Source organism: Mustela erminea, chromosome 2 (genome assembly GCF_009829155.1).
Source record: "Mustela erminea isolate mMusErm1 chromosome 2, mMusErm1.Pri, whole genome shotgun sequence".
Classification (NCBI taxonomy): domain Eukaryota; kingdom Metazoa; phylum Chordata; class Mammalia; order Carnivora; family Mustelidae; genus Mustela; species Mustela erminea.
Window position 1 is genome coordinate 153,525,103 of NC_045615.1, and position 139,746 is coordinate 153,664,848.

At 34.9% G+C, this 139,746-nt stretch overlaps 1 protein-coding gene across 5 annotated transcripts; it reads right to left on the minus strand.

Annotated features, from left to right (window-relative positions):
* Positions 1 to 26,751: 26,751 nt before the first annotated feature.
* On the minus strand, positions 26,752 to 90,846 carry UGT2A2 (UDP glucuronosyltransferase family 2 member A2). 5 transcript variants are annotated; one of them, XM_032334475.1, is made up of 6 exons: positions 90,131 to 90,846; positions 80,431 to 81,062; positions 40,843 to 40,991; positions 35,115 to 35,202; positions 33,598 to 33,817; positions 26,752 to 28,354 (listed from the first exon to the last, which is right to left on the minus strand). In XM_032334475.1, the coding sequence occupies exons 1-6, from the start codon at positions 90,844 to 90,846 to the stop codon at positions 28,075 to 28,077; spliced, it is 2,085 nt and encodes a 694-aa protein (XP_032190366.1). In that variant the 3' UTR covers positions 26,752 to 28,074. The 5 variants fall into 5 exon arrangements, with proteins under 5 accessions (XP_032190366.1, XP_032190369.1, XP_032190368.1 ...); XM_032334478.1 differs by lacking the exon at positions 80,431 to 81,062 and adding an exon at positions 37,904 to 38,035 and having other exon boundaries at positions 90,129 to 90,846; XM_032334477.1 differs by lacking the exon at positions 90,131 to 90,846 and adding an exon at positions 37,904 to 38,035 and having other exon boundaries at positions 80,431 to 81,184.
* Between the last annotated feature and the right edge of the window lie 48,900 nt (positions 90,847 to 139,746).

The following is a 139,746-nucleotide window of genomic DNA, read 5'->3' on the forward strand; positions in this document are numbered from 1 at the left end:
ACATTTGGAGACTTTTCTGGCTCCACAAAAATTTTAGCATTATTTGTGCCAGTTCTTTGGGAAAAAATGATGGTATTTTGATAGGGATTGCATTAAGTGTGAAGATTGCTTTAGGAAGCATTGACATTTTCACAATATTTGTTCTTACAATCCATGAGCATGGAAAGTTTTTCCACTTCTCTGTGTCTTCCTCAATTTCTTTCATGAGTTCTTAATAATTTTCTGAGGACAGATGCTTTGACTGTTTGGTTAGGTTTATTCCTAGGTATCTTATGGTTTTGGGTGCAATTATAAATGGGATTGACTCCTTAATTTCTCTTTCTTTTGTCTTGTTGTTGTATAATAATGCAACTGATTTTTGTGCATTGATTTGATATCCTGACACTCGACTGAATTCCTGTATGAGTTCTAGTAGTTCTGGAGTGGAGTCGTTTGGGTTTTCTACATAAAGTTCCACATATCATCAAAGGGGGAGAGTTTGACTTCTTTGCTGATTCAGCTGTCTTTAATTTCTTTTTGTTGTCTGATTTCTGAGGCTAGGACTTCTAGTACTGTGTTGAATAGCAGTGGTGATACTCGTCTTCCTGTCATGTTCCTTAGGAGAAAGTTCTCCATTTTCCCTACTGAGAATGATATTCACTGTGGGTTTTTCATAGATGGCTTTGATGATATGGAGTTATGTACCTTGTAGCCCTACACTTTGAAGAGTTTTGATCATGAAAGGATGCCCCACTTTGTCAAATATTTTTCCAGCATCTATTAGAGGATCATATGGTTCTTGTTCTTTCTTTATTAATATATTATATCATATTGATTGACTTGCATATGTCGAACCAAGCTTCCAGCCCAGGAATAAATCCCACTTGTCAAGGAATGTACTGTTGGATCTTATTGGCTAGTATTTTGGTGAGAATTTACACATCTGTGTTCCTCAAGGATATTGGTCTATATTTCTCCTTTTTGATGGAGTCTTTGTTGGGTTTTGGGATCAAGATAATGCTTGCCAAATAGAATGAGTTTTCAAGTTTTCTTTCCATTTCTATTTTTTGGGAGAGTTTTGGGAGAATAGGTATTGATTCTTCTTTAAATGTTTAGTAGAACTCCCCTGGGAAGCCATCTGGCCCTGGGCTCTTGTTTGCTGGGAGATTTTTGATGACTGCTTCAATCTCCTTACAGGATATGGGTATGTTCAGGTTTTTTATTTCTACCTCGTTCAGTATTGGTAGTTTATATGTCTCTAGGAATGCATCCATTTCTTCCAGATTGTCAAATTTCCTGGAATATATTTAGTTGCTCATAATATGGTATTATAATTGGTTCTATTTCTTTGGTGTTGGTTGTGATCTCTCTTCTTTCAGTCATGATTTTATTTAGGTTTTTTCCCTTTTCTTTTGGATAAGTCTGGCCAGGGGGTTATCAATCTTAGTAGTTCTTTCAAAGAACCAGCTCCTAGTTTCATTGATCTGTTCTATTGTTCTTTTTGTTTCTATTTCACTGATTTCTTCACAGATCTTTACTATGTTTTTTCTCTAGCTGAGTTTAGGCTTTCTTTGCTGTACTTTCTCCAGCTCATTTAGGTGTAGTGTTAAGAGACCTTCCTTGTTTCTTGAGAAAAGCTTGTATCACTATATATTTTCCTCTAAGAGATGCCTTTGCTGTGTCCCAATGATTTTGAAGAGTTTTGTTTTCATTTTTATTTGTTTCCATGAATTTTTTTCAATTCTTCTTTAATTTCCTGGTTGACCCATTTATTCTTTAGTAGAATGCTCCTTAGCCTCCATGCATTTGAGACTTTTCCAGCTTTTCCTTTGTTATTGAGTTCTAGTTTCTGAGCATTACGGTCTGAAAACATGCAGGGAATGATCCCAAACTTTTAGTACTGGTTGAGACCTGATTTGCGACCCAAGATGTAATCTGTTTTGGAGAGTGTTCCATGTGCACTAAGGAAGAATGTGTATTCTCTTGTTTTGGGATGGAATGTTCTGAATATATCTGTGATGTCCATCTAATCCAGTGTCTCATTTAAGGCCTTTATTTCCTTGTTGATCTTTTGCTTGGATGGTCTGTCCATTTCCCTTAGGAAGTGTTAAAGTCCCTTACTATTATTGTATTGTTGATGTGTTTCTTTGATTTTGTTATTAATTGGTTTATATAGTTGGCTGCTCCCATGTCAGGGGCATAGATATTTAAAATTATTAGATCAGGTTGGACAGACCCTTTGAGTATGATATAGTATCCTTCCTCTTCTCTTATTATAGTCTTTGGTTTAGAATCTAATTTATTTGATATAAGGATTGTTGCCCCAGCTTTCTTTTGATGTCCATTCCCATGGTAAATTGTTTTCCACCCCTCTCCTTAAATCTGGAGATGTCTTTGTATCTAAAATTAATTTCTTGTAGACAGGTTATCAACTGGTCTTGCTTTTTTATCCATTCTGATACCCTGTGTCTTTTGATTGGTACATGTAGCCCATTTACATTCAGGGTTACTATTGAAAGATATTAATTTAGTGCCATTGTACTGTCTGTAACATCACTGTTACTGTATATTGTCTCTGTTCTTTTCTGGTCTGTTGCTTTTAGGCTTTCTTTTTGCTTAAGAACTTCTTTCAATATGTCCTGTAGGTCTGGTTTGGTGTTTGCAAATTCTTTTAGTTTTTGTTTGTCTTGAAAGCTTTTTATCTCTCCTTCTATTTTCAATGACAGCCTAACTGGATATAATATTCTTGGCTGCATATTTTTCTCATTTAGTGCTCTGAATGTCTGATGCCAGTTTTTTCTGGCCTGCCAGGTATCTGTGGATAGGTCTGCTGCCAATCTAATATTTCTACCATTATATGTTATAAACCTCTTTTCCCAAGCTGTTTTCAGGATTTTTTTGTTTGTCACAGAGTCTTGTAAGTTTTACTATTAGATGATGAAGTGTTGATCTATTTTTATTGTTTTGGGGGGTTTCTCTGCACTACTGGATTTTGATTCTTCTTGCCTTCGCCAAATACAATCAATACCCCAGTGAGATATCACGTCACACCAGTCAGAATGGCTAAAATTAACAAGTGAGGAAATGACAGAAGTTGGTGAAGATGAGGAGAAAGAGGAGCCCTTCTACACTTTTGGTGGGAATGTAAGCTTGTGCATCTACTCTGAAAAACAGCATGGAGTTTTCTCAAAAATTTGAATTTAGAGCTACCCTATGATCTAGCAATCACACTACTGGGTATTCCCTCTAAGGATATAAATGTAGTGATTCAAAGGGGGCATGTGTACCTGAATGTTTATAGCAGCAATGTCCACTATAGCCAAACTATGGAAAGAACCTAGATGTCCATCAACAGTTGAATGGATAAAGAAGATGTGTTATACATATACAATGGAATACTATGTCATCATTAGAAGAAATGAAATCTTGCCATTTGCAATGATGTGGATGAAACTAGAGGGTATTAAGCTAAGCAAAATAAGCCAATCAGAGAAAGGTAATAATCATATGATCTCTCTGATATGAGGAATTTGAGAGGCAGGACTGTGGGTTGTGTGGTAGTGAGGGAAAAAATGAAACAAGATGAGACCGGGGAGGGAGAAAAAACATGAGACTCTTCATCTCAGGAAACAAATTGAGGGTTGTTGGGGGGTAAAGTGGAGGGATGAGGTTGCTGGATTATGGACATTGGGGAGGGTATATGCTATGGTGAATGTTGTGAATTGTGTAAGTCTGATGATTCACAGATCTGTATTCCTGAATCAAATGATACATTATATTTTAATAAAAAATAAAAATAAAATATTCCTAAATAACTCTCAGTCTTTACAGTGAGTATTCCAAATACTTTCTGGTCTTACCTGAAAATCTGGTTTTCCCTATAATCCTATAAGTATATTCTACTCATTCTACCATACCTATATTAATGAGGATCCGGGTATGGGCTTGATCTCTGTTTTCCTCTCTTTTGACCACATTTCCAAACATTTTATTTTGTATGCTTTAAAAAAGTATCCTCACATTATGTTTTTAATCTGTACTATCATTGACCCATGCTCCCTAATGCCAACTGTCAAGCTTTTGAGAACATCTCCCATTCACAGAAGCATCTGGCTACTAGTCATGTGCTCCACCTAAGTTCTGGTTTTACTCTGGGTAACTTAATTTTCATGATAAGGACCCCCCAAAAAAACCATGTTAATTTATTCAATGACATTCTTAATTTAAAACAACTGCTTATGGAAAAGATAGAACTATGGAAGCAAAAACAAAGTGAAACAAAACCAATCTCCAGAGATTTAGAGACAAGGAGGGATGAATAAGTGACACACAGGTAATTTTTAGGGCAGTGAAACTATTTTGTATGATACTATAAGAGTGGATACATGACATTATATATTTATCAAAATCTATAAAATGTATAACACAAAGAGTTAACTTTAAGCTAAGGAAAGGGGTTGATACTCATATGTAAATGTTGATTCATTGATTGTAACAAATATGCCATGCTGGTGTGGGATATTTATGTTGGGGAAGCTGGGTGTAGGAGAGGGGCAGGGGAATGGTGGGAACTCTGTACTTTCTTCCCAATTTTGCTGTGAATGTAATTTGGCTCTAAAAATAATCTATCAATTAAAAAAACACACAAACTGTGTAGGCTGATTCCCTGAGATTAAGACACTGATTTAATTGTTGCTTATTTACATTGCATTTGTACCTCAAATTCAGCATGCCAAAATATAAACACATTATTTTCCCTCACAACTGTTCCCCTTTAGTTCTTCACCTTAGCAAATACCAGTATTTACTTCTAAATGGCCAGTAAGAAACAAGGAAAGGCTTATAGAAATAAAAAGCTAAGGATTTAATCTTGAATTCTCTCCTTTAATCTCCACCTCCAGGAAACCACTCAATCTTATTTACTTTCTTTGTATGTACTTTTTAAATCTCTCTACTTCAAATAAAAAGTTACTGTCATATTGTAGTTTGTATCTCTATAATCTCTTGTAAGAGTTATTGCAACTGTATCTCAGCTCATTTCCCTGTGTTAAATTTTGCTCCATGCCAAACATTCAATAAACAATATTTATGAAAAGGTAAGCTGTATCATTTAAGTGTTTAAAAATTATAGTTATCCTTTATTGATCTTAAATTTGAAATGAAAAATACTTAATATTGCCCTTTTTTTAAATATAAATTATCTCCCAATTATCTTTTCAGCCTAATTTCTCTTCTTTGTTCAAAGCAAGCAGTTTATCATTGCTAAACTTCTGCTATGGTTTTTGAATGAGCCATCATATTTCTATCTGATATATTCTCAAAGTAATATAATTTCCCTTCTATTTTCCATTTCTATGACCAGGTTAGGCTAAATAACATACAACTCCAAAATCTCAGTGGCTTAAAACAGTTTATTTCTTTCTCATGCTGTATGTTCATCTATTGAGCTGCAGCTGGTATATATATTCTTTAATCTAGAACTCAGGTTGATATGTCAAATATCATGTGGAATAAAGACATTGACATGACAAAGGAAAGGAAAATTCTGGAATATCTGGATCTGGCAATTAAATGTTGGACCTGGAAGGGATACATTTTATCTTAGCTCAGACTCATTGTGCAGAGATACTCCATGGTTCCACTAAACTCAGGGTCTAGGAATCTCATTCCTATCATATGTGTGTCAATGTCAGTAATGGTTGCCATGATAATGTTTAAGATGTCTATGGTAATGTAATTAACAGTTTAAGAATATAATGTCCGTTAATTGCAGTGATGTGTTTTCACTTAAGGGATCAAATACTATAAATAAGAAGTTAGAAATAATTCCAGGAGATAAAAACATAAACAAGAAGAAATGAGCGTATTTTATTTCCTTAGGCAGGAGCTTTGCAGGTTTGCAGTACAGTCCCAGAAGAAATTCAAAATTAGGGATATAAGAGTAAGGAAATTCAAAATCCCAGTAAATTCAAATCAACCACATTTCAGCTTTCCCCATGACCTCACATAATGTGGTAGGTTTTCCTGAATAAAAATGAAGGATGATAGAGGGAAAATAAACTGATATGTTAAATGAGAAATATTTGACTATCTCATTTTTTAAGAAAACTCTTTAAGGAACAAATATTGGGCCTATGTAAATCATACAAAATTGATCCACCTTTCCCCAGCAAGAGTACATAGTAGTGAGATTATGAATAACCAATCAAACAAGGATTTAGGTCTACAACAAAGCCAAAAGCCTGCTGCTTTCCTCTTTGCCAAGAGAGTGATCTCCTTGAGAAAAGCCTGACTTCTACTTCATGCTCAGAATCACTAAATAATTCCCAGCAAAGAACAAGAAACCAGCTGTAACTCTTAGCTCATTGTGGGAGTGTCTCTTGCTTTTCTGGAATTAAAATTTATCTCATTCTTGTTGCTCCAAAAGACTTTTGATGACTATTAAAAAAATGACTTTTGTAATTATCCATCTTTTTCTAGTGTTTTTGAGTGTGCTGCCACAACAAATCACATCCAACCAGGAATGGAAATCTTTCAGTAAGTTTTTGAAAGTGATTACCTCCCTTGCTATACAAAATCAAAGTTCTTGTTCACAAGACTTTGTCCTCTTTGGCAGGAACATATTAGCTGTTCTGACATATTTAGTTAACACACAGTACAAAAAGTGTACCCTTCAACTGATGGGGTAATCCATTGAACATTAACAGAATAAAAACTCAGATTCGTGACTCTGAATCAAATAATTTAGAGATTTGTTTATGAATTCCAATTATTGTGCAACAAGAAAACTGAACTGGAGGTTTGGTACCCTTTTGAAATACATATTCAGTCTTGCTGGTATGAGGAAAGTGTAACTATACAGGTTCCCACCATCTGGCTTTTTGAATGTTCTTGATATTTTAAGCATGTTAAAGTTTTGATCAGAAAAAATGAGGGATTTTTAACTGACCAGGACAATCTCTCTGTATAAGAGATCACAAACAAATCTCAGTAATTTACGGGTTTTATTCTGAGAATGCTAATGGTGTTAAAGATCCAGTTTCAAATCAGTACACATACTATTTTAGTGCCTTATTTGTGTCAGCCATTGCTGTAATCTTATTCTCTTTGTGTGATGTTTCACTCCCCTATTTCTTAATATAGAGTTTTATTAAAATGTTTTAGGGGCACCTGGTGGCTCAGTGGGTTAAAGCCTCTGCTTTCAGCACAGGTCATGATCCCAAGGTCCTGGGATCAAGCCCCACATCGGGCTCTCTGCTCCGCAGGGAGCCTGGTTCCTCCTCTCTTGACTGCCTCTCTGCCTACTTGTAATCTCTGTCTGTCAAATAAACGAATAAAATCTTTTAAAAAATGTAATTTATATGTCATACAATCATTCCTTTTAAAGTATAAAATTCTGTTCTTTGTAGATCCATAAACTTTTGCAGCCACCACTACAATTTCATCTTAGGACATTTTCTTCTTTTTTTTCTTAAAGATTTTTATTTATTTATCTGACACAGAGAGAGAGAGAGAGAGAGAGAGAGAGAGAGAGAGAAAAATACAGAGAGAGAATGTAAAAGCACAAGCAGGGGGAACAGCAGGCAGAGGGAGAGGGTGAGGGAGACTCCCCAGTGAGCAGAGTGCCAGACATGGGGCTCAAACTCAGGACCCTGCGATTGTGACCTGAGCTGAAGCCAAATGCCTAACCAACTGAGTGACCCAGGTGCCCCAAATTTTATAAAATTTTCATTATTCTTTCTAAAAAATGCCATATCCTTTAGCAGTTATTCTTTATTTCCCTCTCTTCTCAGCACCTGACAACCATTAATCTACTTTCTGTCCCTATTTGCCTGTTTCCAGAATAATCTTACTCCATTTCATATAAATAAATCATAGACTCTCTGTCCTTCTCTGTGTGTATATGTGTGTGTGTGTATGTGTGTGTGTGTGTTCCCTTCTTTGGCTTAGCATAATGTTTTCAAGGTTCATCCATGTCGTGGTATATATCAGTTCTTCATCATCTTTTATTGCTAAATGAGATTTCTTTTTATGAATATACTTCATTTTCTTTACCCATTCATCAGTTGATGGTCATTTGGATTGTTTTCATTTTGGTTACTATGAATAATGTTGCTATGACCATTCATGTATAGGAAGGAGAAAATTAGAGTCCTCATGCTTCTAAATCAGCAGGCAAAAAGGAAAATAACTGTGCTGTCTGGATGATTGATCCTGACTACCAAAGGGAAATTGGATTACTACTTCACAGTGGAGGAATGGAAGAGTATGCCTGGAATACATAATTTGATATCTTTATGTAAGGATGGAAGTAAGTTGTGAAAAAGAATGGTATCCATAATTTGCTTTAGAATTTTTCATCATAGACAATGATGTATATGTTTGAATGTTCATTAGCTTTAATTCACATGCCTGAGGAAACTAACATTTGATCCAACTAAATTATGATTATATACCTCACAAGAGTTAATGAAGGCTCTTCAGACACACACACACACACACACACACACACTCACACACACACATTGTGAGGCTGGATTGGTGTGGGGGTGGTTTAGTTGGTTAAATGTCCAACTTCTGACTTTGGCTCAAATCATGATCTCAGGGTCCTGGGATTGAGCTCTGCACTCAGCAGGATGTCTGCTTGAGAGTCTCTTCCTCTGCTTCTATCCCTCTCCCAACTCACACTCACTCTCTTTCTCTAAAACAAATAAATCTTTAAAAAGAAAAGCTACCCTGGAGTTACTTTGCATAAGGAAGATTAGAATTATTTCCTTTGTTCAGATTAAGAGTGCTATTTGTGGGTAATGGAAAACATCATTCAGCATTTCTGCCCCTGCATATACAGATAAATAAATTGTGTCTAGGTAATCCAGAGACATAACAAACTTTGGGGTGGGACTCTCAGTCAGAGCTTTGATTCTGTTTTGTGTCTAAGGAGTTAACAGAAGAGTCTGGTGCCAAGGTTCCTGCTAGAAAGCTAGCTGAAGGCTGGCTTTAGCAGCATTTAGTGAACAGGTAAAGTGATAAAAGAATCCTTCTCAATATGCATTAGAGTGATTAGCTGGACAAAAAGATAAGATTTTATTGATTTTACTACTCACTTACTTGCTATCAACATGAAAATGTAGCAGAATTCTGTCTGTGATAATTTTGTTGTAACATATTAACTGATCATGAGATAATGGAGGAAAGAAACGATGGCCTTCATCTACCTCTATTCACTGGCAGAACAGATACTCAATCAAACATCACAGTTGTAAACCACAAAAGTGTTTAGGGTCAGTTTTTAACAGGTGGGAGAACATTTTTCCCACTGGCTCATCTATAGTTTCTTCAATTTTTTTGTTCTAGATATAAGATCAGGAAGTCTTGTTTGAATGTATGGTTACTTAATGTCCCAGACTGTGGCTATGGGAACAGGTATATGTATATTTATAAATACATGTATATATTTCTATTTGTGTATATATGTGTGAATATACATAAATACATGTAACATAAATGTATTTGCCTAAACAGATAAGCATATTCACATATGTGTGGGTATGTATGTATGAAGAAAGAGAGAAAGAAAGGAAATTTCCCTTAGATCATTATATTATTCATATTTATATGCCCAGTGACTGGGACACTGCTTAGAATATGGTAAAGGTTTATAAAATGTGTGTTTAAGGAAAGATTATTTAAGATATAGCTGATTTTATTCAAGTCATTACTTGAATTCAGTACTGTTTTTCTTCCTTAAAAATACACTTTAGCTTGATATGAGTTGAAAGACAGTTATTTTTACAGAAATGTAAATTTTTTTACATTTTTTACACTAAAAATGTAAATTTTTTTTCTCTGTTACCACATGGTATCATTTTAAGGAAACATTTATTTTTTATATTTACCAAGTAATTTTAACTTATAGATCAACAGTGGGAATTTCTCTTATTATTGAAAACCCATTTGTCCTGGTCAGTGAGACCTACAACTACCATCTACAAGCAAAGTGGAACTGTTTATGTATAATGTGAAAATATCTCTCCTCACAATAAAATGTAATTCAAGGGCAATACTGGGCCATTTTAAAATTTAAATGTAAGGTATTAATATTCTAAATCTTCAGGGTTATAAAAACAAAAACAAAAACAAACCCAACTTTATACAGAGGGTAGTGATTACTTTGTTGTTGTTAAGATGCCAATAGTAATGCCCAGGGACAAACTTTCTAAGAAGAGTGATTTTGGTTTTAAAATATACTTTAAAGAGAAAGGCAAGAATGTAAGAAATCCAAGACATGCAGACTTCTAAGTCAGCAGATGAGGCAAGCATAAAATAATAATGGGATATTTTCTATTTTTATAGCTTTGTGCAATGTAAAGCAAGACAAGCAATAACAATATAATTTCCCAAAATTTGGGAAGAAAAATTATAATTGAAATTCCCACTGAACTAATTTATAGTATGGGAATGTAGAGATAAGAAGGGTTAAAAGATGGGGCACCTGGTGGTTCAATGGAAAGCCTCTGATTTTGGCTCAAGTCATGGTCTCAGGGTCCTGGGATCAAGCCCCACATCAAGCCCCTCATTGAGCTCTCTGCTTGGCAAAGTGCCAGCTTCCCCCAACCACTCTTCCTGCCTCTCTGCCTACTTGTCATGTCTCTCTCTCTTTCAAATAAATAAATAAGTACTCTTTAAAAAAAAATAAAAAATAAGGGGTAAAAGAAATTGCAGAAATAAGAGAGAAACAGTGATCTCTAATGCAATTTTGAATACAACAACAAAAACAAAATAATGAGAAATATAAGTCTGGGAACCGGGTCCTTCAGAGAAAATCTTTCATATTTTACCATTTGGGAGAGAAGAGCAGATGAAACCAAGATATATTTATTTTCTAGGTTTGTGTTCATCACATGATAAGGCTTAGAACTAACAACACAACCTACACTGGATCCAAACAGAAAGCCTAAGAAAAAGCAAATTAGTCGGAAAGAAAACAGAGTATATGAAAGCAGGAGTAAACAAGAGAGAAATAGTCCCACATTATGGATATTAAGCACACTGCTCAGATTAAGCACTCATGGTTTTATAGATACTCCAAAAAAATTAGTACAGAAGTCAGGATTTATGTGTAAATATAGAGAAGATTTATTCTTTCCCAATCATTTGTAAGTACTCAATCATCAAAAACGACTATTTTTTTTTCACTTAAAACTGTTTAACTGCAGAAGCTTGGATCCTTACCTAATACCTTTATAAAGTTTTTATTCAGTCTGATAAATACTTACATTTTACATGTGATGTAAGAATCCTAATTACATGCAAATTTCTTTCAGCTAAAATTTTGTTCTAATATACATCCCATTCTAGAAATATAAAATATAAAAACATAATATCACTCATTATGTAGAAAAAAACAATTCTCCAGCCTCTGTACAAAAGTCCTGCTGTCTCTCAGTCCTGATGTGCTGCCAGGAAACATGAAGACGGGGTGGAAAGTTGAGCACACAGTCTCTCAATGACATTCCCATAAGAAAACCAAAAAGAACAGTTAAATGGAATATTGAGGAGCTCAGCCAACAGCTCCCCACAAAAGCTTAAGGAATCAGCAAAACGTATATCAACCTTAGCTGCCTGTAGTCTGCTGAGTAACTCTTTATTTGTGATCACACTGTCACATTCCTGAAAAATCTCTTGCTCATTTGTCTCAGTTTTGCTTCTCTGTCCCACCATGAAAGTTTGGGCAGTTCAATAGAAGCTATGTAGAGAATGGTATCAAGCTCTACTATGAGACTTTCTTTAGTTATTGAAGTTGAAGATCTCCACATTAAAGGGGATCTTGGTATGATGAAATAGATGATTTGGTGAAGGCACCAAGATAGTTATCTCAAGTCCATGAAGTTGGAGCTGATCCAGAATAACTTTTAGATAAATCCAGTGACTAGAATCTGAAGACCACACAAATACTTCCCCAGTCTTTCCAGAGCCAAAGGAACACAGATGCAGCATGGAAAGAACATAGAAACCTTTCATAGTCATCATAATCAGCTCTTGCTCTAACTAAACCTGGGCTGGAACCAAGTTCACAATCCCACAAATCTCTTCCTTGGTGCTCTCAATCAATTCATAGCAGGTTGAGCTGAACTTTGAAGTACATATTTTCTTTATTGGTGAAGATCAAATGCAGTTCAGTGGAGCCTGGGTGGCTCAGTGGGTTAAAGCCTCTGCCTTCAGCTCAGGTCATGATCCCAGGGTCCTGGAATTGAGCCCAACATAGGGCTCCCTGCTCTGCGGAGAGCCTGCTTCTCCCTCTCCCACTCCCCCTGCTTGTGTTCCCTCTCTCACAGTGTTTTTATGTCAAATAAATAAATAAAATCTTTAAAAATTAAAAAAAAAGTTCAAATGCAGGTCATTTGTTAAAAAAATCAGTAACTCAAGAAAATGAGTTAGTTTTTCGTTTAGAGGATATGAAATAAAAAGGCTTAAACACAAATTGAGAATAATTTCTAAATGATCTTAAGAAAATCCATCACTGGGGTGCCTGGATGCCTCAGTGGGTTAAAGTCTGCCTTCAGCTCTGGTCATGATTCCGGGGTCCTGGAATCAAGCCCCATGTCAGGCTCTCTGCTCAGAGGGGAGCCTGCTTCCTCCTCTCTGCTTGTCTCTGCCTACTTGTGATCTCTGTCTCTCAAATAAGTAAATAAAATCTTAAAAAAAAGAAAAGAAAATAAAAGAAAATCCATCACCATGTGATGCATATTCAATTAAGACTGGATTTTTTTTTTTGATAAATTTTTCTTTGGTTTTATTCAATGTTCATTTGAACAGAATAGTCTTTCTAGTATTTCTTTCACTGACAACACTGCTAGGAAATGCAGGAGGAGAAATCACCTTTGCCAAATTCAGATTATGTGCATTAGGGCAGGGAGAAGATGTAAATCCAAATAGTCTTATGCTAAATTCAGTGCCCTTTCTGCTAAGTCATGTTTATCTTTAAGAGACAAAGAATAGACTTTTTCTTTTGCTTTTACTACAGATATGAATTCAAGTTTTGATTCTAGATCAGATTCATGTTATAGTGAAAAGAGATAGAATAGATATGGCAAGTCTTGTAAAAGATAACTTGATAATCTTATTCTTCCTTCCAGCACATCCAAATCTAATTTCATTGCTTTCTTTACAGGACCTTTTATAATGTAAAATTCCTTTTTTTTTTTTTTTTTTTTTTTTTTGGCTTGGATTCCCACACCTAGAAGCCACTACCTCATGTAGAAATGGATCCAAAGATATTTAGGACAATGACTTCATCTATAATTCTTTGCTTAAAAAGTTGATTTTTTTCCCAAGTAATTAGTCTACAGGAAATATATCATAATAACATAATTATTTTTAATTTTGCAAGAATTTGACTAATAAAAATAAGATTGAGCAAATATTCAGTTGATCACCATATCTATAAATTCTACTCCCAAGTTGTATATCGATCTATTCTTTGTCAGTCTTTACTATGACTTTAATCCTAGCCATTTTCATACCCAAGTTGGATTTCCTGCAATAGCCTTCTAATATCTCTACCTGCATTTTCACACTGCGGTAACCAAGTTTCTACAAATAAAAGTTCCGGATTTTCAGAAAGTCTATTTTGGAGGATGTCAGTATTTAGTAAGATACTTCAATAACTTTCTCTTTTATATATGTTAAAATCTATATTCTCTGAAATGGCCCCCAAAATATCCTGACTAGTATTTTAATCTTGTCACTCTACCTTCTTCCTTCAACGATATCAACTTTCTTTGACTTTTTTTTAATCCAAATCTTCACTTAAATTCTAGCTAATTAGCATATGTGTGGTATTGACTGCAGGAGTGGAATTCAGTGATTCATTACTAAAATAAAACACCCGGTGCTCATCCTAACAAGTGTCCTCCATACTAGTACCCTTCACCCATCTAGCTCATCCCCCAACTGTCTCCCTCCACCAACCCTTAGTTTGTTCTTTATAGTTAAAGAGTTTCTTAGGGTTTATTTCCCTTTCTCCATTTCTCCCTCTCTCATATGTTTTTCTGTTTTCTTAAATTCCACATATGAGTGAAATCATATGGTATTTTTCTTTCTCTGACTTATTTCACTTAGCATAATACACTCTAGCTCCATCCAATCCATTGCAAATGGCACAATTTTATTCTTTTTTGTGACTGTGTAAGTCATACACACACACACACACACACACACACACACCACTTCTTCTTTATTCATTCATCAGATAGACATTTGGGCTCTTTCCATACTTTCACTCTTGTTGCTAATGCTGCTATCACCACAGGATGCTGCATGTACCCCTTCAAATATGTATTTTTTGTATCCTTTGGGTAAATACCTAGCAGCGCAATTACTGACTTATAAGCTATTTCTATTTTCTAACTCTTTAAGGATACTCCATTCTGTTTTCCAGAGTGGCTGCACCAGTTTGCATTCCCCCCAACAATGCAAGAATTTTCCCCTTTCTTTGCATCCTCACCAACACCTGTTGTTTCTTGTATTGCTCATATTAGCCATCCTGATAATGGGACGTCTGCTTGTTCTATCCAGATCTTTATAAGCTGATTGCAGTGAATCCTTGATAATCTTGTGACATTCTATTTGTAACTGGAAGGCAAATACAAAGAAATAAATTAGTAAAATTTTATTAAAGTTAGTCTTGGGTACACATTCTAAAAACTAAACAATCTTAGGTCCATAGATATTCTTGTTATGTGAACTCTGGTCTTTGCATAGAATTTTGCTATTTCTGTATTTTGTTCTCTCATTTACCTATTCTCTGGACAGAATGACAAGCTGGAAGAACACAGCCCTCAAAAAAAGAACAAGAGGCAGTACTGACTGCCAGGGACTTAATCAATATGGATATAAGCAAGATGTCAGAACTAAAATTCAAAATAACAATTTTAAAGATACTAGCTGAGGTTGAGAAAAACAGAAGATATTTTTGTGGAAATAAAGAAACTATAATCAGGTCAAAATAAAAAAAGATTATTAATGGGATGCAATAAAAAATGGAGGCTCTAACTGCTAGGATGGATGAGGCAGAAGAGAAAATTAGTGACAAAGAGTCCAAATGTTGGAGAATAAATAAGTGGAGAAAATGGGAGATTAACAACTACTGGATCATGAGGGGAGAATTTGAGAGATAAATGATATCATAAAGCAAAACAATATAAGAATAATTGGGATCCCAGAAGAAGAGGAAGAAGGGGTCATAAGGTATATTGCAGCAAATTATAGTGGAGAATTTCCCTAATCTGGGGAAGGAAACAGACATCAAAATCTAGGAGACACAGAGAACACCCCTCGAGATCAATAAAAACAGGTCAACAACCTGATATATAATACTGAAACTTACAAATCACAGAGAGAAAGAGAAAACCCTGAAAGCAGCACAGGACAATATGTCCATAACCTACAAGGTAGAAACATAAAGCTGGCAGCAGAGACCTGTGGCAAAGTACTGGTATGATAAATTCAGGGTGCTAAATGAGAAAAATATGCAGCCAAGAATACTTTATCCAGCAAGGCTGTCATTCAAAACAGAAGGAGGAAAAGAGCTTTCAGGACAAACAGAAATGCAAAGAATGTGATCACTAAACCAGCCCTGCAAAAAATATTAAAGGAAATACTTTAAGCAGAGAGAGAGCCCAAAAGGAACAGAGACTAGAAAGGAAAAGAGACCATATACAGAAACAGTAACTTTACAGGTAATACAGTGGCACAAAATTCATATCATTTAATAGTTCATATCTTTAATAGTTGCTCTATTAAATGGGCTAAATGTTCCAGTCAAAAGACACAAGGTAGAAGACTGGATAAACAGGCAAGACCCACCCATATGTTGTTTACCAGAAACTAATTTTAGACCTCCATATTGAATTTGAGGGGCTGGAGAACTGTTTATCATGCTAGGGTAGCAATACTTAAAGAAGACAAATTAAATTTTAAACCAAAGAGTTTAATAAGAGATGAAGGACACTATAGCATATTAAGAGTCTATCCAACAAGAAGATCTAGCAACTGTAAATATGTATGCCCCTAACATGAGAGCAGCCAAATAGATAAACGAATTGATAACAAAATTAAAGAAATGCATTGATAATAATGCAATAATAGTAGGATACTTTAACACCCAACTCACAGCAATGCACAGATCATCTAAGCAGAAGATCAACAAGGAAACAAGTGCTTTGAATGGCACACTGAATCAGAACTTCTCAGATATATTCCAAGCACTCTGCCCTAAAGGAACAGAATACATATTCTTCTCAAGCACATATGGAGTTTTCTCCAGAATAGGTCACATTCTGGGTCACAAATCAGGTCTCAACAGGTACCAAAAGACTGAGATTATTCTCCGCATATTTTCAGACCACTGTGCTTTAAAACTTGAATTTAATCACAATAGGAAATCTGGAAGGAACACAAATACCTGGTGGTTAAAGAGCATTCTACTAAAGAATGAATGGTTCAACCAGGAAATAGACATAAAACAAAAGAACAGTAGAACAGATCAATGAAAGTAGGAGTTGTTTTTTAAGAGAACTAGTAATATCAATAAACCCCTAGCCAGACTTATCAAAATGAAAAATGACCCAAATTAATAAAATCATGAATAAAAGAGGAAAGATCACAACCAACACCAAGGAAATACAGACAATTATTAGAACATACTATGAGTAACTATATGCCAACAAACTAGACAATCTAGAAGAAATAGATGCATTTCTAGAAATATATAAACTACCAAAACAGAAAGAGGAACATATAGAAAATCTGAACAGAGCCATAACCAGCAAGGAAATTAAAGCAGTAATCAAAAATCCCCCAAGAAACAAGAGTCCAGGAATGAATGGCTTCCCAAGAGAATTCTACCTAACATTTAAAGAAGAATTAATATCTCTTATTCTGAAAAGGTTTCAAAAAATAGAAATGGAGGGAAAACTTTCCAATTCTTCCTATGAGGCCAGCTTTACCCTGATCCCCAAACCAGACAAGACCCCACCAGAAAGACAATTGTTGACCAATAACCCTGATGAACATGGTTGCCAAAATTCTCACCATGTTAGATCCAACAGGATCCAACAGGACCTTGAAAGGATTATTCACCACAACCAAGTAGGATTTATTCCTGGAGAAACAAATATGGTTCAACATCCACAAAACAAACAAACAAACAAACAAACAAAAAACAGAAAAAGTATTTGACAAAGTGCAGCATTCTTTCTTGATTAAAACCCTCCTTACCACAGGAATAGAGATAACATACTTCAATATCATAAAAGCCACATACAAAAAATCCACAGAGATTATCATTCTCAATAGGGAAAATCTGAGAGCTTTTCCCTTTAGGAAAGGAAACTACGGGGATGTCCACTCTTGCCACTGTTGTTCAACATAGTACTAGAAGTTTTAGCCTCAGCAATCAGACAGTAAAAAAATAAAATGCATTCAAACTGGCAAAGAAGAACTCATCAACAAAATCATCTTTCTGGATGACATGATACTTTATGTGGAAAACCCCAAAGACTTCACCCTAAGTGTTAGAACTCATAGAGCAATTCAGCAGAGTGGCAGGATATAAAACCAATGTTCAGAAATCAGTTGGATATCTATACTCAGACAATAAGAGCACAAAGACGTGGAAAAACATTCCATGCTCATGCATTGGAAGAACCAATATTGATAAAATGTCTATGCTTCCTAGACCACTCTACACTCTACACATTTAATGCAATCCTTATCAAAATACCATCAATTTTATTCATAGAGCTGGAACAAACGATCCTAAAATTTGTATGGAACCAGAAAAGACTGTGAATAGCCAAAGGAATGTTGAAAGGGAAAACCAAAGTTGGAGGCCTCACATTTCTGAACTTCATGCTTTATTACAAAAGTATAATCATGAAGACCATACAGTACTGACACAAAAACAGACACATAGAACCAATGGAATAGAATAGAGAATCCAGAAATGGACCCTCAACTCTGTGTTCCACTAGTCTTTGACATAGCAGGAAAGAATATCCAATGGAAAAAGGACAGTCTCTTCAACAAATGATGTTGTGAAAATTGGACATTGATATTCAGAAGACTGAAACTGGACCACTTTCCTACACAAAATAAATTCAAAATGGATGAAGGGCCTGTGTGTGTCAGTAATCCGTCAATCTCAAAGAGAAGAACACAAGCAGCAACCTCTGTTGCTTCAGCTGCAAAAATTTCTTGATATACATGTCTCTAAAGGCAAGGGAAACAAAGGCAAAGATGAACTATGGGAATTTCATCAAGATAAAAATCTTTTGCACAACAAGGGAAAGAATCGATAAAATCAAAAGACAACCGCAGACTGGGAGAAGATATATGCAAATGTCTTATCAGATAGAGGTCTAGTACCCCAAATCTATAAGGAATTTATCAAACTCAACACCCAAAAAACAAATAATCCAGTCAAGAAATGGGCAGAAGACATGAACAGACATTTCTCAAAGAAGACATACAAAGGGCCAACAGACAACGTGAAAAAAAAAAAAAATGCTCAACCTCTTTTGGCATCAGGGAAATAGAAATCAAAGCCAGAATAGGATACCACCTCAGGCCAGTCAGAACAGTTACAATTAACAAGTCAGGAAACAACAGATCTTGGTGAGGATGCAGAGAAAGGTGAACCCTCTTAAACTGTTGGTGGAATGCACGCTGATGCAGCAACTCTGGAAAACAGCATGGAGTTTCCTCAAGAAATGAAAAATAGAGCTACCCTAATACCCAGCAATTGCACTACTAGGTTTTTACCCCAAGGATACAAACGTAGAGATCTGAGGGGGTACCCCAAAGTTTATGGCAGCAATGTCCACAATAAACAAACAATGGAAAGAACCCAGAGGTACATCAACAGACAAATAAAGACGAAGTGGGGTGTGTGTGTGTGTGTGTGTGTGTGTATGTGTGTAATGGAATATTACTCAGCCATCAAAAAATGAAATCTTGCCATTTGCCATGACATGGATGGAACTAGACGGTATTAGGCAAAGTGAAATAAGTCAATCAGAGAAAGACAATTGTCATATGATCTCACTTTTAAGTGGAATTTAAGAAACAAGACAAAGGAGCATAGAGGAAGGGAGAGGAAAATAAAACAAGATCAAATCAGAGGAGACACACCATAAGAGATTCTTAACCCCAGGAAAGAAACTGGGGGTTCCTGGAGGGAGGAGGCGTGAGGGGGATGGGTTACTGGGTCACAGGCCTTAAAGATGGTACAAGATGCAATAAACAGTGGGTGTTATATACAACTGAAAATCACTGAACTCTACCTCTGCAACTAATAATACATTACATTTTAATTTTTAAAAAAAGGAATTAAACTAAAGATTAAACCAGAGCTCCAAACTAAATAATTTACCTCTTATTTTTATTTTTCTTTCTAACTGAACAGTGGAGAATAGATTCACTCCATAATATCCAATAATGTCAGTTGTCAATGGTTTCTAGTTTCCTACTCAGGTGTTTGCTCATGCCCAACTGACTGTTACAATTTCAGGATCACTCCTCTCGTAAGATCACCATCAATATCAGCCCAACTTATCCTTCTGAGTTATAGCTCATCAATTCAGTTGATGGGCCACTATTTTATTAGTAAGAACTTCCTGAGTAATTCAAATTCATGATAGCCCTCTTTTTAGAATGTGAGGTACACAAGTACATGTGCAATGACCACATACTTTGCTGCTGCCTTTTGCTGATGTGTTTTGAAGGGAACACATTTTGGGTACGACTTTTAAGATTTTTATGCAGAAGAATGACTAATTGCAAATAACCCAGTCAATCAATTCTATTTATCAAAAATTTGTATTTTGTACCTGAGAGAAAGAGCCTGAGACAAGAACTGTTTCCATTTCAGGACTCTAATCACAGTTGATAGTGATACAATAGCCAGGGAGAGAAGCCTCATTTTAGAGTCATCCCTTTATAATGCTTGAAATTTTGTCCAAGGGTGACAGTCCAATGCCTATAATTTGATAATAAAGTTTTGCCCAAGTACACTTTGTTTGGAGTTGACAGAAATTACACTAAAATTCTATCTCTTAGCTTCTAAGTTAATAGGATTTTGCCCTTTAGGTGCCTACTTCCTTGTGAGTGGAATCCTTAATTATGAACCCATGTGTAATTATTTTCTATTAATCATTCTCTTGTTTCACTTAATTCCTCCCCACCCCCCAACGAGGTGAGTGAGTTTACATGACTTTAGGCTTCTTTTAGGAAGGTAGTACTGACAGCAATTAGGAAAATTCTATATTTGAAGCAATGATTCACAATAACTAGTAGAGCGAAGATGAAAGGAAAGAATGAAAGTGAATTTAAGTATTAAAAAAGCTTGTAAATGATTTTGTAACTCTCATTCAAAATGTTAAACATAATGAAATATGACATGAAACAGTGAAATGAAGTTGACCTACATTCCTTTTCCTGTAGTTATATTATTCAGATATAGTTGGGTTATAATCATGATAGATAATTCTATAAAACATATAATTAACTTTTTATTAAAATTTAGCTACCCATATATATTATTACCAAATGAATTTATTATTTTAAGATACCCAATGAGCCAAGTAAGATAGTTTTTAATTTTAAAGACTTCTTGGAGATTGCCTGAAGCATGGCCAGTGTACAGTTTTGCTTAATAGGTAATGCTCTTCCCCTCTTCTTCTTTGATAATGCCTCTGTCCTCTCGTTATCAACTTGAGTCCTTCCAGATGTCTTTACTCATAATCCTATTTTACCAAAGTGTGGCAGTGACCTATATATATTTCTCTCTGTAATTTACCTCTGGAGGTAGACTTGACATCACGATTCTTGCATTTTCTTTTTAACCTAGATCTATATAGAGCCTAGCATGTAGCATGCATCTGCAATGTGTATTGATTATTAAATTAATTAGTTATAGCAAATCACTGCATTTTAATTCAAATCATGTCTAAATCTAAGGATTTTCAAAGAGTGCTCTGTTGGCATTAGTTCTGTGAAACAATTAGACATTCAGTGAATTAGATAATATTTTCTGTCTAATATAAACCTACATTTGTTCATATCTTTGCATACTACTCAAAGATAGTTGAAGTGGAAGCCTGTCTAAGTTGAATGATTCAGATCATACTTGAGTTTAGAAAAATTGCAGAGAAAAATCATTTTTAGCAGGAACGGCAAGGAAATGAAAACAGGTAGAATAAATGTATTTCAGTGAAGTAAAGAAAAAACTACTCTCTTTTACTGCTAAGAAACAAAGGTTTTTAGTTTTCTAAATACTTTTCAGGTTTTTCTTTGTGGCACTCCCTCCAAGTGTAAAGCATTGTAGGAAACTTTTCAATTGCCAGCCATGGTAAAACTTTCCAAATAGGACTTTCTGAATTTTTATCTAAAATTTATAAGAGTGACAAAAATTGTGAGCATTCTGTTCCAATTCAAATGGTACAAGATTGGGTATAATCATCCCCAAGTATCAGCAATTTCTGGAACAGATTGAGGTAAATTAAATCTCTTTGTTAATCTTGTTAATGTTGACATATTTCAGTTTATTACTTGTGTCAATAAATAAGTTATCTTAGTGTTTGAATCAATATTATACTATTTCTTTTTACCAAGAATATCCCAATTTCCTTTAATATGAAAACTCCTGGTACTGGACTTATATATCATATCCAAATATGAAAAACCATCCATCTTTCAGAGGACTGATAAATTTTTTGTGTTCTGTTTTGCTTTGGGTGTGAATTTAACAAGTATGAAGGTATCTTATGGGAAATATTTGATGACTGTAAAGAGTAACTATGGCACGAGATTTCTTGTCTCCATTCCCACTTAGTTTTTGACAACTAGTTTATTGTTATTACTTGTAGAGTTAAAATGGAAGGCACATGTTTTATAGTGTATCCCTTCATTGACCTAGACTCACTGAATTCTTTCTAAATTTCTTCTGATAACAAGTTTAAAATGAAAAGCAGAGTCTTTTATCTAGTGCCTCACCTTAAACTGTTCCCAAAGATGAATGCCATAATCCTAGATCCAGAAGTCAAAGAAAACAGAAAACATTGTATTTTCTTCACTCTTTCTGGAAAGGTCATTCTGTCTGTTAGTCCTGTCATGTAAACAGGCACATAGCAAGGTAGAGTGAAAGTTTCCCACAATCTTTCTCATTCATGCTTCCTACAGGTGAAATGAGCCTACTGATCACTCTTAAAGTGATCACAAAAGGCACTGCAAGCAGTTCAGCCACCAGCTCTCCACAGGGCATCAGAGGACCCATAAACATTGCACTGTAGTTGGTTTCCTAAGATGTGATCGTAGATTATACAATTGTACTACTGGGTATTTACCCCAAAGATACAAATGTAGTGATCTAAAGTGGCACGTGCACCCAAATGTTTACAGCAGCAATGTCCACAATAGCCAAACTATGGAAAAAACCTAGATGTCCACCAACAGATGGATGGATGGATAATGAAGATGTGGTATACTCAGCTATCAAAAAATGAAACTTTGCCATTTGCAATGATGTGGATGGAACTAGATGATATTATGCTTGGTGAAATAAGTCAAACAGAGAAAGACAATTATCATGAGATCTCACTAATATGTGGAATTCAAGAAACAAGGCAGAGTATCATAGGGGAAGAGAGGGTAAAAATGAAACAAGGTGAAGTCAGAGGGGGAAACAAACCATAAGAGACTCTTTTTTTTTTTTTTTTTTTAATCATAGGAAACAAACTGAGAGTTTCTGGAGGGGATGGGGTGGGGGGATGGGGTAATGGATAATGGATATTCAGGAGTGTATATGTTGTAATGAGCACTGTGTATTGTATAAGACTGATGAATCACAGACATGTACCCATGAAATAAGTAATACATTATATGTTAATTAATTGAATTTAAGTTTAAAAAATTTAAAAAATAAAATGTCCCTGTTGAAACACTTTAGGTGACTTTTGTTATCCATATGGAAACTGAGTGATTGAATCTGATTTAAAAATGGGCAGAAGATCTGAATAAACATTTCTCCAAAGAAGATGGCCAACATGTATATGAAAAGATTCTCAGCATAATTAATCATCAAGGAAATGCAAATAAAAACCACAATGAACATCACCTCACACTTGTTAGAATGGCCATTATTTTAAAAAAAAGAGAAGAAGAAGAAGCAGCAGCAGCAGCAGCGGCAGCTTTGGCAAAGATGTGGAGATATTGAAATCCTTGAGCACTGTTGTAATGTAAATGTATGTAATATAATACATAGGAAAAGAAAAATGGTGCACCCACTATTGAAAATAGTATGGACCTTCTTCAAAAAATTAAAAATTAATTTTTAAATATAATACAGCAACTCCTTTTCTAGATGTTTATCCAAAAGTATTGAAATGACTATCTCAAAGAGATATCTGTATTTCCATGTTCATTGTAGGATTATTCACAATAAACCAGATGTGGAAGAAACCTAAATGTCTATTGATAGATGAATGGATAAAGAAAATGCGGTATATGAGTATTATTCAGCATTAAAAAAGACAGAAATCCTGTCATATACTACAATATGGAAAAAAATTAAGGACATTATGCTAAGTGAAATAAGTCAGACATAGAAGGGAAAATACTGCATGATTTCACTTACAATGAGACATCTGAAGTAATCAAACTCATTGAAATAAAATGCAGAGTGGTAGATGCCAGAGGCTGGAAGGATAGGTCGATGGATTTGCTGTTCAAGAAGTATAATATTTTGCTTATGCATGATGAACAAATTCTAGAGGTCTGTTGTACAACATTGTACTTCTAGTTAATAACACTGTACTGTATACTTAATATTTTGTTAAGAAGGTAGATCTCATGTGTTGTTTTTAAATTACCACAAAAAGAAAAGAAAAGAAAAGAAAATCCAAGGGTAGCTTCCATGCTATAGCAGATAGCATGTTAAATATACTTTTGACAGCCTCCAAAAAGAGTATCCTAAGATTTTGAAACAAAACTATGACCTATTTTCTTGGTATCTCTCGTCCACAGAATAAACAGCCCCTGGCTTGTTATTGAGCCCTGGCTGAGACTGAATACGGAACATAATCTTTACAATCGGTAGAATATCAATATGTTTCCATTTTTATGGAGAAAAAGGGTGGTCTGCGTTAGATCTATGAATCTAGATCTATAGATTCATAGGCAAAGACTAATGGATTGACTGGTTTGTCAAAGATTTGGAAATAATTAGAAGGAAGTTTAAATGTAAGAAGGTTTGAGGTAGAAGTATGTGAATAAACCTTTTGGAGGTTGCATAGATTATAAATATATTCATATTCTTTGGAAATTCCCTCCAGAATCCATGTGCTACAGACAAACTGTCTCAATAATAAGGCGACTTGGGGTGCTTGGGAGGCTCAGTCAGTTAAGCATCTGCCTTTGGCTTGGGTCATGGTGTCAGGGCCCTGTGGTAGAGCCCTGTTTCAGGCTTCCTGCTCAGTGGGGAGTCTGCTTCTCCCTTTCCTTTTCTCTCTATCATCCTTGCACACTCTCTCTCAAATAAATAAACACAATCTCTTTAAAAAAAAAAAAAAAAGGAGATTTGGATAAGCAGTCCTGCAAATGTTGGTCTTTTTCCAGACCCTTCAGAATTTGATCTTAAAGCTCATGCACAAAGGAGTAATGGAGACTGGGGTGGAAACTACATATGAATACACGGCACGGACTTCACCTCACCAGAGCTCATTTGGTTACTCCATCTTAATTTGTTAATAACAGGGATCACCCCCACTTCCTTCCCAATATAGTAAACTCCCAAGGGTTCTAGCTAGCCAAAAAAGTAGAAAAATTGTTTTGGTCACCTTCCATCCTAGATGATGCACCATTTTTTTCTTCATAGAAGTAGTTAGAATTTCCAAATAACAGATTTCCCCCTCACCTTCTCTGCAGTATTTCTGCCAGATCACAAACTGTGCACATGAAACCTTAGTAAAAATGTTGGTGTTGATATTAACATTGTGCATGACCAGGGAACATATTTACAATGAAGGAAATGCAACAGTCTAATATTCATAGAATTTGCTGATTTTTACCAAATTCCCCCTTAGCTAATGAGAGCTTTTCAGGGTTTTAGCTGGAAGACAAAATCCTATATATTTTAGGTCTTGTTAGAGGATGCAGTGTATGCTTCAAATCATTAACCTAATATATAGGCCTTTTGTATTTTACTTTGAATACATGGGTTCAGATCTCAAGGGGTTGAAAGTGGGAAAGAGTACCTTAACAAATACGCCTCACGGTTTCCCTTAGACAAGTTTGTTTTTCATTATTACAACCTGGAGACAGGTGGTTTAGAAGTTGCATTTCCAAGGGAGGAATGATTCCCCTCAGGGATAGATCCATGATTTACTCAGATTACTAACTGTGAATTATTTTGAGCTTGATTATTTTAAGTTCCTCTGCTTCAGAATTCAGTCAAAGAAGGATTTACTCTCTTGTCTGTGATCACGGGTTCAAAATACCAAAGATAAATTTGGCTGCTGACATTTATTTGGAGTGCTTGAAGTTTTGGATCATTCTGTCAGGTAAAGAATCCTAACCAGAGGAGATGCTGCCAGAAGATAAGGGGAACAAGGAATGCCTATGAACAAAATAAGTAAAAGTATTAAGTGCAGCCTCCTGAATACCTCCAAGACCTGAGAATGTAAGAGCTATGTAACAGTCCTCTGGTTTATGAGACTTGGTTTCTGCTTATTAAGGATGAGAGTTTCTTCATCTGAACAGTTTTGCAAATGACTGCTAACGAAAGTCCATTCTCACTGTGTATATACATATGTGTATATTATTTTTATTTATTTATTTGTTTATTATCCAAATATACGCTGTAGTTAGACTGACTAATGCAGTTGGTATCACCCAGGAATTTCTGCCAGCTGCCTTCTGGTGTTATTCAGGCAAAGGAAGAAAACTGTAGATAATCAGCAGGAGGGAAGAAAGCAGGTGAGCAGGGACTATATCTGTGCAGAAATAAATCTCTGTGTTGTGCGTAGCCAGTCTCAGAAACCATATGGGTGCATGGACTTGGGTGGCTCAACACCGTGAATGGTTAAGCCACCTCTCACTGTATCTTAAGCCATTTGCTGTGTTCCAGTAGAAAATATACCAGGGGGGCACACTGGTGGCTCAGTGGGTTAAAGCCTCTGCCTTCGGCTCTGGTCATGAGCCCAGGGTCCTGGGATCGAGGCCCGCATCAGGCTCTCTGCTTAGAGGGGAGCCTGCTTCCTCCTCTCTCTCTCTCTGTCTGCCTCTCTGTCTACTTGTGATCTCTGTCAGTCAAATAAATAAATAAAATCTTAAAAAAAAAAAAAGAAAATATACTAGGATAAAGCAAAGATAAACAACTCTTCTAAGGACATAATCAAATCGTAAAAGTCAAAACACATCAACATGAATCACCTTTTTTTTTTTTAAGATTTTATTTATTTATTTGTCAGAGAGAGAGAGAGAGCAAGAGCGAGCACAGGCAGAGTGGCAGGCAGAGTCAGAGGGAGAAGCAGGCTCCCTGCGGAGCAAGGAGCCTGATGTGGGACTCGATCCCAGGACACTGGGATCATGACCTGAGCCGAAGGCAGCTGCTCAACCAACTGAGCCACCCAGGCGTCCCCATGAATCACCTTTTAAAAATGTTAATGTTTAACAAATACATTTTAACCTTCACAAAAAAATTTAAGAATTTATTTGCATTTTTGGTAATGTACATATTCAAAAACAAATACATATTCCTATATGTCAGGCAGTTATTTTTAAATTGAAAGTAATTTTCAATATGCCATACTGACATGAATATGAATTTCAAAATTTTCAGTAAGCTAATGGATGTCATTTATCACCTCAATTACACAAGAAATACTGAAATTAAAACTTTTATTAGAATATGTCATTAAGTTTATAAGGGGTAAAGTAAGCACAGCTTTCATTTGTTAAATTAATGCAGAGCTGATTCAAATATGAATTTTAATTAGTGTTTTCCATGATAAATATTTACTAAAGCATGTCATTAGTCAAGCAAATCTGCTAATATCTTACATCCTTGGCATAATAATTAATTGATAAATTTAAATTTGTAAATAACACAGACTGAAAAATAATACAATGATCTTACATTCCAAGTAAATATTTGTTTTTGTTAGAAAACTAAATCTTTGATTATAAAGAGTGATTATAGTTTATGGACATTAGTGATTTTTCAATATAATAAATTGACATTTCACTTTAATGTTATCAGTGTTAATTAAAAGTTTCATGTAATTTTTTCTATATTTCTTAATTATTTCCTCTATAAATGATCTGATCACCTTTAAGATATTGCTGACATTCTCTGTCCCTGAGAAAAAATAATAACTCAATTAATCTCTTTTGTTTGAGAGCAGTCCCCAGACCCCTGCATTAAAAGGCACACAAGAGTGTTAGCTGATTGCAGGCAGGTACACAGGCCATAATTATCTATGTATTGAATGGAATTTGTAGACCTTCCCGACTTTGATGTACTATAACAGTTATCAATTTAGGCTCTAACCCCAATAACTCTGGACAAGCAGAAGGGCTTGTTTTCTATGAAAAAAAGAAATAATCACTCTTTTTATAGCATACTAACCTTCTATGGTGGTTCCTTGCTTTGTATATTCTTGGGGAAGTTGTGAATTTTATTCTTCTATATTCCCTACATCCATCACAACTAACATTTCGTGCACTCCTCAGGATTCAGCATATTGTTAGTCAGCATATTCTTAAGGTTAAGCATAATGAAATAGAAGATTCATGAAATCATTAGTGTCCCTGTGTCAGAAAAACAAGAGGGTATAGGCATTTGGGAAAAGACAAAGGAACACTGGGACATGTTCACTAGTTGATGATCGTGCTGAATTCTAGGCTTTATCTCTAGGCTAAGGTAGAGGAATGGGTATTTTGAAAATGGGATGGAGATAATCTGTTTTCATTAAGGTCACTGTGGCTAGAATGAACAGGATTGCCCATCAAGGCCTTTGCCACACTTAGAAAGATCTATTCCCTCTTTTTCTTCTTTCCTGTTTTACCAAATTTTTGATAAAAAAACAAACAACATTTTGTGACCAAGAAGATAGCAGCTGCCACACAAGCCAGCAGGAACCCAATCACATCCAGAGAGTGGTACTGGAACCAGGTGAGGTTGTGAGCCGCCGGCCGCAGGTGCTTGGCTCCTTTGTGACGCATGACGAACTCTATCCAGAAGACTGCTCGATCCAAGGGCTTTACAGGTTGATCGTGGTGAATCCTGGATAACCTTGTTGCATTCTCTTTATAACTGGTAGGCAAAAATAGAGAAATTAGAGAGTTTTTGTTTTCATTATGGGTAATCCCTGATACATGTTATATGTTATGTAAGCCAAAGACCATAGGTAATAATTGAGAAAAAATACACTCTTGCTGAGATGTGAAATTTGTTGGTTGCATAGCATCTTAAGGATTGTGAAAGGAGGATGTAGAAGAAATACATTCTTAACTGAATGTGGTGAAATGCAGACATAGAACATGAAACAGGTGTGTTGCACATGTATGGCATAATTTTTCCAAGGAGAACTTTTGATATTGTGTGTAGTTTCCAGGATCATTCCCAAATCAAAGCTGAATAATCCAATATTGTGCAGAAATATCCATAGGAAGTTCCATTAAAATGGTTTTTAAGCTCTGGTTACTTCATGATGACATACAAGAAGCTGATAATTGACATTAATAAACCATTTCTGCAGGGTCTAATATCTTGGCACTGTGATAATTCCCCCATTGCACACATTGTGTCTTTGTAATGCAAAGGACAGTGTCTATATTGGTAATATCAAGATTGGTAAAGATACTAGGGTAATTTTGGAAATGGCAAGGATATGGAACTTTGAATTTTTAAGATGAATAGAAATATTTTACTAGAATTAGAGTCCCCAATCAATGAGGCATCAAAGTAGTAATGGTTGTATGGAGTTAACTCTAATCTCTCAAACAATAATGGTTATGGTATGTTTTGAAAGGCAGGTTTTATCTTCACTTGACATTTCCTAGTAAATGAGCCAGATTTAGTGTATTTCCTTTTAAGGGGTTTTGTTATAAATAAGCCTTCCAGCCTGGGGACATGAAGATGATGGAATGTACGTGATTTGTGAAGAGATGTCCTGGTGTGAGTTAGCCATTTTGGGGACTGGAGAAGAAGTGTGATCACCATTCACCAGTGAACATGGTATGCTAGATCCAGTAGGAGGGAATAATTTACTTTTGTTCTTTTATGCATGCAGTGAGGAAGAATAGTCATACTCTTTTAAATGGATTGAAATATAGGTAGGGTTAAAACAGTAATTTCACCTGATTCACCCTAAAACATTCCAGGCAAACTACAGTGGCAGTAAAAGCCTGTCTTTCCAAATCATATTTTTGTTCAAGTTTTTCTCCTTTTATAGTTAGAGATTTAAAATCTGAAATACATATATATTAGCTAGATAAACTTTTACTTTAAAAAATAAATAAATAAATAAATAAATAAACAAATAAAAATAAAGTATGCTTTCCTATAAAGACAAGAAAGGTCTATGCTCGTATTTAAAATGACTATTTAACATTTTATCGTACACTAATGTTATATGTCTTTTATCTTAAAATATTATAGGTAATTAAAATTATTATGGTTTATGTTTTTAAGTGTAATCTTTTATGTTCCTGAATTCCATTAAGGAGTAATAAATGGAACACAAATACATCCATATATAGACTCTATACTAAACTCTATTGTTCCCAGATGATTTCTCAGTTAGAATTAGTTTTACAGTTAATGTTAAGATTTTTTTTTTTAAGATTTTATTTATTCATTTGTCAGAGAGAGAGGGAGAGAGAGAGAGCGAGCACAGGCAGACAGAGTGGCAGTCAGAGGCAGAGAGAGAAGCAGGCTCCCTGCTGAGAAAGGAGCCCGATATGGGACTCCATCCCAGGACGCTAGGATCATGACCTGAGCTGAAGGCAGCCGCTTAACCAACTGAGCCACCCAGGCGTCCCAAGATATTTTAAAATAAATAATTTTAGGTATTTTCTTGGAAAATCCTGAGAGTCTTTATGGTTCTGTCTTTTGCATTAATAGTTTCTAAATCAACAATAAAATTTAATGGCATTCTATGAAATAAGGTAGAGTTCTGTAAAATTACAGAACTTACTCTTATTTAGTAAAATGAACCAAATTATCAGCAGTAACAACCCAATAATAGTCTAAGGCATTAGCTATCAAGATCATCATTTACGAGAAACAGAAAATCATAGTCAGCCTAACTGAAGCTCTTAACACTAGTTCCAGCTCCTGAAATAATGGTATCTATAATGTTTTGAAAATTATGACTTAAACATTCATTTTTTAAAAATATATTTATTTATTTGACAGAGAGATCACAAGTAGGCAGAGAGGCAGGCAGAGAGGAAGGGAAGCAGGCTCCCTGCTGAGCAGAGAGCCTACTGCAGGGCTTGATCCCAGAGCCCTAGGATCATGACCTGAGCTGAAGGAAGAGGCTTTAACCCACTGAGCCACACAGGCACCCCTTAAACATTCATCTTAATAAAAGTCACTTGATTAGAATGTGTGTGAGAGGGAGCAAAAGACTACTAACACTGAATTTTTAGTTTAGAATCAAGGCAAAGATTCCCTTTTGGGGAGCAATACATTGACCCTTTTGTCTAAAATACTCTGCAAGTAGGGCTTAGAATAGATGGTTTTAGATAGATTAGTTCCACCAAAAAAAGCTACACAAAATTGCATTTGAGTTGACCTTCTTATCTACCTCCTAAATTTCAGCCATACAAATGGGATGTGGTTTTTTTTTTGTTTTTTGTTTTTTGTTTTTTTGACAGACAGAGATCACAAGTAGGCAGAGACATAGGCAGAGAGGAGGCAGAGAGGAGGAAGCAGGCCCCCTGCCGAGCAGAGAGCCCGATGCGGGGGGCCTGGACCCTGAGATCATGACTCGAGCCGAAGGCATAGGATCAACCCACTGAGCTACCCAGGCGCCCCTCAAATGGGATGTTTGAACTATCCTTTGAGTTTTGCCTCTCAATGAAAATAATTGAGTCTGAGATAACGTGGAAACAAATTTAAATATAAGGCACTTATACACATTCGGAGTAAATACTGGGAAATCTAGATGAAATATGCCTTGATAACATATGATATTAGGAAAGAACCATAAAAATGATTGGCTTAGAATGTAATTAAGCATAATACATAGTTCAAAAAAGAGGAGAGTTGAAGTAAAATAACAATGCAGGGGTTTGGGGTGCCTGGGTGGCTCAGTAGGTTAAAGCCTCTGCCTTCTGCTCAGGTCATGATCCCAGGGTCCTGGGATCCAGCCCCAAATCCTAGGATCCAGCTGCCCATAGGGCTCTCTGCTCAGCAGGGATTCTGCTTCCTCCTCTCTCTCTGCCAGCCTTTCTGCCTACTTGTGATCTCTGCCTGTCAAATAAATAAATAAAATCTTTAAAAAAAAGAATGCAGGGGTTATGAATAAAAGATTTAAAAATTAGGTTATAAAACAAAAACTGATGATAAAGGGTATAGGTGAGCTGTTGAAATAAATTGGCAAAAATACCTCCTAAAGGATTAATAATGAAATTAGAAACTGTAATTTTCTAATGTCAAAGAATAAATTTACTAATTAATGGATTGAGGAAATCCCAGTGAATTAAGAAAAGTAGAAAATGATTAGGACACTTAGAAAATGATAGAGAGGGGTGCCTGGGTGGCTCAGTGGGTTAAAACCTCTGCCTTCTGCTCAGGTCATGATCTCAGGGTCCTGGGATCGAGCCCTGCATCGGGGCTCTCTGCTCTGCAGGGAGCCTGCTTCCTCCTCTCTCTCTGCCTGCCTCTCTGCCTACTTGTGATCTCTGTCTGTCAAATAAATAAATAAAATCTTAAAAAAAAAAAAAAAAGAAAATGATAGAGAACAAGAATCAAAATATTTTAACATATAGAATGCTGAAATTTGGTGTCTCTGAAATAGACATAAAAAGTGGAACCAACAAACATTTTGATAAATAACAAAAAAATATTTCCGAGAAGAAAAATAATTTTTATTCCAAATTAACAGTATTGAAAAAACATACTATAACCCAGGGGAAATATAGAAAATAGCTTATCAATATACATCATTATTAGGTTTCTACACTTTAAAAAAAATTATTTTTTCCAGACTGAAAAATAAAACAAACATAAATTGATGATCAGACAGGCTTCAAATTCCTATAGAAGGATTTAAAGCCAGAAGACCATGAGTCATATTTACACAATTCTGAAGAAAAGAGAGAGCTAAATATCTTATATTCAGAGAGGTGAGATATCTTCCTTTTCATTTTTTAAAGATTTTATTTATTTATTTGACAGAGAGAGAGGAACAAAAGCAGGAAGAGCAGTAGGCAGAGGGAGACGGGGAGAACCAGGCTCATGGAGCAGGGAGCCCGACACAGGGCTTGGTCCTGAGCTGAAGGCAGACGCTTAATGACTGAGCCACCCAGGTGCCCCGAGATATTATTCTTATATTAAGGCAATCAGAAAATATTGTTAAGCTTGATCTCAGAAAATGTGATATCCATGAGTCTTTATTGAAAGGAAATTTCATATAATATATTCAGTTAAGAATGATTCTAAAATATTTTAGAATAAAGAATCTCAGAATTAATGGCAAATGTTGATTCCTTTAAGATAAAGCAAAAAGGCTAAATTTGAGGAAAATAAGCAGCTAAATATTGACAAACTAAAATCTTAAGTAGTACATATTAGAGATGAGATTACTTCTATTTTTTGGAAATGAGATTATTTCTATGGCAGTTCAACTGTTGCTAAAATCAAAAATGCATAAAAATGAAAACTTAAAACTAGATTCATGTATTAATTATTAATCTTGATGAGACTTTTCAGAGAAAAAAATTAAGATATAATGATATGTACCTAAAGTTAAATATAGTTTATAGATTCATTTCAATTAATCTTTAACTAAGACAAAATTCAAAATTTTGTTTAAGAATTCATACATAGTAATAACCAGCATTTATAAAGTTATTACCTACTCAGTATCTCTCCTCCCTGTGTATATGCATATAGTGATGAGTGATATATAGCCAATGTTAATGATGGCCATTTTTGAATGATAAATGAATTATCATTATCAAAGTGAATTATCACTTCCAATTTTGTACTTACTGAATGGTTATAATATTTAAATAGGTATAGATATTTGTGTCTATATGAACAAGTAGATTGTTCAAAAAATGTCTAAGAATTTATGTGATCATTAAAATGATTGATTTTGGGAAAAAAAGGGTTGATAAAATATTTGAAGTAATAGTATTTTTTCCCCAATTTTAGCAAATTACTTCAATGTTTGGAAAATGAAATAATAAAGTGGTTTTTATATTGGTCATGTTATAGTTGCTTGAAATTAAATCTGGTAACAAAATCATAAGACATTGAACACTTCCAAGTATGATGGGTAGCATAATCAATGGAAAGCCTTTAAAAACAGTAGTACTTACGAAGGTTCATTAATGACTGTTCTCAAGGCATTGAGCAGATCTTCACTGGTCATTGTGTTTATGTCCACCTCCACAGCCGCTCCTTTGGCCTTCATGTGAGCGATGTTATCAGGTTGATCAGCAAACATAGGAACTCCCACCATAGGAATCCCATGGTAAATAGCTTCATAGATCCCATTGGTTCCACCGTGAGTGATAAAAGCTTTTGTTTTGGGATGACCTAGTTTAGGAATTGAGTGAGGATTTCATTATAATAAAGTAACAGAATTTTAGAGAGAGATAAGGGAAAATTATAGATTAACTCAACAAAGAAAGCATTTTTTTTCTGAGAGCACATGGGCTCTTGCTATCTCAGAAAACTATGACCCCAGAAAAGTAGGAAGGAATTAGCTTCCTCTGCCTTGTCTGGAAGGACTTTACTGAGGAGAAAATATCTGAACTGAGACTGAAACTTGAAGAGTAATGAGAGTCTTAACTGAAATGCTCTTTTGTGAATCAAAGAAAGCATTGAGTCTATAAAATTAACTATCAATTCTCAAATTATTTCTGCTTTAAAACTGCAAGTAAAATCTGATATTTTATTTTTTTCTAGCTTTATTTATTTTTTTAAATTTTATTTTAAATTCCAGTATAGTTAACATAAAGTGTTATATTAGTTTTAGGCGTACACTATAATGATTCAACACTTCCATACATCACCCAGTGCTCATCACAGTGCACTTCTTAATCCCCATTGTCCATTTTATCCATCTGCCCACCACATCCCCTCTGATGACCATCATTTTCTTCTCTAACGTTGAGTCTGTTTCCTGATTTATTTTTCTCTCTCTTTTATTTTTCCTTTGCTCTTTCTTTTGTTGTTGTTATTCCTTAAATTCTTCATATTAGTGAAATCATGAGTATTTATCTTTCTGACTTATTTCTCTTACCATTATACTCTTCTAAGCTTCATACATTCTCTTGCATATGCAAAATTTTGATGGCTGAATAATATTATTTACATATACAGATCAATCAATAGATTAAAATATCTATTATCTATTTATCTATCCATCTATCTAATCTATTGTCTATCTATCTACATCACTTCTTTATTCATTCATTGGTCAATGGACATGAGCTGTTTCCATATCTTGGCTACTGCAAATAATGCTGCTATTACATAGGGATGCCTATATACCTTCGAATTAGTGTTTTTGTATTCTTTAGATAAATACCCAGCAGTGTGATTACTGGATCATGGGATAGTTCTATTTTTTTTTCTTTTTTTTTTTTTTACTTTTTGAATAAACTCCATACTGTTTTCCACAGTGGTTGTACCAGTTTTCATTCCCACCAACAATGCAAGAGTTCTTTTTTTTCATATCCTCTACAACATTTGTTGTTTTTTGTGTTTTTAATTTTAACCTAAAATGTGACATTTTAAGCTATTAAGTATTTATTGAATTATTTGCTATTGAACAGTTGCTTTACTTGTCCATTATCCAAAAGTACAGTTTTCTTTCCCTCAGTCTTACCAAGAAGATCATTTTGGGGTATCCAATCATAGAGACGAGTGTTGTCTCCTAATGTGGCTGGTTTCTTTCCTTTGTATCTCCATAAAACCTGTCAAAGAGAGTGCTTTAATTTTGCAAGTAAAAACACACAGTGAGGTCATCTTAATGCTGTAGAGTTTATAAACCATGTGGCCCACTACTACTTTATGTGATAGTGAAAGAAATGGAAATAAGGGTTAGTTTGCAAACATGGAGATATAGTAGGTCTGTTTATATCAACCCTGTCAAAAAGGTCTTGAACTAATAGTCCATTATGTATAGTTTTATCATTTTTATATTTACCACTTAAAAGTTCTGAGGTATGAGATTATAAATGAAGGCATATAAAATAGAAAGACTAGTTTTATCAATCAGAGCATGGGGGTTTAAAAAAGCATTAAAATAAACATGACTATTGGGGCACCTGGGTGGCTCAGTGGGTTAAAGGCTCTGTCTTCGGCTCAGGTCATGATCCCAGGATCCTGGGATCGAGCCCCAAGTCGGGCTCTCTGCTCAGCAGGGAACCTGCTTCCCTTCTTCAATCTCTCTGCCTGCCTTTCTGCCTACTTGCGATCTCTATCTGTCAAATAAAAAAAAAAAAAAACACGGATGGGATTAACGCGCCCAGAAAACCCAGCTCAATGTCTAGTAATGGCTAATCTCCATAAATACATGTTTCCTTCCCCATTATTTAAAAAATAAATAAATATATAAATGAACATGACTACTGTGTGAATTTACTAATGTTATAAGGCAATCCTAACTTTCATGTTTCAATTATAATGCTTTCCAAAACTATAATTAGTTTCAAATTTTTGTTGTCTGGTTGTTGAATGATTGTCTTTCCTTCTTTCCTTCTTTCCTCTCTCCTTCCCTCTACCTCCCTCTCCTTCCTCCTTTCCTTCCTTCCTCTTTCTTTCTCTAACACTTTCTATAGTTTTCGAGGGAGGAAATAAATTTGCTTTATTTCATTTTTTTTTTTTTTTAATGAAGTATCATGTTAGGATGTTAGCCTTTTGTTATATACTTTTTGCAGGTGGGGGGAGCTCTGTAAGACTAAGTTCAGATTAAATATTAATAGATGGCAAACATTTTTTTTTAATATTTTATTTATTTATTTGACAGAGAGAAATCACAAGTAGATGGAGAGGCAAGCAGAGAGAAAGAGAGAGGGAAGCAGGCTCCCTGCCGAGCAGAGAGTCTGATGTGGGACTCGATCCTGGACCCTGAGACCATGACCTGAGCTGAAGGCAGCGGCTTAACCCACTGAGCCACCCAGGCGCCCCGGCAAACTTATTTTTAAGTGTTTATTTTATTCAACAATTCCATACCTCACCCACTGATCATCATGACAATGCACTCCTTCCTTAATCCCCATCACCTGTTTAACCCATCCCCCCCACCCACCTCACCTCTAATAACCATCATTTTGTTCTCTATAATTGAGTCTGTTTCTTGTTTTTTTTTTTCTTTTTCCCTCGTGCTCATTTGTTTTGTTTCTTAAATTCTACGTATGAGTGAAATCATATGGAATCTGTCTTTCTTTGGCTTACTTTCTTAGGATTATACTCTTTAGCTCCATTCATGTCTTGGCAAATGGCAAGATTTCATTCTTTTTTATGGTTGAAAAAATATTCTATTGTGTATGTTTACCACATTTTTTTTCAAATTTTTATTTACATTTTTGTTAGATAACATATAGTGTAGTGTAATATTGGTTTCAGTAGAATTTAGTGGTTCATCACTTATATAATACCGTATCTTCTTTATCCATTCATCTGTCCATGGATAAATATAATGCTTCCATAATTTGACTATAGTAAAGCTGCTATAAACATTGGGGTGCATGTTTCCTTTTCCATTAGTATTTTTGCATCCTTTGGGTAAATACCCAGTAGCACAATTACTGAATCATAGAGTAGTTCTGTTTTTAACTTTTTGAGGAATCTCTGTACTCTTTTCCACAGGGGTTGCACCAGTTTGCATTCCCAACAGTGCAAGAGAGTTCCCTTTTCTCCATATTCTCAGGTGGCAAACTTTTTAAAAAAAAAGTTTAGAAATAAAAACTCAAAGGTTTAACAGACCTAATTAGTATGCTCATCTTTATGAAGTTTTATATATTTGAACTAATATACCAACATGAAAAGTTCTAGGGTATTCCATAAATAAGTGTATATAAAGAGTAGAAATCTTGAACTATAATGACAGCAAAATTAAATTGAACATCATAAATCAGAAAATATATATTATTTGATAATAATATTGGGATTTTTAACTGTTTTTAACTGTAGAAATTCTAATTTAGAAAGTCTAGGCTGCTACTTCTAAATCAACTAGATCTTGATATATTGTCAATAAAACTTAAAAATAGAAAATATACCCTTGAACATAATTCCTATCTACTCTGTGTATAACATCTCTCTTTTCCTGGACCTTGGAGCTAACACACTTGAGAATTTGGGGGAGTACTCAATGCAGGTCATAAGATTTCAAATAGTAAAAAGTTATCAGCATCTTAACATTTTCATCTCTATTTCACTGAAAATAAATGATCGTATAAGAAGATGTATTTCCATAATAATGCAAAGGCTTACTAAGCAAATGATTACATGTGCCTCAATACACCATTTTAATGTTTTAAGGAATTTTTATTTGAAGGTGGTACCAGTTATGCTCAGTGCTTCAGTTCTGATCTAGAAAAAGTACTGTTAGTCATATTTTCACTCCAACTGACAAAGCAGCTATTCACCAGGACCCAAAGTTGTACTGACCTTCTGTGGAATCTGGGCAAGGGCTGAGGCAATGAGATTGGCTTTATCATCTGTGAGGTTTTTGACCATTGATCCCAGAGAAAACACCACAATACCATCTTCACCTGAACTTTGGACAAATTCTTCCATTTCCTACAACGATAAAATTCTCTTTATCACAAACATGTAGGATCACAGTGGGGGCTGGGGGAAGTTCACCTACTCTTCTAAATAGCAGAGTCAAGAGAAGTGTCAGAAATGTTAGACTGGTTCTGTCTTCTGCCACAGAGAACAATCTAGTATCTTCAAGAGGAAATATGTTTCTGGAAAACTGTGGCTTAAATATATAATAAGTGATCACAAATAAAGGCATAGAGCCAAACCATTAAACAAAGTGAATAAGCAATAAGAGACAGCTCTTCTCATGGTTCATGGAAATCTTACCCTCAAGGCTTAATTTTATGAACCAGCAGAGATGTTTGCAAACTCAAAAATATTCCTTGTAAAAAAGCCCAAAAAAGGGTCCTAACTAGACTTTTAAAATGTGTATCATGTCAGTTTGTAGCCAATAAATTATGAATAAATTAATATAACTCCCTGTTAGGCATTCAGGATATTTTTCTCGTGTTTATTCTTTCCTGATTAATGGGGCTAAAAATGATTTTTTTTAAAGAATTGAGATATATAGTAATACATGTTAAAAGTAAACTTCTATCATATGATCTCCCTGATATGAGGAAGTGGAGATACAACATGGGGGGTTAAGGGGGTAGGAGAAGAATAAATGAAACAAGATGGGATTGGGAGGGAGACAAACCATAAGTGACTCTTAATCTCACAAAACAAACTGAGGGTTGCTGGGGGGAGGGGGGTTGGGAGAAGGGGGGTGGGTTTATGGACATTGGGGAGGGTATGTGTTATGGTGAGTGCTGTGAAGTGTGTAAACCTGGAGATTCACAGACCTGTACCCCTGGGGATAAAAATATATTTTATGTTTATAAAAAATTAAAAATATATATTTTTGGAAAAAAAAGTAAACTTCTATTTTTCAAATCATGATAACATTTATGAAACAGTGCTTCTCTACCTTCCCACAAGTAGCTGACATACCTTAATTTGAAACTTCTCTACAAATAAAATCCTTTGGGTCTCCACTTATAGTTGTGCAAGTTGCGCATTGCAAAGTCTGGTCTGAGGTCTTTTGCATTCTAATTTATGTGAATGTCAACTTCTAGATATGTGTCATGCATTTCCTGTGCAATTATTTGTGGCTTCCCTGCAATATTTCTCAATATATTTATTGCATTTCTTAATTATATTTATTTATTTAATCAATGTATTTCTCAATTTAAGGCTAATAAAAGGAGAAGGATGATGTCATAAATAAAAGCTGACTGCTCTTTTAGTTTAGATAACATTAGGAAACTATCTTTGAAGTCCCAGGAACTGGTATTTTACCATTTTGATTCCTCTTTGTAAGAGAGTGGTTGAATAAACACACACACACACACACACACATACACACACGTATATGAAAACTTACACATCTAGAAGTTGGATCCTTGTTTTGGCTGTCTTTCATTGCTTTATTTTCTGTGAGTGCAGTGACTGGCATAATTTTTTCATCAGAGGTATAAGCTGTGATTGATGTTCATATTGCCCAAATGTTTGTATTAGTAACTGGGTTTGGAATGGAATAAGTCCCCCCCCCTTGTAAAACATGTTTGAATTGTTTTGTGAAATTGTGTAGATGAAAAGTGAAGATGGGAAGATGAATATAATAGTGTGGCATGGGTATTATCCACTGAACCAAAGAATATGCCCTCTTTCTATACCTTTGTTTAGATGTTGGTTTATTTTTTGCTGTAATAACACTCAGTAGAGCTGACCTGCAGCTATAACTTCACTGGTAAGAAAAGCATATTCAGAATCATAAAATAAAATTTAAACTTAAATATACATCTTACCCTAAATAGAAATCAAAAACTATCCTGAGAACACTATTTAACCTACAGTCTTCTACAGAGGTTATGTTCACTTACTTACAACCCAAGCAAACGAGTGTCCACTTCCCCAATCCCTTGATAACAGTAGTTAATGATAAAGATATTTAAATACAATATTACAGTATTTTTTGCCATGTTTATCTATTTTCTTTTACTTATCAATATGGCCTCTTCCAATATTTTTGGCTGTCCATATTTATTTGTCGGTGACTTTGGAATGTGGTACCATTTTCATTTCAGAAAAACCAGACATCATGATCTTAAAGAAAGAATTCAGTGTTCAGGTCATTAAGTCCTATGACTTCTTTATTTTTATGACTCCTAATCTGTTTCTAATGCTCTTTGCTAAAACCTAGACCTTCTATTACCCAAATGATTACTAGAAATATTCACCTGAAAATTTCTTGGGCTCCTTAAAGTGAATAGATCCAATACTGAATTCATCATTTTCATCTCAAAAAAAGTTTTTCCTTAAATTAATTTTTATCTTGGTAACAATTACTATTATCCAAGAAGTGCTACCTGATTTCACGTCTTCTGTCAACACTTACTTCTTACTGATGAAACTCTAGAATCTATGTGAGAGTTCTCATGAAAGCATCTTTATCACTTAAGCAATAATAGTAACTGTCCCAATTCATAACTCCATCATGCTTGTTAGAAAGCTATAGAAATCTCCTAAGTAATTTCCAAGACTTTGGCTTCCTGTTGCTTCAGTCCAGTACCCAAACTGTAGACACACTAATATTTTAAATTTCCCTTGAATCACTTCTTCCTTTAGCCAAAATACCAAAGTGAAGTCCAAAAAAGGTAATATCAGTCATAAGAGACCCCTATGATTTGTAGAGTTGGAGTAATAAAGAGCATTTCTCTGTTACTGAGGCAGTACACTTTAAATAAAAATCAACATTATATCATAAGGTACAAAATAAATCCTCCACATAATAGACCTACCTTAGGTAATGGTTTGGCAGGTTTACAATGCAGCCCTCCTACAAACTCAAAATTAGGCAAGTATGGGCGAGGAAATTCAAAATCCCAGTACGTCCTGATTAGCCAAATTTCTGCTTTTCCCATAATCTCACATAATGTAGTGGGTCTTCCTGTAGAAAATGAAAAAAAATTGTGTGGAGATTATTAGTATATGCTTTTTGGGATACAATTTACACTAATTTACTGACAAGCTATAAGAAAAAAATAAATCTAAGTCTTCTAGATTATTTATCACATCTAGCTATTAAAAGGAAGGGAAAATTAACATGTTAAGGAGGGGAAAAGAAAGAGAACAAAGGAAGAAAGGAAGAGAGGGAGGGAGGGAGGGAAGTAAAAAAAAGAAGAGAAAAAAGGAAGAGAGAGAGGGAAGAATAGAGGGAAGGAAGGAGAGAGGGAAGAAAAAGGAAATAAGAGAAGAAGGATGAAAGGTGACAAAGAGGAAGGTTGAGAGGATTTTTGGGTAGGGAAAGTAATGTGCAAGTGTAGTTTGACAAGAACAAATTCAATAAAATTTTAACCAGAACTCCATTTACTGATGAACTTAATACTCATTGTTTCTCTCCAATTAAATGGCAGATAATAGGTTAGCCCCACTATATCAACATCAAATTCCCTCTCAATGGTTTCTAACTTCTAATTAGGAATGTACCTCCACCTTCTGACTTGTTATAGTCTCTGGTTCACTCATAATGTTTAAGAACCCCACCAGCATTTGTTTGCTTCATCTTCCTGAATCAAGTCCCATCACTTTCCACCACAATTGTTTTGCCACTAGTTTCTTAGCTGAAATTCCCTGAATAATTCATACCAAATACAACCCCCTTTGGAATGTGAAATATACATATACATACCATCAATGTCATAGTTATTTCAGTGTTACCTTTAAATGATGTTTTTTGAAAGGCAGATTCTAAGTATTAATTTTAGAAGATTTACAGAGGGGATGAATGACCCTCTGTAAGTGACACTCTGCAAGTGACTAAGTCAACCATATTTGGACACAGAAAACACGTTTCGCATCTAAATAAATAAAAACTCATATAAGAATTCTCCTTTCTTAGAGATTACCACCAAAGTTGGTGATCATATACAACACAGACTGGATAGTCTCTTTTTAGAGTCATTGCTTTGTAGTGTTTTAATTTACATCTGAGGTTATAAATGCGAATGTCTTAATTTGATAATGAAGAAAAATTTCTCAAGGACACTCAAGTTGAAACTGCCAGAGACTGGATAAAAACACCACTTCACAGCTTCTACATCAATATATTTAAGTACTTTAGAGGTTTGTCCCATGTGTGCGATGTCCTTTCTTGATGACCAACGCCTTAGGTGAAATTGTTGTGTATAAGTTATAGACCATGTTTTGAGAAATACTTAAAGTATTTACTAAAATTCTTTATTTGAAGCAGTGATGCATGGTTACAAATATAAGGTCAATGAAAAGTAAAGAGAATAAAATTGAACAAAAGTATACAAATATTGGCAAATAATTTCATAAGACAATTTAAATGTTCTGTTGAGGGATTATAAAACAAAATATAGAATTAAAATTTACCACCAAGATTTTCCTATAATTAAATGATTCACACAAGCCCTATTATGAACACAGTGGAGAATTATATAAATGAGGTATTAAATTTGAGTTACCATGTCAATATTATTAATGTTTTAATACAGTGTTATAAACCTACATGATGAGTTTACTAAGGTGATTTTAAATTTCAAAGAGTTCTTATAGATAACCTGACTTTATAACAAAATGCCTTACAGTAATCCAGATAGATAGGAATGAATTTCAGTGGAGGACATTTACCAGTTTCTCAGAGATAAGTCATGTTAGCTGGGTAAATATCTAGAGAAAATCTTTCAAGGCTAAAGTTATTAATTTCTTTTTGAAGATGTGTGAGGAAACTAACATGTATAATTTCTGGATCATTGTTTAAAAATTAATACTTTATGGGGAGGGTATGTGCTTTGGTGAGTGCTATGAAGTGTGTAAACCTGGCGATTCACAGACCTGTACCCCTGGGGATAAAAATATATGTTTATAAAAAATAAAAAATTTTTTAAAAATTAATACTTTACTTTTTCAGAACAGTTTTTGGATCAGAGTAAAATTAAAGGAAAGGTGGAGATGTTTCATATCCTCTTGCCTTCACACATGCATAGACTCTCCATTATTAAAATCCCCAAACATAGTGATACATTTGTTATGATTAATAAACTTACACTAGCACATTGTACCATCTGAAGTCCATACTTTAGATTATAGTTAACTCCTGGTGTTGTTAATTTTATGAGTTTGTACAAATGTATAATATATAATAATATTTTCACTGCCCTAGAAGTCCTCTCTGTTCTGCCTATTCATTTTTCATCCCACCCTACTCCTGAAAAACATTAATTTTTTTGTTGTCTTCATAGTTTTGCCTTTTCCAGAATGTCATATAGTTGGGTTTATATAGTAGTAGTCTTTTCAGATGGCATTCTTTCACTTAGTAATATGCATTTAAGGTTTTTCAATGTCTTTTTATGGTGTGATAGCTCATTTATTCTCAGCATCAAGTGATGTTTCATTGTGTAGATCTACCAGTTTATCCCTTCATCTACCAAAAGACATCTTGATTGCTTCCAAGTTTGGGCAAATATGAGTAAAACTGTTATAAATATCCATGGGCTCATTTTTCTGTGGACATAAGTTTTCAGCTCATTTGGGGGTAAAAACCAATGACTATGATAGTATGGTAAGAGTATGCTTAGTTTTGTAAGAAACCAACAAAATGTCTTCCAAAGTGGCTATACCATTTTGCATTCTCATTAGCACTAAATGAGTTCTTTTTCCACAACTTGCTAGCATTTAGTATTTGTCACTATTCTGCATTTTGGCCATTCTAACAGAGTGTAGTGTTACTCATTATTTTAATTTACACTTCCCTCATGACATATGATATAAAGCATCTTTTTGTATGCTTGATTGCCAACTATATATCTTCCTTGATGAGATGCCTGGCTTTGCCCTATTTTTGATGGTGATAGACGTTTTCTTACAGAATTTTAAGATCACACACACACACACACACACACACACATCAGAGGGAGAGAGAGAGAGAGGGAGAGAGAAAGAGAATCTTAAGCAGGTTCTATGCCCAGTGTGGAGCCTGACACGGGACTCAGTGTCACAACCCTGAGATCATGACTTGAGCTGAAATCAGGAGTTGGATGCTTAACTGACTGAACCACTCAGGCACCCTTAAAAATATTTTAGATAACAGTATTTTGTCAGATGTACCTTTTGCAAATACTTTCTGTCAATCAATGTCTTATCTTTAAATTTTCTTAACATTGTCCTTTATACAGTGGAAGTTTTTAATTTTAGTGAAGTCCAGCATATTCATTATTTCTATTGTGTGCCTTTGGTGTTGTGTATAGAAAGTCATTATTATACCCAAGATCATCTAGAGTTTTCCCTAGGTTATCTTCTAGGAGTTTTATAGTTTTGCATTTTACCTTTAGATCTATGATTCATTTTTAGTTAAATTTTGTGAAAGGAGCCAAGTCTGTACCTACATTCTTTCTTTGCATGTGAATGTCCAGTTGTTCCACCATCATTTCTTGAAAAGACTATCCATTGTACTACTTTTGTTTCTTTGTCAATAATCAATTGACTACCTTGCTTGGGTCTATTTTTGACCTCCGTATTATTTCCTTTTCTTGTCTTATTCCCTTAGCTAGAACATTCAGTATTATGTTGACAAGGTGTAGAGAAAGATGACATCTTGCCTTTATCTAACCTTGGAAGAAAAGCTTTCCATGTCCCATTATTAAAGATGATTTTAGCTGTAGGTTTTTTGTTTTGTTCTGTTGTGTATTTCTAGCTATAGGTTTTTGTTTTGTTTTGTTTTTCTAGCTGTGGATATAATTTATCAAGTTGAAGAAGGTCCTTTCTATGCCTAATTTACTGAAAGTTTTATACATGAGTGGCTTTTGGATTTTGTCAAATAATGACAAATTTATTCAACAGCAAAATTCTGAAACATTAGTTAAAGCTCAGGACAGCTATGACCTCTCAATTCTGTGTTTAGGATTTACTGCTGGCAGATGCAAACAGGTGTTTTCTTGTAGTTTTAGGTTGGTTAATGGACCATCGGCCTCCTACCACTGGCATCAAGATATTTACATAAAAATGACCCATCTGAGGGGGAATATAAGCAGTAAAATCAAGTAAAAGTCAAGATTACTGAATGTTGAACCAGTCTTGCATACCCAGGATAAATCCTACTTGATGATGGTATATAATTTTTTATACCCATTGTTGGATTCAATTTGTTAGCATTTTGTTAAGGATTTTTAGATTTATATTTATGAGAAATATTGGTCTATGCTTTTCTTTTATTGTAATGTATTTATCTGGTTTTGATATTTGAGTAATGTTGGCCCCATAGAATGAGTTAAGAAGTATTCTTTCTGCTTCTATCTTCTAAAAATGGTAGTAGAAAATTATTATAATTTTGTTATTAAATATTTGGTAGAGTTCACCAACAAACATACCTGAGCCCAATGCTTTCTGTTTTGAAAGGGTAATTATTAATTCAGTTTAGTAGATATAAGCCTTTATAGATTGTCTACTTCTTGTATGAGATTTGGCAGATTATGTCTTTTAAGGAATTGAATTTTTTTAAGGAATTTGTATTTACATTGATTTGTAATACATATTCAAGTATTACAGGTTACAGGTCAGTAAGACAAACAGCCTAAAGAAAATGGAATTGCTATTCACCTCAGAAAAGGTCTGAGGATAAAGGCTAAATGATTCATCAGTTTTAGAGAACATTATGGCAAGGATATAAATGCAAAAAATTTAAGACAACATGTTTTGTAATACCGGAGTTGGAACAACCCAAGTAGCTCTAATGACTAGACTAGTTAAAAGATTTGTTACATCCATTAAAATTAATACTATTATGTGAATGTAAAGAACAATGTAAATTTCAAAGTATTTTATAGGCAGTTGTAAAATCTAGATTTGGTGAAAAGAAAGGCAAAAATGAATATTTAGGGGGAAGAAGCAAAATGGCAGAGAAGTAGCAGACTGAAATGACATCAGGTCACAGGAGTTCAGCTAGATAGATACCAAATCATTCTGAACACCTACAAACTTAACAGGATATCAAAGAGAAGAAGAGCAACAATTCTAGGAACAGGAAATTGACCTCTTTCTGAAAGATAGGACCTGCAGAGAAGTGAATCTGAAGCAATGGGAAGATAGACCATGGTGGGGATGGGATGGTTCCCAGCAAGCAGTGGAGAAGTGGAGCACAAAATCAGAACTTTTAGAAATCTGTTTCACTCAAGAGGGACATCACTCGAGAGGCTAAGCAGGGGTAGAGCCTTCATGGGGACAGTGTGGTCTCAGGTCCTGCAAGGTCACAGAAATATTGGGGTGTCTGAGTGTGACAGAGCTCCCAGGTATCAGAGCAGGGAAGCCAACTACAGAGATAGAGCCAAGGAGTAAGCTCTCAGCTCAAGGTTACCTTAAACTGTGATCTGCTGTGTACTTGGCCCACTGCTCTTTGAGCAGGGACTCCACAAGTGGCAGATCTGGGGAGACTCACCTTCCTCCTCTGGAGGAGCAGCATAGCAGGAATCTGGTGTGTTTGGAGACTCCAAATGGGGTTGTGCACCAGAGATAGAAACACTCAGTAACAGGCCAGGTGAGCTCAGAGTGCAGCTGGAGAATAGGGAGACAGGAGTGATTGACCGATTTTCTCTGAGGTCACATGGAGGAGTGGGGCCCTGAGCTTTTGGCTCCTCTGGGCCAGAGATTGGGAGGCCACCATTTTCATTCCTGTCCTCCAGAGCTCCACAGAAAAATTCAGGTAACGAAAGCTCCCGAGAGCAAATCCGAGCATATTTCTTAGCCTGGACCCTGGCAAGAGTGATGCAATTCCACTTCCACAGGCAAAGACACTTGAGAATAACTGCAACAGAACTCTCCGCCAGAAGATCAGCAAGAACATCCAGCCAAGATCAAGCTCACTGATCAAGGAGAACAGCACAGCTCCAGAGCTAGAGGAAAGCAATTCATGGAATTCATGGCTTTCTCCCCAAGATCCTTTAGTCTTGCAAAGTTAAATTGGATTTTTTCCACTTTATTTTTTTTTCTTATTCTAACTTTTTGTTTAACTTTTCTTCTTTCTTCCTTTAATTTTTTTAACTAGTTCATCTTAACAATACTTTAATTAAAAAAAAAACTTTTTAAACCTTTATTATTATAGTCATATTTTTTTTAATTTTTTTTTTTATTTCCAGCATAACAGTATTCATTATTTTTGCACCACACCCCGTGCTCCATGCAATCCGTGCCCTCTATAATACCCACCACCTGGTACCCCAACCTCCCACCCCCCGTCCCTTCAAAACCCTCAGATTGTTTTTCAGAGTCCATAGTCTCTCATGGTTCACCTCCCCTTCAGTATTATAGTCATATTTTAACCTTCATTGTATATAACCTTATTTTTTTGTATACATATAGGTTTCTTTTTTTCTTAAAAAATTTGGAATGCAATTTCTTCTAATAGATCAAAGTATACCCTAAATCTAGCACAGGGCTTTGTTCTAGTCTCCAGCCTGAGCACATTCTCTCCTCTTTTTTTTTTTTTTCTTTTTCCAAGCAACTTAACATATCAATTAGTGTTTTTTAGAATTTTTTTCGTTTTCATCTTTACAGTCATATTCCATCCCTTCATCATGTTTATCCTTATTTTTGTATATACATAAGCTTTTCTTTTTTTTTTTTTAATTTTGTGAGGTAGTTTTCTCTAAGAGACCAGAATACACCCAAAATCAAGTGAGTGGCTCTGTCTGCTTCACCAGTCTAACACATATATATTTAAATTTTTTTTTTTAATTTCTTTGTAAAATTTCTTCTCCCCCCACTTGGGGTCTCTTCTATTTGGTTAGCATACATTTTTCAGGGGTCTTTTCCACCCTTTTAGTATTTTATTCTCTCGTTCATATATCTTATCTGGATAAAATGACAAAGTGGAAAAGCTCATCACAAAAAAAAGTAAAAAGAACAAGAGGCAGTACCAACAGCTAGGTACTAATCAATATAGACATTGATAATATGTCATATCTAGAATTTAGGATGATGATTCTCAAGGTGCTAGCTGGGCTCAAACAAGGCATGGAATATATTAGTGAAACCCTGGCTGGAGAAATAAAATCCCCTGCTTGAGAAATAAAAGACCTAAAATCAAACCAAGTTGAAATAAAAAAAGCTATTAATTAAGTGCAATAAAAAATGGAGGCTCTTACTCCTAGGATAAATGAGGCAGAAGAGAGAATTAGCGATATAGAAGACAAATGACAGAGAATAAAGAAACTGAGCAAAAGAGAGACAAACAACTACTAGACCATGAGGGGAAAATTTGAGAGATAAATGATACCATAAGATGAAGCAATATTAAAATAATTGGGAATCCAGAAGAAGAAGAAAAAGAGAGGGGAGCAGAAGGTATGTTAGAGAGAATTATTGGAGACAATTTCCCTAATATGGCAAAGGGAACAAGCATCAAAAACCAGAAGACACTGAGAGCCCACCTTCAAAATCAACAAAAATAGGTCCATACTCTATCATTTAATACTAAAATTTACAAGTATTAGTGACAAAGAATAAATCCTGAAAGAAGCTTGGTACAAGAAGTATGTAACTTACAATGGTAGAAATATGAGAATGGCAACAGACTTATCCACGGAGACCTGGCAGGCCAGAAAGGACTGGTATGATATATTCAGAACACTAAATGAGAAAAACATGCAGCCAAGAATACTATATCCAGCTAGATTATCATTGAAAATACAGGGAGAGATAAAAATCTTCCAAGACAAACAAAATTTTTTTTAAAAATTGCAAACACCAAACCAGCCCTACAGGAAATATTGAAAGGGGTCCTGAAGCAAAGAGAGAGCCTGAAAGTAGTAGACCAGAAAGAAACAGAGACAATATACAGTGATAGTCACCTTATAGGCAATACAATGGCACTAAATTCATGTCTTTCAATAGTTACCCTGACTGTGAATGGGTTAAATGGCCAAGACACAGAGTATCAGAATGGATAAAAAAGCAAGGCCCATCGATATGTTGTTTACAAGAAACTCATTTTAGACCCAAAGACACCTCCATATTTAAAATGAGAGGGATGGAAAACCATTTACTATGCTAACGGACATCAAAAGAAAGCTGGGACAGCAATCCTTACATCAGATAAATTAAATTTTAAGCAAAAGACTATATTAAGAGATGAGAAAGGACACTATATTATACTGAAAAGTGTCTGTCCAACAAGAAGATCTAACAATTTTAAATATCTATGCCCCTAACATGGGAGCAGCCAATATATAAACCAATTAATAACAAAATCAAAGAAAACACACCAACAATAATACAATAATAGTAGGGGACTTTAGCACTTCCCTCACTGATATGGACAGATCATCCAAGCAAAAGATCAACAAGGAAATAAAGGCCTTCAATAACACACTAGACCAGATGGACATCACAGATATATTCAGAACATTGTATCCCAAAGCAAGAGAGCACACATTCTTCCTTAGTGCACATGGAACATCCAATCGTTCCCTGCAAATTTTCAAACAATTATGCTCAACATTAGAACTCAATCACAAGGGGAAAGCTGGAAAAAACCTCAAATACATGGAGGCTAAAGAGCATCCTACTAAAGAATGAATGGGTCAACCAGAAAATTAAAGAAGAATTGAAAAAATTCATGGAAACAAATGAAAATGAAAACAAAAGTGTTCAAAATATTTGGGACACAGCAAAGGCGTACCATAGAGGAAAGTATATAGTGATACAAGATTTCTCAAGAAACAAGGAAGGTCTCAAGTATACAACTTAACACTACACCTAAAGAAGCAGGTGAAAAAACAGTAAAGAAAGCCTAAACCCAGCGGGGGAAAAGAAATAGTAAAGACCAGAACAGAAATCAGTGAAATAGTAACCAGAAGAACAGTAGAACAAATCAACAAAACTAGGAGCTGGTTCTTTGAAAGAATTAATGAGATTGATAACCCTGGCCAGACTTATCCAAAAGAAAAGAGAAAGGACCCAAATAAGTAAAATCATGAATGAAAGAAGAGAGATCACAATGAACATCAAAGAAATACAAGAAACTGTAAGAGCATATTATGACTAACTAACTATATGCCAGCAAATTTGACAGTCTGGAGGAAATGGATGCCTTCCTAGAGACATATAAACTACCAAAACTGAACTAGGAAGAAATAGAAAACCCGAACAGACCCATAACCTGTAAGGAGATTGAAGCAGTCATCAAAAATCTCCCAGCAAACAAGAACCCAGGACCAGATGGCTTCTCAGGGGAATTTGACTAAACATTTAAAGAAGAATCAATACCTATTCTCCCAAAACTCTTCCAAAAAGTAGAAATGGAAAGAAAATTTCCAAACTCATTCTATTTGGTCAGCATTATCTTGATCCCAAAAACCAGACAAAGACCCCAACAAAAAGGAGGATTATAGGCAAATATCCTTGAGGAACACAGATGTGTAAATTCTCACCAAAATACTAGCCAATAGGATCCAACAGTACATTAAAAGTATTATTCACCACGACAAGTGAGATTTATTCCTGGACTGTAAGCTTGGTTCAACATCTGCAAATCAGTCAATATGATACAATACATTAATAAAAGAAAGAACAAGAACCATATGATCCTCTCAATAGATGCTGGAAAAAAATTTGACAAAGTGGGGCATCCTTTCTTGATCAAAACTCTTCAATGTGTAGGGATACAGTGTACATACCTCAATATCATCAAAGCCATCTATGAAAAACCCACAGCAAATATTATTCTCAATGGGGAAAAACTGAGAGCTTTTCTGCTAAGGTCAGGAACACAGCGGCGAGTTCCATTATCACCACTGCTATTCAACATAGTACTAGAAGTCCTAGCATCAGCAATCAGACAAGAAAAAGAAATTAAAGACAGCCAAACCAGGAAAAAAGAAGTCAAACTCTCCCTCTTTGGAGATGATATGATACTTTATGTGGAAAACCCAAAAGACTTCACTGCAGAACTGATAGAACTCATACAGGAATTCGGTCAAGTGCCAGGATATAAAATCAATACACAGAAATCAGTTGCATTTCTATATACCAACAGCAAGACAGAAGAAAGAGAAATTAAGGAGTCAATCCCATTTACAATTGCACCCAAAATAAGATACTTAGAAATAAACCTAACCAAAGAGACAAAAAATCTGTACTCAGAAAAGTATTAAGAACTCATGAAAGAAATTGAGGAAGACACAAAGAAATGGAAAAACGTCCTATGCTCATGGATTGTAAGAAGAAATATTGTGAGAATGTCTATGCTACCTAAAGTAATCTACACATTTAATGCAATCCCTATCAAAATGCCATCCATTTTTTTCAAAGAAATGGAACAAATAATCCTAAAATTTATATGGAACCAGAAAAGTCTCCAAACAGCCAGAGCAATGTTGAAAAAGAAAGCCACAGTTGGTGGCATGACAATTCCAGACTTCAAGCTCTATTACAAAGCTGTCATCATCAAGAGAGTATGGTTCTGGCACAAAAACAGACATATAGACCAACTGAACAGAATAAGGAGCCCAGAAATGGATCCTCACCTCTATGCTCAACTAATCTTTGACAAAGCAGGAACGAATGTCCAAAGGAAAAAAGACAGTCTCTTCAACCAATGATGTTGGGAAAATTGGACAACCACATTCAGAAGAATGAAAATGGATCATTTCCTTACACCACACAAAAAACTAGACTCCAAATGGATGAAAGACATCAATGTGAGAAAGGAATCCATCAAAATCCTTGAGGAGAACATGGGCAGCAACCTCTTTGACCTCAGCCACAGCAACTTTTTCCTAGAAACATAGCCAAAGGCAAGGGAAGCAAGGGCAAAAGTGAACTATTGGGACTTCATCAAGATCAGAAGCTTTTTCACAGCACAGAAAGCAGTCAACAAAACCAAAAGACAACCGACAGAATGGGAAATGATATTTGCAAATGACATATCAGATAAAGGGTTAATATCTAAAATCTATAAAGAACTTCTCAAAGTCAGCACCCAAAGAAAAAACAATCCAATCAAGAAATGGCAGAAGACATGAACATACATTTCTGCAAAGAAGACATCTAGATGACCAACAGACACATGAAAAAGTGCTCCACATCCATTGGCATCAGGGAAATACAAATCCAAACCACAAGGAGATATCACCTCACATCAGTCAGAAGGACTAAAATTAACAAGTCAGGAAATGACAGATGTTGGAGAGGATGCAGTGAAAGGGAAACCCTCCTACACTGTTGGTGGGAATGCAAGCTGGTGGAGCCACTCTGGAAAACAGTATGAAGGTTCATCAAAAAGTTGAAAATGGAGCTACTCTATGACCCAGCAATTGCACTACTGAGTGTTTACCCTACAGATGCAAATGTAGTGATCTAAAGGGGCACGTGCTCCTGAATGTTTATAGCAGCAATGTCCACAATAGCGAAACTATGGAAAGAACCTAGATGTCCATCAACAGATGAGTGGATAAAGAAAATGTGGTGTATACACACACACACACACACACACACACACACAAAATGGAATACTATGCAGCCATCAAAAGAAATGAAATCTTGGCTCTTGCAACAATGTGGGTGGAACTAGAGGATATTATACTGAGCATGATAAGTCAATCAGAGAAAGACAGTTTTCATATGATCTCCTTAATATGAGGAATTAGAGAGACAGAGTGGGGGTTTAGGAGGGTAGGGAATATAAACTGAAACAAGATGGGATCAGGAGGGAGACAAACCATAAGAAACTCCTAATCTCACAAAACAAACTGAAGGTTGCTGGGGCAAGGGGGAGAATCGAGAGGGTGGTTGGGTTATGGACATTAGGGAGAGTGTGTGATATGGTGAGTGCTGTGAAGTGTGTCAGCCTGGCTAATCACAGACCTGTATCTCTGGGGCAAATTATACATTATACGTTAATAAAAATAATTAATAAAAATGAATATTTAGTAATCCCTCCTATTGACAAAGAAAAAAGTTGTATATAAATACTTCTGTTTAGTAATGCATAGATAATGTCTTGATGTAAATACAAGCATAGTTAATATTACTTACATAGGAGAAATATGAAGCCCATTATCATTCATTATATATAGTTTTGTTCTGTTCCCATTTTTTAGCCATTTGTATTAGTTATTTTTATTATGAAATTGAGAATGAAGTTATACTCATGATGATTCAGAATTCCCTGATAAAGTCAGGTGGGAATGCAGGATTGAAAATCAAGAAAAGTGCATACAGCAAACAGACAAACAACCCTGTTAATGAAGATAGAATTAAAAATTTTCCAAAGATTCTAAGGACTACATTTATTTCGTAATATTTAAATACAGAATCTTATACCTTTCCCCTATTATGCATACCATGACAAATGGCCTGAAAATTTATTGATTAGAACTGGGAAACATCTCAAATTATTAGGATATATTTATCTTTCTATGTATTGCATTTATTTCTGAGAATAGAATTGAGGTCAAAACCCTGTCTTCTTTATTTTAAATCCATACAGCACTACACACTGCCTACACTCAGGTAGTGCTTCCTGGTTCTTAAATTATTTATGGTGAAATCAGAATAGTATAAATTTAAATCATGTATAAAGCTAAGGATTTTAAAAATGGATTCCTTTGAATATTAGCTTGTGAAACAAAGCATCTATTGGAAAGTCAGTGTTATGGACTGACTTGTGTTCCTCTAACATTCATATGTTGATATCTGATTATATTTTGAGATAGGCCCTTTAAAGTCAGAATAAACTCTTAAATTCAGATGAGGTCCTAAGAGTAGGCCCTAATCCAATATCACTGGTCTCCTCATAAGAAGAGGAAGAGACACTGGGTTTATGCATGCACAGAAGGAAGACCATGAAAAGATATAACAAAAAAAAAAAAAAAAGAGAGAGAGAGAGAGAAAGGCAGACCATGTACAAGCTAGGAGCATGGGCCTCCAGAGAAACCACCATCTCTGGCAACACATTCCTTGGTCTTAGACTTCTAGCATCCAGAACTATGAGAAAACAAATTTTTGTTGTTCATGACACTTAGTCTGTGGCATTTAGTTGTGGCAGACAGCAAACTAATATAACCAGGGAGTTAAGTTAGTCAATATTTCTAATACCCAACTTTTGCTTGTCAGTTCATGTTTCTTCATGATTCTCAAAAACAGTTGGAGTAGAAGCCAGCCTCAGTTGATCGAATGAGAGTTATATATATAAAACTTGCAAAGCAAAACCATTCTTTATTGAGAAAGCAAGCAATTAAAAGTAGAATATGTATTGTATAATTAGTGAAGTAAAAAAATGCTGTCTTTCAACAACTCAAGCTATAAACTTTTTTAGCTTTCTATTTAATTTTTCAGGTGTCTGTGTAGTGCTTCCTTAGGAAGTATAAAACATCTAGAAAACTTTTCAGTATGACCAGCTATGATGAAACAGTTCACATAAGACGTAGTGAAGTTTCATCCCACTATTATGAAAGAGATAAGAATGGCAGGGACTCTGATCCAACAGAAGAATAATATACATTTTGAATAGTAATCCATGAATCTCAAAATTCATGGGTCAAAGTTCCAAAACCATATGCCAAAGTTAATCCCATCACTAATGTAGTTCAGGTTTCAGCTTATTACTGGAATCAGGGAAGGATATTATCTTACTCTTACAACAAACATTACACTTTTTTTGATTAATAAAAAGTCAAAGCTTCTCCGCTATGAAAACTCAGTATACAAGACTTATTTGTGATATCCTATATCTGATTTAAAAAAATAATCTTCCATTAGACTGGCATTTATTAATGTGTTTTATATTTCGTTTTGCTTTGATAAGTCTATTATGTATTGAGGTATCTTACAAAATGGTTAGATGACTGTAAAAAAAAGGGTGAACATGACAATATCTTTCTTGCCTCTCCCTCCCAATTAGTTATTGATAATAATAGTTCATTGCCATCACCTACAAAGTTTTACATGGGCCTGAAATTTTTAAGACTTTACATTTTCCTAGACTTTTATTAAACCACCTAAGTTTCTTTACAAAACTACTTTATAATGAAAAGCTGTCTCTTACCTAATGCTTCACTGTAAAACTGGTCCCAAACCTGAGTGTCCAGTTGGTGGATCCAGAAGTTAATGAAGATGGAAAACATTACATTTTTTACCCTTTGCAGAAAGGTCATTCTGTCTGTTAGTCCTGCCATGGAAACAGGCACATAGGAAAGTGGACTTGGAAGTTTCCCACAGTATTTCTGCACAGTATCACCTATAGAAAACTTCAGTGTGTACACAAAAGGGACTTTCAGTAACTCAGCAATCAGCTCTCCACAGGGTAATTCAGGATCTATGACCATGACATCGTAGTTGGTTTCCTGGAGCTTCTTCATGAATGAATTGTTGTAGACTACACTCTCACACAGAAGTTTTAATTTTCCAGTTATCTGAACAAAGAATTCTTGCAGTTTTATGGCTGACTGCCATTGTGACAATGTTGGCATAACATTAGCAGCCATGTCTAAAAAAGCATTCAAATTTTCTTCAGCCTCCTCTTTGTTATATGGCATAGAGATTACCTCAAATTTCAATGTGGAAGACTTGCTGTAATCAATGATGAAACTCTCTGGAGAAACCAACACAGTCACTTCGTGGCCCCTTTCCGTGAGCTTCTCCAGAATAACCCTCATATTGAGCCAATGGCTCATGTCACAGGGCCACACCAGGACCTTCCCACAAAATCCACAACTAGCACAGCAGAGCTGCAGCAGTACAATTGCTGAAATCCATTTCTTAGACACCATGACAGCAGTTCCCTCACACACTGCTCTACAGAGGTTAAATGTTTGCTGGGCATAGAAGGGAAGAGGCAATTAGATACAGATCAAGTTAAAAATTAATTTCTAGAGTTAGGAGATGACTATGCATAGAGGACTTTGTCAATGTTGTTGACAGGGCAGAGTACTACAGAATATTTGTTCAGGAGGAGATATGAAATATTTAAATATTTTGGAGGAAATGACTGCAGCATTGTAGGAGTTAGTTTTAAATATATTAAAATAAAAATGATATACTTTAATTGTCAATTTTTAAATATAATAGAAAAACTCATTTAATTAAGTCCAGTATATAATACGGTATATCTTGTGGAACATGATGACTGATAATTTGGGGAAACAAAAATGTAGGTCTTGACATAAAGTTGGTCACATGCTAGTATATAGATAAGATGCATGCATCACATAATAACAGGAAGAATATGCTAAATATGGTATGGTACAGCATTTCAGGGCCCCAGAAGATGCTGTCACTCCAACGTGAAAAAAAAATCACACAAAGCTTCAGGATGTAGGGTGCATTTTACCTGAGACCAGAAACAAAGGTGAAAATAGGAGCATTTTGAAAAAGAATGGAAGAAAAGGAGAAAATGAATGCTGATATGGAAATAATGGCCATTTAGATATACAGTTATCAGTTCAGTATGTTTAGAGTGAAGGCTTACACAGAACAATACGGACAAGGAAAATACTAGTTAAAACAGAACAGTTTGGAGAGTCTTGAATGCTATATTTTGGGTTCAATTTTAACTTCCACAAAGAGGGATAATAAGATTTACAAATCAGGTTTGAAAAATGATCATATGTGTCCTATAAGGAAACTATTCTAGCTTCTAAATGGGATTTGAGTGGTAGAGAAAAAACAATGTGTAATGAGCTAAAAGTAAATATTAAGAAAGCAAGGTCTGATGAAAGTATCGGGGAGACTACAATATTGGTTTGTGAATGGAAAGCATAGAATGATGGCCTTATGATTGATGAAAAGTGAGAGATGACTTGTAATTAAACAATGAGGAAGTGCTCAGTTTATAGTTTGAGCAACCCGAGTATGATAATGACTAAACAAAACCATGGTGTTCTAAATGAACAGTAGCTATGGAATGATTTTTGACCTGCAGTGTATGAGTTAATAATTGGACATGTCTGTGGAAATACTAATTTGCTTTCTTGTGAACACTAAAATCTGAAGGGAAAAATAAAATTTAGAAATACAGATTTTGCGTGCAGTCATCCATCTATATTTAGGGGCGCCTGGGTGGCTCAGTGGATTAAGCCGCTGCCTTCGGCTCAGGTCATGATCTCAGTGTCCTGGGATCGAGCCCCACATCTATATTTAACCCCGTTTCAATTCCTCTACAAATCCTTTAATAATTCATATTTTCAAGAAGCAATTTTTATGAAATGATCTCACTGATATGTGGAATTTAAGAAACAAGGCAGAGAGGATTATAGGGGAAGAGAGGAAAAAATAAAACAAGATGAAACCAGAGAGGGAGACAAACCATAAAAGACTCTTAATCTCGGAAAACAAACTGAGAGTTATTGGAGGGGAGGAGGTGGAGGAGGAGGTGGTGGGTGATGGACATTGAGGGTGGTATGTGTTGTGGTAAATACCATGTGTTGTGTGAGACTGATGAATCACAGACCTGTACTGCTGAAACAAATAATACATTAAACATTAATTAAAAACAAACAACAAACAAAAAGAAAGAAATAAAAAACAATTTTTAACACACAGTTTATGCCAGTTTCTGTACTGTGCACAGGGCATAAGAAAGAAAGATCACTTCCAGTTCAAAATGACTTCACAGATTACTGCAGAAAACATCAGTTAAACCTGTACATATTCTACAAACATGAGGGAGATAGATCTTAGATGGTCAGGATGAATCGAGGAGGGCAAGCAGAAGGAGGTTGCTTGGTGGAGGAGTAAAATGATGAATTTATGCTTTAGCTAAGTCTTTAAGAGCGGTATTTAGCAAGTTGAAAAATATCACTAGGAAGTAAAATAGAACACTAATGTATCTGTGTTCTAAAAAGTATGACAGAGCTATATCAATGTTTTGTTCAATTACATAATTATATCAAAGTACTTGACAGGGACATATTGAAATTTTAAATCCCTTGAAAGTTTTTCTGTGTGCTAAAGAGAAGATCCAAAGTAGAATTGTTTAGAAGATGCAAAGATAAATCCAGGGTCAAATCTCCAATGAGCCCTGAACAATTAGAATTTGTTTATAAGGAAACAAGTCCTTATGACTGCGAACCAACAAAACCAACAGAAACCACAAATATTAACACAGTGATTTGAAATATTACTATTATTTGAAATAAAATATAAAGTTATTTTGTTCAATATGTTTGAGTATGAAAGCAAAACCTGAAAACATAAGCAAGAAACAAGAGTTTAAAAAGAATAATTGTGAAAATTTACTAAAGAGCCAAAGAGAATTTCTAGAAATTACAAATTCAACAAATGAAATTTTAAGAGTAAATTAGACACAACTGTAGAAATAAACAGTAACCCTGAAGATAAATCTAAAGATATTATTCATAATTATGTTCAGAATAAAAAACATGGAATAGGAAATATGATAGAACAGTTAAGAGACATGGAGAATAGACTAATATCCAAATCCAATTGTTGGTTTGACCTATCTGGTGTCTCCTTTCTCAACTTCTTTTCTACTCTATATAGTAGTAAAGCTGGTCCCTTTTCAGGCAACCAGCCTACACAACTAAGTCTATATTTAAGTTCTTTCAACAAAATCTCCCAGTTTCTTTTATTTTCTTATAATCATTTTAGGCACAAAAAAGTTACAAATGAAGTATAGAGATTTCCATATATCCCGCAGTAATTATTACTATGGTGTTTGCCAAATGATGATTTACTATTTTCATTATTCCTTCTGTAGTTGTTAATTGGAATTTTACCATAAAGGTTGGCAAAAATATGTGTAAATATATGATTTGTATGATTTGCATAGTCTCATGGTAACTCCCTACAAGATATTTATTAATCACATAGGAAAGTTTATAAGAAACACCATCTTAACGAAGTGATCAGAATTATTGTCACTAGGACTAATCTATCTATATTATGTGCCCCTGATATGCCACACTGTAAAGCACACAAGATTGCTTCTGTGGTATTCTTACCAAAAATATTAACCTCACTCTAATCATGAGAAAATATCATAAAAAGCCAAATTAAAGGATATGCTAGAAAAAATAACTAGCCACTATTCTTCATAAGCAAGAGACAAAGAAACACTGTGGCAACTGTCACAAGTTTGAAAAAGTAAGGACACTGAACAAATAAAATCAAGAGGGAGTCTGGATTGTGTATCAGAAAGAAAAAAGAACATAGTAGGATGATTGACAATGTTTTAATAACAATTCCTAGCTTTGATCATTTTATTATGATCATGTAATGTACAAGGTTAATATTAAAATATTAGGATAATAAAGGTTAATATTAAAATATAGTAAAAAATCATTTATTCTATCTTTATTAATTGGAATTTTAAAAGTTGCTTGCTTATTACAGTTATTTACTTATATCAGCTTAATTCATATAAATTTATTTTATTTTAAATATTTTATTCAGCTATTATCATTATTTATTTTATTGCTTAAAGTGTCCCAGATTTTGGACTTTTTTATATATTGATTCCTATGTCCTTTTGATATGACCTCATTCTTTTATTTATTTTTTTTAAGATTTTATTTGTTTATTTCAGAGAGAGAGAGAGAGAACATGAGTAGTGGGAGAGGCAGAGGGACAGGCATACTCCCTGCTGAGAGGGGAGCCTGACTTGGGCCTCAATCCCAGGACCCTGAGACCATGATTTAAGCAGAAATTAGATGTTTAACAGACTGAGCCATTTAGGCACGCCAGACTCCATACTTTTAAAGCATTTTTCTAACTTTCTGTTACCACAAGATACTTCAAGTTCTACTATTTTCATTTCCTCAGCCTTAAAACCAACCATGTCTCCAAAGAGCACTATTTCATTTTGTTGGAGAATGGCATTTATGATTTTACTCATATGTGGAATTTAAGAACAAAACAGATGAACATGGGGAAAGAAAATAAAAGAGAGAGGGAAACAAATCCCTTCTCATTTTTTTTTTAAGATTTATTTATTTATTTTAGAGAGACAGCGTATGCTAGCAGGAATGGGAGCAAAGAGAGAGAGGGAGAAAATCCTCAAGTAGACGCCTTACTGAGCGTGGAGCCCAACTCAAAGTCTCCATCTCACAACTGTAGATCACAATCTGAGCCAAAACCAAGAGTTGGATGCCTAACGGACTCCACCACCCAGGCACTCAAAGAGACTCTTAACAAACCGAGGGTTGATGGCGGGAGGTAGGTGGGGGATGGGCTAAATGGGTGATGGGTTGAAGGAGGGCACTTGTGATGAGCAGGGGGTGTTATAGGGAAGTGATGACTCACTAAGTTCTGTGCCCAAAACCAACTTTATCTATATGTTAACTAACTAGAATTTAAATAAAATCTTAAAAATAGAAATAAATAAAAGTGAGAAAAATTTGTTTAAAAGATCAGGATGAGTCTGCTAAGTGTGTTCATTGCTACTGATATATTAGCTTCATTCACCAGATGAAACTAGTAAATATAATTGCATTAGTAAATACTGTTATAGTTACTTCTATATCTAGCCTTCTCTGTTTATTCCCAAGTACTTTCAACAGTGAGAAACCTGTCTCCCAGCATCACTGCGTACTCACTTATTTGTTCAGTTCAGTGTAAACACATAAAATAGTTTCAGAATTTCTAGTTCGTAGACCTATAAAAAAATTTTTTATAACCAGACAATACTAGCTGCCTTATAAACTTATCTTTTCTTAGAATTAATTAATTAATTAATTAGTGAGAGGGAGAGAGTGTGGGGAGGAGCAAAGAGAAAGAGACAAGCAGACTCCACATTGAGCTTGGAGCCTGATGCAGGGCTCAATCCCATGACCCCAAGATCATGACCTGAGCTGAAATCAAGAGTGGGCTGCTTAACTGACTGAGTCCCCCAGGTACCCCTAAATTTATCTCTTAATAGAATTGAGACAACAGTCAAATTCCTTTGCACAAAGAAAATATTACACTCATATGCTTTTGCAGGTATACTCTAGCAAAATTACAAGTAATAAATATTGTTCTATAGTCTTGGGGGAGGTTTGAAATATTCACTTCATTCATTCCAAAAAGGCAACACAGTCTTATCAGAAAAGGAATGAAAGAGGAACATATACAGGATCTGTGAGAATTCTCAGTGCCTGGTGAGAGGATTTAATAAACACATGCCTTCCTGGATGAGGGGGAGTGGAGTGTCTGGAAAACTGGGCCCCTTGAGGTTTCTGGGCTGAAAACAGCCAGATTCTAATTGGGGCTCATTGCACTCATCTAGAGAGTAAAAATTTGACTTAGGAGAAACATTTATCTTTGGAGGTCAAGCTCTCCACACACTCCTTGTCGTCATGCCCATGAAGAGCACAGCTTGTTTTATTCACACAATATTCTCTGTTGCCACTGTCCTGATTATTACCGCTTCATATTCTTTCCTATTTTTCTTATTCCCTTGTTGTATTGATAACATTTACAATAAAGGTGGAGGCAGAGTCTGGCTTAGGACTTTTTACTACCAGAGCATCTGGTCCTGAGGCCCTCTCCTGTCTCCTACTAAGATGTCTGGAGTAATCTTTCAGGGTTTGCTGGCCAAACCCGAAAAGGACCTATAATCACTCATGAAAACAAGAGTGAGCATTTCTATAGCTTTCAAAACATGAGCAAAATGGATTCAATGATGAGGAAGAAATATAAAATATCAGTATTGTATTGGGATTAATTCAATGAAGAAAACTCTTCAGTGTTATGCAAAATATTTGCAGATTAAAAGAAAAAGAGAAAGACATTAACATTTCATTAATAAAAAAAAGCATTTGGTAAAACCTTAAATTTTCAATGAAAAACTTTTCTTATAAATTAGCTCTTTGAACTAATATGAATAGTTATATATTTAACTTTGCTTTAAGTGAAAGGAAAGAATGAAAAGTATTCCCTTTAAAATCAAATATGAGATTGACCTAGAATGTCCACTTCTATTTAATATTAAGTGAAAAGTCTCAGTCATCACAAGAGTAATATATTAAATACCTAAGAACTAAAAAGATTATGACTGTCATAACTTTCAAATGCTCTAATAGCCTATATTAAAATCAAAGAAACATACAGCCACTGCCAGTTTACAACTCTGCACTGAGAGAAACAAGCTTTCAATTTATATATAGAAAGTATTATGAATTATAAATATTATATATAATATATAGAGAAATGTTAAAAACTAATGTTATAAATGTATAATACCATGTTTGATATAAATAATATTACATGTATTATGATTTAAGATGTTATACCTATGTACTGTCTTTTAAGTTGAACATATGTATATTTACTATATATATATTATATAATATATAATACCACTTTATATAGATAAGTATGTTCCAGTTTAAAAAAAAAAACACTATTGGGGCACCTGAATGGCTCAGTCAGTTAAATGTCCTACTCCTTTTTTTTTTCTTTTTAGTATTTTTTTTAGTATTTTATTTAGTATTCTTATTTAGTATTTTATCTATTCATTTGACAGACAGAGAGAGAGAGAACACACACACAAGCAGGAATGGCAGGCAGAGGGAGAACACAGAGAACTCCAACATGGACCCTGGGATCATGACTTGAGCCAAAAGCAGACATTTAGCCGCTTAACTGATTAAGCCACTCAGGTGTTCCTTAAATGTTCTATTCTTGATTTCTGCTCAGGTCATGATCTCAGGGTCATGAGATGGAGCTCCATGTCAAGTTCCGTTTTGAGTGCAGGGCTTGCTTAGGATTCTTGCTCTCTCTCTCTCCCTCTGCCCTTCCCCCCTCTCTAAAAACTAAAATAAAATAAAATACAATTTTAAAAAATCTATCAACAACACCATTATGAATATAGATGTACACACATATATAATACTGATGATTTAGGAATCAGAAAGTCATAAGAATAACAAGTAAGCCATTATGAATAATTTAGTAAAACAATGCAATTCATGATTTCAATGTCAATTTCTTTGTAAAATGTTTCCTCCATACTCCATAATCTTAAATATGTAAGTAGAGCAAATATTCCAAATACAGATGGAACTATTGTATTTTAATTTATTTCCCAGATTTAAATGTGATTTTGAGTAGATATTGAGGATTATATAGAAAAAAATGAGCTCAAATAGTACCTAATGAGTTGGAACTTTTATGAGACTTTATTCTAGTAGAGGCTAAACTTTCTCTTTGTTGTAAAGAGGATTTACCAATAATAACAGCTTGATCTACACATGGACATTCCTCTTGCATTTTTTTCTCCTATACTTCTGAGGCAGCTGGAATGGAACCACATCCATCCAGATCCTTATAAAGTTTCCTTTTCCCCAGGGGTGTTTTGGGTCGTCTTAACTCCCCATGATTTTCCACTCCCACTTCCTTCCATTACAGTCATGCTAACAATATTAAAGCTACCCTTGTCATTTCTCCAGGACCATAAGCCATCCTTTTCTTGCACCACTACTGTGCCATCTCCTACTTTTTACAATCTTCTTTAGAGTTCTGCAGATTTTATGATATTTGCTTTTTCCATTTGGAGTTTCTACAAATCAATTCAAGTATTGATCTCCCTCATTCTAAGTAGAAAAATTTATAAACAGTTAATTATGGGATAAGCATCAAAAAAACTCCAAGAAAATGCAAATAAAATGATAGATTTTCAATAGTTAAACTGATTAAAAAATTAAAACCAGTGATTATAGCTGAGTTGTCAAGGACATATTAAAAATCTACACCTCAAATATTTTCTCTGGTTAGTAGCATGGTATTACTTAGGACAAAACCATGAATACAATCCTATAGCTGGGAGAAATCACTCAAGAACCAGTACTGCAATGCAAACACACCAACACACACAATTGCAATACACACCAATTAGGCATATATCTATGTGCAAAATTACTACTTTGTGGTGTTTACCAAAGAATCCATGACTAAGTGACAGAATACTACCTAAACACTATTAATAACTGGCATGGGCTTTCTGTTTGGGATCCCTCACTCCACAGTTAGAGAAAAACAATATAACTTTCTCTACTGTTTGCTTTTGAAGGTATTTATTATCATTTTCCACTCAGGAAAAGAAAATCAGTGTTACCTGATTCAATATAAATGATTTTTTTTTTTTTTTGGTCTTCCCATTGCCTTCCTTTTTTAAAAACAGGGAACTAAGGTTTGAGTTAATCCTAGAACCACAAGGATTTCTAAAAGATATTTAGTGAAATTAGTTGTGTGGACTTTGGGAATAAATAGACCTATGTTTACATATTACGCAAAATGATGTTTATGAATAAGACAATTTTTAAGCTTGTATTTCATTATCCATAAAATGGAGTTAATGATAATATTTTGTTAGAGTACTGTGAAAATCATAATAATAACAAATGTTTAGAAAGGTGCTTCAGTGGAGGGTTAAATAAATCATCATAGATTTAAATACTAAACTGAAGGTTGTGCCACAAGAAACCCATCCACAAATTAACCACTTGAACATTGATTTTGAGAAATAGATTAATGACATTTACACATTCCAAAGTATAACAGAATTCATAATATTATTTCAAACAATAGTATTATTAACATAATTATAAAATCAATAAAAATTGATGGATAAGAAAAATATGCTTAGTATGGAAAAAAGAAATTAAGACTGAAAGCTAGATGTTGATTTTTATTTAGCTGGCTGAGTTTGGAAAGATGTGGAGAAAATATCTAGAAAAATGCAAAACTTAGAGTTTAAAAGGAACAGTACATAAAAGATGATTTTTAAATTTTTTAAAGATTAATTTTTATTCAATTCTAGTTAGTTAACATACAGTGTAATATTAATTTTACCTGTACAATATAGTGACTCAACACTTCAATGCAAAACACAGTGCTCATCACAAGTGCCCTCCTTAATCCCCAGCACCTATTTTACCCGTCGCCCCAGTCACCTCCCCTTTAGTAACACTTAGTTTGTTCTCTAGTCAAGAGTCTGTTTCTTGGTTTGTCTCTTTTTTTTTTTTCTTTCTTGCTCATTTGTTTTGTTTCTTAAATTCAACATATGAGTGAAATGATATAGCATTTGTCTTTCTCTAACTTATTTCACTTAGCATAGTACTCTCTAGCTCCATCCATGTCTTTGCAAATGGCAAAATTTCATTCCTTTCTATGATTAATACCCTATTGTGTAGATACACCATATCTTCTTTATCTATTTATCAGTTGATAGACATTTGGTTTGGCTATTATAAGCAATGCTGCTATGAACATCAGGGTGCATGGATCCCTTTGAATTAGGATTTTGTTGTTGTTCTTTGGGTAAATACCTAGAAATGTAATTGCTTGATTGTAGGGGAGTTCTATTTTTAAATTTTTGAGGAACATCCATACTGTTTTCCAGAGTGACTGCACCAGTGGATTCCCACCAAAAGTGCAAGAGTGTTCCCTTCTCCCTATGCTTGTCAACTCCAGTTGTTTGTTGTGTTGTTGATGTTAGCCTTTCTGACAGGTGTGAGGTGGTATCTCATTGGGTTTTTATTTGTTTTTATTTGTTTTGATTTTTTTAAATTTTTGATCTGTTTTGATTTTGATTTGTTTTGATGAGTTTTGATTTTCCCTGATCATCAGTGATGTTGAACATTTTTTCATTATGTCTGTTGCCCATCTAGATGTCTTTGGGAAAATATCTATTCAGGTCTTCTGCCCATTTTTTAACTGGATTAGTCATTTTTTGGGTACTGAGTTTCAAAGTTCTTTTTTTTTTTTTTTTAAAGATTTTATTTATTTATTTGAGAGAGAGACAGGGAGAGAGAGCATGAGTGAGGAGAAGGTCAGAGAGAGAAGCAGACTCCCCATGGAGCTGGGAGCCCAATGCGGGACTCAATTCCGAGACTCCAGGATCATGACCTGAGCCGAAGGCAGTCGTCCAACCAACTGAGCCACCTAGGCATCCCTCAAAGTTTTTCATGTATTTTGAATACTAACCTTTTATCAGATACATCCTTTGCAAATATCTTTTCCCATTCCATAGTTTGTCTTTTAGTTTTATGCATCATTTCTTTCACTTTGAAGAAGCTTTTTATTTTGATGAATGCTAACAGTTTATTTTTGCTTTTGTCTCCCTCGCCTCAAGAGATATATCTAATAAGAAGTTGGTATGGCCAATGTCAAAGAGGTTACTGCCTATGTTCTCCTCTAGGATTTTTATGGTTTTCTGTCAGTTTCATTCTTTTGCAGGTCGCTGTCCTGTTTTCCTTCCACCTGTTGTTGAAGAGACCTTCTTTTTTCCGTTGGATATTCTTTCCTGCTTTGTCACAGATTAATTGACTAAATAGTTGTGGGTTCATTTATGGGTTTTCTATTCTGTTCCATTGATCTATGTGTCTATTTTTGTGTCAGTGTCATGCTGTGTTGATCTACCATTGTATCACACAGAATCATTTCATTGCTTTAAAAATCCCCTGTGCTCTTTCTATTCATCCTCTCCTCCCCCAATCATTGACAGACACTAAAACTTTACTGTCTCTATTCTTTATCTTTTCCTTGATATCATATAGTTGGAATCATACCATATGTAGTCTTTCCAGGTTGGCTTCTTTCACTTACTCATATACCTTTACAGTTCCTCCATGTATTTTCATAGCTTGCTATCTCATTTCTTTTGGGTATTGAATAATACCTCATTTTTTCCTGGATCTACCACAGTGTATCTATGCATTCACCTACTGAAGGACATGGTGGTTGCTTCCAGTTTGGGCAATTATGCATAAATCTGTTAACACATCAGTATGCTGGGTTTCCTGTGAACTTTAGCTTTAAACCTTCCTGGGGGAAATGCTAAGGATCATAATTCCTAGATCATATAGTAAGATTGTTTAGTTTTGTAAAAAAATGCCAAACATCCTCCAAAGTGACTGTACCATATTGCACTCCTACTAACAATGAATGAGAGTTCCTGTTATTCCACATTCTCACCAGCATTTGCTGCAGTCTGTGTTTCAGATTTTGGCCACTCTAATCAGTGTGTAGTTGTAGCTTATTAGTGTTTTAATTTACACTTTTCTAATGACAAACAATGTGGAGCATCAATTTATGCATTTATTTGTCATCTGTCTATCTTCTTTGATAAAGTGTCTGTTCATGTCTTTGGCCCATATTTTAATTGAGCTATATGTTTTCTTATGTGGAGTTTTAAAAGTTCTTTTTACACTTATAACTGTTCTTTATCAAATATGTCCTTTGCAAATATTTTCTCCTAGTCTACATATTGTTTTCTTATTCTCTTGACATTGTCCATCACAATGGGGATTTTTAATTTTAATGAAGTCCAGCTTAAAAATTATTTCTTTCATGGATTTTGTCAGAAGGGAAGACAACATATTACAATGTTAAAAAGAACTACGTTTGTCAGGTTAATGAGGCACATGTATTTAAAGTGTAGAATTTTTTTTCCTCATAATTAGAGGAATTCCTTCCTAATCTATAAGTAACATCGTTCTAATATTGTACCATTAAATTGACAAGTGGATCAAAATTTTTTTTCAAATTTTTGTTTGAAATATTATTTTCATGAAACATATAGCATAGGCAGGTATCTAATTTCTATTATCTTTACTAAGGGCTAGAAAACTGTGATACACCAGGGATCCAGTATTTCTTTGGATGCCCCATTGTCAAAAGTTAATAAAAAGCATGCCGATGGGGAACCTTGGTGGCCCAGTGGTTAATTGTCATGATTATGTCCCTCTTCCTCTGCCTTTATCCCCCCATCTTTCTCCCTCAAAACAAAAACAGCTGGCCTTTGTGTTTTCCATTTTTAATAGTGTCCAAATGGTCTGAAATTTCATATTTAGTGCACATTTATTTTATCAGTGAAATATAATAAGCAGTAAAAGGCCTGAACCATACAGAACAGTTGGTCTGATCTAAAAATACTAAATTCTAAAATCAATTACTAATTTTTAAAGAAATTCATGAATACTATATGAGATACTCAATTATTACTTTTCATTTTCTTTTTTTCTCTTTTATATAGGTATCCAGTGCAGAAGAGGCATTTTATTGAAATTTCAAGCATCTTGTTACAGTATTTAAGATTATTAGATGGAATATTATTTTCCTGGAGAATGATCTTTCCTAGAAAGTAAACTTTTTAGTAGTATCTTGGAAGATGCTGGGAAAGGAGAGCTAGTCTATCCATTGACTTTTCAGAAATATTTAAAAGGTAACAATTTTCCTGAAGAGTAAAAAATCATGAATGTTGGAAATGCATATATAGATAATATATATAAGTGGAGGCAGGAGTGTTGTAGCTATAAAAATGAACTACAGAGGAGGGAATGAATTTATTGCTCAAGATTTCTCTTGGGCAATAGATTTCTCCAAGAGAGAGAAGTTTCTGCTTTACGAAGCAAAGAATTTGTATATGTTTATATTTGTATCTGGGTATGATATTTACAGGCCCAGATACTACTCTGCAGAATGTGTTGGAGTGTATAATGTTTTCTGCATGATAAAACTTGTGTCCATGAACTCTGGTCATATTAATTAATCAAAGCTAATGTCATAAGCAGATCTGCCAGAGGACCTAACTATTACAGGCTCATGAAAGTTAATTGTTAATTTCTATGTATCTTTCCAAGCTGGTTATTGTATTACCAATAGCTTGAAATTAGTCAAGGTGGAAGGAATTACACCACAGATATTAATAAATGCTATACCACAGAAAGCCAATTGTTAAACATTTACGACCCATCACTGGATACAAATGTGCAAAAAAGAAAGTGCATATGTAGAGGTAGAAGCAAAGTAGAGATCCAAGATTTAACAAATGGATTGCCTCAAAACTAGAAGTCTTTTTGCTCAGTGAAATAAGTCAAGCAGAGAAAGTCAATTATCATATGGTTTCACTTATTTGTGGAGCATAGCAAATAGCATGGAGGACAAGGGAAGATGGAGAGGAGAAGGGAGTTGGGGGAAATTGGAAGGGGAGGTGAACCATGAGAGACTATGGACTCTGAAAAACAATCTGAGGGTTTGGAAGGGGTGAGGGGTGGGAGGTTGGGGGAACCAGGTGGTGCGTATTAGAAAGGGCATGGATTGCACTGGGTGTGGTGCAAAAACAATGAATAGTTAGCTGAAAAGAAATTTAAAAAAATAAATATTAAAAAAAAAACTACAAGTCTTTTTATTAGTTATCTATTATCAAATGACCAACTATCCAAAGCCTTATCATCTTAAAACAACTTTCTATTTACCTCTGACTCTGCTCACAATTCTAGTCTAAGTAGAGCTGTTATGGGCTGACCTTTTTCATGCACATGTGAATCTGAGTCATCAAAGGGCTAGCTGATACTTGAGGTCATCACATGAGTGTTTTGCAATTGTTTTTCTCATATCTTTGTGGGTAAATATCCTGAGTTGTGAATGCCTCGCCGTTTAGTATGCTAGAAGGTTAAATCACAGGACAAAAAGTTGACAGCAAAATTGTGGACTTTGAGGACATCGTGCTAAGTAAAACAGGTTAGGGAAAGATAAATACCATATGATCTCACTTATATGTAGAATCTAACAACAACAAGAAAGAAAATAAAACAAGCTTATGTATATAGAGAATTGCTGGTTGCTGGAGATAGAGGTGGGTGATACAGGTAAAAGGAGTCAAAAGCTCCAAACTTCCGGTTATTTAATATGCAATACAGTATAATTAATTATAGTCATCATGCTGCATGCCCCATGCATGCTGTAATGTACAGCATGGTAACTATAATTAATAATACTATATTGCATATTTGAAACTTGCTAGGAAAGTAATTCTTAAAAGTTTTCATCACACAAAGAAATTCTGTAACTATGTATAGTGATAGAAGTTAACAAGACTTACTGTGGTGATTACTTTGTAATATATGCAAATATTAGATCATTATGTTGTATACCTGAAACTAACATAATGCTGTATGTTAATTACACCTCAATTAAAAAAATAAAAGTAAAAATTTTTAAAAATTTAAAAATTATACAGGGCCAGAATTTGGTCTATGGAGTGTTCTTTCAAACCTTATAACTCTTTTAAAGGAAACTTGACAGAGATTTTCTCAAATTTGTCAATAATCTTGAAAGTTTACCTGACATGACCCAAAAGCAAGTTATAAAGCAGAAAATTTATTTCTTTAATTATCAACAGTAAAAAATAAATTTTGATCAACCATGCTAGAGAACAGGTTGAATTATCCTTGTTCTCTATAGAATATAGAATTATATAAAATGTCATGTGAATAAGACAATCAAAAAATACTCATCCAAATAAGTTATGAGAAAAGGTCATAAAGAAATGCCAGGAAGTGGGGCATCTGGGTGGCTCAGTGGGTTAAAGCCTCTGCCTTCGGCTCAGGTCATGGTCTCATGGTCTTAGGGTTCTGGGATCGAGCCCCGATCAGGCTCTCTGCTCAGTGGGGAGCCTGCTTCCTCCTCTCTCTCTGCCTGCCTCTCTGCCTACTTGTGATCTGTCTGTCAAATAAATAAATAAAAATCTTTAAAAAAAAAGAAAAGAAAAGAAAAGAAATGCCAGGAAATAAATTTAAAATATGATTGTTTTGGATTTTGTGATGCTTATGGTATTTGTCAGTTTTTATAAAATCAATATCTTGTAATGGTTTCTTATTCTAAATAAGTATTTCCATTAATATATAGATTTTTAAAATGTCACAGAGCAGTGAGAGTAAGTTGCTTGGAAGAGGCGACTTGTATTACATTCACTAAAGTCACATTGGCCAAAGCAAGATGGATAGCCAAGACCAGAGTCAGCATGACAGATGACTTCATATGGGAATGCATTACATGGAAAGCAGAAAAATCATAATAAAAAGGACCTTTAAAAATGAAAAAGAGTAGCTATAAAGAAGATACTTAAGGGGCATCTTGTGGTTCAGCCAGTTGAGCAACTGTCTTTTGATTTCACCTCAGGCATGGTCTCATGGTCATGAGATGGAGCCTTGCATAGGTCTCTGAAGGGAGTCTGCTCTAAGTAAATACATTTGACAACTTAAGGGTGGATGAAATTATATTATCTATCTATGTATCTATCATCTATCTATTTCTATTTATCTATCTATCTATCTATCTATCTATCTATCATCTATTTAACATTAGCCAAAACTGAAAGAAGTCAAAAAAGAAAGAGTTTAAATTTTAAGAAGTATATATATTACCAAACACTCTCCTGAAATAAATCCCTCAACTCAGAATATTTTACAGAAAAATATAACAAGCCTATATCTAACATCATCCACAATGGTGAAAGATTGAAAGTTTTTCCTCTAAGACTAGAAAGCACAAGAATACCAACTCTCATCCTTATTAGCATTCCTGTTCAACATAGTATTGGAAGACCTAGTAAAAGCAGTCAGAAAGAAAAAGAAATAAGACACCTGAATTAGAAAAGAAGTAGTAAAATTTTCTCTGCTAGAAGATGACATTTTATACATAGAAAATTTTAAAGACTCCACCAAAAATCCCTTAGAACTAATAAATGAATTTAATAAAGCTGCAGGATACAAAATCAACATATAAAAATAAGTTGTTTTCATACACTAACAACAAAATAGTAATAAAATTAATTTTAAAAATTATTTTTATCCTATTTACAAAACAGCACCAAAAATAATAAAATGCTTAGGAATAAACTTAACTAATAAAATGAAAGATCTGTACATGGAAAACTTTATTATTTTTTAATTTTAATTCCAGTATAGTTGACATACAATGTTATATTAGTTTCAGGTGTACAATATAGTTATTGAACAATCCTATATATTACTTAGTGCCCATCACGATAAATGTACTCTTAATTCCCTTCACTTATTACATTTATCCCCCCATTAATCCCCTCTAGTAACCATCAGTTTGTTCTCTATAGTTAAAAATCTCTTTTTTCTTTTTTCTCCTTTTTCTTTCTTACTTTGTTTTGTTTTTTTTTTAAATTCTACATGCAAGTGAAATCATACGGTATTTGTCCTCTGATTAACTTATTTCACTTAGCAAAAACAAACAAAAAAAACTTATTTCACTTAGAATTATACCTTCTAGATCCATCCAGATATTTGCAAATGGCAAGATTTCATTCTTTATAATGGCTGCATAACATTCTAGTCTGTGTGTGTGTGTGTGTGTGTGTGCGCGCACGCATGTGTGTGCATGTATGCACTTGTACATGCATGTGCACATGCCCACACGTGTATGCCACATCGTTTCTATCCATTCATTTATTAATGAATGCCTGGGTTGCTTACATAATTTAAAATAATGCTTCAATAAACATAGGGGTGCATATATTTTTTTGGATTAGTGTTTTCATATTTTTTGAGTAAATACCCAGTGGTGGAATTATGGGATCATATGGTAATTCTACTTTTAATTTTTTGGGAGACTTGCATTCTGTTTTCCACAGTGGTTATGCCAGTTTGCCTTCTTATTAACAATGCACAAGAGTTCCTTTTTGTCTACATCCTTGTCAACAATTTTTTCTTGTGGTTTTGATTTTAGCCATTCTGACACCTATGAAATGATATGTCACCTCACCTGGTTTTGATTTTCATTTCTTTGATGATGAATGATGTTGAACATCTTTTTATATGTCTGTTTACCATCTGTATGTCTTCTTTGGAAAAATGTCTATTCATGTCTTCTGCCCATTTTTTAATTGGATGATTTGTTTCAGGGGTGTTGAGTTGTATAAGGGCTTCCTATATTTTGAATACTAACCCTTTACTGGATATATCACTTGCAAATACCTTCTCCTGTTCAATAAGTTGTCTTTTAGTTTTGTTGATTGCTTCCTTCACTTTTTATTTTGATGTAGTCCTAATAGTTTATTTTTGCTTTTGTTTCCATTGTCTTAGGAGACATATCTAGAAAAATGTTGCTATGACCAATGTCAGAGAAATTACTACCTGTGCTCTCCTCTAGGATTGTTATGGCTTCAGGTCTCACATTTGGACCTTTAATTGTACATGGAAAACTTTAATGCACTGATGAAAGAAATTAAAGTAGACACAAATAAAGGGAAAGATATCTTGTGTCCAGGATCATACAAATTAATATTGTTAAAATGTCCATACTAACCAAAACAATCACTCTCCTAAAGTAATCCTTATTAAGGTTCCAATGGTATTTTTTTACAGAAATAGAAAATAAATTCCCTAAAATTTATATAGAACCACAAAAAATCCTGAATAGTCAAAATAATCCCAAGAAAAAAGATCAAAGCTGGAGGCTGCACACTTCCTGATTTTAAACTATATTTAAAAGGTACAGTAATTAAAATTATATGACACTGACATAAAACAGACACATAGATCATTAGATCAGAATTGAGAACTCAGAAATAAACCCATGCATATATGGTTAACTAATATTTGGCAAGGAAATGAAGAATACTCAAGAGAGAAAAGATAGTCTCTTCAATAAATGAAGTTAGGAAAACTGGATATTCTTATGCCAAAGAATGAAATTCGATCTCTATATTACACCACTCACAAAATGGTAAAGACAAATATAAGACCTAAAACCATAAAATTCCTAGAAGAAAACATAGGATCAAAGTGTCTTAATAACTCATTGGTTTGACAATGATTTTATGAATGTGACACCCCAACCACAAAACACAATGGTAAAAATAAAAAAGTGTTACCATATCAAACTCAAAAGCTCCTGCACAGAGAAAGAAACAATATAAAAATTTAACCTACAGAATGGGAGAAGATATTTGCAAACCACATATCTGATAAGGTTAATATTCAAAATAAGTATGAGACTCACAGCAGAAGACCCCAAATAATCTAATTAAAAAATGGGAAGAGGACCTAAAGAGATGTTTTTCCAAAGGAAACTTAAAAATGGCCAACAAGTACGTGAAAAGGTGCTCAACATCACTAATCACCAGGAAATGCAAATCAAAACCACAATGAGTTATCATCTCACACTTGTTAAAATGGTTGTTATAAAAAACACAAGTGATAAGTGTTGGCAAAGCTGTTAAGGAAAGTGTTTGTAAAGCTATGCACTGTTGATGGGAATGTAAACTGGTGCAGCCATTGTGGGAAACAGTATAGAGGTTCCTCAGAAAATTAAAGGAATGATACTGTATAAACCAGCAATTTCACTTCTAGGTATATATCCAAAGGAAATGATACTGACTTGGAAAGACATTTACACTCGCATGGTTATTGCAGCATTCTTACAACAGAATGGAAACAACTGAAGTGTCCATTGTCAGATGAATGAAAAAGTTGTGATATACGTATCAGACAATGGGACAGAAATTAGCTATGAGAAATAAGGGAAACTTCCCATTTTCAACAATAAGGATGAACCTTGGGAGTGTTAAGCTAAGTGAAGCAAATCAAACGGAGAAAGACAAATTCTGTCTGATCTCACCTGTATATGGAAACTAAAGAATGCTGAACTTATCAGAGAGTAAAATGGTGGTTTCCAGGGGTGGAAGTTGAGAGGTGGAGGAAATGGGTGAAGGTGATCAAGGTGTAAAAACTTCCAGTTACAAGATAAATAAGTTCTAGAGATATACTGTACAACATCATGGCTATAGTTAACAGAACTCTAGATCTGAAAGTTGCTAAAACAGTAAATTCTACCACACACACAGCACACACACACACAAAACCGTAGTTATATGAGGTGATAGACGTGTTAACTAACTTTATTGTTGTCGTCATTTCACAATATATTCATCTATCAAATAATTACTTTATACACAAATTTGCACAGTAGTATATGTCAATTATATCTAAGTAAATCTGGAGAAAAAAGAACAGAAAATTGTACTAAACCTTAAAATATCAAAAATAAAAAAATTTTAGAAGTGTTACAAGCACAAAAAAGAAGGGAAACAAAGGTTATTTTCATGAACTGTCTACAATATGGGTCGAAAATCTTCAAGAGATTGTACAAAAATGTAATATTTTTTATTCTATTTCTATCCAGCCTTTCATCTACGAATAAAAATGTATCCAGCAAAATATTAATGATTTATACAAAAATGATTGTAAAATCATTCCAGAAATAATTCAGTAATAGGAAATCTATTCATATAATTCATCTATTAACTTGCCTAGAAAATCAAATAATTCTTGCCATAGGTGGAAAAAGAAGTTGACAAAACTTGATACAGTTCTGATTTACAAAAGAAAATGCTAACTGTAATAGTAATTAAGTAATTGATATTTTCTTCACATGGCTCATAAACAAGCAAGTTAATTAATGAATAAAATTTAGTCATTTCAACTAAATTTGAAAATAAAAGATGAAGGCAACTATCTTCATTATTATTAAATAAGTATGATTTTATCAGAAGTAAAATTAGACAAGAGAAGGTGACCAGTGACTTAAGAATTATAAAGGGAGATGTAACGTATTTCTAGTATCAGTTTAATGAACATGTATCTGGATAACTACTGTAAAGCATAGGATAATATGGACAAATACCAGGATATGAAATTGAAATTGAATGGTAACTAGAATTTATGTATACAAACTATGACTAATGGAAAAGAAAAGGAAGAGGGAACCCATTTATAAGGCCAACAACAAAACAAATCAGTTGGCTGAAATTTAACAATAAATCTGTAAAACCTATATAAGAAACATTGGTAAACACTCCAAAAGACCCACGGATGATTTTTTTAAAATAATAATATATCCTTGGAATGGTGACAATTAAAATTTAAAATTTAAATTTAAAATTGGTCAGTTTAAACCAAATTTTAACTTTAAATTAAAATTTAAATTTGGTCAGTTTAAACCAAATAGTTGCACTTAACTATATGCCAATGCAAATAACTCTAGTCTTTTCCTCCTCAAGAGCTAGTTAAGATTATTTCTATAATACTATAAGCAAGCAGGAGAGGCCAAGGGTACTCAGGACTTGTATGTCATTCCCTAAAGACAAAACTCAGGACCACACAATTCTCTGTGACAAAAGAGACAGTTTGCACCAAAATATTTAAAGATTTTTAACTTGAAAAACAAAAGCAAAAGTCTATAAAGTTGAAATAATGTCACAGCAGTGCCTTCAAGAAAGTTGGGTGAGAGAATGCTCACAGGAAACACCAGCTTACCAAGCAAATAATGGGAGATGAGCAGATTTGTTTTTTTCTTTTCCCTATCTGTGACTTCCCAAATTAAAATCCTGGAAATTATGGACTGGTCATTATTGCTGGGAATGTGAATTTCTTTATGTAGTGGATTCAATATACATAGGGTCTTCTCTGGTTCAATTACATATTTGGTGATTTTAGCAAAGTCGCTTAATCTTTCTGAATTTTGACGGCTCCAAGGTAAGAGATAAGGATCATTTTCGGCTTGTGTATTGGATTAGTAAAAATGTATGCATTGTACCAATGAAAGCTCTTGATAGGTGTATAGTTAAGAGTAGCTATTTACTAAGTTAATAACAAAAATGGTGCAATTAGCAAGGGCATTGGCTGCAGAATCACTGAATAGAGCTAGATCATAGCTGCTTGATGAAGCACAAACTGAACATGAGTGACAATGTAATCATGTTACTTTTAGAGTTAAATTTATTAGAGAATGAATTTTAAAAGCCCACAAAAGGAAAATGGAAACGAATCAGAATGAAGAACGAAAAAACTAAGTGGTAGGAATTACTGACTTTGAAAAGGTCTGGAGAGCAGCTTTTTTAGAAAAGGGATCCCAGAAATTGTTAGATGTGCTGGTTAAAGAAATATATACATTTGACAAAACAAATCACACTGTGTACTTAATGCACTTCCTTTTACCATGTATAAATTAACTCCTAATCTTTTTATAAAAACGAGATGACTCTACACATCAATAGCATGGCTATAATTTTTTCAAAACGCAAAAAGATAATAAATACTAAGTGTTAGTGAGAATGAAGAACAATGGGAATCCTAGTAAATGGCTGATGGAATTATTGATTGGCACAAGCAACTTGAGAAACTGGATGTTAGCAATATGTATTAAAATGAAACAAATGCATACTCTATCACCTAGAATGACACAAGCATATTTACCAAAAGACATGTACAAGAATGTTCATAACAATGCTTATCATAAATAGCCAAGACCAGGATAGTCTATACATTTAACAACAGCAAAATGGATAAATAAAATGTAGTATGTTAATTCAATAGAATCTACATAACTCTGAGAATGAACAAACTATACCTCTATGCAACAACTTGGGTGAATATAAAAAACATTCACAAAAGAAACAAAATACAAAAGAGTGCACAACGTGTGGTTCATTTATACAAAGTTTAAAATCAGGCAAAATTAATCTGTAGTGTTAGAAGCCAAGTGATTATTTTCAGGAGTTGTAGGGACTGGTGTGAGGAGAAAGAGGCACTATGGGAATAATTTTTTGTTTCTTGATTTGGGTGCTGGTTGCATGGGTAAGTTCGCGCTGTGAAACTTCAGTAAGCTATAAAATTAGGATTTAGGTCTTAATTCAAAAGATAGGTTACACAGAATTTTAAAAACCTTACAGCACTGACCCCAGGAAAACTGCATGTGAGAAGGAATTAGAAGCCTTATGTGAAGGCATGTCCTATTGCTGTAGTGAAGGCAAGTCCCAAATCCTATCCACATTAGAGCTAGTTATGTGCCAGTCAGCAGATCACTCAGAGGCTGGAGAGATAGAGCTCGGTACAATTTGCAGGTACCTTGCAGAACGCTGGGCTTGAACAAGATTAATTAGAGATTCACTCCCTTATATGAATAGTAATGATTGCCATATTTCCAGATAGGCCTGCTCCATTAGGTGTGAGAAGCACATTTAAAATTGAATTATGAATTTTATTTGCTTCATCCAAAGAATTTAAGATCTCCATGGCAAGCAAAACAGGATTTTTAACCAGTACAGTTAGATTATTTCCTTCTAACTTATTTATTTCCTTTAATATAGATATTTGGGATTTTTCTTAACCACACTTAAACATGCTATTTTTTCTGGTTGATTTTTCCCAGAGAAATAAAGAATAAATATGGAGATGGAAACTCCCCTGAAATCTGATGTTATTAAATTTCCTGTGTTCTCCTGTTTGCTAATAATATCAAATGGAAGGTACCTGACCTACTTCACTCTCGGTTTACAGCTACCAGGTGTCCCTAATACTTTAAGAATGTAATTGCAATCAAAGACAAATTGGATTATTATATTCCCCAAACTTCAATTTGAAATAAAATATGCAAGACAATTATTAGTTCAAGTATGTTTAGTAACATGAGGAGTATAAAGGATTAAAATAAATATGATATCTAATATCTCAGCACGTAGGATTTCTGAAACTAGGTCATGATCCTGTGAAAATGAGAAGACAAGAACATTCTGTTTTACAAAGGCTTTCCATACATTATATAATTTGGAGTTAGTACATTCCAGAGGCTCTTTATTCTTTGCTTATCTGTACTGACTACTTAGTAAGCTTCAAACCCTGGGCTTTTGTCATTTCAGAGTTCTTATGTAGTTTGCTGTAAACAACATTTAACACAAGTACAATTCCTTATTACTGACATAGCATACCCATTTACCATATGACCATCCCAAAGAGTGCAGTAGAATAATTGCCCCCTTTTAAAAATGTAGAAATGTTGTGACTCAGAGTTTAAATCACTTGCCTGAAATTACACAGCAAATGGAACTTGAACCCAGATGCTCATGTGCTTTCCAAGAACCTTCACTATCTTACTTTTTGTAATCCTCTTACGTAAGGAATAGAGACTGTTATCTCACTCAATACCTGCAGTAGTTGGTATGTGGGCATCTATGGGCAGACACAACTATTATAGGACAGATTTCAAATGTCTTGGGAAAAAAAAATCTAAATTTAAATCAAAATATGTCATTGAGGCTTATGAAATTTGGAGTCCAAAGAAAAATAAAATATAGTTAAGTGACATTATAATGAGTATAAAAATACATTTTACTTTCAAAATTCTAATGACCATGTCTTTAAATGTATATACAAATTTTAATTATCTTGCATATGCTTTATTTACATATGTGTGGTATGTTTAACATTTTCCCTCTAGACAACTCCATGAAGAAATTTAAAAGTTTAAGTGATGAAAAATCGGGTGAAGAATATTCCAAAATCCAGGAAAGAAAAAATATATACACAAATTCTGCTTGTGAAATGTAAGATTAAGGTCACGACACAGTGAGGCTAGTCTATGACTTGCCACAGATCCTTCCATTTGCCCTTATGGATGTCTATAATGCTTTTCCTCCAGGGATCCCAATGGCTCTCACACTCACTGCCCTCAGGTCTTCATTTGAATGTCACCATTTGAGACCTTCCCTAGCCACTGTATTTAAAAGTGTAACCCTCCTCCTCTTATTTTACTACATAGCATATATGCATAGCATATACACTACTGTGATATACCCTATGTAGTAAAAAAATCAAAAAGATTTTGATCCGTTTTGTCAACTGTACCTAGAAAAGTGGCAGGTAACGAGTTGGTGTTCAGGAAGTACTTTTATTTTTATACAAAGAAAGCATAGAAGAAAGGGAAGGGCCGGAGAGAAGAGGGAAAGGAGAAAAACAGGAAAATAAAGAGTGGGAGGGAGGCGGGCTGAAAGGTACGTCAAGGACAGCATTTTGTATATTATCTTTGTGAGAAAGTACCATTGGTACCAACGGTTAATTTCTGCTGTTAATTAATATACCTGGTGCTTACTACTAATAAATCTAAAGAAAAACAAAAAAACTTTAGGAGAGAAGAAAATAGAAAAATGAAGGAAGGTTCATGAGAATCAGAAAGATAAACCATCCGGCGCTGTTTGCATCATTTACTTGATCCTCATAGGAATGTGTGAGGCAAGGAAACTTGAGGATTACCCAAGGATACAGAGAAATTAAGCTGGCGATGAGGAGCTAGTCTAACACCCAACACCCGAGGAGCCTCAGGGCAGGGAGATAGTGAGAAATGGGGGAGGTTATAAACAGGTTTCTAATGCTTAATCCTAGGCTTTTTGAAGTTTTCTGCAGACAAAGAAAAGAATGAGGAATGAAGGAGGGAAAGGAAATCAGGCGCCGCTTCAAAATGTTTGCCAGGTATTTTTTAGCAGTACCGTAATTCATCCAAGTAAAGGCACTTTCGTTTATATTTGAAGACTGATTTACTCATTGTCTAAATCCATATTTAGACAAGTTTATTTGCAGTGAAGCACTAGCATTCATATTAATACCACCATTACACTTTTAAGAAATTTATCCAAAAAGACTCATCTTGTATGAGAGTATTATCTATAGTAAGTATATTTACCTTAGCCTGGCATGTGCGGTGGGACAGAAACCATTTACTGTTTTACTAACAAGAATAAATGGGGTATCTGGAGACATTAATAAGAGAATATTTTAGAGACTTACCTAGAACTTTGCTGTAGTATGCATTCCATTCTCCCCAGTAGGACTGAAATATGTAGTCTTGCAGAGGATAAGAGATAGTATTTTTAACCCTCTCACCAAAGGTCATCTGGTCAGTGAGCTCTGACAAAGCTGCGGGTACGTAGGAGGCAGGTGCTGGCATTTTCCCACAATGTCTCTCAACTGTGGAGGCTGGAGAGAACCTCAATGTGTATACAAATGGAATTCCTAATTTCAGAGCAACCAGATCCCCACAGATAGTTACTGGATCTGCTACTAACACATCAAAACTACCTTTCTGAAGTCTTGCCATTAACTTGGGATTGTTTAATACTCCATCACAGATTTGTATATTGATTCGAAAAAAAGTATCTAGAAGATTTCCTAGTTCCTTATAGAAAGTCCAGAGTGTGAGAGGAGTTGGTCTGTGGTCCATCCACAGCATTATCATATGTTCAATTAAGGAATCTATATTGCTGTTCGTATAGGAGACAGGTATCACCTCAAAATTCACGGGAGAATCAGGATTAGAGTTGATTAATAGAGTTGTTGATGAAGCCAGTACAGTCACATTGTGATTTCTTTGAATCAGCTCTTCTAGAATGATCTCAATATTTAACCAATGACTACCATCCGTTGGCCAAATTAGCACATTTCCACTTAGAACAATTTGAGTCAAAGTCAAATTGAAAACCAGCAGCTGGACAAACTTCTTAGGCATGGTGATATCCATTATGAAAACCATCCTACTGTAGATCTTTTAAAATAAAAAGAAATTTTCAAAGTTTATTTAGGTAGATTATTTTTTCAGATAAATGATGTTTAATGTGATGGGTATACTCATTCATAAGTCACTTGATCTATAGATTAAAAGGAAACTAATGTAATTCAAACCATTATGTGCAATAATATTATTATTCTAACAACAGAAGTAAATCAAGTCCTATTTGAAAGCAAAAGAAGTCAAGCTATGAGCCTGGTGTCTATGTACTCTGTGATAATAATTATAAATTATATATAATTATATATGTACAATTATATATAATATATATAAATTATAAATAATTATAAAATGTGTCTTTAATTTATCTTTCCTAAAATTATGTTAAACAAAAAATTATAGCAGTTGTTACTGCTAAAACCACTGTCTCAAAACTTTTAGTAACTTTAAGTTAGATATCTTATTACAAGGCATTTTTTTAAAAGATTTTATTTATTTATTTGAGACAGACCACAAGTAGGCAGAGAGACAGGCAGAGAGAGAGGGGAAGCAGGCTCCCTGCTGAGCAGAGAGCCTGATGTGGGGCTGGATCCCAGGACCCTGAGATCATGACCTGAGCCGAAGGCAGAGGCTTAACCCACTGAGCCACACCGGCGCCCCTCAAGGCATTTTTATATACATTGTCTAATTCAGTCCTTTCCAGAGCTTTGTGCATCATACATTACTTGCTATATTTCATAGATACTGAAATTAATATTGAGTTGCATATCCAAAAACATATTACAAAGTAGGGCAACTGAGACTATTATCATAACATCATCTGAGAATTGCCAGATTTCCACGGTCTTATGCCTCATCTTTGTAAGTTTTAGAAGCTTTGGCAATGCACAATGACAAGCATTATTATTACTTCCCTATGGCTTGTATTTAGGAAGAAAAACTAAAAACAACCTTCACTTAGAAGAGATTTTCTCAAAGAATACAAGATATTTTCAATTAATTGGATTATAGAACAAATTTTACACATTTGTCAGAGGAGGGTTTTCTTTTCTGATAAAGCATATTAATAATCATCTCCTCTTTGCAGGGAATTTTTCATTTTCTTTCATACGATATTTTCATATGCAAATCAAGAAGATAGAGTCTAGCACCACAAGAAGTCACACGCTTTTTCTTTCAGAGCTGTGTAGTAGCTTAAATTGGGTGGACACTAGAGTTCAATTGCCCCAGATTCAAAAACTATTCTTTTACAAGCCTTGTGACTCTGGAATATTACCTGGACCCTTTCAGCCTTGGTTTTTTCATACAAAAATGAGAGATAGTGATGTTATATTACTTTGTGGATTAGCAATAATATCTGCAAAGTTGCTTTGTAAACTGCTCAGTTCAAAGCAAAAGTTTAGTAATGTAGTTTAATAAATTTGCCTGAAGATTGATCAGTAAACCAACAGGTTAGCTACAAAATAACCAGTTAGACACATCTATAATGATATCTGTCTGTTGAGATTTTTAGTAAATGCCAAACTCTATAAGGGCAACCATATACTGATGCTATTTTAAAAGTTAAGGAATACAAAGAAGCTAAGAGTTGCCATTAACAGGAGAAAATAAGAACAAATACTGTAATTAAAAGGATAGAAACCAGGAGTTAAATGTCTCCTTTTCCTGTAAGCATTTCAATGAATGGCTAGAATTTAACTATGCTAATTAATTTCTCATTGTCTCTTGGACTGGGAGGTCATCCCAAAGGCCATAAAGATGTCCCAAAGATGGCTTGGAAACCATCTTTCATACTATTTTTGAAAATTTATAATCAACTCCTTAGTAAGCTTAGAGTTTTAGCTTCACATTAGAGCTTCAACTTTTTTTTTTAGTTCCTTGAATGCATTTAGTTAATGCATTCTTGAAAGCTTAAAAGTCAATGTACTTTTTCTTCCCCTTTGTTTTATTGTATATTAACCGAGTATCTTTTTAGAATCTTCTTTTAGCTCAGGGTCTCGCATCAAATGCTTCACCACTTTCTTCATTGTATCCTCAGGCAAGTTTCTCAGCCTCCTTATTACAAAATGATAGAGAATGCTGGTGCCTGTTTCTTGTAGATGTGAGGACTGAATGAAAAAAAAAAACTCTGATTTATGTACATTATTTGGAACATCATCCGTGCTCAATAACCATTAGCTATATATGATAAAGTAAGGAGAGACTCTTTAAAAACTACCAGTTTAAACAGATCTTATCACTTAGATGCACTTCCTTTCTTCTGCTTCTCAGATAATGGTCCTCTGCGGTGCCTGAGTTTTGGTGCAGGTATTCCTAAACACCACAAGTTCCTCTACAGGTGTCAGTCATGCTCAATCTTGAGGCACATCAAAAATGATATGTTATGGGTTGTCTGGGTGGCTCAATTGGTGCCTTCAGCTCAGGTCATGATCCCAGGGTCCAAGGATTGAGTCCTGCGTCCAGCTCCTCGCTCTGCAGGGAGCCTGCTTCTCCCTCTGCCTGCTCTGCCTGCTTTTCCCCCTGCTTGTGCTCTCTCTCTTTCTCTTTCTCTTAAATAAATAAATATAAGTAAACTCTTTTAAAAAAATGATATGCTACTAACAATGTTTTCAGTACCAAGGTTCACAAGTGACTTATTTTAAGAAAGACACACACTGAAAATTCAAAATTATTTTCATAAAAATTATCACCTCCATTCCCTTTCATTGAGTGACAGCAAAGAGTGACAGTGCCCTTGAAACTGTGCATGTCCCAGAGCAAATTCCTTCTCGGATGGCATGCTTATGGCTGGCATCCCACTCACGGTTGTCATTATGAAGAAGGGGATGCTACCAGAGGTCATTGGAAAGATTCTAATCAAACAAAATTAATTTACATCAAAAATAGAGGAAGAAAGGAAGAGAGAGAAGATAGAGGAGCAAGAAAAAGACTGGGAATAAAGAAGGGGAAAAATGTCCTAAACTAACATGTAGTACTCTTTAGGTAAAGAACCCCAATACATTTTTCTCTCCTTTAAAATGACTACTGGAAATCAAGCACTTTGGGGATATACACATTCACATTTGTTTTGTTTCTAGCACTTTATTTTATGTTAATTACCTTTGGTCAGTGTTTAGTTCATGTAAAGATCTGAATATTATAGTCATAATTTTTTGAAGATGTGTTGTTTTTTCTATTTAATATATTTATAGGAAAGTCTGTTATTATAGACAGCGTTAATTCTTAGAGAGTAATCATCTGACTATTCAGGTATAATAATACATTATGTATTCATATAAATCTAGCATATAAAGATCATTCATATAAAAAAGCTATTTGTTTCTATACTGGCCGAAAGATAAAACTGTTGATAGCAATAGGTAATGTTTATGGATTATAAATATTTTTACTAGCATTAAAATGCTACATTTTTTTTTCTTAAATGTTTCCCCAATTTGGTGGGTTTTTTTGTTGTTAATATGTATATGAAAACAAAATTTACCTGCTTCAACTTTAAAAATATATTTGGAATCTGCAGAAGCCCTTTCTTACTTTCAGTTAAACACAGCATTTTAAATTCTATTAGGAACAGGTACCTATCCTCAGGCAACTCGCCCCAGGCAACAGTCAAATGGAAACTTTTGCCTAAAGAAACAGCAAGTTTCCTAGTGATAACAAACCAATTAAACTCCAGTTAGCAAACTTAATATAAATAAGAAATAAAACAGCAGACTTCAAAAGCTAAATCTAGGAAGAGGAAAAGTAACTGAGAATGTTTAAACCTAAAATATTCTGAATAATGGATTTACACCCGTAATTTTAAGAAAAGAGAGAGAAAATTTTTCTAGCAGTTTTGGTATCTGGATTTCATCTGAAAATATTTTCTCCTACTAGTCACTATATAATTTTATTTTAGCAATTGATATTTCACAACCTCAATAATCTCATCTGTGATAGTTTTCTCTTCACAAATTCATTGCAAAAATTAAGAGATATAACATGTGATGGACTTATTACAGTGTCTAGTGTACAGGAAGAAATCAACAAATACTGTTATTGCTATCATGATTTTGAACCATGAATTTGAACCAAATACCCAAATGCTGAAATAAAAGAAATAATTTAGACATTATAATATCTGATTCCTAGCAATTAGCAGAGATTAAAGACTCATTCTCAGATTATTGCATTTCACTGCAGAAAAGTAATCTTACAGAAAGTTGCCCTACTTATTTACTCAGGTGTGACAATTTGAGACCTGAGTGGATAAGGGTTCATTGCAATGACTTTGTTTAGAGCATTTAAAAAAAAAAAAAATCAAGTTATACATTGGAAAGAAGTGATTTTTAAAAGTCGGTTCCATTTATCATTCTCATTTATCATTCTACATGTACAAAGGCTTGCACGAAAATGAATCACTCTGTCACTTCAGTACTTTTGTTTCTTACCTGGTCTTTTGAATATGAGTGTTCATTGAGTCTTCATGTCCTGACATCAATAAGAATATCGTTCATAAAACAAACTTAAATAGTCATTTTAAGTCAAAAGAGTGTAATTTGATTAGAAACATGATATTATCAAAATCAGAGGGTAAGAAGATTTTTAGAAACTTCATTACATTCCCATGAACAAATTGTTAAGAAAGATTAGTCTCATGTCTTATGACTGGGAAAAATTGTGTGGTTTTATAACCAGTATTCACTTACAAGCACAATACAATGGAACATGATTCTGAGACTGCCAGCATGAGAAAGGTTTATCTAGGGAATAATGTCACTAATAATGAATAAGAAGCACTGTGATCATGAAAATTATTATTCCAAGATTGAGGACAAGTCGTTGATAAAAACATAAGTAATGAGATAAAAATGTAAACCTATATCGTGACTAAGGTGTTACATATACACTCCTCTATTTCATTAACAGAGATGCTGCACATATTCAGATATCTTTGTTTATTACACCTATGAGCAGATAGAGAGTTTTTGCAGATCCTGACAGCTTCATAAAATTGCCATTTCTTCATCCTTTTTCTTCATTTTTAGAGATCCAGTTTTAGCCCTACAATATTGACCCTTCACTTCTACCTTTGTAGGGTAGTTTATAATCAATATAGTAGCTATGCTTATTTTCTCTGAATAACAGAACAGTTCAGTTTTCATTTATATCCCAGGAGGTAAACATATATTTTTGAATTTGGGGACAAGTACTTAGCATACCCAGAGAAGATGATGAGCCAATTATAATTAACACTTCTTTTTAAAAAATATTTTATTTATTTATTTGACAGAGAGATCACAGGCAGGCAGAGAGGCAGACAGAGAGAGAGGGGGAAGCTGGCTCCCTGCAGAGCAGAGAGCCAGACACGGGACTGGATGCCAGGACCCTGAGATCATGACCTGAGTGGAAGGCAGAGGCTTAACCCACTGAGCCACCCAGGCGCCCCACAATTAATGCTTCTTTTAATAATCCTTGCCAAAGAAACCACACTTATATGGTCAACTAAGTCATTATAAAAAGCCAAGAACACACAATGGGGAAAGGACAGCCTCTTTAATAAGTGGAAAACTGGACAGCTACATGCAGAAGAATGAAATTGGATCACTTCCTTACACCACACACAAAGACAAACTGAAAATGATTTAAAGACTTGATCAATAAGACCTGAAACTGTAAGGTGGTCAGCTACTTGACATCAGTCTTGGCGATGACTTTTTGGATTTGACACCAAAGATAACAAAAGAACAATAAGCAAGAGCAACTACATCAAACTGAAAAGCTTCTACATAGCAAAGAAAACCATCAACAAACGGAAAGGCAACCTGCCAAATGGGAGAAAATATTTACAAATCATACATCTTATAAGAGATTAATATCCAAAGTATATAAAAACTCATATAACTCAATAGCAGGAAAAAAAAAAAAAGCTAGAGGACATGAATAGAGATTTTTCCAAAGAACAAACAAATGGCCAGCAGGTACATGAATAGGGGTCAATACCACTCATCATTGGGGAAATGCAAATCAAAGCCACAACAAGATATCATCTCACACCTGTTATTTATTGATTGGTTTTTTAAAGTTTTTATTTAAATTCTAGTTATTTAACATATAATGTAATACTGGTTTCAGGAGTTGAATTCAGTGACTCATCACTTACATAAAACACCCATTGCTCATCACAATTGCCCTCCTTAATACCCATCACCCATTTAGCCCATCCCTGCCCATTTCCTCTCCAGCAACCCTCAGTTTTTACTCTGAAGTTAAGAGTCTCTTATGGGTTGTTTCCTTCTCTTTTTTTCCTTTCCCCTATGTTCATCTGTTTTGTTTCTTAAATTCCACCTATGAGTGAAATCATATGGCATTTGTTTCTCTGACTCATTTCATTTACCATGATATACTCTTAACTCCATCCATGTTGATGCAAATGGCAATATTTTATTCCTTTTGATGGCTCAGTTTTATACACACACACACACACACACACGCAGACATTTGGGCTCTTTCTATAATTTGGCTATTGGCTATTGTTGATAATGCTGCTAAAAACATCAGGGTGCATGTGATCCTTTGAATCAGTATTTTTGTGCCCTTTGGATAAATACTCAGTAGTGCATTTGCTGGGTCATAGGGTAGCTCTATTTTTTTTTTTTTTTTTTTTTTTTTTTTTGGGACTTAACGTTTTTAGAAACCTCCACACTGTTTTCCAGAGTGGCTGTCTCATTTTCCATTCCCACCAACAGTGTAAGAAAGTTCCCCTTTCCCTTCATCCCCACCAACGTCTGTTGTTTCCTGTGTTGCTAATGAACTCACACCTATTAGAATGGTTATACGACAAGGTACAACGATTATTGGCAAGGATATGGAAACAGGGAAACCCTTGTGCACTATTGATAGGAGTATAACCTAGCACAGTCTCCATGGAAGACAGTATAGAGATTCCTAAAAAAATTAAATAGAATCATCGTATTATCCAGTAATTCTACTTCTAGGCTATACCCAAAGAAAACAAAACCACTATTTCTAAGAGATAGCGATGTCCCCATGTTCATTACAGCATTATTTTTATCTACAATGGAGATTAAAATTATAAATTATAATAATTACTTATTCAAACATAAAAAAGAGAATCCTGCCATTTATGGTAATGTGGGTGGACCCTGAGGGCATTACGCTAAGTGAAATAAGTCAGAGAAAGACAAACAATGTATAATTTCATTTATATGTGGAATATGCAAAAAAAACAAAAACAAAAAGCACCCCAACTCTGATACAGAGAACAGACTGGGGGTTGCTAGAGCTGGAGGGTAGGGGTGGGGGAAATGGATGAAGAAGGTCAAAAGGCACAAACTTCCAGGTACAAAATAAATAAATCCTGGGGATGTAATATATAGCTTGGTGACTATAGTTAACACTGTATTGTATATTCAAAAGTTGCTAAAAGAGTACCTCATAAAAGTTCTCACCACAAGAAAAGATAATGTAATTATGTCTGGACACGAGTGTTAACTAGAGTTATTGTGGTGATCATATGTTTATATATACATACATAGAATCATTATGTTTTACACCAGAAAATAATATATTATATACCAATTATAACTCCCCCAAAGAAACCATCTTAATCTCTTCTTCATGCCTTTTAACATGTCCTAACCAATTAGCCATTAGCTTTTATTAATTTTTCATGATAAACAGCTAAGCAAATTGAATGGTTTCTAGCTCCTAGACAGAATTGTAAGTTCCTTTTATATGTTAACTAATTTAGTCCTTACAGTAGCTCTGTTTGAGATGGGGAGAATAAATGCAGATGTAAAGAGAATTAATTGCTTCTCCATGGTCATACACTCCTGATTGCCTTACTATGGGAGTCTAATCTGCATTATTTTTCTCCACTTATAAGCTACTTCACGAGTACATGCTCTTACCACATCTTTCCTGGAGTTATGTAGAAGCTTATAAGCTAACATCTTTTCACACCAGGTCCACATCTATCCAGATATTTTATGTAAGATGCAATCTAGTCATAATACATCCCTTTAAACTGTTCTCAGTTGTTTAGTAGACAAAATCCAAAATGCTTAGCATGACATACAAGAGACTTTGAAAATACTTATTTGAATTAAACAATTTTTGCAAGCTTGACATCTTCATTGTTCTTTCTCATGCCCCCCCACCTTGCACTTTGACCTTTATAAATAAAGAATCATCAGTAATACCCAGCACACATAATAATACTTTCAGATTCCACATTGGACAGTTTCTTTCTCCACCCTGGTTTTGCAGAAAGATTCATATTAACTCTTTAAATTTTTTCTTGTGTATCACCTCAACTCTAGTTTCTCAGAATGTCATTCTCTCCTATTATATTCTGCCCAACTCTTTTATACTCTCTGTTCTTTATACATATTTTCATTACCCACACTGTTCATAGTGTAAATATTCCCTCTCTTGTATGACTTCTCTGCTTGACTGAAATTCTTGAAGTCAGGATCTTCATCTGGTCTTTTTTATAACTTCCCTACCTAAGGGACACCTAGTAAACAGTAGGAAATATATGAACAATGAAACAATGATCAGAGATTATCCATACTCATGTAAGTTTTTAAACACACACACACATACACACACACACATACGTCTATATCAGTAATGGACTAATAGGAAGTCTAATCTCTTCCAGCTTTCTCTACTCACCACTGAAATTTCTAGGCAATTTCTATCATCAATGCAATATCTGAATGAGAATTCAGTCCTGTTTTAAAACTTGCTATATGTCATCCATGAAAGAACTTAGCTGATATCTTTGAGTCCATAAAATTGGAAAACAACACACTATAGTTACAAAGCATATTGTTTTTTATCTTCCTTCCTGTTCTCAAATGATACTAATAGATAGTTTATCAATATGTGGGATTAAAAAAAAAAACTACAGGGAAATTAAGAGGTGATACAAAACTCTGTTCAAATTTGGATATTAATTTAAAAAATTACATACCCAAAGCTTCACTATAGTAGGAATCCCATGATTTCCAAAGACTGTCAAACATGTAGTCCTGTAGATGGTAGGAGATGAAATTTCTTACTCTGTCAGTGAAAGACATCTGGTCGGAGAGTTCTGATAATATAGCAGGTACATAGGAAGGAGGGAATGGTACCTTCCCACAATGCTTTTCCACTGTTGAAGCTGGAGAAAACCTCAAGGAGAACATAAATGGAATTCCCAGTTTTAAAGCTACTATATCACCACAAGGAAATACTGGATCTGATATTAGGACCTCAAATTTGCTTTTCTTCAGCTTGTCCATCAGGTTTTGGTTTTTGAGAACACCATCACAGATTTCTCTAGACAGTATGTGAAAGTCCTTGAGGACTCTAGCAATCTCCTGATAGAATCTCCAAATGGTTGAAGGAGATGGCCTATTTTCCATCCATGTCAAGACAAAGTCCTTGATGATTCCTTCTATTCTTTCTTTGCCAAAGGGCACCTTATAAATTTCAAACATCAGAGATGGTTTAGCGGCTGGTGAGATGAAAAGTGCACCAGAGGCAACTAAGACAGTCACGTTATGCTCTTTTTTAATCAATTCATCTATAATTATCTTAATGTTCAGCCAATGACTCCCTTCCATTGGCCAAATCAGAACATTGCCGCCAAGAGTGATTCCTAAGAGACTAATCTTAAGAGAAAACAGCAGAATGTTCTTGTTTAACATGATGTATCTTGATGTAGAAGACTTGATGAAATGTGACATAAACGAATCTCTCTGCTTTTCAAGCAAAAAGAAAAGGCAAATTATTTTTCAGTTTTGATTCAGAACAATTGATACCCTTAAGAGCCTTCTCTTGACCAAATGATATTACTCACGGTAGCACCTATTTTATGATAATTACAGGCTTGGGGTAACATGTGTCTTACTTCTCCACCTGTTGCTTTAGCTTGGGTTATGATTCTCACTCTCTGATCATTTTCTTAAACGTGAGCCTTCAAACCTTTCATTGCATCTCATAATTGTAAATTATTACTATTAAATTCCTTGAAGTCACTCTATATCTTAACTCTACACTCGGGCCTGGGTATTGAAATACCAGGTTAGGTCAGAACTTGCTCAGAAATGTAGACATACCAAGGCTATAGATTTTCCAATATTTAATGCATTTAGTACAATGTCATTAGCAACAATTAAATATTATTAGAGTAGTAATTTGTTCTTTTTTTAAAAAGATTTTATTTATTTATTTATTTATTTATCTGAAAGAAAGAGAGACGGACAGAGGTAGTAAGAGCAGGTACAGGGAGGAGAGGGAATGGAGAGGAGAGGGAGAAGCATGTTCCTTACTGATCAGGGACCCTGATGCAGGGTTTGATCCCAGGACCCCGGGATCAGGATCTGAGCTGAAGGGAGAATCTTTAACACACTGAGCCACCAGGGATACCTGGTTCTTAATAGATAAGATTATTGCAAAGAAAATACTTACAAAAATGTGAAGTATTAGCAATTAGAGAAAGTGTAATTTTTATTACTACTTTAATAATACGTTTAAGAAAATATTTTTTTAATTTTTATTTTTTTAAACACTTTATTTATTTACTTATCTGACAGAGAGACACAGCAAGACAGAAAACACAAGAAGAGGGAGTGGGAGAGGGAGAAGCAGGCTTCCTGTGAAGCAGGGAGCCCAATGTGGGGACTCAATCCCAGGACCCCGAGATCATGACCTGAGCAGAAGGCAAACACTTAACCTACTGAGTCACCCAGGTACCCCATTTTTAGGAAAATATTTTGTGTTAATAATCACTGAGAAAAAATTATAAATAAATGACTAAACTGTTTTGTAAGTATATATGCAAGAGATGATGGGTAATGTTACTAATCAATAGGAGGTCTTTGAGGAGAATTGCTTTCAACCTTTCTTCTGTGGAAAGTGCCGGTCAAAAGCCAGCTGGTCTGTGTGAGGAGCAACTACAAGATATTTAGACCAAACCTTTCATAATTTCTAGTATTAATTAAGCCCATACTGTGTGTCAGACATTGTGCAAAGTGTGTTACATGTTAAGCTCATTTATTTCTCACTAAAAAAAAAAAAAAAAGATTCAATGAAATAGATCCTATATTCTCACATCAAAGAAGAAACCATTGCTCAAAGAAGTTTAGTAATTTGCCAGTCATATAGTAGAATAAGAAAAAAAATGGTAGTAGTAGTCTTTAGGCTCTTTGGCTCACAGAGTCTACTGTATTAACCACTAGGATACAATGTCCTTTCAGAGTCTATCATGTCTCCTTACCAGTTGTAAAGAGTCTACCCCTATAAACCATAAAGTACCCCAAACATGCTGACACATATAAAATGCACACTATAAGTTTGTGTATCATGAGAGACTATGGACTCTGAAAAACAATCTGAGGGGTTTGAAGTGGCGGGGGTGTGGGAGGTTGGAGTACCAGGTGGTGGGTATTATAGAGGGCAAGGATTGCATGGAGCAATGGGTGTGGTGAAAAAATAATGAATACTGTTTTTCTGAAAATAAATAAATTGAAAAAATTTAAAAAAAAGTTTGTGTAACTCACACTGGGTAATGTAGGACAAATCAGGAGTAAAATAATCTCTGAAAATTGTGCATATGTATGCATATGTCCATGTATACATGGAGTTTTTTTTTTTAATAGACCTGTTGAAATTAGAAATCTTGTATTTTTTAGTGATGTTTTTTCTGAGCTCCCTTATCACCAAAGGTAATCTATAGTGAAACCCTGATTGCTTCTTTAAAATAGTTACTAACTTTTACAAAGCACTATTCAGAGTTCGGCAGAGTAATCATACAGTTCATGGTATGGATTTCAATTCAGGGCTCCATATACTAAAATGTTATAGTATGCACAAAATTTCTGTCTGCTCGTGTCAGCCTGATTCAGAGTTACTTGCCAGGATACTTTAAAACAGTTGTTGTGACTCACTAGAATGAACCACTAGTAACAATTTACTATTATTACACTCATTTTATTCACTACAAGAGAATAGATTCAGTTTTAAACAATTAAAATATAATCTTTGTTCAGTTTATTTGGGTTTATTGGGTGCCTACTAGACACAGAACTCACAGCTAAGTGAAAGATGAACCAAAGAGATAATTCTTACATCTATTTTATGCTCTCAGTGGAGATAATTGCATATGTAACTACAGTAAAAATCAGCATGGTATTAAGTCAGCATGATAATATAAGAATTTAGGTATTAGAATCAAAAACAAAGAATTTTAATTTAGCATTAAGCTGCTTAATATTGATGAGATCCACTTTTCTCATCTATCAAATAGAAATTAGAAACAATCCAAAAGGCTTTTATGAGTATTAAATAATACAAGATAAATAATAAAACATTCATTAATATATAAAATGCATAACTATTCAATAACTGCTACAAATTATGTGATAATATAAACAGTATATAAGATAAAAATTATATTTAAATAAATAAAATAATATTGATTAATCTACAAGCATAGTGCCGAAATAAAAGACATATTTAAAATCTATTGTCTTCCTCATTTAATTCTTTCTCCTAATTAGAGAAAATGACAGGTGCCTTCAGATGAAATGACACAGGTAAAACCCATCACAGCTCTTACAGAGATTGCTTTCTGTTGTTTGGAAGTTGAAGGTGAGGGGTAAAGATAGGAAAGTTTGCATTACAGATGTGGTATTTGATGCTCATCTTGGAGTTTGAAGTGACTGGACATGAGTGATGAGCGATGTGCATTATGGAAACCAGTGTTAGATCCTAAATACACTTTGGTTTTTGAGAAAGGACCTCAATAATGGAATAGTATTGAGAAACTTCTCAAACTATTGAAGTTTAATTTTTGATTTATGTTCTTAAATTTAATAGAAAGCTAAATGAAGAAATTATATGGGCCATAAAGACTTAAACAGATTGTTTTCTGAAAACTAAAAACGTGATTTTAATTATTCTGACCCTAGGATCACTGAAATGGTAATCTACTCTCTCCAAAAAATTTTTGGAGATTATAGCTAACAATATGACTAATGTATTAATGAAATCTGATGAGTTCAAAGGAAAAGCTAATGTAATTAAAAAGAAGTTACTATATACAAATATTTTTATCCTAGGTCATAATAATAAAAGATGCTTCAATTAACTGAACAAAAAGAGGGCATACATAGTATTTACATTACCAAAACTGGTTATTGCTTTTACGTCAGGATTTTCTTTACAGAAACTTTAAATATCCCTTTTTAAATAAATAAATTTGACTTTGCATAAAGCTTATTTGATATATATAAATTTAGAATATATAAATATAAAACATATAGACATAAAAAATCCATTACACAACATTAAGAAAATAAAATACCCACCAAATAATGACATACTGATTCTTATTATGCCGTGCTCTCTTAAAGACTATAGTAGTCACTTGTGAGAATCATTTTTGTATTTTTTTGAATACTCTCTGTATTCACTTTATATGTTAGCTAGTGAAGGACCAAATGAATTTTCCACTGTAGAAACTAAAGGTAATAGATAAACCTTTAAAGAGGACAGTGAGCCAGCATCTGTGTGTCTCAGTTGGTTAAGTGTTTGCCTTCTGCTTGGGTCATGATCCCAGGGTCTTGAGGTTGAGCCTGGCATTGGGCTCCTTGTTCATCGGGGGGTCTGCTTCTCCCTCTGCCCCTCCCCTGCTTATGCTCTCTCTTTCAAATAAATAAGTAAAATCTTTAAAACATAAAAATTAAAGAAGCCAATGAGCTCACACTGGGATAAAGCATTCACCTTACTGCTCAATAGAACAGTTCCCTCAATATCAAATTATTCTGAACACCTGGTGGGGGGAACCTAAATTATTTAAAAATAGAAATGGATACTTTTTTAAAGTAATGAAACAAGCTAAAATTTAACCCACAACCTTGTAATGATTGATATTTCTTTTAGAAGAAAATATAAATCCAAATAAACATCATACATTGCTTTTATATTACTTGTCATAAGGTTTTTAAATTTCTTACCTGAAGTTTTCAGCCAGAACCTTAATAACACTCATTCGCTATTTGAAAGTTGAATTTAAATAGATGCTAGTTGGGTAAACATAATATGGTGAGAAATGTGATCTTAAAGAAGAGATTGAACAGACTTGTTTACTCCTAAGCCATTCCACTTCCGTTACATTATTAAGTAGATTAACCTGGTGTTAAAGGTGTTCCCTTCTATTGGTTTCTGGCAACTATTTGCATGAAATATTGCCTTTGCTCTGCAGCCCTTCACCCTCCCCCACCCAACCAAGTATGTCTGGATATATATGAAATAATGACTGGTAATAGTTAATAATCATTGATTATTAATAAGAATTATGGTAAATATCTTCCATACCCATGCAACATAAAATTATTCTTGTCACTACTAATTATGAAAATAATTTTTTTTAATTGAGTTCTTTTTTTCCTGATTTGTGTAATGATCAAAGGGGATTATGTTAATTCACACAGTAGTAGCTATACCAGAACTGAATTTCTCTGTATAAGGAAGAAACATCTCAGAAAAATTCTGGTGTTCTTATTGAGCTTTGCATCTATTTTTTATTTTTTTTTAATTTTTATTATTTGACAGAGAAAGACAGTGAGAGAAGGAACACAAGCAGAGGGAGTGGGAGATGGAGAAGCAGCCTTCCCACAGCAGGGAGCCTGATGCAGGGTTGGAACCCGATGCGGCGCTCCATCCTAGGACCCTGGGATCACGACCTGAGCCGAAGGCTGATGCCCAACGACTGAGCCACCCAGGTGCCCCTGCATCTATTTTTTTTTTAATTTTTTATTTTTTATAAACGTATATTTTTATCCCCAGGGGTACAGGTCTGTGAAACACCAGGTTTACACACTTCACAGCACTCACCAAAGCACATACCCTCCCCAATGTCCATAATCCCACCCCCTTCTCCCAAACCCCCTCCCCCCAGCAACCCTCAGTTTGTTTTGTGAGATTAAGAGTCACTTATGGTTTGTCTCCCTCCCAATCCCATCTTGTTTCATTGATTCTTCTCCTACCCACTTAAGCCCCCATGTCCTGCATCTATTTTTTTTAAAAAAGGTACTACTTTATGTTGGTTCATAACCCTCTCAAGAGATTCCCTGGCATAATCTGAAATTGGCCTCTGTATTCAGAGGGCAAGGAGAGACCAAAGAAAGAGGCAGTTCGTGCCAGGTTAGCAGGTGGCAATTTTAATAAGCAAAAGGAATTTACACATGAAGCTTCTTTTGGGTGGCAGCAAGATGAATGGATCCTTGCACCCACCTGCAAAATCTTGAAAGTTTATAAAGAGGTCTTAACTGAGTTCAGTCACATATATCCTGTAGGATCTTCCAAGACTACATAATTATCTCAAGGCAACATCTTTAGAACAGTAAGTGGAACCCACATTCCAAGGATAGGGGACAAGGTGAGGAACCTCTGAGTTTTGGGGTCCAGCTTATAGATCACCTGAGGGTCATATCTTTTCTATGATCTTCCCCAAACATTCCACCTCTCATGACCGGATCTTACAATATCACAGGCCCCTCTTCTGGAATGGGCCCTGAACAGGCAGTCAAGGATTTCACTAGCACGGGGGTGGCTGGGTGGCTCAGCTGGTTTAGCAGCTGATTGGCTGCGGTGGAAGCAAACACTATAGCAACAATATAAGCACATCTAAAAGAAAACACGGATTAGAACAATAGTCTCCAAAGTCAGTGACAACTTTTTCTACAGAAGTTCATCTGAACTATTGATTTGTCAGTTCCCCTAAGCTGTAGGTCAGATCATTCAAGACATTCACTTGTGTCCTCGTGATAGATTAGTAGGCTCATTCATCAAGTATGACCAGACAACAGTCTCTTTGGATACTGGCACAGGTGTCTCCTTATGAGATAGGGATAATGGCTAAAATCATTTTATTTTGGAAAACAGATTTTCTCATCAGAGACATTTCAGTATTCAGTAAGGACAGGATTTGTTGGCTGTCATTTAAGGTTTACTCATGAATTTTGTAAGGGCTTCTACATGTGCAAAATGCCCTATGTGTGTTAAAATGCTGGAATGCCTGGGTGGCTCAGTTGGTTAAGTGTCTGCCTTCAGTCCAGGTCATGATCCTATCAGACTCCTTGCTCATTGGGGAGACTACTTCTCCCTCTGCTTGCCCCTCCCCTGCTTGTGCATGCTCTCTCCCTCTCTCTCTCTGAAAAATAAATAAATAAAAAAAATCTTTTTAAAAAATGTCCTCCAGGCCAATGGAGAGAAGAAAGCAGTGAGACTATCATGACGGTGAAAACACAGAATGTTTCCTACTGGTCCTGAAGACAGGGAAGTTGGCAGCTTTAGAAACTTGAACTGGTTGTACATATAATACATGTTGGCCAGGGGATACAGCACTGTCAGGCATGAGAAAATGGGTTCTGGCTGGGTATGCCAGATCAGGGCCCACATCTTCTCCTTTTAATGGTGCATGTTCTATTCTGGGCATCCTGCATTTTAGCAGGTGCAGCCTGAAGTAAGACATTGAGATCTCAGAGATTGAGTATTTCCCCCTCTCCCAGGAGTGGGAAGTAACACCCAACTTGGTGGTATCTTCCACTGTAAATTCCAGTAGATGACACATTTTCCAAGTAGCATACCACATTGATCCACAGTGAGAGCTGGGGCAGTGTCTGTTTCCCATGATTTCCATAACTTTACAGTATTGGGCACTTTGGCAGGGGTTCCTGATCTGGCAAATAGAGCAATAGGCCCTACTAGTTGATCATTCAAATGTGTTAAAGCCTGGAGCAATATTTAAATCCACCCAGCTGAGGTGCTTTTACATGCTAACAATTTAATTTGCTGCTTTAATATTTCATTATCTTTTACTCTTAACCCTGCTGAGTGTGAGTTATAGGGAAGATGGACCCTCCACTTAATGTCATGTGCTTTTGCCCATTCTTGCAAATCATGAGCTTTGAAATGTAACCATAGATCACTATCCATACATGGTGGTCAGTTTCTCCTATAACTAGAGGTGGCAGCCTGGTTTGCATGGTGGTAAGGGAAATCTTGGGTTAGACCAGATGCAAACCAAGACAAAGTTAGAACCTGCACTCTGAAGGAGAGGGCCAATATGATGAATTTGCCAGACCCTCACCACCTGGGAACTAAAATGGGTGGCCTAGATTCTTTTGGCTGTTGCCTTGGCTGCTCAGAATACACAGGACATGCTCTACTGCATTAACTAAGTCATCATACAAGGTCAGAACAATCTGACCTCCCTGGCAATACACCATCCTATTCAGGCACTCTGATGACCTTAATCTGTTATATCTACTGAAGGGTCAGTAACTAAGACTTGTACCTGAGCTAAAGCATCAGTTTCTTGATTGTCAGTGCCTTATGAGCTGGGATGGGAAAAACTATGAGGGCTGCCTCAGGCTCTTGCAGACAGACCCAAATGTCTTTCCACACACTTTTTCCCCCAAAATGGCTGGCTTATGATCATCCACACTTTAACTTTCCATTGTCCAAGCTATAGGACTAATCCTTTTAGAAAAGTCCAACTGTCAATGTAAAGAGTTAACAACAAATCACATGCCAGACTGCTCTGAGCTCAGCCCCCTGGCTGCTGCATCTGCTGCTGTATGAGAGACTCAAGGTGGAGGAGAATTGCTAGGAGCTATAGTTCTATGGGGGTATATCAGGTTTCTTCCCCCTTCCAGAGCAGGGTCCAAAGTCACACATGTATTCTCCCTTTCTGTTGTCTCTACCACAATGTCCAATCCATACCTTAAAAAGTTACACTCACATCTAACTCAAATGGTAACCCTGTTTAGGAGATGGCCAAAGCTTCAATGTGTTTCACCAGTATTTTGCTTTCTCAAAATCAGCTTGCTGCTTTGATTCCCACTCCCACATGTATCTTTTATTGACCAGGCAGTATAAGGGACAGAGGTGCATTGTGCCAGGTGAGGAATGATCCTGGGGTCCTGGGATCGAGCCCCACATCAGGCTCTCTGCTCAGCAGGGAGCCTGCTTCCCTTCCTCTCTCTCTGCCTGCCTCTCTGCCTGCTTGTGATCTCTCTCTCTCTGTCAAATAAATAAATAAAAATCTTAAAAAAAAAAAAATCTTCCAAAAACCAGATCTCTACAAAGGCTTGTACCTCGTTAACATTTTAAGTGTTGGGATAAACTTGCATATTATCTATCATAACTTTTGGAATAACACGTGTCTTACTAGACCAGACAACACCCAAACCTTACTGTGGTGTCTGGGCCTCCAGTTTTCTGTGGATTCATTTCTCATCCTTTCTCTCACAGATGTTCCAGCAAAACCTGCAGATTTGCAGGCAAATCTTTATGTGTTCATATTATAACATCAATATAATGGGCACTTTTTACTAATGTGGGAAGAAGAACAGAGACAAGTCCCCAACTACCATCGCATGACACATGGTGGGGCTATATAGGTAACTTTGGGGGAACACTGGAAACTTCAAATAAAAACAAACCTGTGGGGGAGGAGGTAAGATAGCAGAGTAGATGGGAGGCCCTGGGTTTGCCTCATTTTTGAACAAAGCTGTTCAACATCAAAACATTTTGAACAACTAGGAAATTGATTTGAAAAGTCCAGCCAGATAGGAAGCAGTGCTCCTGGGGAGAGGGAAGACAGAAGCCTGGGAGTGGAAGGTGAGCAGCATAGTGCGTGGCACCCCCAAGGGACAGAGACATGTGCAAAGGATAGATAATCTGGTCACAGCTTTTCACTGTGCTTTACCATAGACTCCAGGCATCCTTGTGGCCATGTGACTGCTTTTCTGAGATAGAACAGTGCTGGGTGCTGCACTGTGTGGCTCTCCTGCAGGGGAGGGGAACAGGTCCATGTCTTGCTGGGTACTTTAAGAGTTAGAGTTTTTAGTCCCAGCCACCAACCAGAGATAAAACACAGGACTATGACTCCCAGCATGCAGTCAGCCTGGGCATGGACAGGTTGAGGGCAGGGATCTTACTGAGGTCTGTGACACAGCAGGGGAGATTTTTTGTTTTTCTTTGAGTGCCTCCTGAACAGTGGCAGTCTTTAGGTCCTAGCCCTGTGGATGAGAGGGTGAAATCGTGCCATTTTCCAATGCCACCTCTCCCCTAGCATGGTTGGGCTTCAGAGAGAAACACAGTGCCTTCAGTGGAGGCTGGAACTGCTTACACCAGACATTACCTCCTTGCACCTTCCAGGGGCATCTTTACTAGGGCAGGTCTGACTGTGATCCTGCACAGTGGATCTCTTTCCCAGAGAACCAACACAGGCCTCCCATGTGTACCCAGTCTGCTGATCATTGATTTATCTAAAGTGTCAACTTTAGTTCTGATGGAAATAGGACCAATACCCCTCCCCTTAATTTTCCTTTGGAATCAGGCTTATAGATTTTTTGTTTGTTTGTCTGTTTTTTATTTATTTATTTTTTAATCTATTTGTTTGCTTTTTTTGTTGTTCATTGACCTTTTCTCTTTTTTTGGACCAGGTTTTTTCTGATTTTGCTTATTTGTTTGTTTTAATCAGGCTTATCTTAACACACATATCAAAACACACCTAGATAAAGGCTCAAACACTTCTCACTGCAAGCAAGGAGGAACTCTGTAGGGGACTAGCCTGTGGAAAAGAGCAGCCAAAACACAGCAGTAGAACATATACAGCATATAGCAGAAACACTTCCTGAAGCACCAGTCCCTGAATGATGTATGACCTCTTTTTGATATCACATTACTCTCTGGAGTAAGAAATATAACAAGATTTCATAACATGCAAAAGGCAGAAACTTAGCCCAAACAACACGATGAAGGAATTCTCCCCAAAAGAAGATTAAGAAGAAATCCCAGACTTATTTAAAACAGATATAAGCAGTATATCTGAACAAGAGTTTAGAACAGTCATAAGAATACTAGCTGGGTTTGAAAAAAGCATAAGACCATAGTAACCCTTGCTATAAATAAAAAGACCTAAAAACTAGTCAGGCTGCAATAAAAAAATGCTATAACTGAGATGCAAAACTGACTGGATGTAATCACAACAAAGATGGAAGATGCAAAGGAAGGAAGTGGTGATAGAAGATAAAATTATGGAAAATAATGAAGCTGAAAAATAAAGGGAAAGAAAACCATTAGATCACAAATATAGACTTAAGGAACTCAGTAATTCCATAAAGTGCAATAAACCCATATTATAAGACTCCCAAAAGAAGAAGAGCAGGAAAGGGAGGCAGAACAAATTATAGCTGAGAACTTCCTTAAACTGGGTAACAGGAATTCAAGTCCAAAAGCCATAGGGAATTCTCCAGAAAAATCAACAAAAACAGGTCAACACCAAGACATATCATAGTGAAACTTGCAAAATACAAAGATGAAGGAGAATTCTGACAGCAGCTAGAGACAAAAGATCTTTAACCCACAAGGGTAGGCACATAAGGCTAACAGCAGATTTATCCATAGAATTGGCAGGCCAGAGAGAGTGGCATGATATATTCAACATGCTAAATAGGAAAAATGTGCAGCCAAGAATACTTTATCCAGCATGGCTGTGATTCAGAATATAAGAAGAGATAAAAGATTTTCCAAGACAAGTAAAAACTGAAGGAGTTTGTGAACAATAAACCAGCTCTGCAAGAAATATTAAAGGGAAGTCTTTGAGTGGAAGACCAAAAGCAACAAAGACTAGAAAGGAACAGAGACAATCTACAAGAAAAGTGACTTTACAGTTAATACAGTAGCACTAAATTTATATCTATCAGTAATTATTCTGAATGTAAATGGACTAAATGTTTCAATCAAAAGACATAGCATGTCAAAATAGATTAAAAAAAAAATAAGACCTACTGATAGGCTGCTTATAAGAGACTCATATTAGATCCAAAGACACATCCAGACTGAAAGTGAGGTGGTGGAGGACAATTTATCTTGCTAATGGACATTAAAAGAAAGCTGGTGTATGTGTACTTGCATCAGACAAATGAGATTTTCAACCAAAGACTGTAGTCAGATATGAAGGAGGGCACTATATCATAATAAAGAGGTCTAACCACAAGAAAATCTAGCAATTGTAAATATGTATGCCCCCAACTTTGGAGCAACCATGTATGTAAATCAATTAATAACAAACTTAAAGGAACTCATTGATAATAATACAATAATAATAAGGAACTTTAACACCCCACTCCCAGAAATGTATGGACAGATCATCTAAGCAGAAGATCAACAAGCCAACAATAACACTATGGAGTAGATGGACTTAATAGACATATTCAGAGCATTTTATCCTAAGACAGCAGAATAAACATTCTTTTTGAGAGCACATGGAACATTCTCCAGAAGAGTCCACACACTGGGTCACAGTTAGGCTTCAAATGGTACAAAAAGATTGAGATTGGTGTGCCTGTGTGGCTCAGATGGTTAAGGGCTGTCTTTGCTCAGATCATGGTCTCTGGGTCTTATAATTGAGCCCCATGTCGGGCTCCCCACTGCTTCTCCCTCTGCCTCTCTCCCCTGCTCATGCTGTCTCTCTCTCTCTGTCTCTCTTTCTCTCTCTAAAATGAATAAGGAAAATCTGAAGGGGAAAAAAAAATATTGAGATTATATCATACATATTTTCAGGCCACAAAGCTATGAAATTTGAAGTCAACAACAAGAAAATTTGGGAAGACCACAAATATATGGAGATTAAAGGACATCCTACTGAAGAATGAGGGGGTCAACCAGGAAATTAATAAATAAAAAAATACATAGAAGCAAAAGAAAATGAAAACATGACAATCCCAAATCTTTGGGATGCAGCAAAAGCAGTTCTAAGAGGGAAATAGATAGCAATACAGGCCTTTCTAAAGAAGCAAGAAAACTCTCAAATATACAACATAGCCTTACACTTAAAGAAGCTGGAAAAAGAGCAGGAAATAAAGCCTAAAACTGGCAGAAGAATGGAAATGATTAATATTAGAACAGAAATGAATGATATAGAAATTAAAAAACAACAACAAGAATGGTAGAACAGATCAATGAAACTAGGAGCTGATTCTCTGAAAGGTCCAACAAAACTGATAACCCCCAGCCAGACTTATGAAAAAGAAAAGAGAAAGTACTTGAGTAAATAAAATCATAAATGAAAGAGGAGACATCACAACCAACACTGTAGAAATACAAAAATTATAAGAGAATATTATGAGCAATTATATGCCAAAAAATTGGGCAATCTAGAAGAAATAAATAAATTCCTAGAAGCATATAAGCCATCAAAACTGAAACAGGAAGAAACAGAAAATCTGAGCAGATCCATAACAAACAAAGAAATTGAAGCAGTTATCAAAAATCTCCTAACAGGCGTACCTGGGTGGCTCAGTGGGTTAAGCCTCTGCCTTCAGCTCGGGTCATGATCTCAGGGTCCTGGGATTGAGCCCAATATCTGGCTCTCTGCTCAGCAGGGAGCCTGCTTCCCCCTCTCTCTCTGCCCTGCCTCTCTGCCTACTTCTGTTCTCTCTCTCTCTCTCTGTGTGTTATATAAATAAATAAAATCTTTAAAAATATCTTCCTACAAATGAGAGTCCAGGGCCAGATGGCTTCTCAAGGGAATTCTACCAAGCATTCAAAGAATTAGTATATATTCTTCTGAAACTGTTCCAAAAAATATAAAGGGAAGGAAAACTTCAAGCTCATTCTATAAGGCCAGCATTAACTTGGTTCCATAATCAGACAAAGACCCCACTAAATAGGAGAATTATAGGCCAAGATCCTGGATGAACACGGACACAAACCTAACTGAATCCAATAGTACATTAAAAGGATTATTCACCTTGATGAGTGGGATTTATTCCTATATATTCCACAAATAGAGCATCTTTTCTTTATGAAAACCCTCAATAAAGTAGGAATAGAAGGAACATATCTCAATATAATAAAGGCCATATACAAGACACCCAGTGAATATCATCCTCAACTGGGAAACACTGAGAGTTTTTCCCCTAAGATCAGGAAAATGACAAGGATGCCCACTCTCACCACTTTTGTTCAACATAGTACTAGAAGTCCTAGCCTTAGCAATTGGTCAATAAAAAGAAAAGACATCTAAAAAAGCAAGAAAGATGTCAAACTATCACTATTCACAGATGACATGATACTGTATGTTAAAAACCCAAATGACTCCACGAAAAACTGTTAGAACTGATGCCTGAATTCAGCAAAATTTCAAGATATAAAATCAGCATACAGAAATCTGTTGCTTTTCTATACACCAAAAATGAAGTAGAAGAATTAGAAATCAAAGAATTGATTCCATTTACAACTATGCCCAAACCCATAAAAGACCGAAGAATAATATAACCAAAGAGGTAAAGATTTATACTCTGAAAACTATAGACACTTATGAAAAACTTAAAGATGACAAGAAATGGAAAAATTTTCATGCTTATGATTGGAAGAACAAATACTATTAAAATGTCTATGCCACCTAAAGCAATCTACACATTCACTGTAAACAAAATAATACCAAATAAAATAACACCAATGTTTTTCATCAGTGTTTTTCACAGAGCTGGAAAAAAATTGTAAAATAACACCAGTGTTTTTCACAGAGCTCTATCAAACAATTCTAAAATTTGTATGGAACCAAAAAAGACACTGAATAGGCAAAACAATGTTGAAAAAGAAAACCAAACCTGGAGCCATCACAATTCTGGACTTCAAGCTACATTACAAAGCTATAATTATCAAGACACAATGATTCTGGCACAAAAACAGACACATAAATCAATGAAATAGAATAACGAACCCAGAAATGTACCCACAACTATATGGTCAGCTGATAGTCAACAAAGCAAGAAAGAATGTCCAATGGAAAAAAGACAGTCTCTTCAACAAATGATGCTGGGAAAATTAGACAGAAACATGCAGATGAATGAAACTGACCACTTTCTTCCATCATACACAAAAATAAATTAAAAATGGATCAAAGAGCTAAAAGTGAAACAGGAAACCATAAAAATCCTAGAAGAGAATACTGACAGCAACCTCTTTGTTCTCTTCTGTAGCAACTTCCTACTAGACATGTCTGCAGGGGCAAGGAAAACAAAAGCAAAAATGAACAACTGGGACTTTATCAAGATAAAAAGCTGCAGAATGAAAGAAACAATCAAAAAACTAAAAAGCAACCTACAGAATGGAAGGTATTTGCCAATGACACATTGGATAAAGGGTTAGTATCCAAAATCTATAAATAAGTTTACAAAATCAACACCCCCCCAAAAATAATCCAGTCAAGAAATGGGCAGAAGACATGAACAGACATTTCTCCAAAGTAGACATACAAATAGCCTACTGACACATGAAAAATACTCAACATTACTCATTATCAGGGAAATACAAATCAAAACCACAATGAGATACCTCCTCACACCTGTCAGAATGACTAAAATTAACGACTCAGGAAACAATAGATATTGGCAAAGATGTGGAGAAAGTGGAACCCTCTTACACTTAGTGAGAATGCAAACTGGGAAAGCCATTCTTGAAAACAGTATGGAGGTTCCTCAAAAAGTTAAAAATAGAGGTACCCCATAACCCAGCAATTACACTACTAGGTATTTATACAAGGATATAAAAATACTGATTTAAAGGGGCTATATACCCCAATGTATATAGCAGTCCTATCAACAATAGTCAAATTATGGAAAAAGCCCAAATGGCCATCAAATGATGAATGGATAAAGAAGAGGTGGTATATAGAGAGCTATAATGGAATATTACTCAGCCATCAAAAAGAATAAAATCGTGCCATTTGCAATGATGTGGATGGAGCTAGAGTATATTATGTTAAGTGAAATACGTGAGCCAGAGAAAGACAAACACCATATGATTTCACCCATATGTGGAATTTAAGAAACAAAACAGCTGAACCTAGGGGAAGGGAAGGAAAAATAAAATATGATAAAAACAGAGAGGGAAGCAAACCGTAAGAGATTCTTAAGTATAGAGAACAAACTGAGGGCTGTTGGAGGGGAGGTTGGGGACTGCTAAATGGGTAATGGGCATTAAGGAGAACACTTACTGGGGTGAGCTCTGTTTTATATAAGTGATGAATCACCAAATGCTACTCTTGAAACTAATACTACACATATGTTAACTAATTTGAATTTAAACAAAATCTTTGAAGTTAAAAAATCTATATTAAAAGTTTCAGCAAGGAAGAACAATGTAATTTGATAGGGCAATGCAATTTATTTGACGTTATAATCTGATAAGGTATAATAATGTTCTAAAGTACCATAGCAATTAGTTATAATAGCTCAATTTCTCTCTAGAATTGAAAGATTTTTTTCATAAAAACTAATTTTATTGAATTGTCAAAAATTTAAGCAAAAGATACTTGAGAGTCATGATAAAATATGACAGAAGTTTCAATGACATAGAGCAGCATGATATTAAGACAAAATGGAGGACAATAAGCAGAATTACTGGGACAAATTAAACATTCAATGAAATTATTTTTATGATAAATATGAGACACATTGCCTCTGAAGAGCCTCTTAAAATTACAAATAATAATAAAAATCAGAGTCCTCTCATGTCTTTGGCTGAATACTGATCTTCACATGCATGTGACAAGCCTCCTGAGACTGGGGAGGAACTGGAGAAACAGTGAGTGGTATGGCAGTAGTCCCTATTTCCTCCACCAGACTGGAAAGACCTGCAAACACTTCAAGCAGAGTCCTTAAAAGTGTGTTACCTCAGTGGTAGGGTAAATTTTACTCTAAAATAAATATGTCCTGAAGATGAATTAATTAACTTCATAGAAAGCTTCTAATGGCTCAAATTCCCAATGTCTCTCTTCTAGAACAAAAACCCTGTATATCTAAAAAATAAAATAAAAAAAAATACCAAATAATGAAAATAAAATTCCATCACCTAACAAGGTAAATTTGCAATAAAAAGTTATAAGACATTTAACCAAGTATAAATATATGACTTACAGCATATACTGTATAGTCTTCCACTCAGTAAATAAATTCATAGTGTTGACAGATGACAGAATTAGTTGACAAGGACTTTAAAGCAACTACTAAAATTAGCACATGGCCAAAAACATAAAGATAAACATAAGTGAGTGAAGAGAGAGTAAAAAAGCTAAAGAGACCCATATTAAAGTTCTAGAGATGAAAAATACAACATCTAAAATGAAAAATGCATTGGATGGGGGGCACCTGGGTGGCTCAGTCAGTTGAGCAGTCGACTCTTGACTTTGGTTCATCATGATTTCAGTGTTGGGCGATCCAGCTCCCTCTCAGGCTCCATGGCTTGGTGTGGAGTCAGCTTGAGATTCTCTCTCTCTCTCTACCCTTATTCCCACTTGTGCTTTCCCTATTATCTCTCTTTAAAATAAATAAATAAAATATTTAAGAAAAATAAAAATACATTGGATGGATTAATAGAAGATTAGATAGAGTATAGTAAAAAAATGAATGTGAAAACATAGTAATAGAAATTACACAAAATGAAATGCAAATAAAATTAACTATTCTCCATTTAAAAAAAAAGAAAAAGAAAATACAGCAGCCTGCCATACAGATAATTATGGAATTATAGTCCTGAAGGAAGGAGTGGATATAGAAATGAATATTGCCAATCTTTTTTCAAGTTTGGAAAATCACATACACACATAGATCAAAGAGATCAATTAATCAAATTTTATAAAAAAAGAAAAAAATCACCTCTAATGTCTCATAATTAATATGTTGACCATTAGTAACTCAAAAAAAGTCAAAATCAGGAAAGATTAAAAAAAATTATTTAACAAAAGAACAAAGAAAAGAATTAAAACACGTTTCTTATTATAAGCAATACAAGTTAAAAAACAGTAGAGTGATGTCTATAAAGAAGTAAAAGAAATGAAAACTTCTGTATTTTAAGAGTTTTATATATTACTATATTAATAATCAATCATATAATAATTTTATATAATATATTGCTATATAATTAATGCTCTATCAATATTTTATGAATTATTTATCATAAAAGTATTTTATTATTAATTAATTAAGAATTAATTATATTTTATAATAAAATATTAGTATTATATTAATATAATACAATCACATCAATTTTATGTATGATTATATTATTAATTATATATTACATAATATATGTGATATATGATAAATATATTTATTGATTGTATAATATTAATTCTATTAATATCTTAATTGTATGATATAATTATATATTAATTATAGATATATTATCTATTAATTATATAACATATAAGTAAAATAGAAATTAGAAAAAACATATTTTATAGCAAATACATTTTTTTCACTTTTTAAAATAAAGACTAATTAAAGGCTTTTTTTCATAGCTGCAAGAATTAAGAACTATTCAAGAGGGAAAATTATCCCCACTGGAAATTTGTTTCTATACAAATGAATGAAGAATACCAGAAATGGTAAATATGTGGATGAATATGAAAGACTTTTTTTTCTTATTTTATTTAATATCTCTAAAAGTTAAATGACTATTTAAAATTAAAATAATAACAAAGTATAGTGAAGTTTGTAGCATGTAGAAATAAATAGTACAAAATAGTACAAACTTTGTGAAGGGGTACAGGAAGTATACTGCTTAAAGTTATTACACTAAAGATGATACTATATACTTCAGAGTGGCCACTCAAAACAAATTTGAAATAGCTAATAAGCCAATAAAAATGATAACACAGAATCATAAAGAATACTTTATTAGTCCAAATGAAATAAGAAGGAAAAAGAAAGAAGAGATAAAATAAAAAGAATATAAATAGCAAGATGGCGAATTTGAACTCAACATATAGATAATCACAGTTAATGTGACTAATTATCTGTAATCTAATATATAATTAATATTCAATAATGACATTAAACATGTATCATTTACCCCTCCTAATTATAAGTTAGATATTGTCAGATTGGATTTTTTAAAAAGGAAGATTAAGCTGTATGCTATCAACACACACCCACTTTACAGAGAAAAATGTTGAATACATGAACCATGATTATGTTAATATAGTAAAAGCTGGAGTGGCTATCTTAATATTAGATAAAGTAAATTTTCAGAGTAAAGAATATTATTAGGGATTAAGAAGTTCACTTTATAATTAAAAGTGTTAATTTATCAAGAAGACAGCACAATCTCATTTTTTCTTATTTGCCCCTTATAACCGTGAATTCAGTTCTTTGCATTCTCTTGACTGTCTTTGTACTATTATTTTTGTTCTTATTATTAAATAACATATAGTGTTATTTTATATTTTTAAAATCTTTATATAAATATTGTTACTTTTGTTATATGTGTGCATATATGCATACACGTGTTTTATATGTAAAGAAAATTGTTAACATATGGTTAGAACTAACCATTAATTGAATAAAATATTAGAAAAACCCTCATGAAGCTGAAAAACATAAAAGAGAAAGAAATGAAATATTTAATGACTAATGGCATGTGAGTCATGAAGGGCAAATGGAGTTCAAGTACCATAGAATAATTTATTGTTCCAGAGAAAAATGGAAAAACTGACTAATTTTATGCATTGATAAATTTAATAAGAAAGTTTAAAAATGAAGAAATAAATTAATCAAAACTGATATAATAAGGAAGAGTAAATGAATTTATCCTGAGAACCATATAAGAAATTCAGTTAGTAATTAAATAAATTCCAAAAACATTCCAGTTCCAGACCAGATTTCTGAGCAAGTGTTACCAAATACTCAAAGAACAGGTCATTTTAAATTTCCCCTCTGAGGGTAGATAATCATGATACCAAAACGTTACGTATAGTACAAAAAAGAGAAATGACAGGAAAATCACACTGATAAGGCAATTAAGAACACAAATATTAGCAAAACTTTTTCAATTATGTGTAATAATCTTCAAGTACAAGTCAGGATTATTCCAAGAACACAAATTTAACACTTAAAATCAATTAATAAAATCCATAACATTAACTTATTAAAGGAGGAAAAATAATAGGGGAAGTTTTATAGATGTAGAAAAAACCATTAGTAAAATTTATCATCTATTCATGACTTGAAAAAAAATGTAGACTACTAAGATTCAAGGGAATTTCTTTAAAATTCCCTTGTAGATAAAGGGTATCTACAAAGAGCAGACTCTTCTAAATAGTTCTTAAAGATGTTAAAACAAGCAAAATTAAACCATATAGGTGTAGTGATGAATTTTTATCTCATAAAATTATGAAAACAAAAAGATTTATTATCAAAAAGTGAGGCTAATAGTAACCTGTGAAAAAAAAAGAGGAGGAAGTGATTGGGAATGAAAGGTTTTTCTAAATTACCAGAAGTGTTCTGGTTCTAAAATGAAGGATTGTTACACTGGTGTACACTTTAGAACTATCACTTAGAATGTTGGAGAAATTATGGATCTTTATCAGTCTGTTCTCCTGTAACAATGTCCTTTGCTTCCCTTTACAGTGGAATCTCCCACCAGATTGATTAATCTGACTTCCTGAATTTTTGCTCTCCTTCTTTTCCTGCCCCAAAATATTTTCCTGCCCCAAAATATTTTCAAGAGAACTATAACCACTCCAGTCAAATTCAATGCATATTCCTTTTCCCTCAAACACCCATACAAACACACTACCCCGCAGACCCATTTTTCTATGTAGCTGTCCAGTATGAATACAGAATCTTGCTTTGAATTCTGGCCATACCACAATGTAATAGAAAGAACAATATATGTAGTCAGTTCACAAATATTCAAATTTTAGCTTTACTACTACTACTCCTATTCCTACACACACACACACACACATGCATTCTTGGACAAGGTTTTAACATGAGAGGAGAGCTTTAGTTCCCTTCCATGTGAAATAGTATAGAGTCATAGAATTGATTATGTAAGATGTATATTAAATTTATTTATGAGAATATCCAAACCAGTTTTTCTGCAATTTGAATCTATTTAGATTCCTAATTGAACAGTTGTTTTTTTTTTAAAGATTTTATTTATTTATTTGACAGAGAGAGACCACAAGTAGGCAGAGAGGCAGGCAGAGAGAGAGAGGAGGAAGCAGGCTCCCTGCTGAGCAGAGAGCCCGATGCGGGACTCGATCCCAGGACCCTGAGATCATGACCTGAGCCGAAGGCAGCGGCGTAACCCACTGAGCCACCCAGGTGCCCCTGAACAGTTTTGAAATGACAAATTTCTAAGGCCTGGAAAATGTTCTCTATTATTAAAATTGCAAATGTGTTAGGGCGCCTGGGTGACTCCATGGGTTAAAGCCTCTGCTTTCGGCTCAGGTCATGATCCCAGGGTCCTGGGATTGAGCCCAGCATCGGGCTCTCTGCTCAGCAGGGCGTCTGCTTCCCCCCACTCTCTTTCTCTCTCTCTGCCTACTTGTTATCTGTCAAATAAATAAATAAAATATTTTAAAATAAATAAATAAATAAAATTGCAAATGTGAATGATTTCCAAAAACCACATTGAAACAGAATAATGTTAGGAAAATGACACCTTGTTTTTAATTGCTTTGCTCTCAATACTGTTGTTGGACTTTAAGATATCTCATGGAACTAGGGAGTGAAATTCTATTGGTGAAATGAAACTATTTTCTAACTGTATTTTGAAACTCAATTTTATTTCAAAAGTCTCAAAAATTACATTAGACAACCTTAGGTATTTATTAAATTGTAACGAAGGTATCTTTAGAAATGTTAATAGCTAATAATAAGTAATAATTTATATCATTTTACTGCTTTAAATTATTTTATCTAACATGCCAGTTAGTCCTATATGTTGCTAATAAAATCTGCTTAAGCTTTTAATATGCTTGTTATTTTAACTTATAAATTGCTGTGGCCCAAATCTAAAAAGACCTTTCTTGCTAGATTGCAAGGAAACAGGTGATGAGAGGACAGCCATGAAATTTTCTATTAAATATGTTGTGTATGTTCATATTGGTTTTATATTTCTATGTACATATACAGGCATACACACATTTTTTGATATTATGTATTTGTGTTATATACAAGAATATTTGTGTTATATGTTTATATAAATACAACAAATCTAGTATATACACAAATCTTTGTATATATACATCTCAATGAACTTTATTTTTATCCCATTAACAAACGGGAAAATCCTGATAAATCAGACTGGTTGCCTGGTCAACATTACCCACTGCCGCCCACGTGGTGGCAGGAGATCCTAAAGCTACATGGACAAGTCACAGAAAAAGAAGTCCCGAGTGGGATCCAGGTTTGACCTAAAGCCTAATAGTCGCAGTTGCCAAGTGAAACACAATTGTAGATTACAGTTTTGAAGGCGCTTTACAGTTTTTTGCTGAATTATCACAAATTTCTGTGATCTTTATTTTATAGATGAAGAAGTCAAGGTCAGAGAAATTAGGAATTTCCTGGCAACTACAAGCTTTGGAATTATGGCTCATTACCACCAATTACATATTTCTCATTCTCTAGGCCTCTGAATTGTTCTTTCCCTTTGTCTTCAAATTTTATTAGCTTTCCAGTTGCAGATTTACAACTATCACACAGATGTGATCATAGCAATCAGTGAAGGATTTCAAAGTTACTTAATGAAAAATTGGATAACTTTTTCTTCTTCTTAAGCTTTCTGTACTCCCGCATCCCCATGACTAATGTTAATCATTTGTCATGTATTTTTCCTGACTATTTACACTCTCTTACCCACACAACTCTAATATGTATGTGTGTGGGGACATGTGTGCAGATGCTGTCCATATATATATATATATATATACATGGATTGCTGAAGGCCATTACAACATTAGTTTCTACTCTGAATGATGCATGCAGTGTTACAAATCATATATATATATGTATATATATAAAATATATACATATATATATATGATTTGTTGATGTTTTGCTGTCTATGACATGCTTTTATTAAACAGATATCACATTATGCCCATCAATCTTGAGAAAGTAGCTTTGACAACTGCCGGCTGGTCTGTCCTATCACTATCACCTTGGCCATGTTTCCTACTGAGCACACAAGATTTCACAAAATACCAAAATCAGATGGGGTCTGTCTGTGACTAGATAAGTGAGACAAAACTGTGATCACTCTGTAATCTAAGCCCAGACAAAAACAAGAATACCGTGGAGGAAAAAATGAAATCTCCTTCTCTCTCAGCTAACATGGGTGACTGGTAGTTCTCTCTCAATGACAGCTTTAGCCTCACTCCATCCCCCCCACCACCTAAATTAAATGTCAAAATATTCATCACAGAATCACAGAATCACTTCCATTTTCTAACTGGCCCAGTGCAGGATAAACCCCTGCTTCCTGACCCCTTTCTCGATTCACTTAAAACAAACCCAACTAGTTTCTCGATGCAGTAAATAATAAATCTCACTTTTTAGAAAAGTAATGCCTTCACACAATGTAGGGCTCAAATTCACAACCCCAAGGTCAAGAGTTCAATGCTCTACCATCTGAGAAAGCCAGGCACCCCAACAGATCTCGCCTTTTTGACAGGTGGCTCCTGTCCTAGTGCTGTACAATTTGTTTTTTTCATTTGCTATACATCGTGAGCTTCCTCAAAGTCAATATAATTGACCTATTCTATAGTTTGGACTTACTACAGTTTTGTACCAAATCCATACCGATGCACAAAAATGCAATTTTTGTTACCAATGCAAACAATGCAAATGTTACTCTTGCTTCTATTTCTTAAAAAGAGATTTCCCTATAATGACATAGGTGAGTTAAAAATATGGCAGATTTTTAATTTTTTAATTTTTAATCATAATAAACTTTTTTGAAAAAAAGCCTGTTATAGTTGTATTCTATCTTCAGAAGTAGATGCCACAATAATTTCTTTGTCATTATAAAGATACTAGGTGAAATAATCTTGTACTCTCTTACTAAGCAGTTTTCTATTAGTGTGCTTGAGCATCTTTTCCTGTGTCCATTTGTTTATTTAGTTAATATATTTACTACCTGCTACTTATTTTTCTACATGCTGAGCATATAGTAGTATATAAGCAGATAAAGTTCCTACCCTCTTGGAGTTTATATTGTTTGGGGGAAAGACGGACTAAAAACAAAGAATGAAATTAACATACATTAGATGATGATAGGTGGTGTGGGAAAAATTAAGCTTGGTCCAGGAAAAAGGCCTGGAGAGTGAGCTCTTAGATTTATAGGGTGTTCAGAGAGGCCCTCTAATAAAATAACATTTGAAACAACTGAGGGAGTGAGTGATCTGGACGTCTGAGGCAAGCAGGTTACTACTACAGAGAAGAGCTCTAACCTGAGGCAGGATAATGCTTAAAATGCTCTAAGAATCTTAAGAGATCAGACAAGACTGGAGAGGAGAGTCCAGGAAATCAGAGAGCTCAAAGGAAAGATACATGGACTGCTGAAGGCCATTACAACATTAGTTTCTACTCTGAGTTATGCATGCAGTGTTACAGGAAGACTTTAAGCGGGGGGGTGGCAATATTGGATTCATGACTTTCTGGAAGCTTTCAGCTTTTGGGTGGAGTGCTGAGGGTTGAGTGTAGAGTGCAGGGCTAAAGCATAGAGACCACTTAGGAAATTGTTGCTATAATGAAAGCCATTAGTACCAGAAGTTTGGAGAAAAGTATTAGCAGGAGATGTGGGGAGAAGAGATCAGATTTGGAATATATTTTGAAGGCAGTGCTGCAAATCTTGGGGAAAAGCTGGGAACGATTCTAAGGTAATTTTACTTAAACAACTCTCATGACAGAGTTGACATTTACTGAAATGGGGCAGGATGAGGTGGATGCAGGTTTGGAGGTTGGACTCAAAAGCTGAGTTTGGGACACATTATATTTGACATGCTTATTAAACACTCAGGTAGACATACTAGATATACTTAAGGAGAAAGAAGTTTTAAGTTTGAAGAAAAAGTCCAGAATGAAACATAAACTCAGAAGTCATCAGTTTGCAGATGATTTTTAAAGCAATGAAATCAGATGAGCTCATCTACAGGGTTAAGAGTTGATAGAGAAGCAATCCTAGAACTGAGTTCTGGAAGACTCCAGTACTTAGAGGTTGTCAACATGAGGGAAAATCAGCAAAGGAGATGGAGAGGGAGCAACCAGTGAGGTAAAAGAACCAACTGCGAAAATAGGCATACATTCTTGTATTGTATTTTGCTTTATTGTGCTTTGCAGATATAGCTTTTTTTTTTTCTTTTTACAAATTAAAGGACTTTGTTGGGTACCATTTTATAGCTGGTATCCTCAAGTCTATTAACACCACTTTTCCAGTAGCATCTGTTCTGTGCCATATTTTGATCATTCTTGCAATATTTCAAACTTTTTCATTATTGTTTTATTTACTATTGCGATCTGTGATCAGTGATCTATGATGTTACTATTCTAACTGTGTTGGGGTGCCACAAACCACACTCATACAAGACAGTAAACTTAACTGATAAACTTCACATGAGTTCTGGCGACTCCATCAACCAGCTATTCCACCATGATTCTCCATCTCCTCAAGCTCCCCTCTTCCCTAAGACACAACAATATTGAAAGTAGGCCAATTAAAAATCCTACAATGCCCTCTATGTGTACTAGTGAAAGCAAGAGTCAATCACTGAGGAAAACTTGACTGTCATCTTATTTTAATAAATTACCGCTGCCACCTCAGTCTTTAGCATCCAGCACACTGATCAGTCAGCAGTCAACATTGAGGTAAGACCTTCCACCAGCAAAACGATGACCACTCACTGAATGCTCAGAGGATAGTTAGCATTTTCTTGGCAATACAGTATTTTTAAATTAAGATACGTACATTGCTTTTTAGACATAATTCTACTGAATACTTAATAGACAACAACATAATGTATGTATAATATACATGTAATATGCACCAAAAAACCAAAAAATTCATTTGACTGTTTTTATTGGGACATATTATTACAGTGGTCTGGAATCAAACCCACAATATCTCTGAGGTGTAACTGTTGTGTTCCAAAAGTGAAATGGCAGCTTTCAAAAAGAAAATAATGATTAACTGTGTTCAATGCTGATAATTAGCCAATTAAGATTTGCCACATAATTTAGCAATATGAAGGCTTTTGTTGAACTTGGCAGGAGCAGTCTAATGAAGTGGTGGAGGTGAAAGCCTCACTGAGTATATTCAAAGAGTTAGTGATGATGGTGGTCAACACCTTCTAAGAGCTATTCTAAAGGGAGCAGAGAAATGAAGTGATTACTGGAGACCAATATAGGGGAAAGAGGTTTTTGTATTTTTTTTTTAACATGGAAGAAATAACATTCATGGAATGAGAGAATGATTGTGGAAGAAAAAGGGAAATACTGGTACAGTGACAACTTTTGAAGAGGGAAGAGAGTAAGTGAGCATGGGAACTAACGAAATTCTGAAAGGGATGGCATCATATGACCACAGGGACAATATATCCACAAGGAAAAGTAGGGAGAGCATGAAGAGTTGTGTCTACACTTGTTGACTAGAGTTTGTGGACATTCTCTTCTGATTGTCATGAAATGAGAGGTGGTTTTGGACGTCTGAGAACACCACAGGAAGTATGAAATAGTTTTTTAGAAGAGTGGAGAAGTGATTGAAGCAGAATACTGTAGAAGTGTCAACTCTATAATCCACGATTATGAATATAAATTGCATTATACACCATAATTGTGTGGATTTTTCCAGCCCCCTTCTGCTGCCAAGATTGGGGTTTTGCCAGAGCAATATGCGGACAGGTTAGATGAGCTAATGAGTATATGATCAGTACAACAGAGTTGATTAATATAATGGTCCATGAAACCTCTGCTAGGTAAATAATAAGGATGTGAGAGGACCTGATCAACAGTGATGAGAGGCAAAATCAATGGATTGTTTATCCCAGCGTTTTCAAAGATTGCTGAAATTATACTAGAGTGAGTCTAATGAACATTTAGATATCTCCTTCCCCAAAATTTCCTAGTCGTATTTTTCATACTTTTTAAGATTTGTTTTGTCAATTTTTATATTTTGAGTAATAGTCTTTTAACATTCATATGTGTTACAGATATTTTGATTAATACATTACATTTATCTTTTCTATTTTAAGAATCCTTTCCATTCTAACTGGTGTAAGGTGGTATCTCAATGTGGTTTTAATTTGAATCTCCCTAATGGCTAGTGATGATAAAGATTGTTCATCACCAGTTAGAATGGCCAAATTTAGTAAGACAGGAAACAACGTGTGTTGCAGAGGATGTGGAGAAAGGGGAACCCTCTCACACTGTTGGTGGGAATACAAGTTGGTGCAGCTACTTTGGAGAACAGGGTGGAGATTCCTCAAGAAATTAAAAATAGTGCTTCACGATGAACCTGCAATTGCACTACTGGGTATTTACCCCAAAGATACAGATGTCGTGAGAAGAAGGGCCATCTGTCCCCCAATGTTTATAGCAGCAATGGCCATGGTTGCCAAACTCTGGAAAGAACCAAGAAGCCCTTCAACGGACGAATGGATAAGGAAGATGTGGTCCATATACACTATGGAGTATGATGCTTCCATCAGAAAGGATGAATACCCAACTTCTGTAGCAACATGGACGGGACTGGAAGAGATTATGTTGAGTGAAATAAGTCAAGCAAAGAGAATCAATTCTCATATGGTTTCACTTATTTGTGGAGCATAACAAATAACATGGAGGACATAGGGAGATGGAGAGGAGAAGGGAGTTGAGGGAAATTGAAAGGGGAGGTGAACCATGAGAGACTATGGACTCTGAAAAACAATCTGAGGGTCTTGAAGGGACGGGAAGTGGGAGGTTGGGGAGCCAGGTGGTGGGTATTAAGGAGGGCACGTATTGCATGGAGCACCGGGTGTGGTGCAAAAACAATGAATTCTGTTACACTGAAAAGAAATTTGAAAAAAAAGAATCATTTCCAAGCACATTAACATGTATGCTTTATCATTCATTTCATTAGTTTCTGCTCAGCACTGCTCATTTCATCCTCTCTTATTTTGAGATCTTTATACTGGTTGGGTTATTTTTGATTATACCTACTTCTAATGATTTTCTCAAAATGTAAATGAATGGAACACTATTTGAACCATTAAATATTCCCCAAATATTTTACTTTGATCTTACTACAGGAATAGTATTTTGGCAAGGGCTAAGATTCTTAGGGCACAAATACTTAATTTTTTTTAACTGTAAACATTATAGTTTCCAGTGTTACAGATGAAAAATCCATAAGTGGTTTCATTTTCCTCCCTTTGGAATCAAAGCAACCAATTCATTCTGACAGAACATAAGTTTTTTCCTTCAAATTTTGAAATATTTCCAGTGTGAGTCTTTGTTTCCTAAATCCACCTTAAATTCACTATAATAGTTCATCTAAAATTTCAATTCATTTTCAATACAGTAAAATACCTTCAAAATAATTTTTTGATTATTAATTTTGTTTTTCATGTTTCTCTATGCCTCTGTGACTCCTATATTTTTCCTTATAGAGTGCTCTTCATCTCTTCTCCATCTCTCCAAACCTTATCTTGTCACTTATATTTTCCTTTGGTATTTTTATTTATAGGAGAGTTCTTTCATTTAACTTTCTTTTTAATTTTTTATTTTTTATAAACATGTAATATATTTTTAACCTCCGGGGTACAGGTATGTGAATCGCCAGGTTTACACACTTCACAGCACTCACCATAGCACATACCCTCCCCAATGTCCATAACCCCACCCCCCTTCTCCCCTTTCATTTAACTTTTAAGATAATTTGATTTTCATGGATGTCTATTTCTGTTCTGCTGTTGAATTTTTCAATTAGGAAACTATGATTTCTTTAATTGTTCTTTGTCACATTTCTAAGAAATTTTTCGTTATATTTTAAAATATCCTGTTTTGTTTTGTTTTGTTTTCCCCATCAAGTCTGTTTAAGTAGGATCTTGTTCTGTGGCTTCTTTCTCTTAAGGAAGAGAAGACCCTCTTGTTGGTGTATTTTCATGTGGCCTTCCTGCTTGCCGAGACTAAATCCCTAAAAGTGTTCTTTCATGACAACTTACTTATGCTGGTCAGGCTTCCAATTTTCTTGTATCACTCTGAATAATCACTGGCTAACTGGTTCCAAAAATGTTTTGCTCTATTTTAGTTTTGAACTCTAAGAACTACTACATGTATTTCTTATTTTCTGTATTTCTTACAGATTTGTTTTTCCAATCCCCAAATATTATTAGTTTATTTGTTTCTTGTTTTAAAATTTTACAGTTTTAATTTTATCCTAGTTTGCTTCCTTATCGGTTTTTACCACTGTTATACTTAATCGCTAAGTGAATGAGCTATCTGATTTAGTGTTTAATTGCTTATCTCTCCATTTGTAAAATGGACCTAATAATGGACCTATTTAAATGCACCTATTTAAAAAGGTGTTTTGTTTTGTTTTAAGATTAAATGAAATGATACAATGTCTGTCCAGTGCTTGGCATATAGAAAGTAATCCAAACTAGTTATAATTGTTACACTTAAGATTTTAATAATTATATACTAAAGACTTCAGTTAGTAAACCCTTCATGATAGCTCATTCTAATCTCCCCTTGTTTTTTTTTTGTTTGTTTGTTTGTTTTTAGATTTTATTTATTTATTTGAGAAAGTGAGAGCGATCACAGAGGAAGAGGGAGAAGCAGAGCTGTCACTGAGCTGAGAGCCCAAAGTGGGGCTCCATTTCATGACCCTGGGATCTTGACCTGAGCAGAAAGCAGATGAAGGCAGACACTTAACCAACTGAGCCACCCAGGTGCTCCCAAGCCCCTCTCCTTTTATTCATTCATCTTGCTGCTTCTCTCACCCTTCATCTTACTTGTTTTGCCAAAATTCCAACCCTGATTAAATTAGACATTCCACCTACTTTGTGCCCAAACAAGACTAAAGAAAAAAACACACTACCATGGTAACTGGTCTTATTTTAAGTGAAGGCCCTGACCATGCCCACAGCTGTTTTCCTCTGTTTCCCTACCTGCCGCTCTTGTGGCAGGTAAAATCTTCTGGAAAACCATTTCACATCTCTTTGCTGTTTTCTTGTGCTCGACTCTCCATTTTATTTTTTAAGCCCCCACTCCTCGTATTCTTTTTTGTTAAAATGTTTTAACTCATGTTATTCAGTATGGTGGGAAAGGTACATTAAGCAATATATTTAATCAACTTGGACATATGGCGACTATATTTGCATGAATTTTATAGCAAGTATACCAAGGTGGAAAAGGTACATTAAGCAATATATTTAATCAACTTGGACATGTGGCAACTATATTTGCATGAATTTTATAGCAGGTATACCAAGGTTCAATTTTGTGAGGGCTTCATGTTGATGTAAAATGATTGTACTTATTGGGGCTGTTTGTCAATACTTTGAGTAAGACTTCTTATCCATTAGGGATGCACCAATTTACTGAGGATCCTCAGGACACTGTTGACGAGAACTTATTTTTGCAGTCCTTAGTTAAATCTCTAGCCCCATGCCCTCGAATAAGCTTCAGATTCCTGAAGAGAATAATAAAAAATAAAATCATTATAAAAGTGAAAATTTACATCATACCCCGTGTAACAACAATGGACATGCATACTTCTCTTCATTGCTTTCAGTGTAGATAAGGAGAAAGCCCTTTCTTTTTTCAAGTGAACATTGTTCTGAAAGGTAAGTAAGTGTCCAACAGATCAGCAAACTTCCAGGTATGAAGATACCATTCTTCCTTCATCACGTTTAATCAAGGGGGCACTGAATTTTATCACTAAGCTTTTAAATCTCAAAATTAACTTTAGCATTTTGGAAGAACTATATGATTTAGGATGATACAAATATAAGTCAACAATTTCATAAAAACAAGTAATCATTGACAACAAAAATGTTGAAAGCCTTAAGTATTCAGCCTTTAGGATTCTGACTCAGAGGACCCCCATGGAGCTCAGAAGCATCTGGAACCAGACTTAAACTGGCTGACTTAACCTGAACACCACCATTTCTCCGGTTTTATACTGTAGTCTTTTGAAAAGTTTGTATATATAGATGAATTCAAGTTAAATTGAATTATTTTAATCAGAAAAATTGTAAGTGGTAAACTTGTTTTGCTACCTATTTCAGTGTAAGTGACCATGGATAAATCAACTGTAGCCAAGAAATTCATTTGTAAATCCTGTATTTAGAGCATATTTTCTGGTCTTCCCTGTTCTATAGTTCTTACCCAGCCTAAACAAAACACTTTTCCTAGGAATGATTATCTTCATGAAATACTATGCATAACAAATGATTCTATATGTCTTAATCACTGTGCAACAGTAACTCTCTGGAATGTGTGCTCAGAGTTCTAACTTGGAAGTGCCAAGCATGGTGGATGTTCCTACTGGTGACTGTACACCCTGTACATTTTATCTGAACAAACAATAACACAGGCTGAAATATATTATCATTTCCATCTCTACCAACTTATATGTCAGGAAAATAAATTAATACAATATACAATTAATACAATTAATTAATATAGTAATTTACAAATTACTATTTCTGATTTTTTAACAACAACAACAAAAAAAGCCTGAAACTGGCCTACTGCTAGCATTTGTGAGGCCAGAACAAGAGCACAAGTTGGATCCCTGGCCCACAGCTCCACCTAGCTCCATTTACCACCCAGAAGGCCTCATATAAATGTATTTGGACCAACTAAGCCACAAGTTCAAGCTCTGTCCATAACTCTCCCTCTTAGCAAAAAGCTACCACTTGGGCATCTTTTAAGCATAGGGGTGTACATACCTGCAACAGAGGTCTGCCCTGGGGAGGACTGACCTGGGAAGAACTTTCATACATCTGAGAGTAAGTGAGGACTATATGGGCAGGAATTCCAGGATTTAAGACTCCTCAGACAAGGTCTGGAAGGCAGGATGGAGTCCTTGTCTCCCCAGACTCCTTGCTACATAGAGAAAGAAAGGTGCAACCAGAAAAAGGCCAAGAGTATGGCTCTCTAAAGGTTGTGAGCAAGTAATGGCCGAGAATATATTTCTTCCACCTAATGTATGACTAACTAAAAGGATGAAGATTTTGGAGGATGAAATATATGAGAAGATAAAAGGAAAAGAAATATTGCTCCATGAAATCTCAGTCTAGGAGAGCAGACCTTTGCTCTTCCTTCCCTCACAGCAAAAATCTGCTGCCTTACCACTTACCTGTAAATTTTTATTCCTAAGGAGACCTCACAGCACTGTTTGCTGTGATTTCAATACTGAATAGGAAATACAGGGGAATAATCAATAATCCTTCCTAAAGAGTCAGTTGTTCTTCTTTTACTTAGAATCAATAGAAAAAGCCATCATAATTTTTAAAATCTAAGGATTTTTTCCCCAATGAATGAAATAAAGGGAAATCAAGATTTCACCTATAATAGGAAATTTTGTTTCAATATTTATCTTTGATACTATTGTAGTGGTTTTAGAAAATGTGGATGTAAACTTTCAATATTCATTTCAGTAAGAGTGGTATTCTTTACCTCCCCTTGAGTGTGGGTAGGTTTGTGACTATTTAACCAAAAAGAGACATTGGAAATGAGACTATTTAACTTTTTTAAAAGATTTATTTATTTATTTATCCATTTGACACAGAGAGAGAGAGGGGGGCGGGGGGAGTGCATAAGCCGGGGTACCAAGACAGGGAAGAGCAGGCTCCCTGTTGAGCAGAGAGCCAGATGTGGGGCTCAATCCCAGAGCCCTAGGATCATGCCTTGAGCTGAAGGCAGACATTTAACCAACTGACCCACCCAGGCACCTGACACTTTTACTTTTGATGCCAAACCATAAAATGCTATATAACTGCTACCTTGTTTGCCAGAACACTTGCTCTTAGAGCTCTGCCTATCATGTAAGAAGTCAAGCTGATATGGGAAACAGAGGCCGAAGAAAATTTATTAAATTTCCTTACCTACTGACAAGCCCTTAAAACAGGCAGAGTGACTCTCCTTTAGGGACTCAACTACCCCCATCTTAAGGCTTTGCTAAGGGCAAAGGACAGTCCTAGCCTGACCAACCTCCTACCTCCATCCAGGATCCTGTAAGTCTACTTTAACAATTCTTTTGGAAACTTTATCTCTAAAACTCCGAGATGGTATCGACAATCATTCCCAAGCATATGGCCCACTGATACACATATAAAGGGTCTCACAAGAAGGTTTTATTACTGGTAATGAATAACCTTTTCCCCAGACAATAGCTAGCCCCTCAAGGTTCTAGAAACCTTGCTTCCAAAATTCCTTAGAGTCTTACACCATCCCTAACCCCCTCCCCAACTTACCAGTATATAATAGACCACTCCTCACATCCCCGGGGCAGCAGCTCCTCCTGCCCATGGGTCCTGTCCCCGTGCTTTAATAAACCACCATTTTGCACCAAGGATGTCTCAAAAATTCTTTCTTGGTCATTAGCTCTGAACTTCATCCCACCAAACCTCACCTATGTTCTAGAACTTCATCAAAGCTACAATGAGGCTGCCATGCTGTGAGGAAGCCCAGGCTACAAGGGATGAACATGTAGCTCCCTGGTTTCCCTTACAAGTTGAGTTTAGTCTTCAACACAACCTAGGCTCCCAACCTGAGATTAAAAATGCCCTAAGGAAATTTCAGCACCCAGCTACTTGAGATCTGAGTCTTCCCAGTTGAATGCCCTAACATCACAGAGCAGAAAGAAGCCATACTCTCTTTATTTTCGTCTGCATCCCTGATCCACAGCAACTTTGAGGATAATATAGTCCTGTTTTCCACCAGTACACTTTTAATAGTTTGTTACATAAGAATAGGTAATAGACAACAATTGCCTCAGTGTATGTATGTGTTCTGAATATGTATGAATATGTCAACTATTGCAATAAATAATTCAGCTATTTATAACTAGATTATAGAGTCAAATATATGTTTAGTGAGATGGAAAGGACAGGAAGGCACTAGCACTAATACTGTGGGACCAAAATATTTGAAAAGGAAAGAAAAAAGAAGAAACTTTCTTCCATTTAGAATTTTTACAAACAGCCCTTATTCATCTGTATCATGACTTTGTTAATCATTTCACATGACATTTGATTATCAAGTCAGAAGGAGACAATATACATTAATTCAGTTTGAAAATTATCAAACCTCTGTAGTGTTTCATTATATTTTCACTTCAGAAACTCATCATATTGGCATTCAGAATCCCAGGTTCTTTTGTCTCTAAAAGTAAGTCACAAAACATAAAATTTGACATGTGTTTATTTTAGAGGTTTCATTTACTCTTCAGAGGAAGGGGGAGTATTAAAAGTTGGCTGCTATACCATTGTTTTTTGGCAATAACATCACAAAATATCTCATTACTACTTATGTCAGGACGTTCTCACTATCTGGGAAATTTCTCGGGAGAAATGCTTTCAACCAAACACACCTTGGTAGTTGAATGGGGCAGTTTCAAACCAGCTACAAAACAAGATTTTTGCCTAAGACAATTCAGAAATGCCTCCCAGTTCCAAGCATGCCTGTGTTTGTCATCTTTCTTTACTTTTTCTTTTTTGTTTTTTTTCTTTTTCTTCTTCCTCTAATTTTTTTTTTGAATGTGTTCTTAGGTACATTTATACCAAATTAATCATATTTAATTTTGTTTTCTTAGAGAAAAATCTAGATGAGACATTTCTAGACAAGCAAAAAGCCAAAATGATTTTTGGGGATTAGTCAAGTCACATAAATGTGTAAAGCAACAAGAGGGGCTTGTGCTGAACTGGAGACTATATGCTCCAACTACAGATATTCAAATTCCTCAAAAAGTAAAGATCAAAGAAACAAAACCCTAGCACTAATAACAACACCAAGAATTCTGCTGGCTAAACAAAATACTTCGAAAGTAAAATTCCAGACATGAAATTCAAGTTTTCCACTTCATTGCAGACAATAATTAGTCCCATTTTAAAAAGTGAATTATTATCTTAAGGATGCAAAAGTGAGACAAAAAGGCTTTTTATACCTAAAAATTAAACATTTTATATATAATTCTTCAATGTAATTAGAGGAACACCAATTTGTTTAAATAATTCCATATCTCCTATAAACTAGGGAGGGTGTGCTGCTTCCCATTATATTAAAAGTTGATAACCATTTTGATTCAAGTGAAAATCACACAGTGAAACATAAATATAGATTATGCTTATAAATATAGATTATGCTATGCCACAATAACATAGGGGTAAAGAAAGTGTTAAACACACATTATGAGAACACTATTTCTTCTCTATTCATTTCATCTACTTTGCAAGATCTATAGTTGCCCTTACATTCCTCCAGGATTTTTCTGGTCCCAGGCTCCTGTTGTAGTTTCTGATTTCCTCTCTTTCTTCCCCACTCATGGAGGCATATCTCCTCTGATTGTCATTGTAATCATTGACAGTGCCCATCTAAAGACCATGATTCCTGACATGATCAGTATTTGGGTAAAACGTTTTTTAGTTGTATCTGACTTTGTAGTGTGAAACTCTGAATGACAGGGATACGGGGAAATCCAAAGGATAGTTCCCAGGCAGCACAAAGAATTACTCCACCCCTTGTACTCTGGCCCACCATCTATGAGCCAAAGCTTGGGCTTAGACTTTCTTTTGCTATTGAGTAAGCATATTTAAATCTTTAATGCCACTACAAACATAACTATGCAACTTGCAGGTAAGTCTAAATTCACTATCTGCATAACCATATATTAGGGTTTCATTATAGCAGAAAGATTTTTGGGGGGTATTTGCCAATGTCATCTTTTCTCAAAACCTCTACCAATAAAATCCAGGAGACAAAGCTCCCAACTTAGAAGTTATAAGCCAACCCATTTATGACTCTTATTGACAAAACTTTGGAAATATATTCATCTCAAAGTTTAACAAAACAACAAGACAATTGTCTTATATTCTAGAATCAACAAAATATATGAATAGTACCATAATCACTTTTCCAATTTATATTTGTAAAAATCTTTGAAGTTTAAATAAATATATTCCTCAACCCTTTAGTGAATGCTTAGCTTGTGACTTTACTGTGCTAGGAACTGGGGGGAAAAATAGAAATAGATAAGGAGATAGTCATTTATAGACAATTAAAACAAATCACTTATGTATCAATGCATAATCCAGAGTGGTAAGAAATGCAAGAGATTAAAAAATGTGCTCTGTGTTTCAACAAGAAAGGACAACATAATAAATACATGATACATACATGTATATAGAAACTTTCATACTTAAGACTGTGATTTTCCTTTACATTTCCTTCTATCTATCCAGAAATGTGTATGTGTAAAATATGTGACATGAAAAAGATGAGGTTGTTAAATCAATGAGGGAAGGGTGATCTGATCAATTAAGTGGTATTGAGAGAACTATTTAGCTAGCTCATTTGCTCTGAAAAGACACATGGATTTGAAATGTGGCTAAAAGTTCCATATAGGGAAAAAAGCAGTAAAGAATGAGAGGACCAATTGTTTAATAGTTGTACCTGGGATAATTGTACCATGACATACCTGGAGGAGCAGCACAGAATATCTTGGTGGCCAAAATAGCTGTCAGAAGGTAGAAGAGTACACCTGAACAGAACCTGCCCAGTTATTTTCCCCCAATTTACTATAGATATATGACTTAATCCCAGTTTTAGAATTAGTAAGGTAGCAAAAAGAGACTTTGAGTTAACTATTAGAATTCCTTCCACAGGAAAAAAAAAAAAAAAAACCACAAAGAAGGGGAATCACTCCCTACTAAAACTCTTTCAGTATTTGTTCTCTTTTTTCCTTTGGCTTAATCATTCTTTCAATATTTGTTCTTTTTTTCTTTGCTTAATCATTAAACTATGATCTACTAGGGTTAAGGGCATTCCTCTTAAATGAGATTAGCAATTTAAATCACGATTATCCCTGGTGCCTCCTATGCAAAGCCACTCTTCCAATACCAGTCTATCCTTTGGAACTGCTGATGGGAAGTTAGATTTTACCTTTAGAAACCTATGAAATTACCCAAACAGCACATTTAGTAAGTCAACTGAAAATCCTTTCTGTAATTTACCCTATATTCTATTTCTCAACCAAATCAGTCTAGCCCAGTCCAGTCCAACCAATTACCATCAGGTGATCAGAGATTCTGCAATAAAATTAAATAATACAATTAGGGTAAAATGCAAAAAAAAAAATGCTAATAGTATAAAGGTAACCCTAATTTGACTATGTTCTCATTCTTTTGTCAAATTTCTAAGGGAAGTTGAAGGCTAAACATTAAATTCCATTGCAACTCCAAGCCCAAAGAAACTAAATAATTTTTTTTTGCCTTTTGATAGAAGTCCATAATCCAAAGTCCAAATTTCTCTCAATTTGTAATTCTCAAGAGTCACAGCGAGATGGATTCTTAGTAATTTTGTAGATCCTGGGGTTCTTTCAGTAGTTGTAACCTAAATTTTGTTCTTAGAATGACCGAGTTTCTTCAAGATCTCAGAAAATCTAAGGAAAGTTTCTGATGTGGACTTCATTTAGAAGTTCAAAGAGTTAGTAGCACACAAAATAATATCCGAACCCCATCACTGCCTATACTACATTTAGAAAAAAAATGATTCTCTAAAGCAACTATTCCAGGCAAATGTAGGCTTCTGAACACTAATATTTAGTATTCACCAAGACCATAAAAGAAACTCGTTGGTATTCAAGGAAAGGAGAAATTATTCCTTGTTTTAACCTTTCCAGGGTGTCAATTACTTTGACAGTTACCCAGATACCATGTGAATTTTTCAGGATTCTCCAGAGAAACAAGAAACAATATATGTATGTATGTATGTGTTTATATTCATACATATACACATTGTTGGGTCCCCCAATAATGGGACCATGGTCAAGGAGGGAGACTGATAAAAAGCAAAGGTCAAGCAAAGCTTTATTTCATGCCAAGCATCAAGAATCAAACAACCATCAAACAGACCAGTCGGGGCCACTCCTTACAGAGATGGTGACCCCTCCCTGCCTCACAGACTAACTTTTATAGAGCAAAGACCATGTGGTTGAGCCTGACCACACACAGGTGACCAATGAGATTGTAACACACAGAGAAAGCTGCACAGTCATGCTAGGTCACACATAACTGACCAACTGAATTACAATTTACCCTATAGTAGACATTTGAACTAGCCTATCACCTTGGTCAGAATTGGCACCCAAAAGGCAGGGCCCACACTCCTTGGTAGCTAGGGAGACAGTATGCTTGCTCTACTGATTTGATGTCTCCACCTGACCCAACTCATCCCTGCATTCAGGCTGTTATCTCCACCTGACCTGACCCATCCTTTATTTGGGCTTTGTTACCTGGGACTGGTTTCCCGGACTTGTTTTTAAGTAAGTTCCGCTGGGACGGGGGGGGGGGGGGGCAGGGTCAATTTAAGTTTTACAGCATAAACAACAAAATGGCTATTCAACCAAGGTGGGGCTGCTCTGGATAAATGGGCCCTTACAACATATACACACATATATCCCTACATATCCATATATGTGGATAGGAGTATGGGTGACTGGATATGTGGGATGTAAAGAGATTTATTTTAAGCTTATATATTTATTTTCTAGTAATCTCTGTACCTAATGTGCAGCTTGAACCCATGACCCTGATATCAAAAGTCACATGACGTTCTGACTGAGCCATCCAGGCACCCCTAAAGAAATTTATTTTAAGAAATTTATTCACATGATTTTGGGGAATGGCTAGTCCAAAATCCATAGGTTGGCAGACGAGGCAAGAGTTCATGTTACAGTCCTGAGTCTGAAATCTGTAGGTGGCAGTTCTAATGCTAGGGCAAGTTGTCTGTGTAGTTTTGAGGCTGTTTTTTTTTTTTTTTTTTTTTTTAGAGAGTCCCCTGGATGGCTCAGTAGGTTAAACTTCTGACTCTTGATTTTGGCTCAGGTCATGAACTATGCAGGGCTCCATGGTGAGCATGGAACCTGCTTAAGGAACTCTCTCTCCCTCTGGCCCTCCCATTCTCCCCTCTCTCGCTCTCAGAAGAAAAAAAAATCATTTGGTGGAAACCTAGTTTTTGTTCTTAATGTTTTTAACTGATTGGAAAGGCCCACCCACATTGTAAAGATAATCTCCATTATGAAGTCAACTGATTAGAAATATTAATCACATCACAAAATACCTTCACAGCACCATTTATACTAGTGTTTGACCAAACCTCTGACCAAGTTGACACGTAAGATTAACCATCACACCATGCCCTGCAAATCTAAATTAAGCTGTGAACAAATTCCCAGAAAGATGTTGATTTTTCACACAAGATTAGAGAGTGGTGAGTACATCAGAGAATCCAGCTAAGCCTCTCCTTGTTAAATAAGTCAATAGCCAACTTGAAATCATGTCATGGGAGAAGAGTAGACTTTTGAGTTTGTGTTCAGCACCTGATGGGTCCAAAGTTAGCTTTTCTACTGCTCCTCTGTGGCTCTAGCACAGAAAAAAATTTGAGTTAGTGGTTCTACCATTGTCTAGATCCTGCTAAAACCTGATTTTTAGAATATCTTCTTTCTATAACCTGATTTCTAGAACAAGAAATTCAATTCCTTTGCAGTTAAGAAGCAGCCAATACCGTTCTGCCAGCCAATGAGTAAAAAGCCTCAAGGGATCTTTTCTCTATGTGACATGCTTATCTCAGCTGTTCCAGTCGAGGAAAAGCAGGGCCTGCTGACGGACCTCAGGGCCATGCTTTGTTAAGGCCCTATCTTTGATGCTTTTGTGTACCTGTGCCTATAACTGAGTCTTTGACTCTACTAAGACAAAGCAAAAAGTTCGGCTGGCAACTGCAAACTCTGTCTCGCAGACCTCCATGCCACTCATTTGCTGCCTTTGACTTGGGTCCTCTTCCGGCTCTTACCAAGACTGTTCTCACTGACTATACCACGATTGCCCAAGACCTGTTTAAAAAGAACCACTCACTTAAGGTTAAACCATATGTTAGCTGAAATTATCTCTAAGGCCACTGTACAGATCTTTAAGGCCATTTGTACTGATTGATAAAAAGCTTCTCACCAAAGATGCAGGGGTCAAAACTGGCCCAATACAACCCTTACTAAAGTACCAAGTCACAAATCTCTCCCTTTATATCAGAGATTAAGGAGAAGCAGCAAATGTCCTTTTCATTCCAAAAGCCTCTCCTCGTGTGCGCTTTATCTAAAATTTTGTTATCTCATTTCTCAATGTTCTCAGTCCAAACTCAAGTGGGTTCTTTACAGACCAGCTAAGATTACTCTTCTTGGCCCAGCTTCTGTACAATATTAAGAAATAAAACAAATGATTAAAGACAAAGCTAAATTATTGTCATTATTGACAGAGGCCACGCTGGAAAATATGATGTTAGGTCTTAGTCAAAGAGAATTACTAAACCACAGAGTTAGACAGAATTTATCTCTTAAGAAAGAGTACAGGCTCACTCCCAGGAGAAGAGAGTAGCAATGAGAAAACATGCCAGTCATTCTCTCAAACCTCCCAGTTAGATAAGATATTTCACCTCTCCAGGAACAGAGTGAATAAAGGAGAAAATGGCAACTCAAAATTAAAACAATCAAGCTCCCTTCACTTTGAGGAAATCTCAGAAGTGTCCTCACTATCGCTGGGCAATGCTCATCTGATCACTCACCTGCCCCAGCAACTAATTTTTTATCATTTTGAGATTTTGGCCATCCCTAAGGATGGCATGGCCCAGACTGAGATGGTGTTTCCTGGTGCTTAACTGGAAACCATGAGAAGCACTATTGTCCTGGGAATCACACAGTTGGGAGGAGTTTGGCAGTTCAACTATTTCTTGGTTCCTAGTACTGTTAAATGCTTGGAAGGATACCTTTTGAACCTAAAATCTAATTCTAACTACATAGTTAGAGAAAAGTATCTAAAGAAAAGGCTACGGTTAATTCACTCTATTGAAATAAAATAAAGGGCCAAACAGGTCTTTAGAGACCATCTAGCAAAAGAGTTCCCATAGATCTGAGACATAAAGTGTAAGTACTATATGACATTCCTCAAATTATTTTTCTGTTGTTATTCTTGTGAGTCCATTAGATTAATTATCAATTAAAAGGCACATAGACAAAATGAGTCTAAGATTTGAGAGACTGAAAGTAATAGTAACAAAAATAATAAAGTGAGAGAATGTTGAACACAGTCTGTGGCCAGTTATTGGAGACAGATGACAAGGTATAAAATAGATGGTGACAATTTTAAAAATCTTTTTTTAGATTTCTTTGAAGAATTATTTACTTTAAAGATTATATTTCTACATCTTCAGACTTTCCTCTAATTCTGAGCCCTGAGACTAATTATGAAGTATTATTATAAAAGAAAGAAATAGTAAGTAAGAAAAAAGAATCATTAATTTATTGTAGGTGAGGTAGATAGAGGTTTGTTCAGTACAAAAGTTGTTTTCCTCTTCTGTATGCATTCTCCAAGTTTTCTTTTAATTAAGAAAATAACTCAGGCCTCAGATGCTCTCAATATATTCTCTGTTAGATCAGCTAAGGAAATAATTATTTCCACATATCTTTGGCAGATGAAAACATATTCATAAATTGTCATGTGCATGATCATGTGAATCAGTGTTTACATATTTTAGTTATTTTCTTACATAGTATTTCAGAACTGAAAATTTATGCATCTGAACTTCTATAGACCTTAATTTTTAGCCATGGTTGGCCTACATTCTGTCTGAATAAAATTATTTTTATAAATAACAAAATAGATAAGCCCAGGAATTGGTAGGTATACTTAGAACTCTTTTTGTAGTATGTCTTAAAGCTATACATATCATATCTAGTAATTGAAACCTTAGGTTGAGCTCAAGGAAAATGCACCAAAAATATGTATACAAGAACATTCATAGCAGTAGCATGCATAGAGAACAAACTGGAAATTCTTCCAATGCTCTTCAAGAGCAAATAAATATTTGTATATTCCCTCCAAAAAATATGTATAGTAATGAAAACGAAACAAAACTAATAGTATAAGCAATATCGATAAATCACACAATTTTAAGTGTTGAGGGGAAAAGTTAGAAAACAAAAAATCCATCTGTATAATTCTAATAACATAAATTTCAAAAAAAGCAAACCTAACCTATGGTATTGGAAGTCAAGATTGTGGTTTTCATTGTGGGGAATATTGACCACAAAGAGGCACAATGGAGGGGAACGCTCTGGTGTGCTGATACTGTTCTGTTTCTTGAGATATGGATCTGGTTACCCAGATGTGTTTATTTGGTCATATTTCTTGGAATACTTGAGTTTTGCACACTCTTCTGAGTGTATATTATGCTTCACAAAATGTAATACTATGTTGACAATAAAAAATTCCCATATTGCCATAGAATATCTGTAGCACTGAACATTATGCCTTCACCAGTAGGTTGCATTTTACTATATTGACTTTGTTATGCATTCCTGCCTTTTACTGGTTTACTTTCCTTGTGTTTCGGTTTTGTTGTAGAAACCCAGTGTGCTTCAAGCACATATACTGATCTATTTAGAAATTTAGCTTTTATCCAATGGAAGGAATAATACACAGGAAATAAACAAAAATGTTAATGAAATGGAATTTGCACCAGTTTTTTAAACTAGTGTATAGGTCACACGTTGAGCAAACTGTGATGGAAAAATTACTAATTTCTTTTATTTTGAAATTAGTATGTATTTGGCTAAAGGCCTGTGGTAGAGCTGTATAATTTACTAAACTTCAAAAGAAATTCACTAAACTTGTTCCTTTCAAATTATATTAAATCACCAGTTTTATTTACTTAATTTTTTTACATTTCCAAATATAAATCCAGTCAGTACAAGAGTGTCTGGATGGCTGTTACATCCATCTCTCTATCTATCTATCTTCTATCTTTCTATCATCTTTCATCTATCTATATCGATGTATTTCTATGTATCATCCATCTATCATTATCTATCTCTACCCTCTATCTGTATGTATGACCCATCTATTGTCTATCTATCCACCTATCACCTAATCTACTATCTATCTGTATCATCTATTATCTATTTATCTATCTATCATTTATCTTCCTCTCTGCTTATCTATCATCTATCCATCTGGTAGTTACTTGGAAAACAATAGCTTGTCTTCATCACTTGGAAAATGTACTAGGTAATATAGCCACTGAATTACCTTTGGTATTTAAATAAAATGCATAGTCTGAGCTCACTGTCTAGGTTATCTAAGAACCTCTAAGGAGAACCACAAGAATTTTTACTTTCTTTATAAATGTTTTCAATATACTCAAGAACTTTGATACTCCTGTTCATAGGACTAGAGAAAGAGAGGAGATATAAGGGATACAAGTTACAAGGAAATACTTTGTCCTTTTCCTCCCCTATTCAAATTTGCATTACAAGTTTCTCAACAAGATTTATGACAGCATGTTCTCTTCCTCCCTGAATAGGAGAGAACAGGACAGAGTACAGTCAGTCCTCATCTTGTGAATAGGCTGCATTACAAAAACTATGTTCTTAGTCATGTATTTGGACACTATGCATTGTACCAGAAACATTCCTTTCTAATTAGCGAGTTTTTACATCAACACTCAAAACATACATTAATTTAGATGAGCTTGAACTGTGCCGTCTTTTTAAAAATGATAAACAAATACCAATTATACCATAGCTTATAAGGGGAAGACATTCTTACAAATCTAATCTTTCACAGGTTTGCAGGCAGTGTCTCTGCAATAGTAGGTCTCTGAAAGGGGATAGAGCTTGGAATGTTTACATTGTCAGCTTGGGCATCTTTACACGAATATGTTTATGATAGTATTTTGAGAGTCAATCTATATCTAATGTCCAAAAGAGCTTATTTATATATAATGCTATGTATTTTCAGAATTGCTAAAGATGACATTTTGGAGTAAAACAGACTTAGATTGAATCCTAAATTTAAGTTTCAGTTTTCTCACTTTATCTTCTTCCAGTTTTATTAAGCAATAATTGATATATATCCCTGCATAAGTTTAAGGCATACAGCATGCTAGTTTGATTTACATATCATGTAAATGAGTCCAGTGGGTCCAGCTAAGATCCATATTCTCATATATATATACATTAGAAAGAAAAGAAGAAAGGAAAATAAAAAGAAGAAAGGGAAAAAAATTCTCCTCGGATGAAAATTCTTAGGATATACTTTCCTAACAATTTTCCTGTTTATAATAAGCAGTGTTAGCTGTAGTTATCATGTTGCACATTACATCTCTAGTACTTAGTCATCTTATAACTATAAGTTTGTACCTATAAGCACCTTCCTATAATTCCCTCTCCCACCATTCTCTGCCTAAGGTAACCTCGAATTTCATTTCTTTTGCTATGAGTTTGTTTGTTTGTTTGTTTCCCTTGGATTCCTCATATAAGTGAGATCATAGAGTATTTGCCTTCCTCTGTCTGACTTATTTCACTGAGCATAACGCCTTCAAATTCTATCCATGTTTTTGCAAAAGATAAAATTTCCTTATATTTTATGGCTATACTGTGTGTGTGTGTGTGTGTGTGTGTGTGTGTGTGTGTGTGTATAATAATCACATTTTCATTATTCAGTCATCTGTTGATGGACACCTAGGTTTTTCCATGTCTTGCCTATTATAAATCTTTTAAAATATGTTTACTTTATATACATAAGCAATGGACCCTTAGGTTGTCCCCATATTTGGGGTATTGTAAATAATGTTGCTTAGAATGTGGGGTACAGGTATCTTATCAAGTAAGTGTTTTTGTTACCTTTGGATATATTACCAGAAGTGGAATTGTTGGATCATATATAATACTTCTATTTTTAATTTTTTGAGGATTTCCTTTACTGTTTTCCATAGTGGCAGTACCAATTTACAGTCGCATGAAGAGTGCACAGTTTCCCTTTTCTCCACATCTACAACACCATTTGTTATCTCTTATCTTTTTGATGATGGCTATGCTAACAGACATGAAGTGATATCTCATTCTTATATTAATTTTCATTAAATTAAGTTCCATTTCTTTAAGGACTAATGATGTTGAGTAAATTTGCTTGGCCTTTTGTATATCTTCTTTGGAGAAATGTCTATTTATGTGCTTTGCCCATCTGTTATTTGGATTATTTTTTCGTTTCTTTGTTGTTTTTGTTTTTATTCCGCTGTTGAGTAGTATGAGTTTTTTTATGTATTTTGGATATTAATCCTTTACCAGACATATGGTTAACAAATATTTTTTTCTTATTCTGTAGGTTGTCTGTTCACTTTATTGATGGTTTCTTTTGTTGTGCAGAAGCTTTTTGGTTTTATGTATTCCCACTTATTTATTTTTATTTCATTGCTTGTGCCTTGGCTGTCATCTCCAAAAATTCATTACCAAAACCCATGGCAAGGAGAATTGTTTCTATGTTCTCTTCTAAGAGTTTCATGATCTCAGGTCTTACATTTAAGATTTAATTCCCTTCAAGTTAATTTCATGAGTGTTGTAAAATATAGGTCTGGTTTCATTCTTTTACATATGAATATCTATCCCAGCACCACTTGTTGAAAAGACATCTTTTCTCCAGTGAACGTACTTGGCTCCTTTGTCAAGTATTAGTTGACTATATATGCTTGGGTTTATTTCTGGGCTTGCAATTCTGTTCCTTTGGTCTATTTGTCTGTTTCTATGCCAATATCATACTGTTTTGATGACTATAGCTTTATAGTATAGCCTGAAATTAAAAAGAGTGATATCCCCTGCTTTGTTCTTCTTTCTCAGGGTTGCTTTGGCTGTTTGGAATTTTTTGTCATTCTATATAAATCTTTGAGCATTTTATTTCTACTTCTGTAAAAAAATACCATTGGAATCATGACAGAGATAGAGATTGCATTGAATCTATAGATGACTTTTGGTAGTATTTACATTTTAACAATATTAATTCTTAAAATCTAGGAACATGGGATGCCTTTCATTTATTTGTGTTCTCTTTGATTTTTTTTTCATCAGTATATTATGGTTTTCAGCATAGAGATCTTTCATACTTCTTAGAAATTAAGACAAAGTATTGTAGTTCTTTGGAAGAAAATTCTTTCAACATCAGATGGACTTCTGTCCTTTGCTTGGAACAAATAACAAGGAAGGAAGACCTAAAGAGTTGTCATACAATAGTTAACATTTTTGATTCTTTTAATGATTTTTGAGGTTTCATTTTTGTCACATAAATCAGACCAATTGGGATATATATACACACACAGAGAGAACATACATACATTACATATGTGAGTTATACACATGTGTGTATATACATACATGCACATACACATATATTTATATATTAAGAGATTTATTGCAAAGAGTTGGTTTGTATGATTGTAGGACCTAGTTAAGCAAGTCTTCAATCTGTAAGGCAGACTTTCAGACCTTAAGACAGGAGCTGATACTGTATTCCTTAAATGGAATTTCTGAATTTCTTCTTCCTCAGGATATCTCAGTTCCTACTGATTGGATCAAGTCCACACTGCTTATCAATGATAAGCTCCTATATAAAGTCAACTAATCATAGATATTAACCATGTCTACAAAATGCCTGTACAACACCTATACCCAAGTTTAGTGAAATAGCTGGTAGCATAGCCTAGACAACTTGACATATAAAACTGATGATCACATATACCAACCTCAGTGAATTAATATATCAATATAGTGTTGTGTTAAGAAGGAGTCTGAGGCTATAATTTAATCTAGCATGGAAAAGTGCCTTGATCTTTAATGCAATATGTATATGCTATGTTTATTTAATTCATGTCATTTGATGTGTATTGAAATAGCTTATGAATTTGCAAAAAAGAGGTTTACAAATGAACTTTATTAGATGAATTCAAATGACTCTAAATGTCATCATTCAGAACATGGAGTCAAGCATTGTGGAAGCCCCATAGGTAAAAGCCTGTCCTTTTCTTCAATAAACAAAGCTAAATTTGTTGATAGGTAGATCGCTCCAAAGAAATAATGGTGCTTTAGGATAATACCACTTTAGTTAGTAACTTTCGGATAAACTATCCAGGGGACAAATACCAAAGATTGGGATGGAAGAAGTTTCTTTGTGAAAAGGTGGTAAGAGAACTCTTGGTTGAAGTGAAATCGGATTTGGGCTTTTACTCTAAAGTAGTGGAAATATGGAATTCTGGGTGTTTGTGGGAATGAGTTGGAAGAAAAAAGTCCTGATGTGAACAGAAGTGCTGGTACAGGAAACACAAAGAACATTCAGGTGCTGATTAAAACAGTTTGGTTATGGAAGCAGGAGGCAAGTATAGCCATAGAGTTTTAGAATATGGAGGAAACATGAACCAATTACATTGTTTTACAGATGAGAAACTAGAATCTGATTTGCTTGGTTTTACAAAGTTTAAGCATTTCACAAAAGGAAAATCCACGTTTAAAATGCCTTTCCCTTGGGAGTTTTGTGGCTCTTTTCCTTTTATCAATAATGGCACCTACTCTGAACAAGTGCTAGTACTTGCTTCGAATGCCCTGATGTGAAACAATTTTTTTTTATTTAATTTTTTTAATTTTTTATTTTTTATAAACATATATTTTTATCCCCAGGGGTACAGGTCTGTGAATCGCCAGGTTTACACACTTTACAGCACTCACCAAAGCACATACCCTCCCCAATGTCCATAATCCCACCCCCTTCTCCCAAACCCCCTCCCCCCAGCAACCCTCAGTTTGTTTTGTGAGATTAAGAGTCACTTATAGTTTGTCTCCCTCCCAATCCCATTTTAAGACACATTTTGATTTCTTGGAAAATAGTTTTTGAATTAGTGAGGGGCCATGGATATGGGAGTAATTTCATCATAGATATTTGCTATTACTATCTTTACAGTATTGCTTTGGCAAGAGAAAAATAGAATGAGATTATTGTAATTTGTTTGTTTGAAAATTATAGAGATGATTGTTGAATAGGAAAAATAATGATTAAAAACATTATTTTAGGAAAATTAACTTGATGGCAGTTTTTAAAAATGATTTTAAAGGATATCACGTACTTTTAAAACTGGAATTCTAGTAGGAGTGCTACTATGTGGTGTGAAACATGAGTTGATGAGAGCAAACAGTATGTTGGCATTTGGATCAGATGCAACAACCTATAAGAAACGTAAAGGAAAATCTAAATTCTATTTGTTTCTCTACTCTAAGTACAATGCCTAGAAAAATACCTGGGGCATAGTTAAAACTTACTCAATTTTTTTGAATAAAGTCCAGTTACAGAAACTGTTTCCACAATGGAAAGTTAAGAAAAATAAGAATTATCCCATCATACTAGGGAAGGCAATTAGTGCAGCCAATCTATCACCCAGATTAAAGACTAGTTCAGACAGACACTTTTTTATTTTTCAAAAGTAAACCATATAATCAGAAGTTTGTGTCACATTAACTTAATAGTCAAAATAAATAAGGCAAATATATCCATGATTGGCTTTACTTCCTTGTTGTCAAGAGTATTCTAGAAAACTGGAACTAGTTCACAATACTCTTAGGTATTCAAGATTAACTATCACTAAACATATTTCTAAGGAACTTAAAAATAAATTTCAACTCTGAAATAATTTATAATACATATTATAATAAACCTATCAAAAAACTATCTCCAAAATCATATATATATATATATACATATAATTTTTTTTATATATTTGTGTATCTCACTCCCAGAGGTTTGCAGCTGGCATTAGATGAATCCCCTGCTGGAGCTAGGGAAGAGAGAAGATACATGCTTGAGGCACTATTCCATCTGCAAATTCACCTGTGAAGGCAAAATACTGTCACCTGATTTTATCCTACCTCTCTCGGTAATGGCTCAGGCGGTCTATCATGTGTCAGAACTCTTCTCCAGAACAAGTTAGTCCCAGGGGGCTCAAACCAAGCTTGAATCTGGGAGCTTGGGCGTGGCATACAAGTTGGCACATGTCGATAGTACCTGCAGGCAAAAGACCTTGCTGCACATGGAGGTATCGACAACTACATCTAAAGCAGAACTGGAGCTGAGAAACAAATGTTCCCTGGAAGCATTTATCAAAGAGCCTGAGCTGATAGCCATATGTGTGGGATGGTACACAGAAGGGATATGGGGTCTGAAGGGCAAAGTGGAGGTTCAGCCCAGACACTCCCCCTGAGATACCAGTTTGGGAAACTCCACCAAAAAAATTGACAAAATGAGGTAACTGAAGTTCCCAGATGGGGACAATCCTAGGGCAATAGTCAATTCTCAGCATTTTGGGAAAGGCTGTTGAGATTAGGGAGGATACTTCAAAGGAAGCAAGTTGCAGCCTCAGTCCAGGCTCTCAGAGCAGAGCGGCAGCCCCATGGGAGAAACTTAGGGAGACCAATGTAGATAGACCTTTCATCTGTGGAGACCCAGAAATTAGATGCTCAGCAATTGAAATTTTGGATGCTAAGAAATTAGGTATAGGAACAACATTTCCAGAACCTGAACCCCAGTATCAAGGACACGAGCTGTGTTATCCAAATAGTGCCACTGTGATAAGACAAGTGATGACTCAGGGAACAACTTGAGACCCGGAAGA

Excerpts from the sequence above, each read along its gene's own strand:
- UGT2A2 (XM_032334475.1), bottom strand. The coding sequence starts at position 90,846 with ATGTTAAACAAGAACATTCTGCTGTTTTCTCTTAAGATTAGTCTCTTA. Across the intron at positions 81,063-90,130 it reads TCCTACTATAGTGAAGCTTT|GGATGGTAGTCATTGGTTAA; the intron begins GGGTATGTAATT and ends AATTTGGCCAAC. Across the intron at positions 35,203-40,842 it reads CTGCCAAACCATTACCTAAG|GTTTTATGGAGATACAAAGG; the intron begins GTAGGTCTATTA and ends TCTCTTTGACAG.